The sequence below is a fragment of the Notolepis coatsorum genome (genome assembly GCF_963971535.1).
Source record: "Notolepis coatsorum genome assembly, chromosome: 15".
Classification (NCBI taxonomy): Eukaryota; Metazoa; Chordata; class Actinopteri; order Aulopiformes; family Paralepididae; genus Notolepis; species Notolepis coatsorum.
In genome coordinates, this window is record NC_140179.1 from 107,378,454 (window position 1) to 107,522,632 (window position 144,179).

At 43.1% G+C, this 144,179-nt stretch overlaps 1 protein-coding gene across 1 annotated transcript; it reads right to left on the minus strand.

Annotated features, from left to right (window-relative positions):
- Positions 1-11,531: 11,531 nt before the first annotated feature.
- LOC311241745 (uncharacterized protein) lies at positions 11,532-72,890 on the minus strand. The gene is made up of 3 exons (XM_084330643.1): positions 72,829-72,890; positions 50,430-50,532; positions 11,532-12,452 (listed from the first exon to the last, which is right to left on the minus strand). Exons 2-3 carry the CDS (start codon positions 50,518-50,520, stop codon positions 11,620-11,622), a joined length of 924 nt encoding a protein of 307 aa, XP_084186769.1. The 5' UTR covers positions 50,521-50,532; positions 72,829-72,890; the 3' UTR covers positions 11,532-11,619.
- Between the last annotated feature and the right edge of the window lie 71,289 nt (positions 72,891-144,179).

The following is a 144,179-nucleotide window of genomic DNA, read 5'->3' on the forward strand; positions in this document are numbered from 1 at the left end:
TGAAAGTAGGATATTTTTACGATGGAGCAGACGTGGGGGTCAAATGAGAGGGTGGGGTCAAGGAGGACACCAAGGTTTCGGACTAGGGGGGAGGGGGTGATGGTGGAGTCGTTGATGGTGAGTGTGATGGGTCCGGATCTACTTAACCTAGACACTTAGCTTAAGGCACCCTTGCATGTTGTATGAGTCTGTTATGTATATAAATGTTAAATGGTATATGTGATGTGTTGTGATGTCATGTTTTGTATGATGCATGTCTAAGCATCACACTCCCCTACCCCCCTACAAGGACCACAATGGAAATAAGCTCTGAGCTTTTTTGTGTTTCATCCTTGGCAGTATATCCTGACTGTGCTTTCTGTCACATGTTTATTTTTTATATTGTCAAATAAAGTAATTCATTCATTCATTCACTCACTGTGCATTGTATATATATATTTATCTTTTTTACCTTATTTTCTAGCACTCGCTTGTATTTAAATAGTATTGTGTGATTTTGTGTGAAGGGTGGACTAGCAAAGTAAGATTTTCATTGTATGGCAAACTGTCTGTTTAACTGTGCATATGACAATAAACAATCTTGAATCTTGTTATATATATATTATTTATATATCTGTTGTTGCAAGTATTTATTCAGCCATGTAAATCATGTAGCAGGGACTCCCAGACACAAGCTTTTGATCAGGTAATATGTTGGTAACATTGGTGCCAGTTGACTGAGGAGGTTAGGTTGGTCTGCCAGTGTTTATCAAGTTTCAAGGTTCAAGTTTTTTGTATTATTTGTCACATATAAAATACATGTACTTTACGGTGAAATGCTTGGTTCTGTTTGAGCCCCTGAGAGTGTGCTTCATACAGTAAAAAAGTAAGTAAAAGAGGAATATACAATCTAAAGTACAACCTAAGTACAATGAGTAAAAATGCAGACAATGAGGTACAAACCTTAAGGTAAGGTGCAAATGCAAATGAGGTATGAATGTAGTGCAAATCTCTTTAATAGATAGATAAATACAGTATAATGTAGTGTTAACACTGTGAGTGCCAGCGACATGTTTTGTCGTTAGTTCATGCCGCCCTTTGAATGCCACCAACGCTATATAGCGTTTTTATGTCGTATTCTTTTTTATTGGTGATTTGAATTCATATTTCATCAATCGAGCCTCACGCTAGTGTTGCAGAGTCTCTCTGAGCTCAATTGGGAAGATACCGCCCTCTATCGTCTCTCCCTGTGTAACTGCACCCCATTAGTTTAGACTGATGAAGGGGGAGGGGGCCAGTTTCCTCATTTTACTTTTCCGTCAAGCCAACTGAAGAATCCATTGTGATCGCCGACCATCAGAACAGCGTGGATTATGTATTTCCAGCACCCAACGCTGAATCAATAAACGCTATTTGGAATGGCGATCAGGAATTGGAATAATCTTTTTGGATAACATCTGATCTGAGGTAAGGAATCTATTTTACCAGTCTTGGGATAATCAGAGCTTTTTTCACAGATATATCAACGTGTCCCATATGTGTGTCTGTGTGTGCTCACTGATCAGGAAATGAGAGAATCGATATTTCAGCCCGCTTCTATAGCGTGCATAAGTACACATATACTGTACTATCGATAATCTAGCGTTTATTTGAAAACTATTCATAAATAGGCCGAAAAATTACAACATTTTTGTGTATGCCAGAATATTCCAGTAAATGCCGTTTATCACGGAATCCATATATTTTCCTGAAAAACGAGCGCTTTTCAAAATGCTATAAAACGGAAATGAACCGATTAAAAAACAATCCGTTTTGACAATGTTGACTGCAGACAAGTCATTGATAAACGACGGGCAGATTAGACACATAGCCATAATTTAAGAAAGAGATTATGCGTTCACAACGCTATCATTGAAGTGGGTTCTGGCATTTAACCACGTTTTACCATGTTAACCAGTGGCACTGGAAGTGTTGTGTCAAACACTAAGTGAGTGTCAAGGTGAGTGTTTGTTTAAAGTGAGTGTGTGCATGTGAATGTGTGTGCAATGAGTGTAGATGATGGGTTGCTACAAGAGTCATTAAGCATCCTGATGGCCTGGGGATAGAAGCTCTTTCTGAGTCTCTCTGTACTGGCCAGGAGACTCCGGTAGCGCTTGCCTGACGCAGCAGTTCAAAGAGGCAGTTGTTTGGGTGACTAGAGTCTTTGGTTATTCTCTTAGCCTTGGCCCTGCAACACTTGGTATTAATGTCCTGGAGAGTGGGAAGCCCACCTCCAATTGTGCGTTCGGCTGAACGGGCCACTTTCTGTAGTCTGCTGTTTATCTAACGTAAAGGTGCAGAACACATCTGGAGGGTCAGGGTGTCAACATTGAACAGAAGAGCTGTGTTCAGCCATACTTATGATGAGGAAGGATAGAGTGGGACCTTTCAGCTCGCTATAGGTTTTCATTTGGATTTAAGATGTCCCACCACGGCCTAAAGGTCTACTACTCACATGGAGCAACATTAAACGTTATGCTTTAATCTCTCTTGCAGCAGGGAGCACCGCTAAGAGTAGAACCACACCACCAAGAAGAACTATTACCATTGACATCTATTCTGCATTATAATGGTTAAACTAATGATGTGGGTGATTTGGTCTATCACTAGTTTGTAGATTATTATAGGTAATCAGGTTAATTGATTGACCTAGTCGGTCTATAACTAGTTTGTAGATTATTATAGGTAATCAGGTTAATTGATTGACCTAGTCAGACTATAACTAGTTTGTAGATTATTATAGGTAATCAGGTTAATTGATTGACCTAGTCGGTCTATCACTAGTTTGTAGATTATTATAGGTAATCAGGTTAATTGATTGACCTAGTAGTTAATGGTATGTTCTGATGGGCGGAGTCACCAGTATACAGTATAAGGAGCTCCTCTGTCAGAACAAGGTTGTCTGAGTCAAAGCTCTGTGTTGTTGAGTCACCAGTATACAGTATAAGGAGTTGGCCAATCACAAGCCCTGCATGTGTCCAGCATGAATTAGCCTGGCTGTAAAGAGTCAAGTCAGGTCAAGTAAAAATGTATTTCTAAAGCACATTTCATACACGGAGGCAATCCAAAGTGCTGTACACACAAAAACGATAAAGAAGAGAAGGCACAGCATAAAAAAATAATGATTCTCTGGAATAAAAAGATATATACAGTAAAAGGAACACAGAAGGGTACAGTATAAAAGCGGTACATTCTCACAAATATAATTATTTGCAGTGCACTAAAACAAACAAAACAAAAAAGTGCAGTAAAGTGCAAAAAAAAGTGCAGTAGTTAAAAGCAGAAACACACACGTTTTTTTTAGCATATTCTTAAAAAGAGGCAGAGTTGGGTCAGATCTGAGATCAGTTTATTCCAGCTATGTGTGGCATAGTAGCAGGATGCGGCTTCAGCATGTTTTGTTCTGGTCCTATAGGAACAGTTAGCAGACCAGTCCCTGATGACCTCAGAGGTCTACACGAGGGTTCATAGTGTAGAAGCAACTCAGAGATGTATTTAGGACCTGACACGTTAAATCATTTAATAGACTAGTAACAGTATTTTAAAGTCTATTCTATGACACACTAGTAGCCAATGCAGAGATGTGAGGACTGGTGTGATGTGTTCAGCTCCTTTATCATAGTAAAGGGTTAACCTTCTGTAGTGTGGTAGTGAAAGGGTTAAACCTCTAGCAGCAGCATGACTGAGCTGCAGTTGTTTGATTTCTTTTTTGGGAAAAGACTGTTACAATAGTCTGACCTGCTAGAGATGAAGGCATTAATTCGTTTTTCTAGGTCTTGTTTGGACATAATAGCCTCTAATTCTTGCTATATTTTTAAGATGTTAAAAGGCTGATTTTCCTATAGACTTGATGAATTCATGCCTTCAATTCAAGATGAATTGAAAATGGGGGACCCTGGTGTAAACAAGATGAAAGTCTTTCTCTGGTCTGCATCCCCTTAACCTTATCAGCTCGGAACTAGGCAGAATCTGCATATGGCTCGCTGATAACAAACTATCATTACACATGGGCAAAACAGAGTCCATTCTCTTCGGTTCAAATTACAAACTCAGCAAGACCGACGGCTTCTCAGTTACAGTGGGTGACAATATTGTCACAAGGAAAGATGAAATTACCTACCTGGGTTCCATCCTAGAGGCTAATCTCTCCTGTGACAAAATGGCATCCAATGTAATAAAAAAAGTCAACCAACGAACTCGATTCTTGTACCGGATCTCCTCTCTGGTAAACAAGAATACCCTGAAGACTCTGGCAGGAGCACTCATTCAGGGGTACTACGACTATGCTTGCACCTCATGGTACCAAAGCACCTCAAAGGCGCTAAAAACAAAATTACAAACATCTCAAAACAAACTGGTCAGACTACTGCTTGACCTTACTCCTAGAACCCACCTCACCCCTGCCCACTTTGACAACCTAGGATGGCTTAGAGTAGACGACAGAGTACAGCAACTTGCAATGGGCCTGGTCTACAAGATACACTACACGACCAAGGTACCCATGTACATGTCAAAATACTTCCCAAAGGTCAGTGAATACCACGATCACAACACCAGAGGGAGCTCCACAAATCATGTTAAACCCAGATTCGGCTCAAATAAGGGACTAAACACGTTTCGCAATTATGCCACATCAATGTGGAACGCCCTACCCAAAGCTGTAAAGGAATGTGGATCACTACCCACTTTCAAAACCTCTCTCAAGGGACACCTACGGGAGACTGCAATTCAACACTGGCCCCTGTAAATATCCTAACCCAACCCCCTCCAATGTACAGTCATTTACCTAGTATGGTTTTGTCAATAGTCCAATGTACAATTTTGTTTGTTTGTACAGTGTCTCCCCCCCCCCCCCCTCAATGTACAGTTTTGCTTGTTTATACAGTGTGCCCCCCCCCCCCCCCCCAACCACCTCCAATGTAGATTACCCAGTATGGTTGTCAATATCCCAGTGTACCCAACCCCCCCCCCCACCCAACCTCCTCCAATGTACAGTTTCTACGTCAAATGTATATACTCCCTTTTCCTGACTCCTTCTGTATCACAAACAGTACTGTATTTGCAAATCTGGTATGTCATAAATGTATAGATGTAGCAGTACTGACTATCTGTATGTCATGTATGTCATATATGTCCTGATGAATTGAAAATGGGGGACCCTGATGTAAACAAGACGAAAGTCTTTCTCTGGTCTGCATCCCCTTAACAATTGTGTGTATTGAGCTGTACTGTATTGTACCCATTCTGCAATCTGTTAATAAAGTTTTCAATCAATCAATCAAGTGTGTATTGAGCCATACTGTATATTGTACCTGTAGCTAAGGGGCTACACAACCCTGACTGTATTGAGATATGTTAGATTAAACCACTACTAAAGAATATTAATAGCCAGACATTACAGTTAGACAAAATGGCGGACACTCAATTGACTGCGCGGGGACAGGGAATACCAGTTAAACAAGCACTTTAATGTTAATAGCAAACATACATATCATTTATTATGGTTCTCCTTTAATAATAGAATGTCAGTGCAACAAAGTCAACGGTAACGAATGGTTCCTAGACTACGGATACTCGACCGGTGGAGCTCTGAAGGGAGTGAGACGAAGCGAGGCGATACAGGGAAAGCAAGATGGTGGCTGGAGACGATGGTTTCTCTCTAGAGCTCCTGCTCCAGAGAAACTGTAGACTGGTCGGATAATCCTGTCGTCGCTGGAAGAAGGGGTCTCGTACGGAACCGGTCCTTGTATTCCTAGCGCCCGATGGCAGGGTTAATAGCTATTAATCCAAAAGCCCGTTGGCATAGATGGTAGTTAGTTAGCTTCGTTTGTACGTGAAACTAACCCACAGACGGTCTCCAATGAGTAGTTATATCCAAACGTCGCTGGGTTTAACTATACGTCTCTCCACGTTACTTCGCTTACACAAGTCACTATACTGCGCCAATAATGGCTCGACAATATTATAGTTGTATCTAAGTAGCCATTAGCTCTCTATAACGATACACCGCTATCGGTCTGTGTACAACTGTACCGGACGTCTTTTACTCTCGCTCTGCTAGTTTTCCTGTTATGCTACTGCTGCTGCTTGCACCGTCTACACAATATACTCTATATAGTTCCCTGTTGGGCTCAGCCTATTCACCTGTACAGAATCAATGCGCTTGCTCTGGGCTTGTCTGAACGTGTCTGAACATGTCTAGAAAACATGTCTAGGGGGCGCGCCTCTGGCGCCTACAGTGTCAAGGATGGGACACAATAAGGCGAACGAAGAATACTGTTATGCAAACAGATGACGTAAAGATATATATCTTATATATATAAACAATATATAAGTTATACAAAATAATAAACGCAGACTTTCAGTGTTAATCTGGACCTTCAGAACAGTACCCATTCTGCAATCTGTTAATACAATTTTAATTCAATCAATCACCTGATCTAGCCCATGGTGTGTGTGCCCTGCCCCTGACCGGCTGAGGCTTTAGGCTTGTTGGGACCCATTTATTATCACGACTAGTACAATCAATCAATCAATCAATCAATCAATCAATCAATCAATCAATCAATCAATCAATCAATCAATCATGTGGGAGTTCAAGTTCAGAGTCAATAATAACTAAAGATATTTTACCAGTTTTCTTGGCTTCAGAGATAAGGACTCAAGATGTACAGTACAGTGATTTTAAGCCTTTTGTCTATAGCACCAAAGACTCAGTTTTGTTTTTATTTAGTTGGAGGAAGTTCTGGCACATCCAGTCATCTATTTTGGTTGATGCACAGACACAGTGAGTCTTTGGGAGCATATAGTCATCCCATGAGAGGGCTATAGTAGTCACCTGCATAGTTATGGTAAGCTATTTTGTTCGTTTTCATAATTAGGCCTAGTGGGAGCATATATAAAGGTTGAATAATAACCTGAATTTAAGACAGGTCCTAAAATGTAACCTTGGGGTACCCCACATGTCATAATAGTTTGTTCAGACGTGTAATTGCCAATGGAAACAAAGTAGTTCCTGTCTTGCAGGTAGGACCTGAACCACTCTAAGACCGTGCCCGAAAGCCCAACCCATGTTTTCTAGTCTGTCCAGTAGGATTATTTGGTCAACAGTATCAAAGGCAGCGCTAAGATCCAGTAGCCCATTTTCATTCCCATATCTTGAGGTGAGAAGTCAAGGGACCCCAAATGGCCCATTTTCCTCCCATCAAATCTAAGCTAGCAAAATCGACCCACTTTTGATTCCTCAAGATCTCTAGTTTCATGTGTTACCAGTATCTTTGCGCTAGCTTAAATTAGCCTACTAGAACCCTTTAAAGATAGCTAATCAAATGGCGGAATATCTGTAACATAAACAAGCCGATTAATCTGTCAACCTCTACTTCCTATCACCCTTCCTAAGCTTCCAAACATCCTTCCTATGCTTCCTAACACCCTTCTTATGCTTCCTATAATCATTCCTATGCTTCCTTATAGTTACATCTTTCCTATGCTTCCTATTAAACCTTCCTATGCTTCCTAACATGCTTCTTATGCTTCCTATCACCCTTCCTGTGCTTCCTAACTTTCCTATGCTTCCTAACTTTCCTATGCTTCCTAACATCCTTCCTATGCTTCCTAACATCCTTCCTATGCTTCCTGTTACTGTCTAGCATTAGCATGATAATGATAATGACTACAATTGGAGAGTGGTCAGTGTGTCTGTTGGTCAGTGTGTTTGTTAGCGTTAGCATGCTAATGCTATTGATGGGAGCATGTCTATGTTCCCCGGGTCCTATGTTCCCCGGGTTCTATGTTCCCCGCTTTGATTGATTGAAAATTTTAGACCACCAGCCCTGATTCCAAACTCTAACCTTAACCAGTTCGAAAGAGGGCCTAAGCTTAACCGTTCGAAACAAGGCGGACATTAATAATTAATAAAATAAAAAAAATTATAAAATGTTCAATCTATTAATCAATCAAAGCGGGAAACATAGAACCCGGGGAACATAGGACCCGGGGAACATAGGGATGATCCCCATCTTTCCTATGCTTCCTAACACCCTTCCTATGCTTCCTAACATCCTTCCTGTGCTTCCTGTTACTGTCTAGCATTAGCATGATAATGATAATTACTACAATTGGAGAGTGGTCAGTGTGTCTGTCGGTCAGTGTGTTTGTTAGTGTTAGCATGCTAATGCTAATAACTATACGGAGAGCGGCCAGTGTTGTGTTTGTCTGTCTGTGTGTGTGTCTGCCAATTTTCTAGACTGTACTTTACTTTTTGGACAAGTACTGTACACAGCTGAGTACAATAGACAATCATTTTGTGTTGTCTTTAAATGTGTCCTTATATTGTGGACCTTAAAGGTTTTGACCATTGATTGATTGATTGGAAAATATTGCAGAATGGTACAATACAGTACGGCTCAATATTGGCTCATATAGTATAATGTGTATAATGTGTACAGTATAATGTATAAGTGTAGAGTGTATTCACATTATGTTCTTGAAGACAACTATAACCAAGAAGCACCTCCCACCCCACACGATCAGAGTTTACTCTTCCTGAGAAAACGAAACAAGAGTGGGTGACAATATTATCACAAGGAAAGATGAAATTACCTACCTGGGTTCCATCTTAGAGGCAAATCTTTCCTGTGACAAAATGGCATCCAATGTAATCAAAAAAGTCAACCAACAAACAAGATTCTTGTATCGGATTTCCTCTCTGGTAAACAAGAATACCCTGAAGACTCTAACAGGAGCACTCCTTCAAGGGTACTACGACTATGCTTTCACCTCATGGTACCAAAGCACCTCAAAGGCCCTAAAAACAGGACTACAAACATCACAAAACAAACTGGTCAGACTACTGCAGAGTACAGCAACTTGCAATGGGCCTGGTCTACAAGATACACTACACCATTAAGATACCCATGTACATGTCGAAATACTTCCCAAAGGTCAGCGAATTCCATGACCACAACACCAGAGGGAGTTCCACTAATCACGTTCAACCCAGATTCGTCTCAAACAAGGGACTAAACACATTTCGTAATTATGCCACATCAATGTGGAACGCCCTACCCACTGCCGTAAAGGAATGTGAATCCATACCCTCCTTCAAAACCGCTCTCAAAGAGCACCTACGGGTGGCTGCAATTAGAAACTGGCCCGATAAATGTCCAACCCCCCCCCCCCCCCCCAATGTAGTTTCTTCCCCATCGACTGTATATATTTTTCTTGTAAGATCTATTTCTCTTAAACAGTACTGTATATTTTGTATATGTCTTGTATGTCACAAATGTCTTGATGAAACAGTACTGTATATCTGTATGTCATATGTCATAAATGCCTTGATGAATTGAAAATGGGGGACCCTGATGTAAACAAGACAAAAGTATTTTTCTGGTCTGCATCCTCTTAACAATTGTTTGTAATGTATTGAACTGTACCCATTCTGCAATCTGTTAATAAAGTTTTCAATCAATCAATCAATCAATCAATCAATCAAGTGTAGTTGTCTGTGCAGGGAGACTATTGCTCCAAGGCCTGTTCTGAAGAAAAACAACATCCTGGCTGAAATGATAGCACAACTAATGAAGACAGGACTCTTGTCTTCTACTGTCTCTAGAGTCTAGATTAGAAGCTCATACTGGCTGCATATCCTTTCTACTGTCTCTCTAGAAGCTCATACTGGCTGCATATCCTTTCTACTGTCTATCTAGAAGCTCATTGGTTTGGATAGATTTTCTAGAGATTTTTTGTTTTCAATGCATGTTCTGTAATCTGTATATTGGCGAATGGTGTGTTATCGTTGTATTAATTGTGATACTGCACACGATAACCATTAAATATAAGGATCTTGAATACACGTGTAGGGGTTTATAGCCCAATACAATGACAAGAGATCTTTGGACGGGCAATTGTAACACTTGGCAACTCTCACTGATTTACAGTATAAACTGGTGGCAGATTATCATGGACACAAGATGGCGCTATTCACCATACAATCATTCGACTCGATTGCCTTCAATTGCAGGTACCTTTCCAATGTTGTCCCAGTACACCTGGTACTGTGGTGGTAAAGACACAATGACATGATGCAGATATGGTTTTTACATTTTAAAATTAGCTGGAATGCTGCCATCTGATTAGGTTAAAGGGGCATTTCACCAAAACAGTTTGACAGCTATTGAGAGTAAATTAGTTTGAATATGGCAACCAGTAGTCATCAGGGACACTGCATCCTTGTGTTGTGTTAATCACAGCTCAATTAAATGATAAGGTAGCAGTCCCTATAAAACAAGATATTGCTATTTCATCTACATCATGGTGCTGTAATTAACACAAGGATCCAATGTCCCTGATGACATCACTGATGACCATATTCAAACTCATTTATTCTCAATAACTATCAAACTAAATTAATGTGTGCAAAACTGTTTCGAGTTTTTGGGATGTGCGTGAGATTATGTGCAAAATAAATCAAATAAATTCAGTATTCATAAGTACTCATGAAAGAATTGACACCTGTCGCTGTTAAGAAAACAATAAATTGCATCAGACAAAATAACGTGTTGGACGTTGGAGATTTTAAACGTTTTATTTTGATCACGAGAAACATAATCAAGGACAAGGTAAAAAAGATCTCGAGAAACACAGATTGAAACATGACAGAGCTTCTGAAAGCTCTGAGTAAATCAGACTGCAAAACAGAACATCCTGGGAGCAGTAGAAAACAAAATCACAGCGAATAAAGGAACAACCGAACAAGACAAAACAAGTGCTTCGTTAGGTGAATACATTGCTCTCTAGGCCAAAATATAGCCATAAAACTACACATAAGCGTCCGCACAGAAGCCAAAGACCAGAGCACCTGGTGCGAAAGCAAATAAAACATTCCCAAAAAAAGAAAAAAACACAAATAAGAACAACGTAATAAAAGTGGGGTTCTAAACGATAAGAGACCGCTGTATCGTCACGGCTGTTGCAATTCTTTGTGGTTTACAGAGTCAGGAATGAGGTATTTCAAATAAGGGGCATAATACCGGATAAAGGATTAGATTATCCTTTCCATGTCCCGGGTAGCGACGTCGCAAAAGTATCTGAGAAGAGTTTCGTAATGCCCATGCGAAATCCCAGACCCCTCAGGCACAGCATTTCTCAATATATACCGTTTATATTCCATTGTGGTAGCTTGAAAATACATTTTGGAATATATGAGTAAGCTAACATCTTGTCTCTCATTCTGCGTGCTTCCATGTGTGGAATGTTTTATTCTACCGTCTAGAGACACTTTTGTCTTATATGGCTGCATCATTGCAGGACTCAATTCTTCTTATGTCTTCCAATTATATAGTCTGTCATTTTTAAAACAGACTTTTTGTTGAGGAAAGCAGTGTGACAAATAGTAGCAATAGTTAGAACAATGGCAAAGTAACAGAGCCCCCTCCCCCCAAAATAATAAACCCTCTCCCCCCTCCCCACACAACACATGTCATATGCAGTTACATCCGTGTACTTCAGTCAGAAGATAAAGTGCAAAGAACAATGTAGAAAAGAGAAAACATAATAATAAGAAAGAAAAAACATGGACAAGGCCCTACTATTTCTCTCCTTCTAATACTGGTCACAGGAGTAGGGCTTCTCTCCTGTGTGAATTCTCTGGTGTGATTTAAGACTATCCAGTCGCCTAAAGCTCTTCCCACACTGGTCACATGAGTAGGGCTTCTCTCCTGTGTGTATTCTCTGGTGTGATTTCAGATGAGACGGATGACTAAAGCTCTTCTCACACTGGTCACAAAAGTAGGGCTTCCATCCTGTGTGAATGCGCTGGTGTGTTTTCAGATGAGACAGTTGACCAAAGCTCTTCTCACACTGGTCACAAAAGTAGGGCTTCCATCCTGTGTGAATTATCTGGTGTGATTGCAGACTACCCAGGTGACTAAAGCTCTTCTCACACTGGTCACATGAGTAGGGCTTTTCTCCTGTGTGTATTCTCTGGTGTGATTTAAGACTAGACAAATGAGTAAAGCTCTTCTCACACTGGTCACATGAGTAGGGCTTTTCTCCTGTGTGTATTCTCTGGTGTGTTTTAAGACTATCCAGTCGCCTAAAGCTCTTCCCACACTGGTCACAGGAGTAGGGCTTCTCTCCTGTGTGAATGCGCTGGTGTATTTGCAGATGAGACAGTCGCCTAAAGCTCTCCCCACACTGGTCACAGGAGTAGGGCTTTTCTCCTGTGTGTATTCTCTGGTGTAATTTAAGAATATCCAGTCGCCTAAAGCTCTCTCCACACTGGTCACATGAGTAGGGCTTTTCTCCTGTGTGTATTCTCTGGTGTAATTTAAGACTATCCAGTCGCCTAAAGCTTTTTCCACACTGGTCACAGCAGAGACCTTTTCTTCCATCCAAGCCTCTTGGTTTCTTCCCAGGCCTGACAGGACAGCTATCTGGATGGAGATAGTGATGGAGAAGAGTGTCAGAGGAAGGAGAGATTTGGTGATTTTATTCAGCTTTAATTTCCATGCAAGAGGTTTATAATGGTATGTAGTTCTGTTTTATAGTTTAAGAACACAGTGTAGTCCAGAGTCGTCTACAGTTCTAGACTTAAACCACTTTGTTTCAAGCACCAGTTAGTCAACAGTTTCTGGAGCAGGAGTGGTTACATCATGGCTGTGGTTAAGGTCAGTTTAAATTGAGTCCGGGACTAAAGCCACTTCAGTCTCAGGTTATAGTCTCAGTAGTTAGTATAGTTAGTCTCAGGCGGCACAGTGGTTAGCACTGCTGCCTCACAGCAAGAAGGTCCTGGGTTCGAACCCCATCAGGGGGCCTTTCTGTGTGGAGTTTGCATGTTCTCCCTGTGTCCGCGTGGGTTTCCTCCAGGTCCTCTGGTTTCCTCCCACACCATAAAGACATGCATGGTAGGCAGGGACTACAGATGGAAACTAGCTCATTAGCTAATTCTGGCACATTTACATTGATGTGTAAACTAAAGATGCTGATTAATGTGCACTGTCCCTGGGTAAAAAATAAATACTTAACTTAAGACAGATTATACTGTCACTTTATGGATCAAATCTTATATCACGCTATGGGAGATTTCATATCTCTGTAACGATATACATCATGATATAGTATGTTTTCTGTAAATTGGATGAAACATTTGTCTACAAAATAACCACATAATCCATGACTACTTTATAATAATCCTGAGTGTAAACAAAATATGAATTAAAGGCACTTTGTCTTTTCTCCGTTTATTTGGAAGCAACATTGAACAGAATATGCTCATCCGTTTCTTAATACAGACCCAGTGTCTGAATCATATACTGACTGAATTGACCTCTTCACCTACGACTAGGGTTGGGTACTGTTCACATTGGAACCGATACTGGTACCGACTGTGCCTTTCTTTCTGTACTTTACTCTCTCTGTAATAACAATTTTGTTGTAAAAACTAAAATAAAGTGCTCAATTTCAACATTATTATTACAACACACCACACAAACTAAAACCGTTGCATTTACATTGCATGATATACATGTATTATGCATTATTATTTAAAAGTTTAAATAACAGTATCTGGCCATCCTCAGTAAATACTATCAACCTCCTCTGACCTCGTCCGGTCTTTCCAAAGACCAGAGATGGGACGCACACACATGCACAGAAAGGGAGAAGGGCTTATAGCCCCTCCCTTTCCTCACTATTGGATCTCCATGAAAACTAAACTGTTCTTCAGGTTTTACCGCAACGTGGGCTGACAGGAATGGCGAGGATGCAGAGCATGTTAGATACATTGAACCCGTTGCTCACAGTTTTCACTGCACATAGAAACTGTGAGACTCTGAGAGGAGTTGTCACAGGGCTGTCGAATAGAGCTGAACAACTACATGTCATATCTTCTAAAGGTCTGCTCTGTGTCGAATAGAGCTGAACAACTACATGTCATATCTTCTAAAGGTCTGCTCTGTGTCGAATAGAGCTGAACAACTACATGTCATATCTTCTAAAGGTCTGCTCTGTGTCGAATAGAGCTGAACAACTACATGTCATATCTTCTAAATGTCTGTGCTGCTCTGTGTCGAATAGAGCTGAACAACTACATGTCATATCTTCTAAATGTCTGTGCTGCTCTGTGTCCAATAGAGCTGAACAACTACATGTCATATCTTCTAAATGTCTGTGCTGCTCTGTGTCGAATAGAGCTGAACAACTACATGTCATATCTTCTAAATGTCTGTGCTGCTATGTGTTGAATAGAGCTGAACAACTACATGTCATATCTTCTAAAGGTCTGTACTGCTATGTGTTGAATAGAGCTGAACAACTACATGTCATATCTTCTAAAGGTCTGCTCTGTGTCTAATAGAGCTGAACAACTACATGTCATATCTTCTAAAGGTCTGCTCTGTGTCTATTAGAGCTGAACAACTACATGTCATATCTTCTAAAGGTGCTGCTCTGTGTCTAATAGAGCTGAACAACTACATGTCATATCTTCTAAAGGTCTGTGCTGCTCTGTGTCTAATAGAGCTGAACAACTACATGTCATATCTTCTAAAGGTGCTGCTCTGTGTCTAATAGAGCTGAACAACTACATGTCATATCTTCTAAAGGTCTGCTCTGTGTCTAATAGAGCTGAACAACTACATGTCATATCTTCTAAAGGTCTGCTCTGTGTCTAATAGAGCTGAACAACTACATGTCATATCTTCTAAAGGTCTGCTCTGTGTCTAATAGAGCTGAACAACTACATGTCATATCCTCTAAAGGTGCTGCTCTGTGTCCAATAGAGCTGAACAACTACATGTCATATCTTCTAAAGGTGCTGCTCTGTGTCGAATAGAGCTGAACAACTACATGTCATATCTTCTAAAGGTCTGCTCTGTGTCTAATAGAGCTGAACAACTACATGTCATATCTTCTAAAGGTCTGCTCTGTGTCTAATAGAGCTGAACAACTACATGTCATATCTTCTAAAGGTCTGTGCTGCTCTGTGTCTAATAGAGCTGAACAACTACATGTCATATCTTCTAAAGGTCTGCTCTGTGTCTATTAGAGCTGAACAACTACATGTCATATCTTCTAAAGGTCTGCTCTGTGTCTAATAGAGCTGAACAACTACATGTCATATCTTCTAAAGGTCTGCTCTGTGTCTATTAGAGCTGAACAACTACATGTCATATCTTCTAAAGGTCTGCTCTGTGTCTAATAGAGCTGAACAACTACATGTCATATCTTCTAAAGGTCTGTGCTGCTCTGTGTCTAATAGAGCTGAACAACTACATGTCATATCTTCTAAAGGTCTGCTCTGTGTCTATTAGAGCTGAACAACTACATGTCATATCTTCTAAAGGTCTGCTCTGTGTCTAATAGAGCTGAACAACTACATGTCATATCTTCTAAAGGTCTGTGCTGCTCTGTGTCTAATAGAGCTGAACAACTACATGTCATATCTTCTAAAGGTCTGCTCTGTGTCTAATAGAGCTGAACAACTACATGTCATATCTTCTAAAGGTCTGTGCTGCTCTGTGTCTAATAGAGCTGAACAACTACATGGCATATCTTCTAAAGGTCTGCTCTGTGTCTAATAGAGCTGAACAACTACATGTCATATCTTCTAAAGGTCTGTGCTGCTCTGTGTCCATTATGAAATGACAATTGCACGTCATTGAAGGTCTGCGCTGGTCTGTGTCTATTAGGGTTGTCACGAGACCAACACTTTAGTTTCGATACTATACCAATATTAATTTCGATACTTTTCCTCAAAATCAGGTAAACACTCTCAGATGTCATTATTGTGGTGCCCAGTGACCCGGATGTCCTGAGGGGCGTGAGTTTAGGGAGGTGAGTGTAACGGGGAAGCCCGTGGGTATGTCCACAGTCACGGAAACAGGTGTGTTGACGAGTGACTGTGGCAGTGCGGGCTGGTAAATTAAACTCACTTCCCCATAACAGGGTTAACAGACGCATAGGTACGGTAGTTAGGAGTGAATTCACTTCTTAGTGCAGCGGCCTGTGTCGTCGCCCGCGGACGCGGGAGCCCCCTGTTCGACTCCCCCTCAGGGACATTCTCATTTAACATCAACACAACGCAGACCCAGTATGATCCGTCACAGCCAATTCGCACATTTATATATATATTAGGGCTGACCCCTATTAGTCGACTAATCGGTCGAAAGGAGCCGTAGTCGACCAGCCAACCTCTTAGTCGAATATAAAAAAAATTAAAATGTAAAATATTTTTTTATCTTTCTTTCCAAAAGAAAAGAGGCCTAGAAGCGTGGCTAACGCTAATGGCACGCATACCAGAAGCTAACTGCCTACGAAAACAGGCACAGAGGCACTGAAAGAGGATTTCACCCATCTAATGAACAAACACACTAGACTAGACAAATATCAAGATGTATCCATCAGTGGACCAATTGCATGCTTTTGCAGAGAACAAGAAGCCTTCAGTCGACTCCTTCAGACATTAAGCACCCCCCACAGCCCAAATGGAATGATAAAAAAATATATATATATATATTAAAAATATTATAATTTTTTTTTATTTGAATTTTTTTTTTAGTCGACCAATAGTCGACTAACGGCACATTTTGGCCAATCATAGTCGACCATCCAAATCCTTAGTCGGGGACAGCCCTAATATATATATATACATATATTATCTTTCAAATGCCCAAGTTCAATTTGGATTTAGTATCACCAGGCGTGCATAAGAACAGATAATGAAATCTACTGTAAATACTAGGGGTGGGACGATACATCGATCCAGATCGATATATCGATCTATTATCAATAATCAAATAGGATCGATGCAACGTAAAAAGATCAATTCATATTGCGATACTCTTATTTTGAAAATCCGCGAGTCATATCCGCCGGCGCCCAGTATTGTGAAACTCCGTGTAGCTCTGTACAGCAGAACAGAGCGTCTATTTTGCGAAGAGATATAAGTCTGTGCAGTTTTTTCCCTGCAACGGGTCAAATGCATCTAACATTAGGGATGCACCGAAAATTCGGCCACCGAAAGAGTTTTTTCACCGAAAATATATCACCGAAACAGAAGCAACCTGTAACCTAACGCGTGTTGTTGTGATGATGTCATCAAAACGCGGATTCATTACATGCGCGCTGTGAGCTCTTCAGTCTTGCGTGATACTCCTCTTGGGACTCGGGAGCAATGCATCTCCTCGGGAGTCGCGCTGTTTCTATGTAAATTCCGCGCACAACGAGTCCAATAAATGCGTCTTTAACATACTTTATCCTTATTTACTACATGCCCATTGCGGTTAATCACTGAGTGATCTAATATGCATATTATTCAGAGCGAGAGGGATTGTGTTTCTCACATTGATGCTGTCTGTCGCGCGTCTACTGTGCCAAAGTCATCTGGGGACTAGAAAGGTGTGCTCAGTAGAGCACAGATCTCTCTCTCTCTCTCTGATTGAAAACTTTATTAACAGATTGCAGAATGGGTACAATACAGTACAGCTCAATACACACAATTGTTAAGGGGATGCAGACCAGAGAAAGACTTTCGTCTTGTTTACATTTTCAATTCATCAGGACATATATGACATACATGACATACAGATAGACAGTACTGCTACATCTATACATTTATGACATACCAGATTTGCAAATACAGTACTGTTTGTGATACAAAAAGACCCATAATAGTGATTATTTATTATTTAAGTTAAGTTTTGCCATAATCATATATTTTTCCATAATCAGGTAGCTGAACAACATTGGTAAAAAAAATTCTATTCTATGAATCATTTTCGGCCTTTCGGCTTTCGGTTTTCGGCCAACTGTTTTCCTATTTTCGGTATCGGTTTCGGCCAAGAATTTCCCATTCGGTGCATCCCTATTGAAGGATTTGGGGTGCTTTTTCAATGTATGTGATGTATAGGTTGGGGGGAGAGTACCACAGCTAAAACGGTGAGATCGAAATGTGCATGGTTTGCTTTAGAAAACGGTGATAGAAGAGGCAGTAGCCAGCAGAATGTTTAGCAGCCAGCCGAATGTTTTGCATTCCTTGTAAGAACAAACTGATAGCGAGTGTCTCCCAGAGCGAGGGAGAGCGGTGACATCTTTAATGAAACAGTAGAGAAACGTTTTGAAGTGTGTGTAAAGGTTAAACGCGGTCGTCATGACAGCGCGTCGCCCTGACAACCAGAAGAGGGGCGGGGCTATCGTTTCTACGACGAAGATCTATAAGTCGAACGGTGTTTCCGGGTGTAAGGCAGACTAGAATCTGACCAAGAGCGAGTAGGACTGAGATCATACAGAAGACACTCTCCTCTCATCGAGAGGGGGGGGGGGGGGGGGGGGAGGAAGAATGCCACATCATCATTAGCTTCGGCTAACACGAGGAGGGTTCAGGCTAACGACCAGGCCTGACCACTATTGGACATAACAGCAAAAGGACGATAATCTGAACACACCGAAAGATCATTAGAATAGACTCTTCAAGGACAATACAATCTGTTAACATCTGAGCTGAGGTTTCTGTTTATCAAATAAAACCACGCTTTTCCTTGTAAGGTATTTCACGTTGTCGAAGTGTCGAATTCTTACGGAGGTGGAGAATTAGTATGGTTTATGGATTGCACTAACGGGGGAGATAAGGATCTTATCAGCCAGTGTCGGAGAGACGTCAGGACCATTAAAACGCAGAGGAATTGGATGGAGAGCCAAAACAGATGAAGACGTGATACTGGCCAGTTTGATCAGGATCTAACACTATCTAACATGCTTTGCATCGTCGCCATTCCTTTATGCCCACGTCGCGTTAAATATCTAAAGCTAAGCAGCTAACCGTGAGAGAACAGGAAACGGAGAGGGGAAGGAGGAGGGGCGGGGCATTCTACCTTTCTGTGTGTGGGGACTGGGCAGTGTGAGTGTGTGTGTGTGTGTTACTGAGGATGCAGGCCTGTACATTGCGACATATATGTCGCACGTGCGACACTGACGTCAGTCTGTGCGATGAATGAATTGACTTCAGTAGCACTGGTGCGATGGCCCGTGGAGCAAGCAAAAAAAAATAAAGTGTGACGGTAAATTGAATGGACCACAGCGCCACGCTATCCACTTGGTACTTGTAGTCTCGTGCGATTAAAAACAATGTCCCGTCTCGCGTAGAGTCCATAATCAAACACCAAATCCCATAATCCCTAGCGAACAATATCCCCGCGACTAAGTTGCGAGCTCAATGTACACTGACTGGGTGACTTCGACAAGATGAAGCGCTTTTTTAAGGTATTAAATCCAACAAAAGAAGTACAAGATCAAAACCCCAAACGAGCCCGAGAGGGACCACCGTTAATAGAAACGAGACAAAAGGAGAAGATTAACAAGATGTACAGATATAACGCAGAGTGGGAAAATGATTTTCCGTGGATATTTTTTAATGAGGAAGCACAGCTATTATTATTCTGTCACTGGTGCCGGGAGACTCCGGAAAAGATCCGATCAGAGAATCCCTTGACTCGCGGGTAACAATATCCTAAAAAGGGATAACATTAATAAACACAATACGTCCCATCGACACATTCTTGCCCGGGATGCCTTCAACGCTAAACAAACTCCTGAGCGCGGGCCGGTGTTCTGCAAAATCCTACTCCCGCACCCTCTTGCACTCGCTGAGTAAACAGACGACCAGAGCGGATGATGCTGATCTCCGTGAGGTAAAGTTTAAGATGAATGTGGCATATTGCATCGCCAAGGAAGAAATGCTGTTCACTAAATTTAAGCCGCTAATTTTACTCTGTAAAAAGAACTCCATCGTATGGCTACTTAAATTCCCCTCCGGGATCAATAAAGTATTAATTATCAATCAATCTATCTATCTATCTAATAACGAGACAATATGCAAATAAGGTAATAATAATAATAATTCATTTTATTTATAAAGCCCTTTTCATTCATGCAGAGTTCCTTGTACTTAGTTCTGATTAATGCAATAGTGTGTGTGTGTGTGTGTGTGTGTGTGGATCTGAAAAAGTGGCCAGCAGACATGATGCTGGAACTGTGACACGTGTGCAGTGCACACACACACACACGCACGCACACACACACACACGAATAATTATAATAATAATAATAATAATAATAATAATAATAATAATAATAATAATAATAATAATACATTTATTTATTTGGTTCCACAAATATGTACAGGTGTTTGTATGCATTATATCTATTTGTTATGTTGGTTTCTAGGTGTTTCTAGGTTGGTTTCTAGCTTTCCCTGTAATCTGAGTCCACACCAGCGCTGCCTGGTCTCGGACTGCTTCATATCGGTTATATGGTTATGTCCTTGTTCTTTTTGTTTTACATTATGGGCAAATAAAGAAAGAATTTGTCTAAAAGCATTTCTTGTTAAAGTTTGGATTTTGTGTGCCCTGTATGCAAGATGCATGTCCCTTGCCAGTCACATACCTATTTAAGTAATGAACTGCACTACTTGTGGTTGTTTTTAGAGATTTTAGAGACGTTTTATACTCGTGCTACAAGATTTTGGCCTGTGCTACAAAACTATCAACCTCTGTAGCACCAGTGCTATGTGCAAAAAAAGTTAACGTACAGCCCTGGGATGGACAGATAATGTTGATATTTAAACATGAATACATAATAAATGTATTCATGATCATCATGCAACATAAAACAATTGTAGGAAGTTTGGGAGAGGAAGGGGTTTTAGCTTGTGTGTTGTGAGTTCCAAAACATTTTACTTAAAGTTTAAAGCTCAATATATAAAAAGTGAACAGGAGGTCTATTTGTATTAAAAACAATAGATTGTTTTTCATTTAAATGTCTGGAAGAGCTCAAAAATAAAAACATCCAATTGATATTTCCATAGCCTTTTTTTTAGTTGATCTAAATGTGACTGATTGTGTTAAATGGGCACATAATATCGCCTCATATCGATCGCAGGCACCTGAATCGAATCGTATCGTTATAAAACCTTGAGTCCTGCTTGCTTGCCGTCAAAAAGTGGATGTCGCAAAACTTTCTACTCCTTAATGCAGATAAAACTGAGATGTTAATTGTTGGCCCCCAAAACCACAGAGGCCTGTTTCAGGACATCTCCCTCAACTTTGATACTTGTCAGCTCCACCATAAAAAACCTCTGAGTAATTTTTTATTCCTCCCTCTCATTTAATGCACATATAAAAAATGTCACCAAAATTGCCTTCTTCCATCTTCGTAAAATCGCAAAAATTCGCCCCATTTTAACTCTGGCTGATGCTGAAACCCTGATTCATGCTTTTGTCTCATCACGTCTGGACTACTGTAATGCACTTTTTTCAGGCCTACCTAATTCAAGCATCAAAAATCTTCAACTCGTGCAAAATGCGGCTGCACGGATACTAACTAGAACTAGAAAATTTGATCACATCACACCAGTTTTGTCCGCCCTACACTGACTTCCTATTCAAGCCTGATCTGACTTTAAAGTGCTACTCCTCACCTACAAAATTTGAAATGGGCTTGCACCGCTCTATCTATCCGATCTCATCTCCCGATACTCGCCCGCTCGTGCTCTGCGCTCACAAAATGCGGGGCTTCTATCGATTCCTAGGGTTAAAAAGAAATCCACCGGCCACAGAGCCTTTGTCTACCGCGCTCCCTACCTGTGGAACAAATTACCTGCCGTCGTCAGGGGCGCCTGCTCTGTCGAAGCTTTTAAATCCCTGCTTAAGACCCATCTTTTCGCTCTCTCCTTCAACCTACCCTGATCTCACCTGGTCGGGGACTGACCTTTAGATTAATCGGTCTAGTTTAGTTAGGATGTCTATTTTCTCCCATGTCTGCTTTTCTGCAGCACTACAAACATGGGAACTCTCTAACCCCTGTCCCAACCGCCTGTATACTTTCCGTAGCCGCATTTCTCGCAGACGCTCTCTGATTGGCCGATGTCAGTTTCTACACTGGTTAAGCTTAGGCAATCTTCGAAGTTGGTTAAGGTTAGGCAAGTTCTTTCGACGGTTAAGCTTAGGCACTCTTTCGAAGTTGGTTAAGGTTAGAGTTTGTCTTAGAGCATGGCGATAGAACGCCAGGTAGTTTGCAGGCTGTTTGACGTGGAAATGGGCAAAGACACAGCTCGTCACGCTATTGGGCGCACATGTCACATGACCAGAAACGTCTGCCAGAAATGCGGCTACGGAAAGTATAGACACGTCCCAACCCCCCCCCCCCCCCCCATCTCTCTGAGTGCCTATCTCGTAGTGCTGACCAAGGTGATGGATGCCTCGGGGTCTTGGCCAAGATTGCAGTGACTGCTCTACATGCACCGAGGCCATGGATCAGCTCCTTACCATCTTCTGTCCGTGGTCTGTCAACATGGTTTGTGGTCTGTCAACGTGGTTTCATTGCTGGGTTAAGTACTTCTATTCTATTCACATAATATGCTTACTTCATATATCTATTCTATTCACATATATGCTTACCACTTGTATCTATTGCTATGTCCGGCCACTACAATCACGCAAGCTGTCTAATGCCTGTCCCGTCTCCCTGTGAGTTGCTGTCCTGGAGTGTTGACCAGAGTGTCGGACGTCCCGTGATGAAGACCGGGAGGATGCGACCCTCTCTGCGTGCCCTCCTGTCTCCCTGTCTCCGGTGGTCTCGTAGTGGTGACCGGAGTGCTGGACGTCCCGCGATGATGTCGGGGAGGTTGCGACCCTCTCTGCGCCGCCCCCTATCTCCCTGTCTCTGGCTGTCTCGGAGCGATGACCGGAGTGTTGAACGTCCCGTGATTAAGATGGGGAGGATGCGACCCTCTTTGCGCCGCCCCTGTGCCTCAAATAGATTCGCTATCAGCTCTATCTTTAATCTTTCAAAATGTTCAGTTGCTATCGCTATCAGCTCTATCTTAAATTTTTCAAAATGTTCAGTTGCTATTGCATGCACTCATCTGTGTTTCACTACACACATGAGTGCATGCTTACCAACCGTCAGTCTGCAACACTACTATCACCGACATCTAAGAAGGGAGATTCCCCCTTGAATGGCCCTTCTAAGGTTTCTCTCCTCCACACTGCCTGTGGTGCATTTTTTCCCTATCGTTAGGTTTTAGTGAGTTTTTCCTTACCTTCGCGTGGGGTATGTCTGGGAATGTTTGCATTCATTCATTTATTTGCATTTATTTGCATTTATTTTAAATTTGTTGGACCTTATGGTGTTCTTGTTTTGTTCTTGACTTATTGTTATGTTTCTTCTTGACTTGTTTAAAGAAGACGTGTCCGGCCCATGGGGACATTAACGTGTGTTGTCGGGCCTTACAAATAAATTTGATTTGATTTGATTTATCGTATCGCATCGTGGCAGACTTTGTGATATCAGCAAATATCGTATCGTTGTCCAAAGAATCGATATCGTATCGTGATGAAACTGGTGATCCCCACCCCTAGTAAATACAGTAGCTTTTTTATTTTGATTAGGGTGCAACCGTTTTGAAACTAATTTCAGATCTAATTGTTGCTACATGCTAACAATAGGAAAGAGAAACTAACTACGTTTCAATATGTCATAAACGTTACCTTTTGTGGTAGAATTATCCCGAATAATAGCAGTTATTGTAATAATTCATACAGTACTATGAACCTTGAACCCAATAGAATCTTGCAGGAAGTGTAGTTTAAAAAAATTTCAACGCAGAACCAGACCTGTGGAAGTCCGCTACAAAATGGCCGCAAAAAAACTACAATTCCCATTCCCCCGGTTTTATAAAATGGTCGCCTGTCGCGGATATATACAGACATTCCAAAGAGGAAAATCTATCTATATAACATTTTAACCTATTCCTAAACTAACATATTGATGATAATATACATTCTAAATGCTGTTGTGACATGTTCATGATGTTTATACTTGAATACGTTTGAAATAAAAATCGCTAGTTTTATAGAACAGTCTAGAAATATTGATTTATGACCATTATGTCATTTGCCGGAAGAGGTTAAGGAATCAAATAGTCTGCTGCTATGGCTGCATGCGTGGCGCTAACGTTATTGTTTTCAAATGCGCAACTGTCGGAAAAACATGGCAGCGATAAGAGGAAGCGATAGTCACGGAGGCATGCGATTCCAGGAATCGGACTATTAGGAACCGGCTCCCAAACGGAACCAGTTTTCGATTCCCATCCCTAGGGGCGCCCCTCCGTGCTTTGATCGCTACCAACGGAACACGCCACACACACACACGCTCCCGATCGCATGAAGGCATTTTTGGATCAACGCAATATTGATACCATTTAGCCCTTACCTTGACCAGGATCTGTCCCGAAAAGAATATTCCAATTATCTGATGGCCATTCCAAGTACTGATCTCGATCGTGTTTCCAACGTATTCCAGCAATGAACATGAACCCGGGGGGCCCGACCCTCGACGATGCATGAGTTATAAGCGTTTGGCTTGCCCGACTAGTTAGACCCCGCACGCAGATCGGCCCAGACACCAAGCCACATCGTTTCAAATGGAGTGCAATAACGGCCGCAAGGCGGCGGTATTGGACTTTTGCAATCTCAGACCCATCCCGAGTGATAACACAAGCTGCCTGCATGTTTTATGAATGGAAATATTGAATAAAAGAAATAACGACCAAAACCCGAGATATCTCGGGTCTGGCGCCCAGCGCATGGCGAGTTAACCCGACTTATCTCTTATCTTGAGTTAAGGTCCCCAGAGTTTGCACTGAATTAGGAAAATCTTCTTTTAGCTTCTGTGCCCCCGACACATGGAATCTTTTGCAAAGCACTTTAAACTCAATACTTGAGTATCCATTGGTCAGTTTAAATCTATAATAGCCAACCAAATTGTTTAAATTATTAACTTTTCTGTTTCTATATTATTTTTGTATAATGTACTGTACCCTCTTAACACATTGGGTGCCATGCCCCTTCCGGGAAGTGCATCTGGCCTTGCCGTCCATTAACCCCATGTAAACGCTCACCTTGTTTGTAGAGCTAAACCTATATTTTATATTATAGCTATGGATCTAATAACACCGTTGATTGTCAGTGAGTTGCTTCATCCGTACATTTCAGTTTTTTACCATTTTGAATATAAATATAGTTTGGGTGCTTCTGATTAAAAAGAAAAAGACGCGAAAATAGCGTTTTAGTGGAATCCACTTATCACTAGGGATGGGTACCGAATTCGGTACTTTTAAAAAGGTACCTACCGAAACACGTCAGTACTACAGAGTATCGATTCACGTGCGATCCAACTGTGCCTACTTTCGGTTATGAGAAAGAAAAGAAAAAAAGTCCAATGACGTCACGTTTTGTTTACCGCAAAACGAAACCGCACGTTAATGTCAACGGCACAATACATGTTTTCAAACTCTCTTTGGGTGTTTGCAATTCATGGGGAGTATACTTGTCTCTGCTATCTTGGTACAGTGAGCAGGTTGTTATGTCTCTGATATCTTGGTACAGTGAGCAGGTTGTTATGTCTCTGATATCTTGGTACAGTGAGCAGGTTGTTATGTCTCTGATATCTTGGTACAGTGAGCAGGTTGTTATGTCTCTGCTATCTTGGTACAGTGGGCAGGTTGTTATGTCTCTGATATCTTGGTACAGTGAGCAGGTTGTTATGTCTCTGATATCTTGGTACAGTAGGCAGGTTGTTATGTCTGATATCTTGGTACAGTGAGCAGGTTGTTATGTCTCTGATATCTTGGTACAGTGGGCAGGTTGTTATGTCTGATATCTTGGTACAGTGGGCAGGTTGTTATGTCTCTGCTATCTTGGTACAGTGAGCAGGTTGTTATGTCTCTGATATCTTGGTACAGTGAGCAGGTTGTTATGTCTCTGATATCTTGGTACAGTGGGCAGGTTGTTATGTCTCTGATATCTTGGTACAGTGAGCAGGTTGTTATGTCTCTGATATCTTGGTACAGTGGGCATGTTGTTATGTCTCTGATATCTTGGTACAGTGGGCAGGTTGTTATGTCTCTGATATCTTGGTACAGTGAGCAGGTTGTTATGTCTCTGATATCTTGGTACAGTGGGCAGGTTGTTATGTCTGATATCTTGGTACAGTGGGCAGGTTGTTATGTCTCTGCTATCTTGGTACAGTGAGCAGGTTGTTATGTCTCTGATATCTTGGTACAGTGAGCAGGTTGTTATGTCTGATATCTTGGTACAGTGGGCAGGTTGTTATGTCTCCGATATCTTGGTACAGTGAGCAGGTTGTTATGTCTCTGATATCTTGGTACAGTGAGCAGGTTGTTATGTCTCGGATATCTTGGTACAGTGAGCAGGTTGTTATGTCTCCGATATCTTGGTACAGTGAGCAGGTTGTTATGTCTCTGATATCTTGGTACAGTGAGCAGGTTGTTATGTCTCTGATATCTTGGTACAGTGGGCAGGTTGTTATGTCTCTGATATCTTGGTACAGTGAGCAGGTTGTTATGTCTCTGATATCTTGGTACAGTGGGCATGTTGTTATGTCTCTGATATCTTGGTACAGTGGGCAGGTTGTTATGTCTCTGATATCTTGGTACAGTGAGCAGGTTGTTATGCCTCCGATATCTTGGTACAGTGGGCAGGTTGTTATGTCTCTGATATCTTGGTACAGTAATGAATAATGAATAATAATGACTTGGATTTATATAGCGCTCTTCATGAGACCCAGAGCGCTTCACAGAGTCCATTATTCGTTCATACACAGTCATACCGGTGGTGGTAAGCTACAATTGCAGCCAGTTACAATGTCTCTGATATCTTGGTACAGTGGGCAGGTTGTTAGAAAGTGTACCTCAGTTTTCCACCTCTGCTCTTGCTCTCTGCTACTATCTCCAAACTTCCACTCCTCTCGAAACTTTATTTTATTATGTGCTCGCGCTGCCGTGGTGGGTTTTCTTTTTAGCGGTCTGCTTACTCCTTCCATATAGTTTCACATATTTGTAACTTATTTAATCGTCGGACATGAGGTTAGCTCCATAGGCTAAGAGTAGACAGAAAAGTAGTGGATGTGACGTCGGTAAACAAGCCACAGGCTGTTATGTAAGACCAAACACACCGCGGAGTGGGTCTTCTCCAAAGCGGGGGTGGAGCGAAAATAACTGCTAGAATACTCAATCAGCAGCAGAGTAGTTCATTGCTGCTAGATTGTTTGTTTGTTTAATCAGTTCATTTATTTGTTATTTAAATATATAGATGTGTATTTGACAATTTTTTTTATCAGCAGAATAGTTCATTGCTGCTAGAGTGCTTTGTTTACCCTTGTTTTATACTTGTTATTTTGTAAAATACAATACCATTATTTATTTTGTATTTAAATATATAGATGTGTACCTTTTTTAGTTAATTTGTTAAATATATTTTTCTAAATAAACATAACATTTATTTAAAGATATGTGTGTGACTGTAAATATATATATGTTGTTCTAAATAAATAATAACTATTTGTATAGCACCTTTCATACAGGGGATTGCAGTTCAAAGTGCTTTACATCAGTAAGATGTAAATAATAATAAAGTAATAATAAGACATTATTTATTTATTAACACTTTAAGTGCCGGAAACGTGTTTCGGCGTCTTTCCTAGGCATGCTCAAGTTGCCTAGGACGCCGTAACTCGTCTTTGATATCAATATTTCAAAAATCTGTGATCGGAATCATATTTCCCCTCTGCAGCCTTCACACACAGTTCTGATCAGTACAGCATGCACAAGGTGCCACGCTGAATTATGAATGGCAATAGTGAATAAAAGAAATACAGTGAGAAAAACGCAGATCTACGTTGCCGGCACTCAACCGTCGGGCGACAGAAACGTAGTTCTATGTTAACGGCACCCAAAGGGTTAAAGGGAATACGCCAGGTTAGTGAGCTCAAACATGGGAAGGGCATTTTACAAATGTGCAAGGATCTAACATATTGTAGCTCCGCCTTACTCACCATGGCTCTTTGCATGTTTGGGTTGGATGGTCTGCCTTGTCCACCCATAGACTTAACCATTGGCATATTTTTATTTATAAGGCTATTCTTGGTTTGCTTCCATCATACCTATGGATCTATATTCTTAAAAAATGTATGGGAAGTTATTGTCTTCGCTCCCAGGACCTATTCCTACTATCTTTCCCTAAAGCCTGTACTGGATTGGGAAAAAGGGGGTTTAAGTATGTTGCTCCTTCTACTAATTATCCAAATCTTTGGTAGGTGGTCTCATTGGATGCATTTAAAGTTATTCTTAATGACTTTGAGGCAGGGACATCTGGCTGCAGATGTTTTGACTGATTTATATTGCCCCTGTATGGACCCTGAAGTCGATGACTTGTGATGAATATTGATGAATATTTTTGTATTCTGTCATTTGTTCTTTATTTTATTGTAAATGTAATGTTTTTATATCTGGTATTGCGGCCTGCTGGATGATATTTTGCGGCCCCCTACTTGACATCAAAGTTTAGTGTTAGTGCGGCCCGCGCGCAACTGTTTGCCGAGTCGTTGTGCGAGAGTTGGACGTTTTATTTATTTTATCACTTGTAGGCTACCATAGCGCAGGCTCATGACAGCAACGTTACGTTAGTGACTTGGTTGAAACGTGATTCCGGAGTGATACCAAGTAAAGTGGAAGGCAAATGCATCCTGGCTATCTCCTCTGCGAGCAGTGCTCTGCATGTCCGGCTGCACTGCCACACAGTCTGTGTCTGTGTACTCTGCTCTGGTCCAATCACATTCAGCGTCCCGTCAGCGTTTTTCCACAGTCTGCGAATCAGATGCAGAGTAGGGCGGGTCTTAAACAGTCAGAGTCAGAGCAGAGTTGACAGCGCATCTACAGTAGCCTCGCTCCCAGTTTTATCTCCGTGAGATAAATGTAGCTAGTAGCCTAGTTCCGCCAGCAGGCAACCAGCAGAAAAATATGGCATGTTCAAAGATGGTCAGTAAAAGAAAAGTCGACTGCAATTCAAAGGTGAATGGACTGAAAAATATGCATTCATCCTGAGTCCCAGCACCAAACCAATGTGACTAATATGCCAAGAAACGGTAGCTCTTGTGAAGGGTGGCAATTTGAAACGCCACTACGAAACAAAGGTTATTTTAATGCAACCTTTCCTCAAAATTCAGTGCTAAGAACCACAAAAATAAATGGAATGAAATCATCATATCAAGCTGCAAGCAGAATTATTGTTAAATCTATGTCACAATGAGAAAAAGCAACCAAGACCTCACTCAGTGGCATGGGTGTTGGCTAAACACAAGAAGCCATTCTCTCTCTCTGATGCATACATAATAAAATAATGTATGACTGAAGTGATGGAGACCATGTTTGAAGGCAAACAAAAGCAAATCCCCCTCAGATCGCACAGCAACCAGAATAACTGAAATACTGGCTGGTGATTTGATTAAACAGCTTTGTGATAGAATAAAAAAATGCACAGTGCATTTCCATAGCTGTGGATGAGTCCACTGACACCACTGAGAAGCCTATGTTCTGAAGAACCGTTCATGTTCTGAAGAACTGTTCATGTTCTGAAATGACACGGTCTCCGATTCCATTCTCCTCAACCGCCTCTCTGACCACCTGGGTGTTACTGGGACCGCTCTCACCTGGTTCGAATCCTACCTCACTGACCGAAAACAGTTCATCTCCATCTGCAACTCCACCTCACCCCCTGCCCCAGTTAACCAAGGTGTGCCACAGGGCTCTGTTCTTGGTCCACTCCTCTTCACAATCTACATGCTCCCCCTTGGTCACATCATCCGGGAACATGGTCTCAATTTCCACTCCTATGCTGATGACACTCAGCTCTACATCAGCACCTCACCCTCCACTCCTCTCCCCCCACAGCACCTCGTCAACTGTCTCCTTGACATCAAGGCCTGGATGTCATCCAATTTCCTGAAGCTAAATAGCAAGAAAACTGAGCTCATGGTTGTGGCCAAGCAGTCACTGCTCCGGAAGGTTGGAGACCTCCTCCTTGAAGTGGACGGCTGCCTAATCCACCCTTCCCCAAAAGTTCGCAACCTGGCGTCATACTGGACTCCACCCTCTCCTTTCATTCCCACATCAAAACAATAACCAAATCCAGGGCGGTCAGGTGGCGTAGCGGAGATTGCGCTCGTCACCAATGCAGGAGATCAGGAATCTGGCGTTGTAGACAGCGACGCCTACAGGTCAGGTCTCGGCGCTTGCTAAGCGGGGCAGGACTTGGTGGAGATAGCGTGCCCTCCCACGCGTTACACTTCACCAATGAGAGTCCTTGCTGCCAAGTGAAAAAAGCGTCACTGGCTTGACGCCGCACGTCTCGGAGGAAGCGTGCGTTCGACATCAGGACACCCTTGTACCAACTCGTGGGAGAACATGCGTACAGCGACCAGGTGGGGGAGGGGGGGAATTGGCATAACGACTAATTGGGACGGGGAGAAAATCAGGGAAAAAATAGGAGAAAGAGAAGGTAAAAAAAATAAAAATAAAAAAAATAAACAATAACCAAATCAGCCTTTTTCCATCTCAAGAACATTTCCCGACTCCGGCCATCTCTCCCCGACTCCGTAGCAGAGACTCTCATCCACGCTTTCGTCACCTCCCGTCTGCACTATGCAAACTCTGTCCTCATAGGGCTACCGAGTAATGCCCTGAACAGGCTACAATATGTCCAAAATTCTTCTGCCAGGGTTCTCACCCGCACCATGTCCTGGCATCACATCACCCCCACCCTCATCCACCTCCACTGGCTTCCAGTCAAGTCCTGCATTAATTTCAAGATCCTCCTCATCACCTACAAAGCCCTTCACTCCCTTGCCCCCCGGTACCTAGCGGACCTCCTCCATCCCTACATTCCGCCCCGGAGGCTGCGGTCCTCTGACTCCGGTCTCCTCTCCATCCCCACCACCAACATGCGGACTGTTGGTCCCAGAGCCTTCTCTGTGGCCGCACCCACCCTCCGCACCCACCCTCACTCCCTCCAAACATCCGTAGTGCTACATCCCTGCACTCTTTCAAATCCCAACTCAAAACCCACCTTTTCACCAAATTTGTAAATTACTCTGCCTGATTTCCCCTTTTTCTTTCGTTTTCTTTCTTTTCTGTCCTTTTGATTAATATTTTTGTTGTTACGTTGTTCCCTGTACCCCTCCCTTAGCTGTTAAGCGCCTTGGGTCTCCTGAAAGGCGCTATATACATTTAAGATATTATTATTATTATTATTAGTTATTGCTAAAGATTGAGAAGATTGGATCAGTTGTACTTTTTTTTTGAATACTTGAAACCCTTTTTGTGGAATATTTGATGCGGCCCAGCCTCACCCAGACTCTACCTCCAGAGGCCCCCAGGTAAATTTAAGTTTGAGGCCCCTGTTTTAAAGCCAAACACAGTACTACATCAGCCATCACTCTGGTTACAAAATGATATGATCTCAGCATTAGATAAGAAGAAACACTGTGCTGCCCTCTTTGTAGATTTGTCAAAAGCCTTTGATACAGTTGATCACTACTTGCTTCTAAAATCTAACATTGGCTTGGATGGTAATGCCTGTGTCTGGTTTCAGGATTATCTATCTTCTAGGCGTCAGTGTGTGAAGTTGGGTCAAGCCCAATCTGAATTTTTGTCCATATAAAGGTATGCCGCAAGGTTACGTTTTGGGTCCCGTCCTTTTTACGATCAATCATATTGTTTCTTCTTTGTACGGATGTAATTTTCATTTGTATTCTTCTGATGATACATTGTGTACTGTATTGCTGATTCTGGTCAGTTGGCCATTGAGAAATTGTAGCTTTCTTTTGATGCTCTTCAGGAGGCCCCTGTTAATCTTGAATTAGTTCTTAATGCTAGTAACACAATATTTATGTTGTTTTCAAGAGCCAGAAATATTGACTTTGATAATGTGCAGGTATCTACAGTCAGTGGCTCTTGTATAGAGAGAGTCACAGAGTATAAATATCTTGGCCTGTGGCTCGACGAGAAATGTACATTTAAGTTCCATGTGGATAATCTTGATAAAATAATTGTTGTTCTTATCAGTTTTGGAATATGGTGATGTAATTTATATGCATTCTACGGCATCAGCTCTTAAACCTCTGGATTCTGCATATCACTCAGGTCTAAGGTTTATTAATGGTGACATATGATACTCACCATTGTGTCATGTATGATAGGATGGGTTGGCCTTCTCTTGTAGAAAGGCACACAAAACACTGGTATTTATTTATTTTTAAAGCCCTTATTGGTAAGCACCCTGTTTATATCTCTTCACGGCTAGAATGGAATATTGGAACCTATTCAATCTAATGATTGGATGGTTCTTAGGGTCCCTCAAGTTTGTTCTGATCTAGGGAAATCAGCTTTTTCCTTTGATGCCTCTTAACTCTTGGAATGTCCTCCATCTCTCTCTGAATTTGGTGGTTCTCCCTTCTCTTAGTATGTTTAAACATATGATTTCAGACCATTGTGTTACCTGTAACTGTTTTAGCAGATTTTTTAAAGTTATTTTAGAACATTGTTTTTATTTATTTTTTATTACTATTATTACTGTTACTACTATTATTATAACTAGGGATGCACCGAATATTCGGCCACCGAAAATGATCGGCCAAAAATGGTTAAAAATGGCCTTTAGTTTTTTCACCGAAAATATATCACAGAATGTCAAAGAACAGAAACAACCTGTAACCTAGCATGGCGCGCGACAGGTCAAGGTAATACACTTGAGGCTGGCTCACAGACAACATGTCTGCTGCTTGGAGATATTTAAAAATATCAGAGAAAGATGTGCGAATTGCGATTTGTAAAACGTGTTCAGCTGACATTTCTCGAGGGGGTGTAACTGCAAAGACTTTCACCACTTCGGGATTACTCCACCACTTGAAATCAAAACACCCGGACAAATATGCAGAGTATGAGCAAATCACTGGCGCACAGAAAATAAATCCTTCCCAGCGCCCCGACTCCTTCTGTGGCGGACCTTTTTGAAAAAGTAAAAAAGTTTCCCAGTGATGGTCCCAAGGCAAAGGGCATTACTCGAAAGTTAATGGAATGCATCGCCATGGATGATCAACCGTTTTCTGTCGTACAGGACGTTGGATTTCGTAGGCCACGTTATTCCTTGCCTAGCAGACGGCACTTAGCCGATGTGTGCTTACCTGAACTGTACAATGTCGTTGCTAATCACATCCATGAGCTATTGGCTACAGATATTACAGCCATCAGCTTCACGACAGACATATGGAGCTCAGACGTAAGCATCACCAGTATGCTCAGTCTAACTGCACAATGGATCGACAAGGACTTTAAACTGCAGAAGATTCTGCTGCATTCACAAGAGTTTAGGGGGTCTCATACAGCACAAGCCATCTCCTTGGCATTCGCCAATATGTTCGACACATGGAATATCGACCGACCTAAAGTGCACGCAATAGTCAGTGATAACGCAAGAAATATGACTAAAGCTATGGAACAAGGCAATCTGAGTGGAATACGCTGCATGGCCCACACTCTGCAATTAGCTGTGAACGAGGGAGTGTTGGCTCAACGCAGCGTAAAAGATCTGTTGGCCGTAGGCAGAAAGATTGTTGGTCACTTCAAACATTCTCAACTGGCCTATTCTCGCATAGAGACAATACAAGATGAGCTTGGAGTAACAAGGAAACGGTTCCAACAAGATGTGAGTACACGGTGGAACAGTACTGGAAAGTCTCTTTGCTCAAAAGCGAACCTTGGCTACATACAGCGCAGATCATGATCTCCCTGCATCATTCACTCCAAACCAGTGGATCTTGGGAGAACATTCTCTCCATTCTTGCCCCATTTGAACAGCTAACTAGAGAGATGAGCTCATCTGACGCATCGGTGGTAGACGTTATTCCTTTAGTTGCGGCTCTAAAGCGTCTTCTAAGGAAAGAGGTTGAAACGGACCGTGGAGTAAAAACTATGAAAAGTACACTCTTGGAGTCTGTCAACACACATTCTTTTGACATGTCAGATGATTTTATTTGTCTGCCAAGTGATCTGGCATGCGTGAATAAATTTGACTAAATGTTCATTATGCACTGTCCCTATTTTAAATAAAATCTTATTCTCTCAAACCTCTCAAATGCCAGGAGGGTGACAAGCTCAACTGCTCAACAGTTAGATGATTATCTCTCAGAAGTACCCATCCCCAGAAGCGAGAACCTTCTTGGATACTGGAGAAACAAACAAGACTGCTTTCCTGACCTGGCCAAGGTGGCACGCAAGTATTTGAGTGCTCCATGCACAAGCACTGACAGCGAGAGACTGTTCAGTGCTGCCTCTCATGTGCTTGATGAGAAGAGGAACAGACTTATGGCTGATAAAGCAGAGAAGCTACTGTTCATTAAAAAGAACCTCCCACTTTTCCTTAATAAGTAGACAAGGCTGGCTTATCATAAGCTTATCTAGTTCTACATGTCTACTCTATACCCACTTTCCTGAACAATTTTCATTGTGAGTTATAATTCACCATCTCAGGTTATCATTAGGGGGAAATGACAGCAGCACAGTGTTCAATATATTGTACTTTCTGTATCTAAATGATACAATTTTGTTTAGTTTACATTGCTCATGAGGACAGACCAACTTATTTGCAGATTCTTGAAATTGACATTTCATTTGTAATTGATTGTGGATGTTGTATCCAGTTTTAACTTGATGTATCTTTATACAATGTTTACTACTTTGCTTATGAGGACAGACAACCTTATTAGCAGATTCCTGAAATTCAATTGTAATTTAATTTCTTTGTAAGTTACATTCATGTGGATTTATCCAGTTTGCACATTTGTATGCATGCACGTATAGGTTTCAAGTTCAAGTTTTCAAGTTTCTTTAATAGTTGTCATACAGAAGTACAGAATACTTTTATACAAAATGCTTCTTACTGTTACGCTCCAGAGACTGTGCAAGACAAGATAAGTATGAAATAAAATAACATAGTATAGCATGTAAATTAGAATAATGTATAAATGTTCGATGCAGAATAGACGTAACTGAGTTACCATATAATATACAATACTATGCAGTGTACTAATATACAATGCTATATAGTGCAAGGCAGAAATGGGATGAGGTGCAATTTAGGTACAATTTACAGTAGGTGTACGAGTTGTAGTGCAGATCCTTTATCAATAAATATAGTGTGTTTGTGTGGTTTAAGTGAGTGTGTGCGTGTGGGTGTGTGTGCTGTGTGCATTTGATGGTTGTTGCATAGTGTTTATTGTTCGTTTAGCAGCCTGATGGCCTGGGGATAGAAGCTTCTTCTGAGTCTTTCTGTGCTCGCCTTAAGACTCCGGTATCGCTTGCCTGACCGCAGCAGTTCAAAGAGGCAGTTGTTCGGGTGGCTCGAGTCCTTAATAATTCTCTTAGCCTTCCCCCTGCACTTGTGCATTTGTTGTTGTTGAAGGCCTGGCTATTACAGTCTTTATTTACACTATTTTGTTGTAGGCCTACTGGCCTAGATGTTTATGCAGTTTTAAAGCACCTTGGCTTTGTTCTGAATGCACTTTGTTGTAGTTATCCTACAGAGAAAAGAAAATGCACTTGACTTGGAATTAATGTACTGTATGCATTCAGAAGTGCTGAATAAATGTTTTATGGACCCATAAGTGATTATTATTTAAGTTAAGTTTTGCCATAATCATATCGTTTTCCATAATCAGGTAGCTGAACAACATTGGTAAAAATCTATTCTATGAATCATTTTCGGCCTTTCGGCATTCGGCCAACTGTTTCCTATTTTCGGTATCGGTTTCGGCCAAGAATTTCCCATTCGGTGTAGGCATGGGCGGTATGACGGTATTAAGGTATACCGGGGTATTTAGAGATACCGACGGTATTGAAAATCAATACCGTCAAAATCACAGATCCATTTCAGTTTATATTACAGTGAAACAGAGTTTTAACAGTGGTTGGTTGTAGGCGGCTACGTGGCGTAGTGGGCAAGGCGCTCGCCACGAAATGCTGGAGACGCTGGGCTCATCAGTTCGAGCCCAGCGCTCCACATTTGCTTTCAGTTTAGCTGGTCGTCCGTACTAATACACATTGGCCGTATTAGGGGGTGGGAAACTGATGGGTGGGGATCGGGCGTTGTGGACAGTGACTCCTACAGGTCGGTTGGTGCGCCTGCGCAGTAGAATCAGGAAGTGTCGGGGGCAGCGTGAGCCTCCCACGCGTTACTCCTCGCCACTGAGAGATCGAGCTGCGCAGGTGAAAAGATGCGACTGCTGTTACCTCAAGTACCGGAGGGGACTTGTGCTATGTATGACTTAGTCCACATTGCAGCCGGCTTGTGGGAGGCAAGAAACAGCGTCCGTGACAGGGGAGGGTTGAATTGGATGATACGAAATTGGGATGGGAGAAAATATAGAAAATGGGAGAAAAAGTGGATAAAAAAAAAAGTGGTTGGTTGTAGTGCACTGCACACACGCGCCAGCAGAGGGCGAGACCAGTCCTCGAGTCACTAGTGGAGCGAGGCAGCGAGCCGCAGAGCTGGTTGTCTATACACAGGAGGAGGAGGGAAAACCCCGCTTCACTGGAAATTAAATGAGAGTCGAGACACGCTTACCGTTGCTGCCTGGTGCTGCGGGCTAACTGGCTGTTCTGAGAGCTAACAGTTGTGTATGTGTATCACAACGGTGGTCACGCTTTACGGTAATGTTGCGACAGTGCTGTGAAAATACCGTAAAACGTTGTGGTAACGAGAGTGTCTGTTGTTGTGGACTGGTGGAACAAGCAAATAAACGGTAAAACGTTACGTCGCAGTCTGGTGTGTTTTTGAATGTATACTAACGTTACTAGTACTAGGGTGCTGCGGGGCTCCTGGCTACCATTCTGAGAGTTAACGTTAGTATTACTAGGATGCTGCGGGCTTCTGGCTAGTGGCTCCATTCTGAGAGCTAATGATAGTAGCACTCGGATGCTGCGGTCTAACTGGCCATCTCCGCGATTTCACCGGTTGCCACCCCCCCCCCCCCCCCCCCCCCCCGCTGATGAAAATGAAAGTCATACCGTTCAATACCGTACACCAGGGTATTATATAATCAGGGTATAACGGTATGAAAAAAGTGATACCGCCCAAGCCTAATTCGGTGCATCCCTAATTATAACGGACTACAAAGTCAGCGCCCCCTCAATGGGGAGTGCCGACGCCTCGCTCGCGGACCAGCTTAACTCCTTTTACGCACGGTTCGGTGCAAACAGTAGCGACGCTAACGACGTCACTGACGCACCGGCCGTCGTGGAGGGGGGGGGGCACTCTCTCAGTGATGGAACACAGTGTGAGAAGAGCATTTATGCGGGTGAACACCAGAAAAGCAGCTGGCCCAGATGGGATAACAGGACGGATACTCAAGTCCTGTGCTAACCAGCTAGCCCCAGTGTTCACTACCATATTTAATCTATCCCTGGCTGAGTCCGTGGTCCCTGCCTGCTTCAAGGTGTCCACTATAATACCGGTACCAAAAAAATCCTCCCCAGCAGGTCTTAACACTTTGACTGCCGGGAGCCGTCTTTAGACGTCTTTGCTGGCCATGCTAAAGTTGCCGGGGGACGCTGTACGTCGTCTTTATATCAATATTTCAAAAATCTGCGATCGGATTCATAATGTCCCTCCGCTGGCCTGAGATACACCAGCGGGACCCACTGAGCTCTCTGGCGGTTCAGGAGCGCCATCTGGTGGCCGATCGCGCAACCGCTTAACAGGAAGCGCAGTAGAGGTTGTGCTAGATGTCCGTATTGCTTCCGGCCACTCGGGATAGGTTCCGGCACTCTAGCTCGTCACACTACATAGCGATCGATTGCCAATAACTCGATAAACAACATGATTTGGACGTATATACCATTATACAAGCTGGAGATGGACCGGGTAATAATATATCCCATAATGATAAAATTTCTACTCGACGATGATCGCCCAACGGCGCGCGGAGACTGGGGTGAGTTTCAGCGTGTAACGTTACCGTCTTCGATAATAACTGATATTATCAACATTTGACCCACATTAGATGATTGGTATAACGCTGCCCACGGAATTATAAACGCCCCCTCGCCCATCCGGTCAACATCAGATGACGTGTAGTAACTTCTAGAAGTACGTCTAGTTGGAATTTTTTATATCGCGCTGATTGCCATCAAACTGTATTTCATCATCAATATAATGCATTTGGGGCTATATATCACGTTCTGGAGAAAGCTGCAGAAAGAGATGAAAACATACTTATACATTAGACCATACTTTACTATGAATATGTGAATGAAAAAGTTTAACGTTGCTACACAATGAACAATACATATAGGACTTTGAATGGGCCCTAATAATGGCAATGTAGCAATAGAATTTAAAAAGTTATAGCCCTGCAAAGAAGGGGACTTTCTCCATAGACAAATAGCGCTGGCAATCTATGGTATATCATTAATTTAACCTTAGGCAACCAAAGTGTTAACACTTTCCGTGCCGGCCGTGTTTTCCTATTTACCCCCTTGAATGCCGCCACCCACTTCAATGTTATAGCACTCGCATTTGTGAACGCATAATCTATGTCTTGAATTATGGCTATGTGTCTAATCTGGCCGTCGCTTATCAATGACTTGTTTGCAGTCAACATTGTCGAAACGGATTGTTTTTTAATCGATACCTTTGATATCTTTGTGAAAAAAGTTCTGATTATCCTAAGACTGGTAAAATAGATTCCTTACCTCAGATCAGATGTTCTCCAAAACGATTATTCCAATTCCTGATCGCCATTCCAAATATCGATCGCGTGTATTGATCCAATGCTGGGTACTGGAAATATGTATTCCACGCTGTTCTGAGGTTCCACAATGAATCCGATCCTCTCGGGTGGCTTGTCTGAGAAGTAAAATGTGGATTCCGGATTTCTTTTCTTCCATCCGTTTTCATTGAGTCCATTCCAAAAGGGTGCATTACCATCCGGGAGACGATAGGGGGCGGTATTTTCCCAATGGAACTCAGAGAGTTTGCAGCACTAACGTGAGACTAGATTGATGAAATATGAATTCAAATATGAATTCAAATCGCTAATAAGAAAAAGCGAGATCTCTCGTCGTTGGCAATGAACGGTTGGCATGAACAAACCAGTTATCCCGTCGTTGGCATTGAAAGTGTTAATGACTACAGACCGGTGGCACTCACCTCTGTGGTCATGAAATGTTTTGAGAGGCTGGTTAAGCATTACATTTGTGCCTCCCTACCCAGTGATATGGACCCTTTTCAATGTGCATACAGGCCAAACAGGTCCACTGATGATGCGGTCTCTCAGGTACTACACAGCACCCTCTCTCACCTAAACAGCCAGAAGGGGGGCTATGTGAGACTGTTGTTCATCGACTATAGCTCAGCATTCAACACCATAGTCCCCACCAGACTGGTGGACAAGCTGATGGAGCTGGGTCTGAGCTCCGCTCTGAGCGCCTGGATACTGGACTTTCTGAGTGAAAGGCCTCAGGCGGTCACAGGGTGGGGGGTCAGACCTCCAACACCATCACCCTGAGTATCGGGTCCCCCCAGGGCTGTGTTTTGAGCCCCCTGCTGTATTCACTATACACACATGACTGTGTGGCCAAGTTCAGCTCCAACTCCATAGTGAAGTTTGCGGACGACACAGTGGTGGTGGGGCTGATCTCTGACAACGACGAGAAGGCCTACCGGGAGGAGATTGATGCACTGGCACGGTGGTGTCAGGACAACAACCTGCTGCTGAACATTGGTAAAACCAAGGAGCTGATCGTGGATTTTAGGAGAACACAGCAGGGGACACACACACCACTATGGATAAACGGGGCTACCGTGGACAGGTTGAGCAGCTTTAAGTACCTGGGGGTCCACATCTCAGAAGACCTGACATGGACAACACACATAGACTCAGTCGTAAAGAAGGCGAAGCAGCGCCTCTACCACCTGAGACAGTTAAGGAAGTTCAGAGTATCGGGGAAGATACTCCAGTCCTTCTACTCCGGAGCTGTAGAGAGCATCTTGACTGGAAACATCACTGCCTGGTATGGAAAGGCACAGGACAAGAATGCCCTACAGAGAGTGGTGCGCTCAGCTGAGCGTACTACGGGTATTGCACTACCACCCCTGCAGGTCTTGTATAACAAGAGGTGCAAATCTAGAGCCTGCAGAATAATGAAAGACCCTCACCACCCCAACAACAGCCTGTTCAAGCTGCTGCGGTCAGGCAAACGCCTGCGCACACCAGCAACTAGGACAGAGACTTCGGCTCAGCTTCTTCCCCCAGGCCATCAGTCTTGAACACTGAACTCTCCACACACAAGCACACATGAGCACACACACAACACACACACTGTATACGCTCACACACTAACAGTCACTTTAGCATGAACACACACACATGCTGCACACACACGCTCACACTAAACGGTCACTTTACACAATGAAAAGGTCACTTTAAACAAAAGAAAACAAAGAACAGGAGTGGTTCTTGTATAGTAAATAGATGGATACAGCAAGTCAAGATAGCATAAGGATATATAGTATAACTGTAGACTGTATAGGATAGTATTGTATAGTAGTGTACATAAGACCCAGTGCCTCATCCGTAGCTAACATTGTATTGCACTATCGCAGGACCTTAGCATGTCTTTACCATGCGTTTTGTAAACTGTATGTACATTATACCTGTTATGTCTTATTCTTATTACCCGGTACTTGTATTATTGCACAAATGTCTTATTCTTATTACTTGTATTATTGCACAATCGCTGCGGGCATGACCTCCCGCATTTCACTGTATGCTTGTATGTCTTGACAAATAAAACTCTTGACTTGACTATTACTCTTTTGTGTTTCATTTTCTGTGAATATTGCTTTCCATTATATACCGTTTACATTTGTACAATCGTCGTTTCTGTAAATGAGGGAAACCTCAGAAGCTTACGATTATTTTTTTAAAGATTTTTTTTGGCGTTTTATCGCTTTATTGCTACTGGGCAGTCCAGTAGAGAGAGACAGAGGAGGAATGGGAGACAGAGTGGGGGGAAGACATTTGGCAAATAACGACGGGTTCGGGAGTCGAACCCGGGTCGGCCGTGTCGCGGCTGAGCGTGCTATGTGGTTCGCCACTGGGGCGCCCCAGAAGCTTACGATTTTTAAATAAAGGTTGTAATTGTGCTTAATTGTTAACACATTGGACGCCAGACCCGAGATAAGTCGGGCAGTCCCGGCGCCATGGGCGGGCATTAGGGGGCCTGGCCCGCCCACTGAGTCAGCTGTGCCCACCCTGGCAAAAAAAAAAAAAAAAAAAAACGTTGAATAAATGTTTTATGGACCCATAAGTGATTATTATTTAAGTTAAGTTTTGCCATAATCATATCGTTTTCCATAATCAGGTAGCTGAACAACATTGGTAAAAAAAAATCTATTCTATGAATCATTTTCGGCCTTTCGGCATTTGGCCAACTGTTTCCTATTTTCGGTATCGGTTTCGGCCAAGAATTTCCCATTCGGTGTAGGCATGGGCGGTATGACGGTATTAAGGTATACCGGGGTATTTAGAGATACCGACGGTATTGAAAATCAATACCGTCAAAATCACAGATCCATTTCAGTTTATATTACAGTGAAACGGAGTTTTAACAGTGGTTGGTTGTAGGCGGCTACGTGGCGTAGTGGGCAAGGCGCTCGCCACGAAATGCTGGAGACGCTGGGCTCATCAGTTCGAGCCCAGCGCTCCACATTTGCTTTCAGTTTAGCTGGTCGTCCGTACTAATACACATTGGCCGTATTAGGGGGTGGGAAACTGATGGGTGGGGATCGGGCGTTGTGGACAGTGACTCCTACAGGTCGGTTGGTGCGCCTGCGCAGTAGAATCAGGAAGTGTCGGGGGCAGCGTGAGCCTCCCACGCGTTACTCCTCGCCACAGAGATCGAGCTGCGCAGGTGAAAAGATGCGACTGCTGTTACCTCAAGTACCGGAGGGGACTTGTGCTATGTATGACTTAGTCCACATTGCAGCCGGCTTGTGGGAGGCAAGAAACAGCGTCCGTGACAGGGGAGGGTTGAATTGGATGATACGAAATTGGGATGGGAGAAAATATAGAAAATGGGAGAAAAAGTGGATAAAAAAAAACAGTGGTTGGTTGTAGTGCACTGCACACACGCGCCAGCAGAGGGCGAGACCAGTCCTCGAGTCACTAGTGGAGCGAGGCAGCGAGCCGCAGAGCTGGTTGTCTATACACAGGAGGAGGAGGGAAAACCCCGCTTCACTGGAAATTAAATGAGTCGAGACACGCTTACCGTTGCTGCGGGCTAACTGGCTGTTCTGAGAGCTAACAGTTGTGTATGTGTATCACAACGGTGGTCACGCTTTACGGTAATGTTGCGACAGTGCTGTGAAAATACCATAAAACGTTGTGGTAACGAGAGTGTGTGTTGTTGTGGACTGGTGGAACAAGCAAATAAACGGTAAAACGTTACGTCGCAGTCTGGTGTGTTTTTGAATGTATACTAACGTTACTAGTACTAGGGTGCTGCGGGGCTCCTGGCTACCATTCTGAGAGTTAACGTTAGTATTACTAGGATGCTGCGGGCTTCTGGCTAGTGGCTCCATTCTGAGAGCTAATGATAGTAGCACTCGGATGCTGCGGTCTAACTGGCCATCTCCGCGATTTGTTTACTTGGTAAAGTCCAAATCCTTAGTCGGGGACAGCCCTAGTGGGCACTGATGTCAACAACAACACTACTGAAGCTAGCACGGCACTCTGTGAGAATTCATTTTCTACCCTCAAGAACGTCTTTACAGAACATCGCCTTAGTATGCTTCATCGACGCAACTAAGGCCAATTTAATTCAGTTAGCATTTGAGAAGGACTTAACAAAAAAGTTCAGTAATGAGTAGGGATGGGAATCGAAAACCGGTTCCCGTTGGGAACCGGTTCCTAATTGGCCGATGCCTGGAACCGTGTGGCTCCTGTGACTTTCGATTCCCTTAACGCTGCCAGGTTTTTCCTACAGTTGCGCGCGTTAGCATGTAGCCATGGCAGACTCTATTTGATTCCTTAAGGGCTCGAAATTGCCTGGCTTTTGGTCATATGCTCCCGAAATGCTCCCGCTGTTTGGCTACTTCTATGTGCAGTGAAAACTACTTGAATGCTTTAGAACAAAGTCATTGATTTAGTTTAGGGTGAGCTAAAATTAGCCGCGGAGCTATCGCTAGCTAACGTGAGCTAACGCTATTTAATCAAGCTCACAAAGAGAGATAAACAGCTGACAGCGGATAGTACAGGTACAAATACAATAAAACAGCGGGTGGGGACTGTTGTGTAAACATTGTACTCTTTAGTTCACATATAATAAGAGCCGGATTGTTTATTTACTAAGTCTCTACTCTGAGTCCGTCAGACAGGAAGTACCATGGTGCAACTAGGGCTGGGCGATATGACGATATTATATAAATATCGGGTACAGTTCATTAACTATACACTTTTTAAACGTATCGTGGATATCGTGATGTTTTGCCCAAGAGGCTTGTGTCGCGTCAATCTGGTCCACACGTTGACACTTTTGAACAGCGCCGCCCCACACACACACTACTGCATCAAAGGTGACTACTTATGATAACAAAGGCATTCGTTGTGGCATTAACGTTATAATAATAATAATGCAGGACCTGTTCAGAGGTCTCTATATAGTTACACTTTCAATAACATCAGCGTATTTACATAGTGCCGACCGAGGTCGACCTAGATATAGCAAGCTCGTTCATATCTCAGCCCGTGCTGACTCAGTTGTGCCCATTCTGCGGTCTGTTAATAAAGTTTTCAATCAGACAGATGTATGGAAAGGCTTTTATTATAACATCCGTTTCAGTAAAATCATTATGCCTCCAGTCGTTTAGTCCTTCTGCGGAGCTAAAAGCTAAACGTCGGACGCGGCGAGCTGCCATTGTTATTGTCATTGAGCTCTCCATGGCGGAAGTAAAAAATAAATACGCGCTTTCCGATTGGTGCTAAGAACAGCAGGGCGGGTGCAAGCGATGTGACGTAATTGGCAGACGCGACTGTCAATCAAAATGATTCTGTTTGCCGACTGAATGAATGAGAACGTTATTAAAAGATTGCAGCATGGGTACAATACAGTACAGCTCAATACAACAACAGTCAACAGCGGACTGGAGGATGCAGACCAGAGAAAGACTTTCGTCTTGTTTACATCAGGGTCCCCCATTTTCAATTCATCATATTTCATATCTAAATCATATAATATCTCATTGCTAAATATATGCAATATATAATCTAATAATCCAATAATCTAAATCTAATATATAATATAAAAATGCTAAATGCATGGGTATTTTATTTTGTCTTTAATGTTAGCTTGCAAACTCAAATACTGTCTTGGTAAGCCTCATAATGAATTTTGGGGAAAAAAAGAAAAACATCGTGATGCGTATCGTGTATCGCCGAAAGGTCAGAAAATATCGTGATATCATATTTAGGCCATATCGCCCAGCCCTAGGTGCAACATACAAATGTGTCCGTGTAGCAACACAAGCCAATACCTACAGGACAGGGGCCCGGGGAGGGAGCTCTGTGTGTCTGTGTGTGTGTGTGTGTGTGTGAGACAGAAGTCAGAGGAATAACGACTGTTATTCAATAGATTAAATTAGTTTAAGAATAAAAAAATAAATACATTTTAAGAGAATCTCAAATACATTATTTTATTTAAGTGTAGGCTATAGTTAATGTTTTATTTTTTACAGTTTTTGTATTTTTCTGACATGGTAAATGGCTGCTTTTTTATATAGCGCTTTTATCCAAAGCGCTTTACAATTTGTTCCTTACATTTTACCCAATCACTCACACATTCACACAACGACGGCGCAGGCAACCATGCAAGGTGCCAACCTGCTCATCGGGAGCAGTTAGGGGTTAAGTGTCTTGCTCAAGGACACATCGACACGCTGCCCGGGAGGAGCGGGAATCGAACCGGGAACCTCCGGATTGCCAGACGACTGCTCTACCTCCCGAGCCACTGTCGCCCCTGATATGGGGGCTCAACAATAAATGACAATCAGAAATGTCAAGTTGCATGTTGTTATTCTAACCAGCTTAGTTCTGTTGCATTTCCAATTTATTTATTTAAATTATAAATTGATCAGGTATCGATAAGAGAATCGATAAAGAATCGAATCGATAAGCAGAATCGATAATGGAATCGTATCGATAAAATCCTATCAATTCCCATCCCTAGTAATGAGTGGAGGGGGGTGGTTTGGGAGTCGAACCCGGTCGGCCGTGTCGCGGCTGAGCGCGGTATGTGGTTCGCCACTGGGGCGCCCGAGGGGCAGTGTTTTAAGAAGATTTCACTCTGTCCCCAAACGCCGCTTGCCGCTCTACTTATGATGGTGAGTAGCCTGTGGAGGAATTTTGTTTGCTTTTTTATGCACCTTATTTTTGTCAGTTCAGTTCAGTTTGTCAGTGAATTCAGAAGTGTTGAATAAATGGAGACTTTTCAAAGATATAGAATAGAATAGAATAGAAATGTATTATCCTGAGGGAAATTTGTCACTGCAAATCACTCAACATTAAACATTTAGACGGACAGAAGTCACAAATAAGAATAACAAAACAAATGGCCTAAGAATAGAATAAAATTAAATAGAATAAAAATTGAATAAAAGATACAGTAAATAAATACAGTAAAAATATACTGAAGTCTACAGTAGGTGTAATAATGCACAGTGCTGTTTAAAAAGTAAGAGTCCAGGAAGATGGTAATTGTCACTCTGTGCTCAGTGATGCAGTGAGGCACAGTGATGCATTGTATAGACTGATGGCTGTCGGAATGAAGGGCTTCCTGTGCCATTCAGTGCTGCATTTAGGTAGTGTGAGCCTATAACATGCTCCTCCTGTCAGCCAAGTCTGTGTATAGTGGGTGGGAGGGGTTTTCCCTGATGGCCTGGAGCTTAGCAAGGTTCCTCCTCTCCGCCACCCTCGCTAGAGTCCAGCTCCACCCCAACCACGCTACTGGCCTTCTTGACCATCTTATCCAGCCTGTTTGTGTCCCCTGCTCTCAGTCCGCTGCCCAAGCAGGTCTGTTATATATATCCGTTCAGTCTGTTTTTGTATAAGTGAAAGTTCTTAAGATAGAGAGAAATTAGATTTTTCAATTGCCTCTCTGCTGTTTAGTTCAGCACCGTGGGCAGCGCCAAGCAAGCCACAGTGCCGCTGTCCCAGCTGAAACGTATAAAAGGGAACCTGTGTTGAAAAACCATTGTGCCCCCCCCGAGAACATTTTATGCCCCCCCACTAATTTGTTTCTGCAGCCTGGTCTGAAGTCGGGTTAACTCGCCATCACGAAAAAAGTCAGGTTTTAATCGTTATTTCTTTTATCGCTATATCCATTCATAATTCATCCATCCAGCCTGGTGTTATCATTGGGAATGGCTCTGAGATCGCAAACAGCCAATAGCGCCGCCTAACGCCTTGAGGCCGGTATTGCACATCATTGGAATCCCTCTGGTTTGGGCTGTGCATCGATCTAAGAAGTCCGGTCCAGGTTTTCCTTCTTGGGCATGGGGAGTGGTTATAACACACAGTTTGGGGACACTGGACACTGTGGATTCATGTGTTTTGGTTGATAAACGTTGGAAAGACGACCGCGATCAATATTTGGAATGGAGACCAGGAATTGGATTATTTGTTTTGCAGTACATCAGATATGAGGTAAGGACCCTCCAGAACATTTACAACAAGCGTTGCAAGGGCAAGGCTAAGAGAATCATTAAATACTCCAGTCACCCGAACAACTGCCTCTTTGAACTGCTGCGGTCAGGCAAGCGATACCGGAGTCTCAAGGCGAGCACAGAAAGACTCAGAAGAAGCTTCTATCCCCAGGCCATCAGACTGCTAAACGAACAATGAACACTACACAACAACAACCACCAAACGCACATAGCACACACATCCACACGCACACACTCACTTTAAACAGACACACTGTAGCACCCACTCCACACACTTTATAGCACATACCCACTTTAAACAAACACACTGTAGCACCCACTCCCCACACTTTATATTTATTGATGAAGGATTGCACTACAACTCGTACACCTTACTGTAAATTGTACCTAAATTGTACCTCATCCCATTTCTGCTTTGCACTATATAGTACTGTACATTAGTACACTGCATAGTATTGTATATTATATGGTAACTCAGAACATTGTACATATGTCTATACCGAACACTGTGACCTCATTTTCTTCTTCTAAATTACATGCTATACTATGTTATTTGATACTATCTTGTCTAGCACAGTCTCTGGAGCGTAACAGTAAGAAGCATTTTGTATGAAAGTATTCTGTACTTCTGTATGACAACTATTAAAGAAACTTGAAACTTGACTCGATGTTACCAATCTTGGGTTGATCCGATGTTTTTTTCGCAATGAACACAACATGTCTGTGTGTGCCTGCCATTGGCTGCGACCAAAGCAGGGAGGGGCGACTTTTCCTCCCCCGCTTCCGTGCGTGCATGATGAAACATACCGATAATCTAGCGTTTATTTCAGAACGATTCATAAATCAATCGACAAATGGCACGATTTCTAAGGAAATGCATTGAAGCACTGTGCAATACTCCAATTCAGCCATTGGCAATTCAGCCGTTGGGTGGGGGGCGCTGTTGAGCGCCCCTGTGACCGGACCTGAAAGCGCCCCTGGCTCTGCGGCTCTGCAGTTGCATACTATTGGGATTCGTTGGGAACAGCAGCACGGAGTCTCGACTCGGGACTTATTTTATTTTAGCAGCAGTTATCATCAATATCGACCAGGAGGACAGCGCGATCTAAGGGACATGTTTCATTACTAGTCAAGTGTCATTACTTTAGTTATCAAAGGTGGAATCTCTGGACGCAATGACATTATATAGTTTAAAGCTAAACTACGTTTTTCTTTCTTGTTAGGAGAGGGATAACTTATTCAGTTAGATTTGATTTGATCTTTATTTATCTCTAATATTTTCAACCATAAACACACATTTGTAATAACGAAAAAAAACTAAAATGAAATAAAATACAAATACATTTAAATATATTTTCCTATGGAAGGAATAATCAACATGGCTCCAATTGGTTGACTATAACAGCACTGTGACCAAATATCCCTATACTAGCACCTTGTTAAACACTTTTTTATATATATATATATTTATTTATTTTTAATCATAATTATTCTTGTGAAATCTTTCCACCTGGGAGCCTTTTGACTAAATCAATTTATTCTCCCCTTCTCTGAATGGTGTTTCTTATGGCAATAACAACTATAGACGACAAAACCAAAGTAAAGAAACGACATTTGATTTTTGGGACGGTTACATCCACTTTGGGACGGTTAAGATTATATTTCGGGACGGTGGTGAAAAAAGTTAGTCTGGAGCCCTGCACTGGGGCACCCCACGTTTGCTGGAGTTTATTGGGATTCGACAGGATCACTCTAAAACTATACTCATATTCACCACGGTATAAAACGGAAATGTATGAAAAAAGTATCTGTTTTTTGCATGTTGACCGGAAGGAACTCACTGACAATCAACGTGTTTATTAGATCCATAGCTATAATATTTAATATTGTTTTTAGCCCTGCAAACACCGCACCCACCCCTATTATTTAAAGCGATGGCCTTCTTACCACAAGGTAAACAGCGACCTCTAGGCACTCAATGAGTTAAGGGTGCTCTTGTATATGGAAGCATTATATGCAGGTATATTCAGACAGATATGGATAGATATATATATGCAGTAAATATAAAAATATAAATGGATATATCCAGCACTATTGTACATGCTATCATACAGAGTTATATGGGTAGACTATTTCACATCTGGTCAATGTTAGTATGGTGTTATTCACCTTCAAAGATGGAAAGAAAATAACGAATAATAATAAATTATATTCTCCTTTGGTTCATTACTCAAGCATACTCAAGCATAGTAACAGACACAATATTTCTGACACTGGGAATACATTCCCGGAAGTCCATAGATGTCCCTAGATACCAAGAACATGCAAGTGGACCTTGGAGAAGTGGAGCAATCTTCCTTTTACTTGGGTATGTACTTTTAGGTGAATTTAGAGTCTGGCTTAAAGCCCAACCTCCAGGTTAAACCCTACTGATCAATTATGGGTAGTTTACATCATTGGTATATAATTTCATTATTTATTTTTTTCCATTTGACACCGGAAATGCCACTCCGAAAGAGTTAAAAAGGTCCACGCACGAATAACATGCACGCGCAAATCAAAAAAGCTTATCAAACGCCGACGTCACTACAGGTGCATATTAATGAGCCGAATCTAAAAGCTTATCAGACGCTAGCACGGCCGTGACATCACTTCAGTATGCCTTGCCCGTCCGGGTCATAGTACTACTCGATATATGGCGCTGGCTAACGTTAGCATTATGTCTACTGTCGTGAACCATTTGAGATCGGGGCATGTAGAGGAGTTTGGGGAACGAGTCAAATCATGTGCAGGTCCTCTTCTCAGACCTGTGTGGTGGTTCTCTCCTCTTTGTGTGCCCCCGTCCTCGCGGGTGTCCTGCCGGGGAGCTTGTGGACGCGACGGCGGCCGTAGGGTGTTTGAGCCTGTAGCGTTAGTTAGCTCATAGCTATCGTGTACCACTAGCCTTTGCGGGCTCGAGCACCCTGCGGCTGCCGCCGTTGTCGCGTCCGTGGGCTCCCCGGCGGGGTACCCGTGGGGACGGGGGTGTACAGAGAGGAGAGAACCATTTTGGGTCGGCCGTTCATGCCGGCCAGCGAGCCGGATGTCGGGATATGTTGTTAGCACAATAGCTACCAAGCTAAGCTATGTTAGCTTCTAATGGTGTATACACAAACACAATATGTACAACGACACAATGATTTACATTATTACAAATATGGTAACGTGGTTGTGGCTTTTACAAATAGTGGTTAGCTTTAGAGATGGATGGCTATGATCACGGAGCAATAATGTTGTTAGGTGAAACAGATACATTTTCATTCGGCTAGTACTAGTAGTAGCAAGGCTCTCTGCCTGCAGTGCCTGCCACTAGTTGTGTGTGACTCTCAGCGCCCCCTGGTGAGCCCCCTGGTGAGCCCCCTGGTGCCCTGCACCTCCTGTGACGACATCATTTCGATTACACGCGCACGTTATGAACCATTGATTAAAATATGCACGTGCGTGGTGATTGTGTTGGGCAGACAAAATGTTTGATAAAAACGCTAAAACTGCGTCAATTTCAATACTTTTTTTTCCTTCTTCATGAAAGTCACCGTTGGCCTAGTCCACATTGTTTATTGAACAAAAATACAACATGAAGGTTGGCCTTTAAGAGGTTAAAGTCAACACTTATAAAGTCAAAATGTTTACAGATTAAAGTCAACATTTCCATACTTGTTTCCATGCAATCCAAACAGCGCTTACCCTGGTCCAGCTGTGACGGTTTCATGCAGTCCACCAAACAGACCGACAGTTCTCTCAAACCGAGGTGTGAGAGGCTATGAGGAGTGGTCATATTCAGACCAATCTTGGGGGAAAGTAAGGAAAGAAATATCAGTACATTTTACATTACATTTACATTTATATTTAGTCATTTAGCTGACGCTTTTATCCAAAGCGACTTACAAGTTCTGTACGACAAGTCATCAGGAAGGGTACAACTCAGCTGAGTAACAATGGTCATCAAAGTGTTGCATGCTACAGTGTAGGTTAGTTTATTAGGACAAGTGCATGACAGTAAGGTTAGTTAGTTAGATTTTTCTTAAAAATAATTCTCTTCAGATAATGGTTGAAGAAGTGCGTCTTTAGTCGACGGCGAAAGATTGGACGGGTTTCGGCTGTCCTAACTGGGGTGGGTAGTTCATTCCACCATTGTGGGGCAAGGACTGAGAATAGGCGACTTCTCTTTGATGACCCTCCCGGAGCTTGGATAGGAGTAGGTCTGAGGCGGCCAGAAGATGCAGAGCGTAGGGGTCTTGAGGGTGTGTTAGAGACCATTGACCTGAAGTAGGCGGGAGGGGTTCTCTTTGCGGCACGGTATGCCAGGTCGAGGGCCTTGAAGCGGATTCGTGCAGCAATGGGGAGCCAGTGCAGGTCCCTAAGAAGTGGGGTGACATGGGCCGACTTCGGTAGGTTTGAGATCAGGCGGGCCGCTGCGTTTTGAATGAGTTGAAGAGGCTTGGTGGCAGTGGCCGGGAGGCCAGCTAGCAGTGCGTTGCAGTAGGGGTGGACGGTATGGTCTAAAATGTATATCACGGTATAATTTGAAGCATAGACGGTAAGGGTATATATCACGGTATCAGTGTTTCCGTTAGAATAATTTTTTTGCCTGATAGGCAGGCTATATAAATAATGACATCCTCAAGGCATGTAGATTTATAATATTTTAACTTAAAACTAGGCTACTTTTGCGTATACAGTAATTATATTCCAAATAAAATAAGTCCCGAGACTCCGTGCTGCTGCCAACTTTAAATCAAATGGGTGTCTGTGGGCAGTCGCCCGACATTAATAAACAGCAGTCTGTTATAATCACATTTTTATGAGCTAACAAATTCCGTTATATTGGACATTTGTATTAATTATATCAAGCGAAGAACTGAGAAATTTGGCAGAGAGAGACGGCAACATTATCGTGGGTTTGCGTGATGACTCTCTCCACCTCGCAACGACTTATTTGCAAAGAGTATGTCGCTGCAGAGCAGCAGATTCAGCTGTTTTAAGGCTCTATCTGGGGACCGCTCAACAGCGCCCCCCACCCAACAGCTGAATTGCCAATGGCTGAATTGGAGTACTGCACGGTGCCGGTACAGATGGGTGGGTTATGGTGGATTCTGCGGCTCTGCAGCTGCATATCCTTCTCGCAAAATCCAACATCCAGCTCGCGCTGCCCAGCCGTCAGAACACTACACATCATAATGTTCACAGCAAACTGTAGTTGATCACCAGGTATGTTTTATTACCTTTCTCCACTGGTTAAAAATGCCAGGAACTGAAATTGAAACATTGTGATGTGTTCAGCGTTTCCGTTAGCCGGTAATTACCGGTATTTGACCGGCAAAATATGTTGAAGTCCGACATATTTAATCTCTCCGTCATAATGTCCGGTGAAAATAATTCCCTCTAAACACAATTAGATTATTTGAATTGTATTAAAATAGGCTAAAATTAAATAGCCTATGCGATGAACGAAACAAACAATCATTACATTTGTTTCATCGTTGCTTCACCAAGCAGCCGGTCTAATAATGACATCCTGTTGTCAGCGCGAGCTGGCTGCCGATATATTTGCGAGAAGCATCCATCTGCCGGCCGGCAGGGTGCAGTACTCCAATTCAGCCATTGGCAATTCAGCTGTTGGGTGGGGGCGCTGCTGAGCGGTTTCCAGACCGGACCTAAAAACACTGCTGCTCCATGCTTCACGTAAATATATCAGCAGCCAGCTCGCGCTGACAACAGGATGTCATTATTAGACCGGCTGCTTGGTGAAGCAACGATGAAACAAATGATTGTTTCGTTCATCGCATAGGCTATTTAATTTTAGCCCATTTTAATACAATTCAAATAATCAAATTGTGTTTAGAGGGAATTATTTTCACAGGACATTATGACCAGCACCAAGTCGTTGGGAGGTGGAGATATACATCACGCAAACCCACGATAATGTTGCCGTCTCTCTCTGCCAAATTTCTCAGTTCTTCGCTTGATATAATTAATACAAATGTCCAATATAACGGAATCTATAACTATATCTATAACATATTTTAACATACTGAATAAACGTATCTCAAAATTTATTTGGTCCAATAAAAAACCAAGGATTAAATTACTGACTCTTATGAAACCTGAATCCATGGGTGGTCTAGGTCTTCCCAATCTCCAACACTACTACTGGTCAGCCCAACTTCGAACTATAGTATCATGGTCATTGGGAGGACCAGACTCACACTGGATAGATAGAAGCGGGACAGGTTGATCCTTTACCTCTAAACTCTCTTTTTTTTATAAAGAATTTTGACAAAATAGAAAATATAAAGCAATATTTCACGGTTGTGAATACCCTATCTGCATGGAAAGATTGCTCGAAAAAGTTTGGCATAACTAAATGCATCTCTGTTTATTCACCTATTCATCAAAACCCTGACCTAAAAAAATATTTTCATTCAACTGATATAAACAAGTGGAGACACTTGGGGGTAACTCAACTTAAAGACCTTTTTCATAAAAACTGGAAATTAAAAGCATTTCAGGAGCTAAGAGAAGAATACAACATTCCTAACTCAGACTTCTTAAAATATATGCAAATTCAAAGCACTTTAAGTTCACTTACTAAAGAAAACAAGTTAAGCTTTGAAATGACAGAATTGGAAGAAAAACTAACTACCTCATCCACAATTAAAGGTAAAATCAGTGAACTATATGAAATTCTAACTAATGAATGCCAAACAGTCTTCCCAGCTCTATTAAGATGCTGGGAGACGGACCTGGCAACGAAATTTGAAGAAAACAATTGGCAAGATATCTGTGATCGAACTTTCTTTCCCTTTACAAGCAATAAGATCAAAGAAAGTAATTTCACATTTATTCATAAATTCTACCTTACTCCTGTAAAAATGCACAAAATCTCGAAAGAAAACTCACCAAATTGCCCAAGATGTAAAATTAAAGAAGGAACATTTCTACATATGTTCTGGCAATGTAGCAAATTGAAGCATTTCTGGAACAAGATCCACTTATTTACTAAATCTGTCATGGAGTTGGAATTTGAGTTATCACCATGTGTCTATCTATTAAATAATATAACAAACTGCCACTTAGACCAAAAGAAATGCAGACTGTTGGTATACATAACATATTTTGCAAAGAAATGTATACTTCTTCTATGGAAAAATGAAATCGCACCAACATTCAATATGTTCATAGAACAAATATCTCAGTTTCTTCCCTTAGAAAAGATAACGCTTGAAAAGCACAACCAGGGTCACTTATTTCAAGAACTCTGGAATCCACTATACTCAACTGGAAACTCATAATGTAGTCCTATAAATGTGTCATATCTAAATAACAGACGTGGAGTTTTAGCAGATTAGATTAGCTGATCTGTTGAGGCTCTTTGTCTGCGTATAAGTGCCTGGTTGCCTGCGCATGGCTGTCAAACCCTGCCCCCACGGGGTCGGGTCTGGGAAAGGGAGCTGAACACGCAGCGGCCCGGACCCTTCTCTGTCGGAGTAGCTATCGATAAGCGGGTGTGAGCAACTGGGTGCTATAAAATGTCACTGTTTACAATACCGACATTTGCACTTTTATTCCTTATTCCTTATTTACTTATGATTTACCTACTGTCCCTTTATTTTATTTTATTTTACTTTATTTTTATTATTATTATTTTCTTTTTTTTGTTGTCTAATTGTTTATTTGTGTGTATGTGGGCAAGTGTATGTGTGTATGTGTGTGTGTGTGTATGCCTGTATGCGCGTGTGTGAGTGAGAGATGGGAGAATGGATTGAGTGGGGAGCACAAGGAAAATTGTTAAGAATTGTTTATGAGAGTGACACTGAACATTCTGTAGATCTGTCGATTGAATGTGAAACCTCATGAAAAATAAAAAGATTTAAAACAATATAACGGAATTCGTTAGCTCATAAAAATGTGATTATAACAGACTGCTGTTTATTAAGGTCGGGCAGACTGCCCACCGACACCTCAAGTCGGCAGCAGCACGAAGTCTCGAGGGACTTATTTTATTTGGAATATATTAATGACTGTATATACGCAAAAGTAGCCTAGTTTTAAGTTAAAATATTATAAATGCCTTGATGATGTCATTCTTTATATAGGCCTATCAATTGTTTTTAAGCTCAATAAACTCTGACCGGAATGTATCCCATTTGTCCGGTAGATTGAAATCTACCGGACACTCAGACCTGCAAAAGAAAATTCTAACGGAAACCCTGGATGTGTTTATTATGAAATGACAATTGCGTGTTGACACGCCCACTGCGCGAAGCCTCCTAAATAACTTTTTCCAGTTTGCACATATCTATTATCTATGACTAATTCTATCTATTTTTAGGGGCAAATGCGAGTGAAATAGTCGCGCTGTGGTTACATGACGTCATTGCTATTTTAGAGCTGCTCTACCGGTTGCACGGTATAGTAAAAATCCATACCGTAGAGCAAATTCATACCGTTTATACCGTATACCGTTTATACCGTCCACCCCTACGTTGCAGTAGTCGAGGCGGGAGATGACTGTTGATTGGACGAGGAGTTGGGTGGCTTCTTTTGTCAGGAAGGGGCGTATCCTTCTGACGTTGCTCAGGAGGAATCTGCAGGTTCTGGTTGTCGCTGCGATGTGAGCAGAGAAGTTCAACTGGTCGTCGAGGACAACACCAAGGTTCTTGGCGGTCGGGGACGCGGTCACAGCTGCATTCTCGACTGTGATGGAGAGGTCGGTCAGGGGGGAGGATTTGGCCGGCAGGTGGAGCAATTCTGTTTTGCTTAGGTTCAGTTTGAGGTGGTTGGTCGTCATCCAGGCGGAGATGTCGGACAGATAGCCAGCTGTCATGGGCAGAACACATTGATACCATAGTTAAGAAGATGGGGAGTGGTATCTCCATGGTGAGGAAATGTCTTTCTTATGACCCTACATATATTGTGGGACAGGTGGCGAAATCTTAAATTTGATGTCACCTAGATTATTGTGCACCAGTATGGTCCTCTGCATCCAAAGGTCAACTAAATAAATTGCAAACTGCCCAGAACAGAGCTGCAAGGTTAGTCTTACATTGTTCCATGAGAACAAACACTATAACTATGCACCGGCAACTCTCATGGTTAACGGTAGAGAATAGGCTAGTTTTCAACACAGTTAAATTTTTCAGGAACACTGTCTTTTTGTCTCAACCTGTTTTCTTATACAAACAAATTGTCAGATGCAGTCAGGTTCATTCTTATTTTACTAGGTCAGCTGATGGACAGATTATGTTACCACGTCCAAAGTGGTAGTAAAGTGTCTTTCAAATACCACCTGAGAATGCACTACTTAAATATGTGAGCAAAATATTCTGATGTTGATAATGATGTCTACAATGTTTTACCGTTTTTAGATTATCATTGTTAATTGTGATTGTCATATGTATCTCATGTTGTTATGTTTTGTGTTTTCAGTTTTCTTTCTGTGTGAACCCCAGGAAGACTAGCTCGCCACTTAGGTGACAGCTAATGGGGATCCTTTTAAACAATAAACAATCCTCCTCTTCTTCTCCTCCTCCTCTTTCATCTTCACACCTCTTCTCTTCCTCCTCCCTCTTTCCTTTATTATTAGTTTTATTAGATTATGAGTCTTACGTAGAAGGGGTAGTATGCCTACTCTTACTCTGTAAATCTTTTGTAAATCAAACTAATGAACGTAAAAGGGAAAACATAAGGCTGGTTCCCCTGTGGTTCCTCAGTACAGCAACCCCACTAGTAAGCTTAGCCTAACAGTATAGATGTATAGAATCAGTCTAGGCATGATCAATGATTTTTCAAAAATGTCTCACACCAAATGTTACTATTTAGTAGTATAATCTTTTTTAAGAAAAAAAACGAAAAATCACAAAATAGCTAAAAGTAGATATAACAATGAATGTTACAAAATGTATCAAGACTAGACTATTCATGTCAACTAGTATAGAAGTAATGTCACAGCCTAATGTGAAAATGTATTGGTAGTTAGCTAGCAATGCAAGCTAGCCAACACTAGCTAGTAGCTAGTTAGTTAGCAAACTGAATGTTGGCTAGCAAGATTGCACTCCATGTGCTTGCATCATTAACAAAATCCAAATTTAAAACAAACTCAAACTCAAGTTGCTAGCTAGTTAGCAAGATTGCACTGCTTACTAACTAACGTTGATAAACCCAGGTTTACCACACAGTTAAAACACAGCTACAGTACTTACATTTGAGGATAAACTTGCATAATAAGTTTCACTGTAGATGTCAAGGCTCCCGTGTTGGCTGGGAAATGCATGTATTTGACCCTTCTATTGAGATCGCGAGTAACGTTATTATTCCTGAAGTCCACCAATCCGAAACTATACTTTTAAAGTCCATATCACCAAGTTGCCTGCATCAAATTCCAACATCCAATATAGGATGCCAAGAGCATGCTCTACAACATGGGATCATCCATTTATATCTACAGTAAACGCTGTTCACATGTAAAGGGTTTTTATAAACTCATCTTAATTTTGTGCTCAATAGTTTAATTTTATTACTATTTTACACATCATCCAATACAATTTTCCATTATTCCATTATTTTTTTGTATTTTATTTTTTTATTATTTTTTAAACAAACATATAAACAAACATGACAACACACGATAAGATATACAAGCATTAATTGTCAGGGCACATCCAATGAGATCACATTTTAGTTAGTTGTCTTATATAAGATATACCCCTAATACCTGTTATCTAAAAAACCTACACACATATGCTCCAGCTCGAACCCCCCCCTCCCGGACCCCACCTTGAGAAGTACCTCCACTATCCCTCGCACCTAACCAGACACTACCATTATAAGCTAGCTTTTATTCTCTCCACCACTTCTAACCACATTGACATTTTGGATTCATTGAGACCCAGAATTCTTGCTGTAGATATTTCATGGTAAATTACATCGAGATATGTAAGAAACCAAACTTTACGGCACATTTTTTCCGGTTGAAACCAGCGTGATGCGATCAGCTTTTTGGCTACTGTGATACCCGATAAAACCAATCTCTTTAGCTGTGGATTCACTGCAAACTCAAAAACATCATTCAATAGTAATACAGAGGGGTGTACAGGTATATTCCAAGATACGAGTTTTGATATTTGTTGGGTCACATCTTTCCAGAATGCCTTAACTGGTGAGCAGTCCCAATACATGTGCATAAATGTCCCTTCGTCCCCATTTGTACATTGGGTGCATTTGGAATCTTGTTTAAGCCCCATTCGGCACAGTCTTATAGGAGTCAAGTATGTCCTGTGAATATAGTTAAGATTGATTTGTTGATGATCCGGGTTCCTTGATGTAAGTCGGACATTTGCCCAGGCTCCTTGCCAATCAAAGTCATTTTCCAGGTCTGGTATATCCCTCCTCCAGACAGAGTCTAGTTGGAGGGTTTCATACGAGGACGTTAGTAATTGAGGATAAAATTCTGAAACAAAACCTCTCGATGTCTCTCTTTCGTAGAAGAATTTGTGGTATCTGTGGTGTTCAATTGGTCTATCTAATGGAACACCGTGAGACTTCAAACATAGCTCTAACTGTTTGTAAAAAAGCCATGTGGACTTGGTGAGATTACATTTTTTGCGTATTTCTTTATCACTACAAAAACCCTGTTTGTTAAAAACATCCCCTAATGAGTGTATGCCTTGCTCTTCCCATATAGGGAATCTTATAGGTCGTTTTCCAATTAAGAGTGCATTGTTATTGAATAAGGGAGTATGATTGTGCCATTTTTGTGGGTTAGGATTTTTTTTTTGTGATTCACGCCATATCCGGATCGCATGAGTAATTATGGGGCCAAATTTACGTTCACAGTGCTTGATTGGTAGTTTAGTGTATGCTATGTCCTTCAGTCTATGTGGGGCTACTATGTTTTCTTCTAATTTTCTCCAGGATACTAATGCTTGGGAGTCAAACCATGTTGTCAATGGACTTAATGTGTACGCCTTAAAATATAGGAAAAAATCTGGAAATGCCATGCCACCATCTGCTTTATTTCTCTGTGCGGTGGATCTTTTTATACGTGGTGGCAGGGGTGTACAGTGCGACATATATATCGCACATGCTACAGCAACAACTGTCTGTGCGATGGATGGATTTACTTCAGTAGCACTGGTGCGATAGGGATTCGGTTCATATAGATACTCTTATTTTGAAAATCTTGTAGCGGGTCTCGTTTCTGCCCACGCGCAGCTCCAGCTAGGCTCCGAAAGCTAGCAACGTTCAGGTGCATATGATACTCTTATTTTGAAAAAACTCTTGTGACAACTCGACGAGTCGTATCCGCCCTATCCGTGCTTCTGCAAGGAGCAGCGCGTTGGTCGGTTGGTGCGCAGCAGTGCGCCTACACGTCCCGAAATAAGTCTGTGGTGTTTTTTCTTTCTCGCAACGGGTCAAATGCATCTACATGCTTTGCACCGTCGCCATTCCTTTATGCGCACATTGCCCGAAATTAACGTTTATGTACCATTACAATCACTACAACGTTAGCAAGCTAACAAGCTAATCCTGATCAGAGGCGCAGAGCCAGCAGACAGTGTGGAAAGGGAAATGGGGGGGCACTCTCTCCCCTTCCCTGTGTGTGTGTGCGTGCGTGCGTTTGGAAAGACGATGAAGTCACTAGTCAGGACTCAGGACAGGAGTATATTATAGTAAACTGAGGATGGACAGATAATGATGATATTCAAATATAAACAAGTTTCGAGAGGAGTGGAAGTTTGAAGACAGACTAGACTACAATATGATGCGGGGGTGGTGAATTGAAACAGGGTGTGTGAATGAATGAATGAAAACTTTATTTAACAGATTGCAGAATGGGTACAGTACGGCTCAATACACACAATTGTTAAGGGGATGCAGACCAGAGAAAGACGTTTGTCTTGTTTACATCAGGGTCCCCCATTGTGTGTGTGTCCCAACCGACCCCACTTCTATGTTTCAATAAATTATTTGCATTTAAAACTATTAACGCTGACTCATTCCTTCAGTCCACTCAAAATTATGCTAATATTCCTTATGTTGTTTATGATATTAATTGAAAATAGCATATGAGAGTATCATAGTAATAATAACACATGGCGATATACTAAATGACAGCCAAACATGGCACTGCAACTAAATAACACAAATACAATAGGCACATTTGTGACTGTTACAAATATAACACGTTTTATACTTGTGCTACAAGATTTTGGCCTGTGCTACAAAACTATCAACCTCTGTAGCACCAGTGCTATGTGCAAAAAAAGTTAACGTACAGCCCTGACGTGGTGGTTTGTTATTCCAAATAAATTTGTATGTGGAGGAGTGTAATCTTTTCCAGTAACCCTCTGGAGGGGGTAACGGTAGCATTGAACTGAAGAAGTTGATTTTAGGTAGTACATCCATCTTAACTATTGATATCCGTGCTTGTACTGTGTTTTTAAGTTTTGCCCATCTATCAAGGTCGTCTTTGATTTTGTTTTGGATTTTTGTGTAGTTGTGCTTCACCGTTTGTCTTATGGTGGGGAATATTTCCACTCCCAAGCATCTGAAATGTTTTACCATCGGTATCTCTCCTGGGAGGGTTGTATCTTTTTTTGCAGGGGTGTTAAGTGGAAGGAAAGCCGACTTCGGCCAATTTATCTTAAATCCCGATAAATCACCAAAGTCCTCAATCAACTTGAGCAGATGAGGCAATGTGGTGTTGGGGTTTTGCATGAACAATATTACATCGTCATGTAATCATCATCATGACAACTGTTTCTATTTCCATGTAAGTGTTCACTTTTGCTCAGTTTCCATGACTTTTCCATACTTGGAAAATGAAAAAATTAATTCCATGTTTTCCAGGTACCGTGGGAACCCTGGCATGGACTATAACGCATATTAGGGGAGAGTGGGGTGAGTAGTGCCAAGGGGCATGTAGTTCCACCCGTTATCTAGAAAACCATAGAAGAAGTTGGTCATGTGACAACATATTTTTGAAGAGGCATCCATTTCACTCAACCTGCAGAGAAGGGAGACACCTGGCTTGAGAGGTAAGCACATTTAAGTTCAAAAAACAGTTTTTTGCCCTCCAAAGTAAAATTTGTATGATCAAGGTTTTTTGATTGCTGTGTTTGAACAATTATAGACAACTTTGAAAACAGTTCACACATGTTTTAGTGCTTTAGTAAGCTACACCATGAGTCTATACAGTTAGCATGATGCTAGCTCAAAACAGCTGGGGGATGCATTTTTTTCAAAATGGTAGGCTTGGGGTGATTTGTGCCAAAGGACCTGGGTTAAGTTGTGCCAGATATTCTCTTTGTTAAGTTGCCCCAACTTATTTTATTAACTATATATATTACTTTATTGTATTTTATTGTTATTGTACATTGCATTCTTGCATTTGAAACTATGTGATATTCTTAATTTTAGACCAAAATCCATCATGCCACGCAGATATACAAACGGAAGACAGACAGGGTTTCAACTCCTCTTGAGAAGTTGGAAAGAGCAGTGAAAGAGGTGCAACAGGGGAAGACTATACGTCAGGTTGGAAAGGAGGTGAAGATCTGCAGGATGCTTTTACCGCTTTTGAGATTAAAATGATCCGTTTTACGTAAAATTATCAATGGCACAATTTACCACAGTGTATTCTCTCTAATGTCACAACTTACCCCGCAGCGGGGGCAAGTTGTGCCACAAAACCACTTTTTTTTCTAATGCTATATTTCTGAAACAGTGTATTTAAGATCCAAAGTGATTGTCCCCAGGGACGCACAACATCCTAAACTATATGTACATATTTTAGTTGGGGGCATTACTGTAATCCCCTTGCTTTAAAGGCACTTTAAGTAAAAAGTGGCACTACTCACCCCACTCTCCCCTACGACAGATAGACAGACCATCATCTGCACCTTTGTGTATACGGTTTATTTTTAGTCATATTTAATATTGCCTATATTTATTGTAACTTATATTATGACCAATACTAGTGTATACACTCATACGCAACTCTGTGTATAGTTTATTTTATTAAAATTGTATATTCAGATTACATTTGTTTATTGGCTATTGCCTATATGTATTGCTCTCTTATTACCCTGACCATACCTGTACCCCCTGCTGCTATGACGACCGAATCTCCCCAAGTAGATCAATAAAGGAATATCCTGTCCAGTCCAGAGGATACAATGTTTTCCCCTCTGCGTGGGCGAGACCCGTTTGCTGCTATCTCCTCCATCCAACCTCATCCTAGAAGCATTAGCATAGCATCTCAAGTAAAGCCGACACAGTGGCTGAAACGCTCAACAGTTGAGATGTTCGGTCATTATTAGTAACGAGCTGAATAAACGCACATTTATCTCTATACACAGAGTCGCACCAGTTTCTGACGTTGTTCTCCCAAACTCAGAACGTGGAAGCATACTAGGTCCGCTACTGTTCCTAATTCATGCAAATGACATGTCGTCAGCTTGTGACTGCAACTTGTTCCTGTTTGCGGACGACTCAGCCCTGCTGGTCTCTGACAAGAACAAGTTACAGGTTGAAAAAACCCTCAGCTCAGAACTAGGCAAAATCTGCATATGGCTCGCTGATAACAAACTATCATTACACATGGGCAAAACAGAGTCCATTCTCTTCGGTTCAAATAACAAACTCAGCAAGACCGACGGCTTCTCAGTTACAATGGGTGACAATATTGTCACAAGGAAAGAAGATATTACCTACCTGGGTTCCATCCTAGAGGCAAATCTTTCCTGTGACAAAATGGCATCCAATGTAATAAAAAAAGTCAACCAACGAACTCGATTCTTGTACCGGATCTCCTCACTGGTAAACAAGAATACCCTGAAGACTCTGGCAGGAGCACTCATTCAGGGGTACTACGACTATGCTTGCACCTCATGGTACCAAAGCACCTCAAAGGCGCTAAAAACAAAATTACAAACATCTCAAAACAAACTGGTCAGACTACTGCTTGACCTTACTCCTAGAACCCACCTCACCCCTGCCCACTTTGACAACCTAGGATGGCTTAGAGTAGACGACAGAGTACAGCAACTTGCAATGGGCCTGGTCTACAAGATACACTACACGACCAAGGTACCCATGTACATGACAAAATACTTCCCAAAGGTCAGTGAATACCACGATCACAACACCAGAGGGAGCTCCACAAATCATGTTAAACCCAGATTCGGCTCAAACAAGGGACTAAACACGTTTCGCAATTATGCCACATCAATGTGGAACGCCCTACCCAAAGCTGTAAAGGAATGTGAATCACTACCCACTTTCAAAAACACTCAAAAAACACCTAAGGGAGACTGCAACTCGAAACTGGCCCCTGTAAATGTCCGAACACAACCCCCTCCAATGTACAGTAAATTACCAAGTATGGTCTTGTCAATAATCCAATGTACAGTTTTGTTTGTACAGTTGTACAGTGTCCCCCACCCACCCCTCCTACCCAACCCCCCCCCCCCCACTCCTACCCAACCCCCCCCCCCCACCTCCAATGTACAGTCCCCCCCCACCCCCACCTACCCAATCCAATGTACAGTTTCTACGTCAAATGTATATACTTTTTTTTTCTGGACTCTTTTTGTATCACAAACAGTACTGTAATTGCAAATCTGGTATGTCATAAATGTATAGATGTAGCAGTACTTGTTATATAAACCCCCCCACAATGGTGTGTGTGTTGGTACGGTCCAGCAGGGACCAGGATGTAAGGTACGCTGTTGTGTTATGGGTTGGGATTCAATACAGATGCACAGTGGATACGCTCTAGTCAGGGATTAAAGCAAAAAAAAATCTCCTGACTGAACTTTTTTTCAGGCCAAGTCATATTCTTATTTTAACCTCCACTGTATTTCTTTTTAATAGCGTTGGCGTTTTAAGGGAGCCTACTTGTTTCGGTTTAGTCGATAATCCAATGTACAGTTACCCCCCCACCCCGCCTACCCAACCCTCCCCCCAACCACCTCCAATGTACAGTCCCCCCCCCCCTCCACCCAACCTACCCAACCTCCTCCAATGTACAGTTTCTTCATCAAATGTATATACTCTCTTTTTTAGACTCTATTGTATTTCACAAACAATACTGTATTTGTAAATCTGGTATGTCATAATCATAAATGTATAGATGTAGCAGTATTATCTATCTGTATGTCATGTATGTCATATATGTTATGATGAATTGAAAATGGGGGACCCTGATGTAAACAAGAGGAAAGTCTTTCTCTGGTCTGCACCCCCTTAACAATTGTATTGAGCTGTACTGTATTGTACCCATTCTGCAATCTGTTATAACAATCAATCAATATTTAACAGATTGCAGATATATAGGTTATATAGGATATATAGGTTTAGGATTGCAGGTATATAGTAATGATTGCAGATATATAGGTTATATAGGATATATAGGTTAATATAAGATTGCAGGTATATAGTAATGTTACATTTGTGACATATACGATATGCAAATATAGAGTACTGTTACCCATAGATCCTAACAGATTATATACATTATGATGGGGAGGAGACTGTACATTAGGGTGGGTGGGAGAAAAAAGATACATACATGGAGAGAATATACAGTGGGGAGGAGACCGTCTATAGATACACCTGTGTGATGTTGATATTTGTACTGTGAAGTAACACGACAATGACAAATGTGTTGTTTCTGTTTTTCTTTTTGACATAGTTGCGGAACACGGAACAAGTTAACAACTCACCACCGTCTACAGTCCCTGCATCATACTGTAGCCTGGCCAGTCTCTTGAAATACTGCTATCTTCAAACTTCCATTCCTCTCGACACTTTCTTTTGTTGGGTGGTGCCGCTCATCCTTTTCGTCTGAGAACACTGTGTTTTCTTTTTAGTGGCCAGCTTACTCCTTCCATTAACGTTATTATGCTGACGTTAGCTAATAACTATGTGTTGGGGATAATGGTTCCGCACGGACCATATTGTTTGTTACATTGCTGTCGGCAAACTCGCTCAGAGTGTCAACAGAGTGTTGACGTTAAGTTGATGTTAGCTGCTAGCTGGCTACCCAAATCCACAACAGCCAGGCAGCCAACCGTACAAAATACAGTCTCAGCCAATCACATCGATTTGTACAGTTAGTTAGCTCCACTCCATTGCAAAGTAAAAGTTAGCCAGCCAGGACAGCCCGTATTAGCAAGCTACAGTTACAGTAACGTTAGCCACCCGAAGATCGGTAGCTAGCTAACGTTAGCCACAGCTTCAAAAACGAATTTCAATTATGTTATGAGCTATCAGCTAGCCAGCTAGATAACGTTAGAAAACGCCTCGTGTAGTAAACTAAAGTGAATAGTTTACTGGGCCATTGTTTAATGCTTCAGTGGTGTTAAAAGAGGACCTGCACGCTTGCTATCTTCGGTGCAAATGATACGGGTCTGTGACAAGACAGGTCTGTGAGGGGGAGGGCACTGTGAGCAGCGTGTGTGCATCAAGCTCACGTTTGATTGGTTAGAATGGTCAAAATGCCCTACGCATCTACAAATCATATTATACCAGGTAGCCAATTCCGTCAGACTCCAAATCAAATTGACGGAAAAAAAATTAAAAAAGACTGAAATCCGTCTGGAGACGGAACGCTTTAATGCATGGCTCTAGTCTCCTGTCTCGTTATTTAACACAAACATGGTGTCAGAAGTGGCTATAATTACGTGAGTAATTATACGGATATGGTGCGCTACGGCACAGGAAATCGAGGAAAAGGAGAAGTCGGGGAGTGAAGCAGTGAGCGTTTGCGGCGAGCTAAGCTACAAACAAAAACACAGCATCACCATGGCAACAGCAATACCGCCACCAGAGGAGATGAAGATGAGCGGCGATCTCGCAAGTAACTGGGATAATTTCCGATCGGAATTTGAGGACTACATACTGGCAGCGGGATTGGCGGACAAGGTAAAAGAAGTGCAAGCAGCAATCTTGCGACGCGTGATGGGCAGTGAATGTCGCCATATATACAGACATAATTTAGGACTTACGGCGGACCAGGGGAAGGACGTGGCCGTCATCATTCCTGCTTTAGAGGCATATTTTAAGCCAACAAGGAACATTATTTTTGAAAGATATGTGTTTGGGAAATGCAATCAAGATGAAGGGGAACCCATAGATTCATTCATAACAAGGCTGAAGGAGAAGGCGTCTTCTTGTGATTATGGGCAACTCAGAGAGCAGTTGATAAGAGACAAAGTAGTGCTGGGGGTGTGTGATGAGAGTGTGCGCCGTCGTCTACTCAGAGAGAAAGATCTTACACTGGAATCAGCCATTGAGATATGCCGGGCTGCAGAAATGACTGATATTAGAATAAAGGCAATGACACAGGATAGACATCAGACATCAGCAATGATACCAGAGACTGTACATGCGTCAGATGGCCAGCGGCCACGAGTTCTACCCAGGCAGGAACGATCTGACAGGTCTCAGTATCCACCTAGGCAGGAACGCTCTGACAGGTCGCAATATCAACCTAGGCAGGAACGTTCTGACAGGTCGCAATATCCACCTAGGCAGGAACGCTCTGACAGGCCTCAATATTACGCGCCAGGCGCAAATTCAAGCGCTGCGTGTAGGTTCTGCGGCACTGCGCACAGGCGCGGACGGGAACAGTGCCCAGCCTATGGCAAGACCTGCCGCATTTGCGCAAAACTCAATCACTTTGCTGTAGTATGCATGCAGAGAGGCCAGGCCACCCGACAGCTACATACAGCAGACATTGACACTGAATACCTTGAGAATATGTACAGTGGGGAGGCAGAGGCTCACATATACACGGCAGAGAGCATAGGGGCAGTTCAGGGAGGTGGAAAAAAATGGTTTGCAAATTTAAAGATTAACGGAGGGTTGCAGAGGTGCCAGTTAGATTCAGGGGCAACCTGTGATGTGATGAGCATAAAAGACATGAGGAGGCTGGGCCCTGGAGCAAGGCTATTGCCCGGCCAAACAAGGTTGGTGCTGTATTCAGGTCAATCAATTCCCTCATTTGGCTTATTCAAAACCGAGTGTGTAGTGAGAGGGAAGACACACAAGCTGACCTTCGAGGTAGTAAGAAGCAGTCAGAGACCCCTTTTGTCAGGTGAAACCAGTGAGCGCCTAGGCTTAATGCGCTTCACCATCCCTGAGGAGCTGTTGATGGTAGGACATAGCAGCTCAGTCCCACTAACCAGGCAGCAGCTTGTCTGTACGTACGATGAGGTTTTCAACGCCCCTGTGGAATCAGTCCCAGGTGAAGTTCATTTTGAGTTGGACAGTAATGTAGCCCCAGTGCAAGCTGCTCCACGTAATGTTCCAGTGGCACTTAGGTAGAGCCATATGGAATCCGCGATCACGGAATCGCGGAATTGAGCAATAAAAATGGAATCAACTATAAAAAAAAATTAATTAAATTTTTTTTTTTTTTATGTTGTGGGACTTGTACAGCACTTTGTTCAACTTTGTCAGTGCTGTAAAGTTTAAACCTATTTAAATCTTAGACAAACAAAACACTTTGCTTTCATGAAATATTGTAAGCAGTCATTTGAGGCTTCATAAAAGCAGCACAATGAACACAAATCTGTCAGTGCCGAGTCTGACCTCATCTTAAATAACAAACGGCATTGCTTGTTGTAGTTAACAAAGAGAGGCAGAGTTGATTTTGCAAAAATATATATACCTTTTTATTTTTATTTAATCGAATTTTATTTTCATATTCGAATGAAATAAATGAATGAAGCTTCGAAGTATTTAAGACAGCCCTATTAAATGGACTGTTATATCTTATTAAATTGTGGACATTTATTTATTCCCACTTATTAGACACTATTTCTGATGGTAAAATGAGCGTACAAAGCAAAATACAGAATTCTGAAATATTAAAACGGAAAAAACGGAATTTGGAAAAAAATAAAATGGAATTTGGAAAAAAATTAAACGGATTTCATATGGCTCTACACTTAGGGAGGCAGTGAAGGCACAATTAGATAAATATGAGAAAGATGGCCACTTGGTTTCAGTGTCGGAGCCAACAGAATGGATCAGCAATATGGTGATTGTCAGACGGCCAGAGAAGCCGATCAGGATATGTATAGACCCAAAGTCATTAAATGTGGCTTTAAGGAGATCTCACTACTTAATGCCGACGCTGGAGGATGTCCTATACAAGCTGCCCAGGGCTCGCATTTTCACTCTTGTGGATGCACGGGATGCTTTCCTACAGTGCAGGCTAGACAAGGAAAGTAGTTACCCCACCACATTTTGGACACCTTGGGGCAGGAAGCGTTGGTTAAAGCTGCCATTTGGGGTGTCTGTGGCCCCAGAGATATACCAGCGAAAGCAGCATGAGCTTTTAGCAGGGCTCAGTGGAGTAGAGCCCATCGCAGACGATATACTGGTAGTGGGCTGTGGGGAGACAGAAGAGGAGGCTATACAGGACCATGCCACTAAACTGATGGCACTCATGGAGAGGTGCAGAGAGGTTAGGTTGAGGCTAAGTTTGAAGGATGTGTCAAGTTTCATGGACACATCCTGTCAGCAGAGGGGCTCAGGGCAGACCCAGAGAAGGTCAGGGCGGTCCAAGACATGCCACACCCCACGGACACCAAGGCGGTGCAGCGGTTTATTGGGTTTGTGACATACCTCGCAAGGTTCATGCCCCGCCTCTCTGAGATATGCGAGCCACTGAGGAGGCTGTTGGACAAGGCCGTCCCATGGCACTGGCTTCCCAAACATGGTGCGGCGATCGAGGAGATCAAGCGTCTGATCACAGTGGCCCCGATCCTGAAATATTACGACGTGACCAAGCCGGTCACCATCCAGAGTGATGCAAGTCAGAAAGGACTTGGCTGCCGTCTGTTCCAGGAGGGTCAGCCAGTAGGGTACGCATCGCGGGCACTGACTCAGACAGAACAGAACTATGCACAGATTGAGAAGGAATGTCTGAGTATTGTGTTTGCGTGCCAACGCTTTCACTATTATCTGTATGGACGGGGGGAGATTGTGGCGGAAACGGACCACAAGCCACTCATTTCGATATTCAACAAACCCCTCCTCACTGCACCCAAACGGCTCCAGAGCATGCTGCTCACGCTGCAGAACTACAACCTCAAGGTCACATACAAGCCAGGCCCGGACATGCACATCAGTGACACATTGAGCAGGGCCACGGCTCCACCACAGAGGACGGACACGGGATACATGAAACACACAGTCTGCAACCTGCAGAGGGCACAAGAGGACACTGAACAGATTAATCAGGCTGATTATCTGAATGTCACCAGCCAGCGGTTGAATCAGATCAGGCAACACACTGGGGAGATGAAACCCTTCAGTTGCTCAAAGCGGCAGTGCTCCAGGGATGGCCAGATCACCGGGAGGAGACTCCCCTGGCGATCAGAGAGTATTGGTAGAGCCATATGAAATCCGCGTTCACGGAATCGCGGACGGAATCGCGGAATTAACCAATAAAAATGGAATCAACTGCAAAACGTGGAATATTACAGAATTTGGCCTAATCTGGACTGAAATTTCGTTTTTGGGTGGAACGTTTGGTGTACACGCGACCGGGGAGGCGGGGACTCTACAGCGTGTTACACACAACACAGCCGCGGTGCTCAAGCGTCTGGCTGCTTCAGTGTTAACATCGTCAAGAAGCTAAACAATTCCACAATAAGCCCTCAATTCAGAGCAGAACAGTATCCTAATGACTTTTATGCCTCCGGTGATAAGGTGTTTTGCTAATTCTGTCAACGTTCTGTGAACTGGACCCGCAAAAACACTTGCGACACTATTGTGATTAAATAGCTATAACGTTAGGACGTTTAGCCGTCTAGCTAAATCTAGTGCACCCATCAATTTCATTATACACTGCCCTTTATAAACTAAATACACTTAAATAGCTATGTAACGTTATAGGACTATCTATGGAAATGATAGCTTCTAGAAGTTCTAGCTAAATCTGGTGCACCCATATTTGTTTAATGCAAACGATTGTCATTATACACTGCCCTTTATAATCTAAATAAACTTAAATAGCTATGAAACGTTACAGTACATAGGACTATAGATGGAAATGATAGCTTCTTGCTAAATCTAGTGCACCCATCCATTTGTTTAATGCAAACGATTGCCATTATACACTGTCCTTTATAAACGAAATAAACTAAACTAAAGGTGCCTAAATTATGCATTACTAAATTTCATCACAATATAATAGATATAGCTAGGTTACTGACATTGTCATTGTGATAATGTCAGTAATAGCTAGCTGTATCTATTGTTTACACTTGAAATATGTATTTTTATTTTGTCACAATATTAATTGAAAAATATTGTGTAAAATTGAACTGTATTTCTGAGTTGCAGCACTTAAAAACATTAAATGGACTGTTATATCTTATTCAATTGTGGACATTTATTCATTCCCACTTATTAGACACTATTTCTGATGGTAAAATGAGCATAAAAGGCAAAATACAGAATTCTGAAATATTAAAACGAAAAAAATGGAATTTGGGAAAAAATAAAATGGAATTTGGAAAATAATAAAACGGATTTCATATGGCTCTAAGTATTGGTCAATCAGGGACGAGATCAGCGCACAAGATGGGGTGCTCTTCAAAAGTCAGCGAGTCATAGTGCCGAAAACGTTACGGGCAGAAATGTTGAAACGCATACACGCCAGCCATGTAGGGGGAGATGCCTGCTACAGACAGGCCAAAGACACACTGTACTGGCCCAACATGCAGGGTGAAATCAAGGATTACGTGAGCCAGTGTTCAGCGTGTAATGAATATTCTCATGAGCAGCAGCGGGAGACAATGATGTCGCATGCACTCCCGACACGGCCATGGCAGATTGTCAGTATGGATTTGTTCAGACAAGCGGGCAAGGACTTCCTACTCATGGTTGATCATTATTCAGATTTCTGGGAAATAGAGCTACTCCCTGACCTCTCAGCAGACACCGCGGTGTTAAGGTGTAAGGCCCAGTTTGCACGCCACGGGCAGCCTGACCGGGTGGTAACAGACTGTGGATCTCAGTTTGACTGTGAGAAATTTAGGACGTTTGCAAAAGAATGGGATTTCGACCATGTCATGTCCTCGCCCAGGCACCCAAGGTCTAATGGAAAGGCTGAATCGGCAGTGAAAGTTGTGAAAAACCTGTGCAAGAAAGCAGCTAGTGCAGGTAACGACCCATGGTTGGCAATCTTGCAGTGGAGGAACACGCCCACAGAGGGCATGCTCAGCAGCCCAGCGCAGAGACTGATGTCCCGGAGACTGAAGACCCCACTTCCGGTCGCTGACTCGCTCCTGGGCCCCAGCGTGGTCACGGGGGTTCCTGAGAAGCTGCGGGTTAAGCATCAAACGGCCAAGCTGGGTTACGACAAGTCGGCCAGAGATCTGCCCGAGTTGTGTATCGGCCAGGACATAAGAATGAAGCCCCTGCCTGGAGACAGGACGGGCAAGTGGAGGAGAGGAGTGTGCCTGCAACCGGTGGCCCCCAGATCGTACTTGGTGGATGTCGAGGGGACATTCTACCGGCGGAATCGGGTGGACCTGCGACCAGCGGAGGGGGATGTGACTGGACGCCGCCCGGAGCAACACAGAGTGCAGCACAGCGGCCCACCTGAGGGGCCACACAGCAGTCCGCCCAGCAAAGGGATGGACAGTAGCACGGGCAATGACACTATCACCCAGGAAGTCAGGCCATTCAGGCGGAGCGACCTGTACCAGCCTGTGGTGGACCCTCCACCGGCGCCAGAGTACAGGACGTCCAGTGGTAGGCTGGTGAGAGTGCCACAAAGACTGGACTTATAGAGACTGGTTAATGGGTATGGTATGGTATGGTGTAAAGAAAAGAAAAAAAAAAAAATGGAAAAAATGCACAGAACAGATGGTTAGGGTTTTAAATAAGGACGTTTATGGGGTTTCTTGTAATAATAATAATAATGTGCACTAAGGGATGCTGTAACTATTGTTATCTAAAAAAAAAAGGAGATGTTACAAGAGAATGGGATTGTTATATAAACCCCCCCACAATGGTGTGTGTGTTGGTACGGTCCAGCAGGGACCAGGATGTAAGGTACGCTGTTGTGTTATGGGTTGGGATTCAATACAGATGCACAGTGGATACGCTCTAGTCTCCTGTCTCGTTATTTAACACAAACAGTACTGTCTATCTGTATGTCATACAGTATGTCATATATGTTACGATGAATTGAAAATGGGGGACCCTGATGTAAACAAGACGAAAGTCTTTCTCTGGTCTGCATCCCCTTAACAATTGTATGTATTGAGCTGTACTGTACTGTACCCATTCTGCAATCTGTTAATAAATCTGTTTCTACCATCAAATCCATGCATTGAGCTCCGTTTTTATTACATGTTTTATCACATTCTTGTTCATTTCATAACATTTGCATACGATTTGTTTTGAAAATATTGAGGCCAACATGGCATTTCACTATTTCGAAAGCCTTTCTGGTGATTCTAAGGCGAGATATGAGTCAAAGAAACTCCCCCTGATTACCACGACCACAACATCAGAGCGAGTTAGCCGAACGTTAGCCACCAGCCACTTTTCCTCTGTGATGGTATAAAACTTCCGATTTGGATTTCTGTTTTTGTCATTAGTATAACGCGTAACACAGCAGCAGCATTGTGAAGGACTGAAGAAAAGTCTGCTTGATTGTCTTTAATTTGCCGCTTTAACTATCCGTTTCTCCACTAAATAGTGTACACAATGTACCAGGCGCCGCAGTTTCCCCCCACGCTGCAGTTGCGTAGCAATAACAGATAGGAAGTTGACTTCGAGAAAACTTGATTTAACAGATTGCAGAATGGGTACAATACAGTACGGCTCAATACACACAATTGTTAATGGGATGCAGACCAGAGAAAGACGTTTATAATATACAGTACTGTTACAAGACATTAGCATTAGCATAGCAGCTTAGCTTGTTAGCTGCTCCAGCAGCTATGGAAAAGTGGCAGAAACGCCCAACAGATCAGATGTGCGGTCAGTAGATTAATAAAAGCAGATGTTACTGTAACAAACGGAGAGGTCGACATGAACCTACCTTTTGTCGTATTTATGCTTAAGATAAATAATCGGGACAGTACGTTAACGTCTTTATTGCAGCGTCGGCATATCGAGTCATGTGTCTCTGGCGAATGCTAGTAGCACACTGACCATCAGGACCCCGTGTGTGGGGAACCCAACAGAAAGGTGCGCCAGCGCGCCTGTCGTAAAATGACATATTCAAGGCATGAATATTACATCCCCCTTCTTTTAAATACTTTATAAGATATTAACAGACTGCAAGTTACAAATATATTATGCATTACTCTGTAAGCCATTCTTTGTAAACATTAACCAGGTGTGTTAACAATATATCAGATAATATAATCAGGTAAGTATTAATAGGTATCAAATTTAAAAAATATATACTCTTGTTTCAAAGGTATTACAGTTAGTAAAACTGTGTTAAAGTTAGATGTTATGTATGATTGCAAGTAACTGTCTAACTGTGTCTAACTGTTTCCACAAGAGGGCGATATAGGCGGAGCTAGTAATGCTGCGCCAGGTACGAGGTATAAAAGGAGATGTTAACTCCCCCTCTGTCTCTTCCCATCTACTTCTCACTGAGAGAAGGTCTCATGTACTGTGTACTAAAGTGATAATAAACCACGCCGATTAATGGCTCAAGAGAGAAACCTTGTCGTCATGACCAAGTTATTGTCGCCCCATAAGTGACTGTCAACAGTGTGCACCTCTTATTCATGAAACAGCCTGCTTGAATATTGGAACATTTCAACAAGTGAATAAGGTAAGTAATCAAAGCTTAAAATATACTCTGTCTCAGAGGTAGTACAGTGCTTAGCGTATGCAAATCTTATTCACAGAACAACCTGCTTGAATATTGGAACATTTCAACAAGGTGAACAATGTAAGTAAGTCAGCCATTTAAATAAACATTAGTAAGTCAGACAAGCAGATAAGCAGACAGACAAACAGACAGCAGCAGCAGCATAGATAGACAGACAGACAAGCAGAAAGACAGACAGACAGACAGACAAGCAGACAGACAAGCAGAAAGACAGACAGAAGTAGTAGCAGCAGCATAGATACAGACAGACAAACAGACAGACAGACAGACAGACAGACAGACAGACAGACAGACAGACAGACAGACAGACAGACAGTGACCAGCTAGGGGTGTCAAACTCATTTTCACAGAGGGCCACATCAGCATTATGGTTGCCCTCAAAGGGCCAAAGACAGTATAAATGTTAATGTAATGTAAAATAAATGTAGCTACACATTTACATATTGTTAAACATGTTGTTTCTGTATTTATTACTTATTCAAGTTATACATATTGCATATGCATTTGCATAAATGTAAAAATATATGTTAGCTTGTTATTTTAACAAATAATTTTAGTTTATCAGAACCCCATATTACTCCATCAATCAATGATCAAACCATTCAAGTAAATAACAAAGAAGAATATCATCAAATACAAGCTATGACATTAAGTTTGTTCAAAACCTTTTTGTCACAGTCAAGAGGGGCAGAACTAACAACTGTGAGCTGCAAAGAACACGTGGGACAGATGTAGCAGATGTTACAAAAACTAATGGCTGCACACAACCTTGCAGAGGCCATACATCCAACTAATGGAAGATAGTTTAATTAACTTTAATTAACAGATTGCAGAATGGGTACAGTACAGTACAGCTCAATACACACAATTGCTAAGGGGATGCAGACCAGAGAAAGACTTTCGACTTGTTTACATCAGGGTCCCCCATTTTCAATTCGTAATGAAATTGCTATTATGTGTCTGCATGAACACACAACTGTAACTGTACTCAAAAATAACAAAATAAGGGTTGTCTCAGTTCACAACTATATTGGTCAAGTTTTGGGTGGGACTTGTTTGCGTCCCTACAGCTTCTTATTCAATTGAGCGAGATGCTCGGTTATGTCACACAGCCAGTTTGCATCTGACAGTTCAGACAATAATTCTTCAACCCTTTGTTACCTATTCCGCCTGGATCTTTTTTGTATTTTGGGCTGTAAAATTGTCAAAGAATGTCTGAGGAGTAAGTGCTTTTGGCTTTTTTCCTTTGTTACCTCAGATGTTCAACATACATGTATGTGTAAGAATGTGTAATAACTAAGGCTGTCAAAGTTAAAGCTTTATTAACGCATTAACCCACAATTATTTTAACACTGCTATTTTTAACCCAATATTAATGTAAACATTTTTTTATTTTTTTACCTGAGCTCTTGGGGGGCCACATCAAATGACGTGGCGGGCCGCATTTGGCCCGCGGGCCGTGAGTTTGACACCTATGAGCTAGGGTCTGAGTTACACTGTAATGCCTCCTCTAGTGTCAGTTAGTGTCTAATACCATAATATATACTTCAGTGAGAGAAATATTCACCTAAAAGATTATGGGTTTACAAATGTATAATTTCAGGAACAGTGGTTGATCTAATTCAGCTCAAAGTTGCAAGATGAGCCATTTCCTAGACCAGGATGCTGAGAGAAAACTTCTGAATAAAATATTAATATAACACATCAACATTTTGGGAAATACACTTATTTGCCATCTTCCCCAGAGTCAGACAAGGAGATTGATATCAGTTACATCTCTGTGTGTAGTAGCTCAAGAGAGAGGTACAGGTGCATGCTAGCCTAGCTTAGCACAATGACTGGAAGCAGTAGGGAGCAGCTAGCCTAGCTCAATCAAAAGTGAAGAAATCCAACTTCCAAAACTGACACAGAGATGAGATCCATATATTATTGTCTGACTCTGAGGAAGATGGCAAATAAGTGTATTTCCCAAAATATTGGAGTATTACTTTAAATACTGATCTTCAATTATATTGTAGGATAACTTGGTCTGAATCTTATCAAAATCTCCTGCCGTGCCTACATCCTTATATCTGATGGTCCTCATTTGTCAACTGGTGGTAGAGTGAAGGTTAGGCTTAATTACTTTACTGGTTTTAACCTGCTGAAGATGGAGTTGTAATATTCATGCTTTGAATATATCATTTTACGACAGGCGCGCCAGGCGCACCTTCCTATTATGTATACCTGACAAGGGGTCCTGACAGTCAGTTGGCTGCCAGCCGTGGATGGAGTTACACTCATGCCTAATGAATGCTTACCTTTGAATAAATCTCTAAATGCAATCTCCTCGTCCTGAAGATTATTCTCTATAAATCGAATACGACATGGTGTCAGAAGCAGGATGAACATGGATATCAACGGAGTCCCGTCGCCACGGATGAATTGGGATTCTCTGGACTTACCGGAAGAATGGAAGAAGTTCAGGCAGCACGCAGAGCTAATGTTTTCGGGCCCACTCAAGAAGAAAGGAGAGGACGAGAAATGTAGCTACCTGCTACTGTGGAGCGGAGAAAAAGGGAGAGACATTCACAACACATGGACTCTCAGTGCAGATGAAGCAAAGGTATTGAAGAGCTACTATGACAATTTCGAAGCATACGTACTTCCAAGGAGGAACACGATTTTCGCTAGGTACAAATTCCATGAAAAAACCCAGCAACCTAGCGAGTCATTTGAACAATTTGTCACTGCATTGAAACTACTCGTGAAGGACTGTGCATATGTGAACAATGATGAGATGGTTAGAGACCGCATAGTGTTTGGCATACACTCAGCAAAAGTAAGAGAGAAACTATTAAACGTTGGATCAGACTTGTCATTAGACAAAGCGGTAGATATAGCTAGAGCCCACGAGCTAGCACAATCACAGATAAAGAGCTTTACTGGCGCCACGAGCAGCGCGCAGGAGCAGCTCGTGCACGAGGTGCACAGACATGAACAGAAGTATAGCGCACAGAGATACCGCCCCAAAACAGAGTGGACAGAGAGAGCGAACAGAGCGAGCGACACAGACACACGTAAGAACTGTGGATACTGTGGGGGTAGAGCTCACAAGGAAGGAGATAACTGTGTAGCTAGGGGGAAACAATGCACGAAGTGTGGAAAATGGAACCACTTTGCCAAAGTCTGCAGGGCCGGTAGTTTCCAGAAAAAGTCAGTACACGAGATTAGCATGCGCTCTGAGTCAGGAGAAGAGTCAGACGAACTGTATGTAGACACCGTGACAGACAGACGGTTTGATGCAACAGAACAAGCGTTCGCAGACATACAAGTAGGAAAACAGGGCACAGAGCTTAAATTTAAGATAGACACAGGTGCACAAGTAAATGTAATTCCTTTGAGAGAGTATCACAGTTTACAAGATAAACGCAAAATACAGCCTACTTCACGCAGACTGACAGGATATGGTGGAGAGAAGCTAGTGGTAAAGGGCACATGCACGTTAAAGTGTAAATACAAAGAGCGTGACATGTTGTTAGACTTTTACATAGTAGACACTCAGGCACCCCCAGTTCTAGGTTTACAGACATGCCTGAATATGGACCTCATTAAACTAGTGTTGTCAGTAAATGCATACACAGATAAACAGACCATCATGGAAGAATACCACGACGTGTTTAAAGGGATAGGACTATTCCCAGGAGAGTGTCACATCCATATAGACCCAGACGCCACGCCAGTAGTCTGCCCACTGAGAAGGACACCGATCGCCCTGCGTGGCCGACTAAAGAAGGAGCTACAGAGTATGGAAGACACACAGATCATCGCTAGAGTCATCGAACCAATGGAGTGGGTCAGTGCACTGGTCATTGTTGAGAAGCCACGCACAGGCAAGCTCAGACTATGTTTGGACCCTAAGGAGCTAAACAAGGCTATCAAGCGCCCGCACTACCCTCTGCAGACACTAGAGGACATCACACCCAGACTAACAGGCGCACGCTATTTCAGCGTACTGGATGCAAGGTCGGGATACTGGTCCATCAAGCTCTCCACAGAATCATCGAAGCTGACGACGTTCAACACACCGTTTGGACGATACAGATTCCTACGATTACCATTTGGGCTTGCTTCTGCCCAGGACGAGTTCCAACGGAAAATTGACGAGACATACGAGGGACTGAACGGAGTAGCAGCTATAGTAGACGACATCCTTGTATATGGCGCGACCAGAGAGGAACACGATAAGAACCTACATGCAATGTTGGTGAGATCACGGGAGAGAGGCGTTCGGCTCAACGCAGACAAGTGCACCATCGGAGCCACCGAAGTGAGCTACTTCGGGCACGTCCTTTCAGCTGACGGCATGAAGCCTGACCCAGGCAAGATAGCTGCCATCAAGGAGATGGAGGCGCCAAAGAGCCGTGCAGAACTGGAGACCGTGCTAGGTATGGTCAACTATCTGGCGAAGTTCGCCCCGAGCCTCTCCGAGATCAACGCACCCATGAGACAGCTGCTTAAACAATCGAATGAGTTCCTGTGGGACGCGCAGCACGACGCTGCATTCCAAAAGATGAAAGACATACTTACCAGTGAACCGGGGCCAGTCCTCATCTACTTTGACCCAGATAAGGAGCTCAGCTTGCAAGTGGACGCATCAAAGTATGGTCTGGGTGCTGTGCTGATGCAGGAAGGAAGGCCCATTAGCTACGCATCCAGATAACTCACGGACAGCGAGGTCAACTACGCACAAATCGAAAAGGAGATGTACGCAGTCCTTTATGGATTCAAACGCTTCCACCAATATGCCTACGGTCGCCATGTTATGGTGCAATCTGACCACAAGCCCCTGGAGTCGATCATGAAGAAGCCGATCGCCGCAGCCCCACCGCGGTTACAGAGGATGATACTGCAACTACACAAGTACAACTTCACGATCGTGCACCGCCCTGGGAAAGACATCCCAGTTGCCGACACGCTGTCCAGGAAATCACTCACCTCTCACGACGACGGTCTCAGTGAAGGGAACAGCTAAAGCTGCTCAGCCAGGCTATCCTGGAGGGATGGCCTGAGGAAAGAAAACAATGCCCCCAGAACATCACTGAATACTGGAATCACCGAGATGAACTATCCAAAACGAATGGAATCATTTTCAAAGGGGAGAAAATAGTCATCCCTACCAGCCTCAGAGGAGAGATGCTGATCAAGATCCATGCAGGCCACATGGGAATGGAAAAATGCAAACTGAGAGCACGAGACATCATGTTCTGGCCTGGAATGGGTAGACATATAGAGCAAGTCGTGGAGAAGTGCTCAATATGCCAAGAGCGCCGCCCATCAAACACCAAGGAGCCTATGATGCCTCATCGTATCCCAGACCGCCCCTGGCAGGTTGTAGGGACAGATCTCTTTAACTGGAACAACCAGGACTATGTTGTGACCGTCGACTATTACAGCAGATTCTTCGAACTAGACAGACTTCACAGCACCACATCGGCAGCTGTTGTCCACAAGCTAAAGGCAGCCTGTGCCAGGCATGGCGTCCCAGAGACCATAGTCTCAGACAACGGACCACAATACAAGTCTAAAGAGTTCGAGGCATTCGCCAAGTCGTGGGAGTTTACACACGTCACGTCAAGCCCACATTATCCGCAAAGCAACAGACTAGCGGAGAGAACTGTGAAGACGGCAAAATCACTCATGGACAAGGCTAAGGCAGACGGAAGAGACCCGTACCTAAGCCTCCTGGAGTATCGTAACACCCCAGTCGACAACTTCAAATCGCCGGCACAGCTGTTGATGAGCCGCAGGCTACGCTCAACCCTCCCGAGCACCAACCAACAGCTGCGGCCAGGGGTAGTAAGCCCCAAAGATGGACATGACAAGCGAGTGCAGAGACAACAGCACCAGAAGAAATACTATGACAGGTCAGCTAGACCACTGCCCCCACTACATTGTGGTGAATCTGTCAGGCTCCAAGAACATGGACGCTGGAGGCCAGCAGTAGTCATACAACCAGCCGACACTGCGCGGTCATACCACGTTCGCACCCAAGATGGACGCGAATACCGCCGCAACCGCAGGCACCTGAGGGACACAAAAGAGGAACACTTCCAGGACAGCGACGGTATGCCAAGTCCAGAGAGCGTCGATCAACCGCCGGAGACCAACGACCCTGAACTGTCAGAGGACTCAGAAGAGAACTCAGCTTCATACTACACCAGATACGGCCGAGCAGTGAAGCCACGGGGCATTTTAGACCTATAAATGTACAGGGTGCAGGCGGATCGCTGCCCTATTATAACACTGTTTACCCCATTGAAAAAAAAAAAAAAAAAGGGGGTGGTGAAATGTAACAAAATATTAATGTATGCTGAAATGATGACTTACTATATGTGTTGAATCTATGACTTACTTACCTTGCTTACTTGCCGATATAGTCCCATTTTGTTAGCAAGTTAATTCTACAATTAAGAGCTGCATATGGTAAGAGTGGTGAGACACACGACCAAATAAGCCTTAAATACATACCTTATTCACAGCTGAAGTATTCAAATATTAAAGCAGACTTTCCAGAATAAGAGGGCACACAATACGAACTGTAATACCTTTGATACAAGAATATTTTTATGTTTAACATATTAATCTTACCTGTTTACATTGCCTGGTCCTGACACAGGTAACGCACATTTATTGTTTACAAAGAAACTCTTACAGAGTATTGCACAACCTTTCTTTATTTCAATTTTGTTCATAGCTTATAAAGCTTTCTTTAAAAGAAGGAGGATGTAATATTCATGCTTTGAATATATCATTTTACGACAGGCGCGCCAGGCGCACCTTCCTATTATGTATACCTGACAAGGGGTCCTGATAGTCAGTTGGCTGCCAGCCGTGGATGGAGTTACACTCATGCTTAATGAATGCTTACCTTTGAATAAATCTCTAAATGCAATCTCCTCGTCCTGAAGATTATTCTCTATAAATCGAATACGACAGGAGTGATGGATTATTCTCTTCTCTTTCAGATTAACTCTCTTCTGTCTCCACATCAGTCAGTAGTGTGTTGGATATTGATTCTCATAATAAAATGTTTACTAAATAGCGTACTCACTGTAATTAATAATTGAGGCACATTTACTGTTTAGTGAAAAATGACTTAGAATTCAGGGGTAAAAGGTTTTGACTGTGTGCAATGAGAACGTTTATAGATCTGGCTAATATTTTCATACTAAGGTTAAAAATGAATAGAACAGTCATCATACTGTAAGTATAAGCAGTGGTGCGTTATTGAAATCATCTGGAGTGACACGCACCACGTGCACGCGCGCTCCCGGCGCGTGCGCGAGCTCCCGCGAATGCGCATTTAATGTCCCCTCGCTTGGGCACAGACTAAAGACAGTGCCTAATTGCGTCTACGAATGGAATGTAACACGTCTTCACAACAAGGTAGGTGTGAATGTGTCTGAGAACGTATTTAACACACCTGACGACCGGTGCTATTGATATGCAAATAGCGAGTGAGGTTACACACCGTGCTACCCAGTCCCATGAACAACGCATGCCTGAGTATAAGTCTGTGCTTTAAATAAATAAGCAATGACTCCTAGTCCAACTGTATAACTGTGACATCATGGTTAATTAGTCACACAGGGTCTTGAATATTGTGATTCAATAGTTACAAGTATTTCTGAACACACCACTGATAATAGCTTAAACATATGTGCTAGCCTATATGATATACTTGACTAGGACATTCTGGACCATTCCAATTTTAGAATATGAGGAGTGGTTTGTTTACGTCACCTGCAGTGAGGCTGCCACCCAGTGGAGACTTGTGGTAATGACAGGAACATTCCTGAAGACACTCAAACTCTCAGAGGCAGAATATAAAAGCTGAGACAGTCCCACTGCTGAGACACAACACAACACAAGCAACACTGAACACACTCCAGCCTTCCATCACAACAAGAGGACTCAACAGTCAGTGAAGATGCTGTGCTACTGTGGAGTCCAGCCTTCTCTCAGCCCCTTCATGGACTTCTATTGGCCTGTGAGCAGTCTCTGGCCAGAGGTCTCACCTCTTCCCTGCCAGGGTGATAGACTGCAGAGAAACATGCAGACGCTCCACAGCAGTCTGGAGTTTTTGGACAAACTTCAACAGAAGATCTTGGAGGAGGTGGAGTGTGTCCCAGCCTCTGTGGCCATCCAGCCAGTCTCCTACAAGCCGGAGAAAGAGGGAGAGAGCTTTGCCCTGACCCTGGACACTAAAGACTTGGTTGGTGTCTGGTTAGTGCAGCAAATCTACATGGTTAAACTTCTACTTTATCCAAACAATGACATAATTTTCTTTTTATGATTGTATTTGATCAATAAATGTTCTGGAAATGTACCTATTTCCTTTTCTTTTACTAATGTCGCACATAATCCTCTAACAAAACAAAATAGCTTATGGGACTCCAACATCCCAGATTTGTCAGACTGTAAGCCTTTCCAATTAGTGGTGATGTCACAGATGTTATGCAGGTGGACTAGTCATGGCCTTACATCAGATATAAGGATGTAGGCACAGCAGAAGTCATTTGATCAACTGAATATTGACACTTCGTTCCATTGGCGTGACCAAGGTAGTGTCATAACAAACTTTTTCCACGTCTTTACATTACGAGCATTTGTTTTCTGGCCTATGGTATTTTCACCCAAACTCATACTATGTGGTTCCAGCTAACAGGGGTTGTGCTTATAGGGACTGATACCTTCACATTTCACTGAGCTGTAATGCTTCTGAGATCCAAATGTTCTCTCAACTGTGGCCGTGGACGTTTGATTTAAAACATGGCAAGAGTAATCAACCGGAGGGACAGTTGTTGGAAAGCTAAAGAAATTGACAATGATGTCAGAAATAAATCCCACTGGGAACAGATGTATCAGGAGATAAGTTCCCTTTGGAGGTACAGATACAGACGACACCGGCAACCAATATGGATGTCAACTCAGTTATTAAAATATCGCAGCCCTTTTAGTTTATTTTATTTGTAAATTTGATTTGATTATTTTCATTGTTTGCCCCCCCACCAACTACATTTGTTAACTCTTTCTGGGAGGTACGACGACGCTACCTGAAGACCAGCTGTAACTACCCCTGTTTATGCTTGCCCTAACCTTCTGTTTCTTGTGCCCCAGGACTTCGCTCCAGCGTCCTTCCACCCTGACGTCTCAAGCTCCAGCGTCCTTCCACCCTGACATCTCGAGCCCCAGCGTCCTTCCTCCCTGACGTCTCGAGCCCCGCAAAGAGGACTCCTGCTCGCTCTCAAGTGCAAGACCTGTGTCCTCTCTCTCTTGCTGCCGACAGCTGCACTGGAGTGCACCTGCTCTCATTCTTCTCCCCCCCAAGAACATTATAACCTCCGTGTTGTTCACATTCCTGTTTCACATTCCTGTTATACTCTGCTTGGTTGGGAAGAATAATTAAAGAACCCTAAACCGCTCCATTCTCTCCTCCTGTGTTTTGCTATTGGACTCCGCAAGAACCCCCCATCCTTACACACGGGTCTTTTACGGGTCTTTCATGGGTCTTTCAAATAATTGGTTGTTGAAGGTCACACAGAATAGTAACTTGAATGGTAATGTCTCTTTATTTATCAATGCAAGATCACACAACACAAAGAGAGAGAACAATCATAAAGGTTATATATTATGATACAGTAGGAGGCAAATGTCCTCTTGAAGTAAACAGAGATATTGTTGACATCAATCTCATCCACAGCTGGCTCTGTTGCCTCCTCTCCCTTTCTGTGGAGAAATCCAAATATTTGATATTAATAATCACGCAGTGCTTTAATGAATATTGAATATTGTAGCAGCCAATGGGATCATGGACTCTGATGATACTGACAGGCATGCAGTGGCAGGTAACATACTGTACTAAGAATACACTGTTTGTTCACTATGTGTGTGAGGCACATTTGGCAATAAGGTCCTGGATCGTGCTACATTCTATTCTGTAGGGGTGGGGGGGGGGGATTTGATAGTGATATTTTGCATGCCGATATTATATCGATACACTGATGGCAAGTATCAATCCCATTGTGCTGCAATAAGAATTATTGGAGTGAGGTGAACAGACGAACAACCTTACTGTATCATATTAGATCAAACAAATGTATATTTTCTTTGTTGAATTTGCAGTTGAAAAAAGGTAAAACATCGTGATATTACTGTATCATGACTAGTATTGTGATCGTGATGATTCCCACCCCTACTATTCTGCATTATTGTTCTTCTAAATGCAGTGCATGCATACACAATGGAGTTGAATGTTATTGTTGCACAATGTCTATTTAGTTTGGAAGGCTAAGGAAGTGGGAGACAGAGTATAGGCAGAAACACAGACACAACGTTCTGACAGGACTCCATGCCAGCCCAGCAGGGCTGTACTTATGGTTCCAGATATCTTAATCACTACACCCTAATTAGTATACATTATAGTATTAGTTTTCTTGAAGCTAAGGACAAACTATGCATCTGACATTAGACATGGTCTGTGTGTACTTGTGGCTACACTGGTCACACTTACAGCATTTGTAGAGCTTGTTGAGCTTGAGAATGTTGAGGTCAGACAAGCTCCTCCTCTGTCCAATGGGAACAGTGGCGTCAGGGATGGGCGTTATGGTTTCCTCTCTGTGCTTGTTGCAGGCACGCGGGAACTATAAAACGGCAAGGGGTGCTGGGGGGTCGCCAGATGAATTTTTTTTTTTTTTTTTTTTTTTTTGCGGTCAGGCCACTGAACTTAGAAGCAGGCCAGGCCAGTGTTTCTATTTGCACCAGCGCAATAGTTAGATAACCTAGGTGGGGAACAACCAGGAGATCACTGCAACTCACACAAGTTGGAGAACTATCTCTCTCTCTCTCTCTCTTGCTCTCACACACACACAAAGGGAGCCGCATGTGATTGGTGGAGGCGGGATCCTTACGAAAAACTGCTAATCATTGACACATGCTAGCCTGTAATAATCCCCCCCAGAAAAATGTACTTTGCATTTGATATATTGCAAATATATGCCATCACACACACTGGCATTTAAAGGGTTAGAATTATAAAATGAATATGTGGTGTTATGATCAGGGCTGAAGTTGAATAAAATATTGTATTTATCAATTACAAAAAACTGAAAATCCATAAAAATCTGTGTTGTTGCTAATCATACATATGCTAGCCTGTTTTTTAACAATAAGTTGTGAAGTTGTACCCCCCACACGTAATGTAGCTGTCCCTCTGGTCTGCTCATCTACACTGACCTGCTTTCAGCCCATCAGTCTACTCACCCTCACAGAGATAGTTTCCTCTATGAAACCTGCAACCTGCCCCCTTGACACTGTTCCCACTGCTCTCCTGAAACAGGTTTTTCACACAACCGGTCCCAGCATCCTCTCCATTATTAACAGCTCCCTGGCAACTGGTACTGTTCCATCCTGCGTTAAACATGCAGTAGTCCAGCCCCTATTGAAAAAACCAAACCTTGACCCCACCCTGCACAGTAATTACAGGCCCATTTCCAAGCTTCCTTTTCTGTCAAAAATACTTGAAAAGGTTGTTCTGTGCCAATTGTCTCCCTACCTGCACCAGAACAGCATCCTGGAGACATTTCAGTCAGGGTTCAGGACTGGCCATAGCACAGAATCAGCCCTCCTTAAAGTGTCAAATGACCTACTCCTCGCCGCTGACAACCGTGACTGCTCTATTTTAATGCTGCTTGACCTCAGTGCAGCCTTCGACACTGTTGATCACACCATTTTATTAGATTGTCTCCAACATGGGGTTGGTGTCAGTGACACTGCATTAGCATGGTTTTCCTCCTATCTCACAAATAGAAGCTTTGCTGTCAACATCGCCAACTGCTCCTCCCCCTCAACCTCCCTCTCCTGTGGGGTCCCACAAGGGTCCATCCTTGGCCCGATCCTGTTCTCCCTTTACATGCTACCCCTTGGTCCAATCATTCAGAAGCACAACATCTCTTTTCACTGTTATGCTGACGACACACAGCTTTATGTTTCCCTGAAACCCAACAACCAGTCTCTACTTAACAGTCTCATATCCTGCCTGGATGATGTTAAATGTTGGATGGCACAAAACTCTCTACAACTAAATCAAAACAAATCCGAAATAATCCTCTTCGGTCCCCCAGACGCTGTCACCACCCTTACCAACAGCCTTGGCAACCTGTCCTCCCTGGTCAAGCCGTATGTCAAGAACCTAGGGGTCATTTTTGATCCACAATTTAAATTTGACAGACAAGTAAACTCAGTGGTAAAGGCATGTTTTTTCCAACTACGCACCATTGCCAAACTCAAAGCCCTTCTCTCCCCTGCAGACCTTCAGAGAGTCATCCACGCCTTCATTTCATCTAGATTAGACTACTGCAACTCCCTCTATATAGGCATTAACCAGTCTTCCCTGTCCCGCTTACAACTGGTACAAAACGCTGCTGCCAGACTGTTGACCGGAACCCGCAAGAGAGACCACATCACCCCTGTCCTTGCATCCCTTCATTGGCTCCCAGTACGCTACAGGATAGATTTTAAGGTTCTCCTATTTGTTTTTAAAGCCCTTAATGGTCACACACCCTCCTACATCTCAGACCTCCTATCCCCCTATTCCAACACCAGGTCCCTCAGGTCAGCCGATCAGAGGCTCCTGACAGTCCGGAGGTCTAACCTCAAGCTCAGGGGGGGCCGTGCCTTTGCTATCACAGCCCCTGAACTGTGGAACAGCATCCCCACCTCCATTAGGCTCGCCCCCTCGATAGATGCCTTCAAATCGAGGCTCAAAACCCACTTCTACCTACTAGCCTTTCCCGTTCACTGACTCATGCCCTGTTTTTCTATGTGTTTGCCTGTGTGCCCTCCCATAAAACGGAGTGTGATTGTTGTCTATATGTATCTTGTGTATTTACCCTCTGTACAGCACTTTGGTTGACACGCGTCATGTGAAATGTGCTTTATAAATAAATTTGATTGATTGATTGATTGATTGAAGCCATCACAAACACTGGCATTTAAAGGGTACAAATAAAAAAAATGCCTGCACCAGAATGCAGGAAATTAAGTCTTTGTAACAAAAAAAATCCTGGTGGGGGACCCCCAAGACCCCCTGCTTAAAAAGTGGCCTGACTGGGGCTATATTTCCTGGCCTGAATGATTTCCCCAGTCCGGCCCTGGTTAAAAGCCTCCAATGCTTATTAGTGTGTGTGCGTTTGAACGTTTGCATGTTTCAACCATACATTTCCATTAATTTTTTTTTACCTCCTATAATAGTGGGGGTCGCGGCTCTCTGACACCGTTTTTTTTGGGTCGCGGCCTGAAAAGTTTGGGAACCCCTGGTCTAGCCTGTACCCCCCAGACATGTTGCTGGCCCCGTCAAAACAGTATCCTATCAGCCTCTCCATGGGCAGGTCGAGGCGTAAAAGTATTTTATACACAAAAACAGCGTCTCGGCTGTTGTGTCTGGGCCGGGCATTGTAAAAACCCCAAAAGAAGTTCTGAGCTTCCAAGTTGTCATCGGCGAACTGTATATTACACGAGAATTGTTCTTTTCCAGTGAGTGACATCAGTGGTTCCGTCAGCGCTCAAGCCAAAGATTGGGCTTTTGGATGCTTTGCCTCTAATTTGTCGCTGAATATCATGGGCAAGCAGCTGTAAGATTTCGTTTTGGATGTTGTTGGACATCCAGTTGTCTCTCTTTTGGAGCCAATTCTTCAACTCGGGATCAGACTCGGTGCGCACTCTTTCCATCATGAGCTGCCATAACACCCCATCCCTATTTGCATCACCCCTCAGTGGAAGCCCCTGGCGCCCGAGGGGGGGTATAGGGGAACAGACTCAGTTAACTCTTCAATACCTGATGCTGAGGCTGAACCTGTCGTCTCTGTCTCTCTCTGACGTTTATCAGATTTAGTGGGACTGTCACCGGCGGGACGTTTCGAAAATAAATCTGATATTTTTCTTTTCTGCGAGTGAGACATTCTGTGCTAGCAAAGTCTGACTACTAGCTCAAATCGACTGACTGCGCAAGCACTGTATCACAGTAGCTCAGTGGTTCGTGGCGCATGGGAAGGGCGGGAGACGGGAGGTGAATACAATTAGTTGTTTCACCTGTCATTCAATCAGTCTGTGACAGTCTGTCATCACTCGAAAATCTACTCGGTTTTACACGTATGATTGTGTACATACAGTAGTGTAATGAATGAATGAAAACTTTATTTAACAGATTGGAGAATGGCTACAATACAGTACGGCTCAATACACACAATATTAAAATGGTGACGTGCTTTGAGCAGGATAAACTTATAATATACAGTGTTACAGTTATACAGTTACAGTATATACAAATATATAAATACTGTCATAAAAAAAAAAAAAATTGCAATAATTGAGAGGGGGTGCTGCAGCCCCCCCGCACCCCCCCTTCCTGCGTCCCTGGCTTGTTGGTGAAGGCCGTCCTGCAGAGATGGAGACTAAGATGATTGGAGAAGAACAGGCATTCCTTTCTCATGTGAATTGAGATTGAGAAACATGTAGATCAGTGGTTCCAAAACTGTGGTGCGCGCACCCCTTGTGGTGCGCGAGCGCCCTCTAGGTGGTGCGTGACATGAAAAGGCTAATGGTGGTCAATAATTTTTTATTTTTTCATAAAAATCTTAGTCAACCCTTTAGTATTATGGATATTAAACATGCTGGCAGAGTACATGCATCCATGTTGTCGTGAACATTTTAATTAAATAAAGAAATTCCCTATCCATAGTCGCCGTGGGAAGAGATAAAATAAAAATAAAAATCTGTGCACGGAGACCAGCAAAAAAGAATTCTAACAGAAACCCATTGGGGGGTGCGTCAGCTAGGTCGGGAGGTGACAGGGGGTGCACGGCCAAAAAAGTTTGGGAACCGCTGATGTAGATTGTTCTTTAGCCTAGCGGTAGGCTTTTCTCTACTTTCTATCTTTTTTTTTTATAACTTTTTATTTTTGTTCATTTTCCTCTTTTTTCTTTCCAAAGTCACATTTTCACATAATTTTCACATAAACATTTTCCATTTCCTTTTCACAGTCACTTTTTCACATTTTCCGTTAGAAACTTTTCTTTTGCAGTGTTTGCATAGCAACTTTTCCCATGTTTGCATAGGAAAACATGAAAAGTTTTAAATTTGTTTTTACTCTGGTGTTTACATTTCTGTGAATATTGTTCTCACTATGCACTGTACAATCGTCGTTCCTGTAAATGAGGGAAACCTCAGATGCTCACGAATTTAAATAAAGGTTGAAATGAAATTAAAAATAGATGTCCTACCCTTTTTCCCCAGGATTCATTATTATTATTATTATTATTATTATTATTATTATTATTATTATTATTATTATTATTATTATTATTATTATTATTATTATTATTATTATTATTATTATTATTATTATTATTATTATTATTATTATTATTATTATTATATATTTTTTTATAACTCTTCCTTTTTAACTTTTACATAAGCATTGTACAGAACAGAGTAATATGACAACCACCACCACAGGACAGACAAGACAGACAAGACTCACAGGACAGGACAGTGTTGCATGGTGGGCGGGGAGAGCTGTATTTGCTCTTGGTGTGTCGGGTCTGTTTTGATTGAGCCATGGCAGTCTTTACATATCTAACGGCTCATATGTTGTCCATTTCGACCAGCGTCTGTCGTATGTCTCTGCCTTCATTCTCAGCAGGAATGTCATTTTTTCCATATCGCTTATCTCCTCCACTATTCCCCTCCATGTCTCTTTGTCTGGAGCGGCTTCTTTGAGCCAGCTCCTTGTGATGGCCTTCTTACCAGCTATTGTCATGATTTTGAACAGGTACAAGTCTTCATTGTGTATGGTCTCCTCTGTTATCAATCCCAGGTATATCAGCTGAGGTTCCATGGGGAATTCATAGCTAAGAATTCTGTACATTTCCTGTGTAACACACTTCCAAAATGGTTGCACTTTATCACATAGCCAAAATATGTGAGAGTGGTTGGCATTCATCTGTCCACACTGTCTCCAGCAGGGTTGTTGCCCTTTTAATTGTTTACTCTTAATTTGCGGTGTGATAAAAAAATCACATTTTTCCAACCGAATTCTCTCCATCCTCTAGAGCTAGTGGATGAGTGTTGTGTCTCACATATAGAATGCCAATCATCCTCCGTCAAGATTATACTCAGATCACTTTCCCATTTCTTCTTCACATTATATGAATCACAGTTGTTGCGAGCTTGTAAACTTTTGTACATTTCCGATACTATTTTCACTGGAGTTCGCGCCATTTCCATCATTCCCACCATCCCGTTACCACCTACTGATATCCTATTCTTGACTTCTGTATCATAGAAGTGTCGCAGCTGTAGATATCTAAACAAATTGTCATTTCCCAAGTCAAATGTTCTCTTAAATTGCTCAAAAGACATGAAGTTATGGTTCTCTAAAAGTGTACATATGGCTGTTATACCTCTTATCTCTCCACCCGTCAAAAGTGGCGTCCAGTGGTCCCGGGCTAAAGCCTGGGGTCTGGGAAGGCCAAATCAGAAGTCTACTGTCTTCTTTTGATTTGTATTTCCTGACCACCTCATTCCAAAACATCAGGGTGTGGTCCACTATTGAATTATTTCCCTGTTTTGTTGTGTGTTCTTTCCCCCCCAATCTGGCCTGAGGTTGGACACGTCCTAGGTGTGTCTCTATGTCCTTCCACCTGGCCCTGTATGCTCTTGAGCACCAGTAAACTGCATATCTCAGCTGGGCTGCATAGTAGTATTCCTTTAGATTAGGTAGTGTCAAGCCTCCTCCCTTTTTTTCAATTAGCAATGTTTTGAATTTCACCCTAGGTCTGCCCCCTGCCCATATGAACCTAGAGATCTGTCTGTCCCATGCTATGAATTGGGAGTCGGGGACCTTGACTGTAGTGAGAGGAAGAGATACAACAGCCTTGGCAGAATATTAATTTTGATCACTTCTATTCTGGTACTGAAATCCATCATGTGTGTAGCCCATCTCGACCAGTCCTTCTGTAATTTATCATTAATCTTATTGTAGTTAGCCGCTTCTAATTTGCGCATATCCTTGGTGATAATCACTCCCAGGTAGGTCATTGATTCAGCTTCCCAGTTCAGTTTGTAATCATTCCTCATTCCACTACTGGGTGAGAAGTTGTAAGTGAGAATCTGGGTTTTCGCGACATTCAGCTTGTATCCTGACATCCAGCCATAATCATTTAGTATGGTCATTAACTTGGGGAAGGTCAAATTTGGGTTCTGGAGGTATATTATAATATCATCCGCGAAAAGGCCTATCCTGTGGTCCCCCCTTGCTATTCTAACACCCTTAATTTCTTTACTTTCTCTAATGGCTTGGGCTAATGGTTCTACGAAAATCGTGTAGAGGGCGGGGCTTGCACAACATCCCTGGCGCGTCCCTCTGAACAGTTTGAATCTGTCCGACAAGCTACCGTTAATCTTTACTCTGGCATTTGGATTGTCGTATAGAGCTCTTATACAGCTGATGAATTGTTCGTCGAATCCAAATCTTTCCAAAACCCTAAACAGGAAGGACCATCTGACCCTGTCGAAGGCCTTTTCCGCATCTAAACTCACCAAGGCTGCTGGGAGTTGTTGTTTTTCCACCTGTTCTATCACATGTAAAGTGCGCCTAACATTGTCCTGTGTCTGTCTGCCTATTATGAACCCTGTCTGGTCCTCGTGAATCAGGTCAGGGAGGATGTCCTCCATTCTCCTATTCAGTATAGATATGAACAGCTTGTAATCCCCATTAAACATCGTTGTGGGACGATATGATTCGCAATCTTCCTTATTCTTCCCTTCTTTTGGTATAACTGATATCACCGCCTCTTTCCAGGACGGGGGGGCTTCTGCCTTTTCAAGTGTCCAGTTAAAAGAATCTAGCATTACTGGGGCCAGGTCTTCTTTAAAGATTTTGTACCACTCGTTTGGAAACCCGTCGCTCCCTGGACTTTTGTTTGCTTTCAGTCTTCCTATGGCTATATCTAGTTCTTCCTTTGTGATGGGGGAGATCAAGGCTTTATTCTCTATTTTCCCTATACTCGGGAGATCCAAGGATGATAAAAACTGTAACATTTTCTCCGTCTTCCATCTCGGGTTGCGAGTACAACTTTTCATAGTATTCCTTGAATATACGTTGAATTTCTTCAGGTTTATAAGTCGCTTCTCCTGATTGGGGTTCCCTGATCTTGTGAATAAAGTGTCTACTCTGCTGGGCCCTGAGTCGTTTTGCTAAGATCTTGGTTGCCCTCGGGCCTGATTCATAGAAGGTTTGTTTTGTGTATCTTAAATTCTTCTCTAGCTCTCCTTTTCCCCATCTCCTCAAGCTGTGATTGTATCCCCTTCATCTGTTCCCTGTCACCCCCCCCCCCCCCCTCCCCTCCCTGCACCTGTTGCTCGAGTTTTCTCAAGTCTCTCTGTAATTGATCATATTTCATTTGCCTATACTTATTCAAGTGTGCAGTCTTTGAGATTAGGTATCCCCTCATAATTGCCTTGATTGTGTCCCATAGGATGGTCGGTTTCACTCGGCTGTCCACATTATTTTTAATAGATTCGGTTATCTCCTTCCTGATCTGATTCACGAGATCCTCCCCATTCAGAATCCCCAAGTTCAGCCTCCAGAGTGTGTCTCGTTGTCTGTTGTTCAAGTGTATGGTCAGATATACCATATTGTTCCTCTACCTTTTATCTTACCTTCCATAGTGCATGATGGAGGAGTAGTCATACGGAAAGTCCAGGTTATTAGTGTCCTTCTTCTGGAAGTTGTAGGTATTATCTGATGAATGAAAATAACATGTGAGTATGTACTATAAAGCGATAGACAGCAACAGATGTTGCCTGATTGGTTTTCCCTTATGATATAGACAATTTCTAGGCAGCAGCTGTATGACTGCAGCTAATTTCCTGTCGGGTTTGCTGTTAATATCAAAACATGGTGACAGTGGCTCAGGAGATAGAGCGGTCGTCTGGTAATCAGAAGGTTCCTGGTTTTACTCAATTAAAGTAAGTCATTTTACACAATTGATGAGGAGACACACACATACAGAAATAAACATGGGGTTACATTCTCTGCTTAAAATCATTTCGACAAATGTCAAGAAAGGTTGGTAAATTGCATACAATCTCAAAACAGACCATTCTGTATCTTCTGTAGCTTGATATATTGCATAATCTCTTTAATCCAGCGTATTGCTCTATTTCATTAGACTTTGATCTGAGAAGATCTTTGTTGTTGGATGTGATTTAGTCCAGAGATTAGCTTCTATAGCTGAGATAACAGTAGACAGTGAAACCTATGATCAGGATAATCAGAATATACTGTATTCTCTCATTGGACTATTGGCCCCATTTTTCTGGGGACCCACTGGAACTACCGGAAGGACTCCTGGTTTAAGAACCACTGGCTTAATACACGACAGCTGCTCCAAATCCTCTGAGTCTGGCTCTGGTGATAGTTACCTCATAATCGTCCTGTGCCCCGCAGTGGCGTGGAGCGACATAAAACAAAGTACATGGGGATCCTATTGAGTATACTCTTTAGTATAAGTACATGGGGATCCTATTGAGTATACCGTTTAGAATAAGTACATGGGGATCCTATTGAGTATACTGTTTAGTATGAGTACATGGGGATCCTATTGAGTAACGGAACATAAGCCAATCTCGGTCACTCTCTTTGTCTGGGAACGCCCAGAGCCAAATTCGGCCACTCATCGCAGGTGAGGAAGTAGAGAGAGTCCTCTGCTTTAAGTTCCTAGGGACCTGCATCACTGAGGACCTCACCTGGAGTTAGACAAGAAGATACAAACCTTTTTCGTCTCTGTGCATGCAGTAGGAGTAGGAAGACGCGCACCGTTAACCTAGCTTAGCGTCAGTCACTGGAAGTAGGTTCCTCCATTAGCGTAGGTCTTGTTTGCTGTCCTCTCCTATCTCTCCTCTGCCTCCATATGGGGCTCTGTGCTGTTTACACACACAAACACACACACACACACACACACACACCACTCGTGCCGCTCATGCACACACGTGCACGCTCTGTGCTGTTGTCCTACTCTCCTACTCTATATAGATACAGGGCCTTCAAAGCCCCCCCCCCTCTCACCACCTCTTCTCCCTGTTGCCATCTGGGAGGAGATACAGGGCCTTCAAAGCCCCCCCTCTCACCACCTCTTCTCCCCGTTACCATCTGGGAGGCGATACAGGGCCTTCAAAGCCCCCCCCCCTCTCACCACCTCTTCTCCCTGTTGCCATCTGGGAGGAGATACAGGGCCTTCAAAGCCCCCCCCCTCTCACCACCTCTTCTCCCTGTTGCCATCTGGGAGGAGATACAGGGCCTTCATCTGGGAGGCGATACAGGGCCTTCATCTGGGAGGAGATACAGGGCCTTCATCTGGGAGGAGATACAGGGCCTTCATCTGGGAGGAGATACAGGGCCTTCATCTGGGAGGAGATACAGGGCCTTCATCTGGGAGGAGATACAGGGCCTTCATCTGGGAGGAGATACAGGGCCTTCAACTGGGAGGAGATACAGGGCCTTCATCTGGGAGGAGATACAGGGCCTTCATCTGGGAGGAGATACAGGGCCTTCATCTGGGAGGAGATACAGGGCCTTCATCTGGGAGGAGATACAGGGCCTTCATCTGGGAGGCGATACAGGGCCTTCATCTGGGAGGCGATACAGGGCCTTCATCTGGGAGGAGATACAGGGCCTTCATCTGGGAGGAGATACAGGGCCTTCATCTGGGAGGAGATACAGGGCCTTCATCTGGGAGGAGATACAGGGCCTTCATCTGGGAGGAGATACAGGGCCTTCATCTGGGAGGAGATACAGGGCCTTCATCTGGGAGGAGATACAGGGCCTTCATCTGGGAGGCGATACCGGGCCTTCATCTGGGAGGAGATACAGGGCCTTCATCTGGGAGGAGATACAGGGCCTTCAACTGGGAGGCGATACAGGGCCTTCATCTGGGAGGCGATACAGGGCCTTCATCTGGGAGGAGATACAGGGCCTTCATCTGGGAGGAGATACAGGGCCTTCATCTGGGAGGAGATACAGGGCCTTCATCTGGGAGGAGATACAGGGCCTTCATCTGGGAGGAGATACAGGGACTTCATCTGGGAGGAGATACAGGGCCTTCATCTGGGAGGCGATACAGGGCCTTCATCTGGGAGGAGATACAGGGCCTTCAAAGCCTCACCTCCAGGCTGCGGAACAGCTTCTTCCCGAGAGCCATCACTGAACTGAACAATCACACCCCCCCCCTCCATATTGCCACCACATCTACATCTACCTCACTATATGACAGATGTTAGGACATCTGCAATAATGCAATAATGGTATTCATTAATGTGCATTTTTTCTCGCCGATGTGCAATCTTTTTTTTCCACTATGATGCTTTGTATTGTATTGTAGTGCATAATGTAGCAGAGGGTCTGAGTGGGTACATGTGTGGTGTGTCAGTGAGTGTGGGTACAACACATGTATGTATGGTAGTGTGTCTATGGGTACATCATGGATGTGTTGTGTGGTAGAGTGGGTACAACACATGTATGTATGGTAGTGTGTCTATAGGTACATCATGGATGTGTTGTGTGGTAGAGTGGGTACAACACATGTATGTATGGTAGTGTGTCTATGGGTACATCATGGATGTGTTGTGTGGTAGAGTGGGTACAACACATGCATGTATGGTAGTGTGTCTATGGGTACATCATGGATGTGTTGTGTGGTAGAGTGGGTACAACACATGTATGTATGGTAGTGTGTCTATAGGTACATCATGGATGTGTTGTGTGGTAGAGTGGGTACAACACATGTATGTATGGTAGTGTGTCTATGGGTACATCATGGATGTGTTGTGTGGTAGAGTGGGTACAACACATGTATGTATGGTAGTGTGTCTATGGGTACATCATGGATGTGTTGTGTGGTAGAGTGGGTACAACACATGTATGTATGGTAGTGTGTCTATGGGTACATCATGGATGTGTTGTGTGGTAGAGTGGGTACAACACATGTATGTATGGTAGTGTGTCTATAGGTACATCATGGATGTGTTGTGTGGTAGAGTGGGTACAACACATGCATGTATGGTAGTGTGTCTATAGGTACATCATGGATGTGTTGTGTGGTAGAGTGGGTACAACACATGTATGTATGGTAGTGTGTCTATAGGTACATCATGGATGTGTTGTGTGGTAGAGTGGGTACAACACATGTATGTATGGTAGTGTGTCTATGGGTACATCATGGATGTGTTGTGTGGTAGAGTGGGTACAACACATGCATGTATGGTAGTGTGTCTATGGGTACATCATGGATGTGTTGTGTGGTAGAGTGGGTACAACACATGTATGTATGGTAGTGTGTCTATGGGAACATCATGGATGTGTTGTGTGGTAGAGTGGGTACAACACATGTATGTACAGTAGTGTGTCTATGGGAACATCATGGATGTGTTGTGTGGTAGAGTGGGTACAGTATGTAGGTATCGTTATTTTAGGTGCTGCACCAACCAATCTCGTTGCACTGTATTGTGCAATGACAATACATCTTTCTACTTCTACTTCTACTACTTCACTCCCCATTTTGAGTGACATCCGGGGTTTTTTACTCTAAACCGTTGGGATTTTGACGTAGAAAGGTAGTTGATGTGAAATTATACTTATTTTTGAATATATATATCAAATTTCATGAGTATTCATCTATATTTAGTAATCTAATGACTATTAATATGAACATATGTACCAGTAAGAAGTGGGAATCTTGTTTTGGGCGACAGTGTTTCCAAGTACGGGTAGCCTCTCTAATCGTTGTCTGTTAACTCCCTACTTGCCCCAAGATAACGTCAAATAGTTTGGCTATGTTGTTAGCCATATAGCCAGTGTTATGTCCGACAAAATGGGGTAAAATGCATTGTAATCTTCAGCCTCTGGATGGGAGTTTTTTTGCACCCTTGAAGGCAGATTTCTCCGGACTGTGTCTGTGTTCATCCAATAAATATAGTTCTCATGGCGTGAGAGGGACGAGGATTGTGATGAGCCCAAGACAATAAACGCCTGTTTATAAAGAACCGACCCGTGTGTCGCTCAGCGTTTCCGTTAGAACATATTCGTGCCGGTCTGGGTGTCCTGCAAGATTTCTATCCCCGGACATATTCGAGAAATTCCGGTCAGCCTGGTTTTCCTTTTTACCGGCTGAATGCCACCATCGGCGCCAATGTTAACGTTAATATCGCCTAATCTATGTTTTAAATTATGGCTATGTGTCTAATCTGCCCATCGCATTATCAAAGACTATTTTCCAGTCAGTGCTGTCAAGGCTGTTTATCGCGTCGTTTCCGTTTCAGAGCATTTAGAAAAGCCCCCGTTTTCAGATAAAAAACAGCTCATTCTGGAGCATTCTATGAAAATCGTCTTTTAGTGGAATATTCCACAACGTTGATATTCGTCTGCCTTTTTATGAATCGTTTTCAAATAAACGCTAGATGATCAATATTATACGTGCACGCAAGCACATTACGGCCGCGCGCGGATAATCGCCCCGTTGATTTCCTCTCAGACTTTTACAATGAAACCGAACAAAACAGCTTATAACTTCATCAAACTTACTCTGATTATCCTAACACTGATAACATAGAGTCCTTACCTGACATCAGATGGTATCCAACTGGTATATTCCAATTCCTGATCACCATTCGAAAAAATCGATACATGTATGGATCCAACGCGATACTGTAGAACTCCATGATCAGCGGGGATCTGAGGTTCCAGAATGAACTGTGGTAACCCTGGCTGGATCAGTGAACTGGAAAATGTGGATATAATGTCGCACCTCAGCCAGGAGAATTAAACTTTCCACTCGGGCCTGAACGCTCGACATTTCTGTTTCTGTTTTCTTTCACCACGGCATCAGCGGTCTCTGTGACTTCAAGTTCAGAAGACTCATCTTCGTTGTCATTATTATTAGACCTGCTTGTGCTTGGTTTCATGAAATATTTGTTAAGCTTAGCTTGTTTTGGCCATCTCTCTCTCTCGCTCGTATACCTGTTTGTCGTTATGGTGGCCAGACAGGCTCAAAAAAAGAAAGAAAAAAAGATTCACATCCGAGCGGCGCCATCCGCGCTTTATCAGAGTGAAGCAACATGTAATGATTGTTTCGTTCATCGCATAGGCTATTTAATTTTAGCCTATTTTAATACAATTCAAATAATAAAATTGTGCTTAGAGAAATTATTTTCACCGGACATTATGACCGGAGAGATTTAAATATTCGGACTTCAACATATTTTGCCGGTCAAATACCGGTAATTACCGGCTAACGGAAACGCTGGTCGCTCAGAGGCTAGCCGTGCCCACTGCCCCGCTCTCTCACCATGGTCTGTGTGGTGATATGTTACAAACAAGGTAACGGGGAACTACGCCCAATTTCAGAATTCATACATGTTATTCCCTTGGTCTAAGACTGTACACAAATATTAGTGCAAATGAACAACTCTCTCTCTCAATTTTTCTTTATAATGATCCACTAAATTGGCCGAAAGGAACAGGAAGAAGAAAACTCTTATTGTACCTGCCCCTACACACATACAGTAGACTGTTCATAGGGCAATGTTTACCAAACCAAACAAAATGTACATACTTATTTTGCAGAAATGAAAACATCAACACAATTAAATTAACATAAATAAATACATTTTGTGTAACTCAGTTAAATTGCATATTTATTGAGGTTCATTAATTTATACATACACACATTTATCTATATATTTATAGTACACATTTCTATTATATCATGTATTATTCTATATTATACTTCTATATACTATATAATTGTATTATTTTGATTTATTATACTATAATTATATAAATATATAACAACCCTCCTTATTATATTATAAAATATATTCTTGATGACAGAGTACCCAGGGAGTTCAGAACTGAGACCACAACTATAGAATAAAGCTCATCTGTATATTAAAAATAAAACAAATGTTCTGTGGGTCTCCCTTCATTGTCAATGGAGCAGTTCCAGACTTCATAATTGATGACATCACAAGTTTGATCCCAAAGGTGGGCCGCGAGCAGCCACGGGAGGGCCGCGAGATGATTAAAAAAAATCAATAATAATTTTTAATTTTTTTTGTCAGGCCACTGAACTTAGAAGCAGGCCAGGACAGTGTTTCTAGTTGTATTCTAAAATTCTATTCTATTCTATTCTAAAATGTGACTATATGGTTTTATATTAACTTAATAAATAAACAAAAACGAAAAATTTACTTATTTCAACGAACATTTCAAACTAAATAACAGATTATGCACATAAAACGCTGAAAACAACCGAAGCAACAATAGTATTTTAATGAGGCTATTATTATTATCATTATTATTTTGCAACAAGTTAGCACTCTCATAAATAGCACATATAAATGAATAACTAACTTGAACTAACTTAATAGGATTGAAGTGATATTTGGCTTAAAAAATCGCTCGCCTGGCAAAAAAAAAAGAAAAAAAAGCCAGACGATGTGCATTTTCTGACGCCTTATTTTCTGGGTCCCGGCCTGAAAAGTTTGGGAACCCCTGCTGTTTCTGGCTATATGAGAAAGTAGCTCATGTTAACATATATTGATTGAACGGTCTTAGACCATGTAAATAACACATTATAATGTATGATTTTGAGTGGTGCTCCACTTATTGTGTTGCAGCCTCCTGTATTCCTGGACCATCAGGAGCATCGACCTCCTGCTCCAGGCCAGACCCACGACACCCATCAGGAGCCTCGACCTCCTCCTCCAGGCCAGACCCACGACACCCATCAGGAGCCTCCACCTCCTCCTCCAGACCCACGACACCCATCAGGAGCCTCGACCTCCTCCTCCAGGCCAGACCCACGACACCCATCAGGAGCCTCGACCTCCTCCTCCAGGCCAGACCCACGACACCCATCAGGAGCCTCCACCTCCTGCTCCAGGCCAGACCCACGACACCCATCAGGAGCCTCGACCTCCTGCTCCAGACCCACGACACCCATCAGGAGCCTCGACCTCCTGCTCCAGGCCAGACCCACGACACCCATCAGGAGCCTCCACCTCCTGCTCCAGGCCAGACCCACGACACCCATCAGGAGCCTCCACCTCCTCCTCCAGGCCAGACCCACGACACCCATCAGGAGCCTCCACCTCCTGCTCCAGGCCAGACCCACGACACCCATCAGGAGCCTCCACCTCCTCCTCCTCCAGACCCACGACACCCATCAGGAGCCTCCACCTCCTCCTCCTCCAGACCCACGACACCCATCAGGAGCCTCCACCTCCTCCTCCAGGCCAGACCCACGACACCCATCAGGAGCCTCCACCTCCTCCTCCAGACCCACGACACCCATCAGGAGCCTCCACCTCCTCCTCCAGGCCAGACCCACGACACCCATCAGGAGCCTCCACCTCCTCCTCCAGGCCAGACCCACGACACCCATCAGGAGCCTCCACCTCCTCCTCCAGGCCAGACCCACGACACCCATCAGAAGCCTCCACCTCCTGCTCCAGGCCAGACCCACGACACCCATCAGGAGCCTCCACCTCCTCCTCCAGGCCAGACCCACGACACCCATCAGGAGCCTCCACCTCCTGCTCCAGGCCAGACCCACGACACCCATCAGGAGCCTCCACCTCCTCCTCCAGACCCACGACACCCATCAGGAGCCTCCACCTCCTCCTCCAGACCAGACCCACGACACCCATCAGGAGCCTCCACCTCCTCCTCCAGACCCACGACACCCATCAGGAGCCTCCACCTCCTCCTCCAGGCCAGACCCACGACACCCATCAGGAGCCTCCACCTCCTCCTCCAGACCCACGACACCCATCAGGAGCCTCCACCTCCTCCTCCAGGCCAGACCCACGACACCCATCAGGAGCCTCCACCTCCTGCTCCTCCAGACCCACGACACCCATCAGGAGCCTCCACCTCCTCCAGGCCAGACCCACGACACCCATCAGGAGCCTCCACCTCCTCCTCCAGGCCAGACCCACGACACCCATCAGGAGCCTCCACCTCCTGCTCCTCCAGACCCACGACACCCATCAGGAGCCTCCACCTCCTCCTCCAGGCCAGACCCACGACACCCATCAGGAGCCTCCACCTCCTCCTCCAGACCCACGACACCCATCAGGAGCCTCCACCTCCTCCTCCAGACCCACGACACCCATCAGGAGCCTCCACCTCCTCCTCCAGACCCACGACACCCATCAGGAGCCTCCACCTCCTCCTCCAGACCCACGACACCCATCAGGAGCCTCCACCTCCTGCTCCTCCAGACCCACGACACCCATCAGGAGCCTCCACCTCCTCCTCCAGACCCACGACACCCATCAGGAGCCTCCACCTCCTGCTCCAGACCCACGACACCCATCAGGAGCCTCCACCTCCTCCTCCAGACCCACGACACCCATCAGGAGCCTCCACCTCCTGCTCCAGACCCACGACACCCATCAGGAGCCTCCACCTCCTCCTCCAGACCCACGACACCCATCAGGAGCCTCCACCTCCTGCTCCAGACCCACGACACCCATCAGGAGCCTTTTTGAGTTTGTCAGTTAACATGTTGCAAAATATGTCAGTGTGACAGATCGGTTCGGACTCCTCTGCGTTGTGTGTTAAAGGCTGATGTCCCGAGGGGTAGTCGAACTCCTAAGTACCGTACCTATGCGTTAACCCTGTTATGAGGAAGTGAGTTTAACTTACCAGCCCAGTACAAACAGCCAGCACTTCATAACATTTTATAAACATATAAACAATTTAAAACAATATAAACTATTTACAACGCAGTACACACCATACATACATTTATTCATTCATACTCATTCATCCAGTAGAGAGGAGGACCCCCTGCAGACTGAGGGCTTAGTGTCGTGGGTCCAGTAGAGAGGAGGACCCTGCAGACTGAGGGCTTAGTGTCGTGGGTCCAGTAGAGAGGAGGACCCCCTGCAGACTGAGGGCTTAGTGTCGTGGGTCCAGTAGAGAGGAGGACCCTGCAGACTGAGGGCTTAGTGTCGTGGGTCCAGTAGAGAGGAGGACCCTGCAGACTGAGGGCTTAGTGTCGTGGGTCCAGTAGAGAGGAGGACCCTGCAGACTGAGGGCTTAGTGTCGTGGGTCCAGTAGAGGAGGACCCTGCAGACTGAGGGCTTAGTGTCGTGGGTCCAGTAGAGAGGAGGACCCTGCAGACTGAGGGCTTAGTGTCGTGGGTCCAGTAGAGAGCAGGACCCTGCAGACTGAGGGCTTAGTGTCGTGGGTCCAGTAGAGAGCAGGACCCTGCAGACTGAGGGCTTAGTGTCGTGGGTCCAGTAGTGGGTCCAGTGTGACAACTGTGTACAGTGGGAGGAGGAGGACGAAGGTGTTTGGATGAATGAGTATGAATGAATAAATGTATGTATGGTGTGTACTGCGTTGTAAATAGTTTATATTGTTTTAAATTGTTTATATGTTTATAAAATGTTATGAAGTGCTGGCTGTTTGTCATATTTTTCAAAACACATGTACTCACTAATGTTAATGTGACAAGTGATTGTGATTAGTATTTGTTTGTTAGAAAATATAAATGACAGTACTGTTGTTGTTGTTGTTGTTGTTGTTTTACTTAATTCAGTGTTAGCACTGCAGTGATGAATCTAAAGCATTTACCATTTTTTTTAAATGCATTTTCCATTGAAACCAAAATAAGTAATAAAAAAAAACATATACATTTGGGTTTTGAACTGAAAATGGCCTGTGGGGGGCTTTATTTACAACTTCCATACAGTACTTTTCTGTAGTCCAGTAGATGGCAGCATTGGTTTAAAAGGTGAAACGTTATGTCAGAAAAGGTCTGTATGTCAGAACTACAAATCCTACAAATCCCAAGTCCAGGGGTCGGCAGCGGATTAAAGGTGAGGAGACGCCACCTGAATACAGTGGCCGAGATTGGTTAACAAATTAGCATAACAAAAGTGCGACGCTAGCGTTACGTTTGTTGTCTAAAGGGGGACATGTGGTACAATTTAAGATTTTAATGATAGTCCGCTTATAAAGAACAAATAAAGCATTGTTAATTTGTAAGAAACCTCAATGAAAACGGTGCAGGATGAGTTATATTCACTATTGTTGTGAAAATGTGATAGAATCCTAGCAAAATGTGGCAGAATTTGGCAACCGTGACGTTATACTGTTTAGTATGAGTACATGGGGATCCTATTGAGTATACTGCTTAGAATAAGTACATGGGGGTCCTATTGAGTATACTGCTTAGAATAGGTACATGGGGTTACTATTATGTAAACGGAAAACTGTTTTGGGACCTGTTCCCTCTTCTTTTCAAGTCTACTCCCAGCTTAAACTTAAAATGTTTATTTTTTCAGTATGAGTTCTCATGTGTGTCTTCAGATCTCCCTTCATACTGAACCCTTTCCCACAAACTGAACAACTAAATGGTTTCTCTGCTGTATGAGTTCTTATGTGTTTCTTCAGATCTCCCTTCATACTGAACCCTTTTCCACAAACTGAACAACTAAATGGTTTCTCTCCTGTATGAGTTCTCATGTGTGGCTTCAGATCTCCCTTCATACGGAACCCTTTTTCACAAATTGAACAACTAAATGGTTTTTCTCCAGTATGAGTTCTCATGTGGTTCTTCAGATGTCCCTTCATACCGAACCCTTGCCCACAAACCGAACAACTAAATGGTTTCTCTCCTGTATGAGTTATTGCGTGTATCTTCAGATGTGCTTTCTGACGGAACCCTTTTCCACAAACTGAACAACTAAATGGTTTATCTCCAGTATGAGTTATTGCGTGTTTCTTCAGAGATCCTTTCTCACTGAACCCTTTCCCACAAACCGAACAACTAAATGGTTTCTCTCCCGTATGAATCATCATGTGTCTCTTCAGAGCTTGCTTCATACTGAAACCTTTCCCACAAACTGAACAACCACATGGTTTCTCTCCAATATGCTTATTTATGTGTATCTTCAGATTTCCTTTCTTTCTGAACCCAGGACTGCTGTTAGACAAACTTTGTATTTTCTGTGTCTTCTTTGGTTTCAGAGTCATCAAACCTGGTCCTCCACTCTCCTTCCATTCATCGCCGTCATTGGTCTCAGTTTCAGAACTGTCATCATCGCCGTCATTGGTCTCAGTTTCAGAACTGTCATCACTGTCATCAGTCTCATTTCCCGAACAGTCTGAAGAGAGGAGCTGGCCATCTCTAGTTGGTTCTAAATCACCAGCTGGATCTAGGTTACTGGCTGGTTCTGATACTCCACAGTCCTCAGCATCAGGTTCTGTTTTCATCTGTTCAGTTGAAGTGCTGGGTAAAGAGTATGCTTCTCCGTTTCTCTCCCTTTGGATTTGAAGAGGCTGATCATTCTTTTCACCATCTTCACATTTCACTGAGTGTACTGTGATCTTGGAGCGATCAGCTTCTTCCAGCCCTTGATGTAGTTCAACTTTAATCTGTAGGAGCTCTGGGTCCTGGGTTTGGCTGAGTTGTGAGGACAGAGTATTCTCACTATAGTTTTCATATTTCACAGGGTGTAAGGTCATCTTGGAGCTGTCAGACTCCTCTAGATCTTCACATAGTTCCTCCTGTTCCTCTTTAATCTGTAGGGGCTCTGTGTCCTTGATTTGGTTAAACCACAAGGACTGAGGTTTCTCTTCATCATGTTCACTCTTCACAGAGACAGGATTGAATGTGACCTTCATGATATCAGCCTCCTCCAGACCTTGAAGCTGCTCTCCCTCCTGACTGATCCAGAGTTCCTCCTGTTCCTCTTTCATCTGTAGGGGCTCTGGCTCGTCCTGGTCCAGACTGGGGCTCCTCTCCTGCTGCTCAGGGGGAACCTCCTCTTCACAGATAAACAGTTGTAAGGCAACGGAGTCTAGAAAGAAAAATAATTGAAATGTTATTTGTTGTAACCATTACTTTTGAAAGTAACAAACACTACACTCTTGCCAGGAAAGTAACATGTTGAACGAATAGGCCTATATAGGGATGCACAATCATATACCCAATATCGCTATCAGGGTGATACTAGCTACATTTGATTGATCTGTATCGACTACAGTTGGTCAGATCTATTACCAAGTTGTCATAAAGCTTCCTCCTCCAGTAACATCAGAGGAGAAGGAAAAGGTTCCCAGATTTCCTCCAGAATGGATTTGATTCCACTTGATGAGATATTGGCCAAAGGTTTGACATTTCTATTACATAAGGCTATAAAGTAAGACAGGTACATGAGAATCTCATCTTTTACAGTCTATGCTTGTTATGTTTACAGTCTATGCTAGCTCGCCAGCAGTCTGAGCTGACCAGAGATTCTTCTTCTTAACTTTTTAAGTTAACGTGGAAAGTCTGTTTTTATCTCTGGTCCCATTCCCACACTGGCCTGTTGAGTAGAATCCTCAGTCTTCACACCTGGCTCCAGTGCTCAGAACATGGCTTTCATTGACAATTTGAATCTGTTTTGGGAATGTTCCTCGCTTTTTAGAACTAACAGAGTCCATCCAAACAGACTGGGTAGTGTGAGACTTTGGCTAGGAGATGAGAGTCTGTGTTCTAAAACAAAGAAAATTTTTTTTGTATCCACTTTTTCTCCTCCTGTTTTTTCTGTATTTCTTTTCTCCCATCCCAATTTTTTTAGTCGTTATGCCAATTCCCCCCTCCCCTTCCTGGTCGTTGCTCGCATGTGCCCCCCACTGGTCGTCTAGGGAGCCCTGAAGTCTATCAGATGCTTCCTCCGAGACATAGGAGACAGCCAGCCGCATCTTTTCACCTGCCAGCGCGGACTCTCATTGGTGAAGTGTAACACGTGGGAGGTCACACTACCATCACCATCTCCCTTCCTCGCTGTGCAGGCGCCCTGACCGACCTGTAGGAGTCGCTGTTTACAACAACCAGAATACCACCCACCGGCTTCCCTCCCGCTGACTGCCAATTGAGCCAGTATGATGGCTGGCCAAGCTGGAGGCAACGCTGACAGCCGGATTCGATACCAGTGTCTCTTGCGTTGGTGACGAGCGTTTAGACCGCTGCGCCACCCAGCCGCACCTAAAACGAAGAACTGTTGAAATTCTAGACCCTCTTTTAAGTCTGCTATAAAAAAATTATAAAAAAAGCCTATCCTTGTTTGGCCTGAAACTATTTTCTGAAAAGCCATTTCATTGGCTTAGTGATGATAAGACGCTTGTTTTCTCTGTTCTGGGCAGAATGTCTTGGCATCTCCACGCTACTGTATATTCTGCCCGGTGCAATGTATCATTTTCCCATTGCAACGTATTATTTTCCTGTTTGTTGTTCACTTTTGAATAAACCTCTGAAAGATTAATTCTACCTTTTATTATTGAAGATGATCAGATAAACGCAACAGCAGCCGTATGCTAGTGGCCAACTTACAGCAGGCTGTCCAGTCACGTGATTGACTGTTTACATCCCACACCCTACTCGCGGACCCCTCCCCCTCCTTCATGCCACTGTGTCATCACCCGATTCAGCCTCATTAGTCCACACTCTTTTACTTTTACACTTTTAAACATAGGAAAAGCCTGGGACTAATTAATTTAAATGTAAAGAGTCTGGTAAAACAACTAAATATGGATCATCTGAAAATTCTGGTCCCTCAGATTGATTCTGATATTTGTATTAACTTTAATGTTAATTGGTTAAGTAATGTCTCCAACTACTTTAAGGAGGCTAGTGGTAATTTATATCTTCCCCAGCTGGTTACTGAACCCACCAGGCCAAACCTGAAAAACATGGCTAAATCCACCTCAATTGATTTGATTTTCTAAAATAGATGTAATAATAATTCAGCTTGCAGAGTATTTGAGTTGGGAATCCAGAAAACAAAATCTCACACTATTTCCAAAAGACACCCCTGATGTTGTTCTCTCTCTCAGTCATCAATAAACATGCTCCTTTTAAATCAATGAGGATAACCCTGTGGTTCTCACCTGATCTGTGATTTATTTAGAGAAAGGAACACACACAGACACTCTGGAGACCCTTCCCATCTGTTATTATTTAGGCAATTTAGAAATAAATGTGCACCTGAGGTAGTGAATGCCAAATCAAACTTTTATTTGAATTTCATCACCAGCTCATATTTAGATCCCTTTATACGGCCAGAATTTATTTAAGTGGTGAATTCAATTTTATTGTCTAATATCTGAGCAGAAAGAGATTTGTCTGGCCTTTAACACATTGGCTGCCACGTAGTTTGCCGCTCTCATGCCACTCTCTGCCACCACTCTAAGCCTATGGAGATGTTCACCTTCTTTGCAGGGCTATAACTTTTTTAATTGTATTGCTAAATTGACATTACTATGGCACATTCAACATCGATTATCTATCGTTCAGGATGTAGGAACGTTATACTTTTTCATTCATAGATTCATACGTCTAGAATATAAATATGTTTTTATCGTTTTCTGCAGTAATTCCTAGAACGTGAGTTATAGGCCTAAACGCATATATAGATTATCAACTGCCGTTTGTTGCCGATACACGCTATATTAAAAATTTCAACTGTACATGATCCTAAACGTTATGACTCATCATGCGCGGATGAACGGGGGGGGGGGGGTCGTTTATAATTCCGTGATCGTCAGTAAATGCTTTATGTAGTATGGGTGATATCAGAGCAGTTTGCATTAATAATAATAAACAATCCCGCTGAAAGTAACGTTACTGTCCTCTTACCGTTCGCCGATGAGACTGGAGGAAAAAGATCCCACTTATTTGACGGCGATCGACTAGATCCATTTCCGGTTTTTATAATAATAATAAACGCCCAAATTATATCGATTATTGAGTTATGGCAGCGATCCATATACACGGATGTGTGTCTAGAGTCCCGCAACAATATGTGAGTGCCGGACGCATTTCCCAGATGCACGGAGATCACCAGAGATCCATTTCCGGTTGTAACTCGCCCGATCATCCACCAGGCGGCAGTATTGAAGCGTTGCAGAGTTGTGCAGGCTCCCACTGTATCAGCCGAGGCTGGGTGAGGGAATTATGAATACCATGGCGAAAAAATGAAATGTGATCTCAATAACGTTGTACGCCGTGGAATGGCAGAATTCGCATGACCTTGAAACACGTTGTACAACGTTATTGGCGCCCAATCTGTTAATAGGCACATTTTCTGAAGCCGGGCATTTGTTTGATAATAATTATATGGAGCCCCCTCTTGGTGATCATGAGCTGGTGCACGATATGAGGCATGCCTCACAGTCAACTGGAGAGGTTAAGCTAGACTATTTTTTTCTCCTCAGGGTAGCTGCTCCAGTAATTACAGAACTAACATATATACACTTTTTCATTGCCATCATGTATAGTTCCTAGTATCTGGAAAATAGCTCATGTTGTTCCATTACATAAGGTGGAGATAGAAGTAATCTGAATAGCTATCGACCAATATCCAAGCTATCCTGTCTTGTAAAGATCTGTTTCTCTCAGATCACTCTATATTAAGCCCACATCAATGTGAGTTTAGAGCAACAGCCACTACTCTAGTTGTAAATAGTATCTGACCTTGACAGAGAAAATATTGTGCTGCCTTTTTTGTAGATCTGTCAAAAGCATTTGACACAGTTCATCACTCTTCTATTGCAAAGGTTAATGAATGTTGGCTTTGACACATCTGCAATATTTATCCAAAAGGCATACTTTTACATTTACTAGTTTAGTTTCAAGTGTTGTTTTATTTGTCACATATACAGTACATACTAGGGCTGACCTTCGAATTTTTTTTTGGAATTCGAAGCTTCGGGGCCGAGATTCGATTTTAACCCACTCTCCGCCACGGACGTGTTAACTCGTCATTCTCCGCCATGCGTAATCTGCCAATGACGCCGTAACACGTCATCGAGATCAATATTTCAAATTTCTGTCATGGCATTCACATTTCACCCACGGAGTCTTGGCTGGTCCTGTATGACTCCGCTCAACTCTCCAACGTTTCAATACCGCCAATTCCGTCCGGCCACTCGCTATCGCTCGCGGGACTCTATCCAGATCTCTCTATCATCGATCCGTTGCCATAACTCAATAAACAACATGATTGGACGTATATTAGTATTATACAACCCGGAACTGGATCACCTAGATCAACATCCCATAATAGCAATCTTTTTGCTCCAGTATCATCCCCCATCGCTACGAGGAAGCTGCGGTGAGTTTCAGCGTTTTTGATTATTATTATCCATACAAACTGCTATGATCTATATATCACCCATACTACATGAATCATTTAACATCGGTCATTGAATTATAAACGACCCCCCCCCCCCCCCCCCTCCGGTCACCAGCAGATGACCAGTCATGACGTTTAGGATTATGTACAGTTGAATTTTTTAATATAACGTTGATCGGTATCAAACTGCATTTGATCAGCCCTAGTTCAAACCTTTTTAAATCTTAGACAAACAAAACACTTTGCTTTCATGAAATATTGTAAGCCGTCTTTTGAGGCTTTATAAAAGCAGCACAATGAACACAAATCTGTCAGTGCCGAGTCCGACCTCATCTTAAATAACAAACAGCATCGCTTGTTATAGTTAACAAAGAGAGGCAGAGTTGATTTTGCACAAAAAAAAATATATATATATATATATATATATATATCATATATTTTTTTTAATAATAGAATTTTATTTTCATAATCGAATCCCATGCCCATCGAACGAAGCTTCGAAGTATTTAAGACAGCCCTAGTACATACAGTAAATTACAGTAAAATGCTTGCTTCTGTATGAGCCCCTTGATAATACTCATACAGTAAAAAGTCAAAAGAATAGGATCCAAACACTATACAATATATACAATATACAAACTAAAGTACAACCTAAAGTACAAAATTTAAACAATGAGTTACAAAATGCAAACTTTTTAAAATGCAAAATGCACGAATGAGGTATGAAAATGCAAATCTTTTAGTAATAAATTGATACAAATATGGTGTTAAATGTGTTTAAAGTGTCTAAAGTGAATGTTAAAGGTGAGTGTTTGTTTTAAAGTGAGTGTGTGCATGTGGATGTGTGTGCAATGAATGTAGATGGATGGATTAGTGTTGCATAGTATCATTGAGCATCCTGATGGCCTGGGGATAGAAGCTCCTTTTGAGTCTCTCTTACTGGCCATGAGCCTCCGATAGTGCTTGCCTGACCGCAGCAGTGCAAAGAGGCAGTTGGTGGCTAGAGTATTTGACTATTATCTTAGCCTCGGAGCTGCAATGCCTGGTGTAAATGTCCTGGAGAGTGGGAAGCCCACGTCCAATTGTGCGTTTGGCTGATCGAGCCACTCTTTGCAGTCTTCTGCGGTCATGTGCGGTGCTATTACCAAACCAGGAGGTGATGTTACCAGTCAAGATGCTCTCGTGCATGAGTAGAATTTCTGCAAGATCTTCTGACTCAATTTTAACCTCCTTAGACGCCTACTATTTATATTAATGATATTGTCTCCGATATTGTCAGGATCATCTCTATGCGGATGACACTATCATCTATTGTGTTGTTGACTCTACAACTAGCCATTAAAAATGTACAACTCTCATTTAATACTTTGCAGGATGCTTTTGTTAATCTTAAACTGGTAGTCAAACCAAACAAAGTTCATGCTCTCTAAAGTCAAAAGCACACGGCAGGCGAGCGACGCTCAACGACAATTGCTTAGCACCCCACACCATACCAGACCGTTCCGGTATAATAAGCTATATGTGTCGCTCTGTTTAGCTGGGGGTGTTGTTTCCCCCGGGAGATATGGGAGGACGGACTGGACGTTAGGTTGTTGTAACTGAGGGGTACAATTCCCTGACTGTATTGAATAAGTATGGTATCATTAAACCACTACTGAGTTATGTACATTACTACTGGCCATACAGTACACATGTATATGTGATGAACACCCACACAATAACACGGCTTAACGAAGAAAGTCCTGTTTGTAATATTTATTAGAAGAGCATCAATATTATCTTACATTATTGAGAATTAGAGTTGCGCTTGTAAGGCGAAGAATGTGCATGAATAGGTCAAGAGCGTAAGTCCATGAGCATATTACGAAGGGGATAATTAATACCACCTGTAGCATAAGAATTATATAAGGTACACTCGTAGGTCAGCTGGAGATACTAAAGGGGTTCCCTCCGGTTGTAAGCCAGCAGGGGAGAGGAATGTTCGGGAGCAAAAATCTGGATCAACGAGGAATCAATAAGCTCCAGCTACGGGAGGCGGTACATATACTCCCCTCGATCGGCAGACAAAAGCAGCGGCTATAATCCAAGTATGCGCGACAGCATAGGTGAAAGCCAGCCAGCCTCTCCTAGAGACGGGCTCGAGTGATGCTCCTCACGGGTAAATCCCACACAGCAGCGGGGTAGACGGTTCTCTGCTCCAGCAGCCACGGTACCAAAGCAATAATAATCTAGCCGGAAAAGGCTCTGCATTCACCGGTGTAGATTCTCCTGTGCACGGTACTTCACATTTAACTAGGTCGAACTTGACGTTATTTCACTAAGCTCTGACACTTTTACTATCCTATTCGCACGCGGTTCTAAGTGCTCTATTTAGACGCAAGGTTGCTCACTTCACTTGGTCGTTGACTCGTGATGAAGGCTTCAACTTGTTGGGTTAACTCGTTTGAGGGTAACTAACTGCTGTATCCACCTGCAACGTATTTATACGTAAGGTGAATAATCTAGTACCAGCCTTATTTCTGTCTCGTATTACTGCGCAAACCTGGGCATGTTGAGACATGTCTTAGCGGTGACTTTGAACTAGACATTGGGGGTATGGCCGTGGCGCCTAGGGGGGTCGCTGTCCAATAGGAGAACGAATATTATGGTCTGGCCTGTACCTAGGTAAAGGGATATTCCGTGTATATGTACAAAGAATATACAAGGGATATCAGACGATATACAAATACTATACATGGGATCTCAGGCAATAAATATATATATTCGGTTTAATCTGACCCTTTGTAACAGCCGCCTCCTAATTAGTCCGCACCTAATTAGATAAGCAGAGACAGATTAACCGTCTTGTCCACTACTCAATGTCCGTTGTGAGGAGTAGGGCAATTCACAAAGTCAGTGGGTCATGGTCGTCAGCAAGGGAATCAGGTAGCCTTGGCAACTCTATCAGCCTCGCCACGGGTCGGGTGTATGTCCGCCCCTGGACGAGCACTTCTGCCGCTCTGACCTTTCCGTCGGCACCAGTGATCACTTTGCTTACGCGGCCGGCCGGCCACATAGCTCGGGGTAGTGACTGGTCGATAATCATGACGACTGTGTCCACTTTTAAGTTGTCCGCGTCCTTGACCCGCTTCTGACGGGCTGGAAGGGATGGTAGGGGGGTTAGGAGGAAGCGGGCCTGAGACTGCTTTGATCTGTGCTTGGCTGTGCCTCCACCTCCTCCGTCTGTTTCTCTTGTTTGGTCTGTACCCCGTCTGAGGAGGGGCCGGTTCCGGCCGCCCCATCAAGGAGTCGCTTGGGGTGCTGGGTTCGAGGTCAGCTACGTCTGGAGCGCAGCTGAAGGCGGTGGAGTTCGGAACTCCCTCTTGTGCCCACGGTTCTCTCACAGGCCTCTCGCCTAATGTCAATAGCCTCTCACCGGGCTGTACGAGAGAGTGGCCGGTGTCGCTCGCCTTTGTGTGCAGGCAGCGTGTAGACATGGGTTGACTGTCAAGTCCGTAGAGGGGGCCCTGGAGCGTCCACCCCAGTCGGGTCTGAACCGCGACTGGGCATCCTTTGGGTCCGATGTGGGCCGCCTCAATTGGGAGAATGAGGTCCGCGTGGTCGGAGCCGATGAGCAGGGTCGGTGTGGCGCCGTCGATAAGCGGTATAGGTAGTTGACGTAGGTGCACATACTTCGCCATCAGCTGTGGGATGGGGTAGGTGTACTGTGACAGGCCTATGTCGTGGCTGGTGAAGACGTTGGTAATACTATATTGCTTCTCGGGCTGGTCCACCGCTGCTATCTTGAAGGAGACATTTTCACCCTTTATGGTCTTCTGGTCTCTTCTGATGGTACGTATTGTCATTGTTCCTTTGGCACCCCGCAGGCCCAACTGGGCTGCGGCGGAAGCGAGGAGGAGTCTTTTCAGACCCATCGTCTAGGACGGCGTAAGTGTCCAGGACCTTGTCCTCGTAGCTCAGGAGCACTCTGACCACTTTGATGAGCACTCGGGGGGTCCCGCTATGCTGGTCTATATGGAGCACTCCTGTTGGTCGGTTGCCTTGGATCTGCTGGTGGGCCTCGCACAGTGCTGCGCGGTAAGCGGCGCCCGCCTGGGCCGCCTCACGCCACTGGTCAACTTGGACGGGGTTCAGTGTCTTATATTCGGCGCACTGTGCCAGCCAGTGTCCGCCGTCGCAGTAGGTACAGTAGGGGGCGGTCTGGTGGATCTTCGGTACTGGTGCCACCGCCTCGGCCTGGTACATTACCGCGACGGGCCCACTTTGTTGTCCTGGCGGACGCCTGTTGATGTCATGCAGGACCTCCAAGTGGGCGCCGCCGCACCTGCTGCACTTCTTCTTCAAACGACACTCAGCTGCCATATGGCTGCGCGTGCAGCGGAAGCAGCGGCGGTGGTCTTTGATCCACTGACTCACCTCGTCCGTGGTCAGCTTCTTGAACTTGTCGCATTGATACAGCCGATGTTCCCCTTCACAGTACTGTCATTCAATCTTCCACTCCTCTTTCGTCGAGGGGGTGTTGTGGTTCTTGTGCTGCGGTACTGATTCGGCTTGGTGCATAACGGTCACCGACCGGCGGTTATCATTTGATCCCCGAGGTCCATCTCTTGGGCTTGGTCCACTCCACACGAACGTGTCCAGTCGTAGGCTGCTGACCTCCCTGGCGAGGAAATCAGATAAGTCTAGGAGGGATGCCTCTGGGCCGTTGGGGTCGCGGTGGTCTCTCTGCCGCCGAAAGCGCTCTTGTCGGGCGGGAGGGAGCTTCTCTAATATCCTTTCTACATTAGAGTTAGCATACAGTTCATATATCCCTTTCTCCTTTTGGGACCCCAGCATCCCTACCAGGGACTGTACCTTGATAGAGAGGTCATCCAATGCTCTATTGTCTCTGGCTGGGGGGAGGCGGTCGATATCTCTTATTTCCTGTATCACGTAGTCCCATATGCGTCCATAACGTTGGTCGAGGGCTACTAGAGCCGCGGTGTATGGGGTACTTGAGTTGGAATATGCCAGCGCTATATTATGCGCTCTGGGCACCTTCAGGTGCTTGAGGAGGATAGCATATTTGTACGTCTCATCGGGGACGTCGGACATCATAGTCTCTAAGCACATCCGTAGCTCCGTGTACTGTGCTCTGTCCTCGCGTGTAAAATCCGGGAACGTCGGTGTGTGGATGGCTGGCACATCGGTGAGCGTTGGGGGAGAGGCCTCCTGGGCGAGTCTCCCCGTACGTGTCGTCGTGGGCTGGTACTTGGTGGGTACCGAAGCCCGGGTACCCAGGTGCTGTTCCTCGGGGCTGGCGGTGCATCAAACTCACCCGTGAGTTGAGTCGGGGGTTTGTAGCGCAGTGACTCTGGGCTGACGTCTGGGCTGTACTGGGCCTCCTGGTCCAGAGTACGTTGCTGCTGGTCGGGGCTGTACTGGGCCTCCTGGTCCAGAGTACGTTGCTGCTGGTCGGCTTGACATTCCTCCTCTTCCTCTTCCTCTGCTAAGTCCTGGAGTCTTCTAGTCAGTCTCTCGGCGACGTAGGCCGGTTCTTCCCGGTTGCTGGGTCTCGTATGGACCGGCCGGGGAGGGGGTTCGGAGACGTGGACAGGATCCTCCTGTTGGCGGGGTCCCGGGTCGCTTGGTCGGGTAGGGGAATGTGCCCTAGACCCTTGTCGTGATGATCTCCGGGAGCTCCGTGCGGAGAGAGGGGGTGTCGCCATGGCGATCAATTGTTCTACCATCTTCGCCTGCAGCCGGTCGCGCTCTGCTTCGCGCTGGGCATGGGCGGCGTCGCGCTGTGCTTCGCGGTGGGCATTGGCGGCGTCGCGCTGCGCATTGGCGGCGGCGTGCTGCGCATCGGCGCGGCTTCTTTCAATGTTCTCTTCCGTCTGAAGGCGTCTGGTCTCCAGTCTTATGCGGTCGTCTTCACTCCTTTGTTGCGCCTGGAAGCGCTCTCGCTCGGTTGCAGAATGTTCGCGTTCACTGAGGGCTTGCGCTTGGAGTTGCGCGTGAAGGTGCTCTCGTTGGTCTGCAGCTTGTTCGCGCTCGCTCGTCTGTTGCGCTTGAAGTCGATCGCGTTCGGTGGAGGCTGCCAGGGTGGCGATGAATGCCTGCGCCAGCATCTTGTCCGCTTCGCTGGGGGAAGACACCGACGGAGGTGATCGGCTTCTGGCAGTGCTCGTTGGAGATCTGTTCTCTGGGCGCGCCTCGAGGTCCGTCTCCTGGGCGCGCTTCTCTTCTGGTAGTGGGTCGGGTTCTGTCCCTGGAGCGCTTTCTTTATCCTGGAGCTCTCCGGGGACCGTCCCGTTGACGTTGTCTGGGGGTATAGTCATGTCATGTCCCCCCTGGTCCCCCCCGTGGGCTTGGTCAGTTTCGTTAGAACCCACTGGGGTCTCTACTGGCAGGGTCGTCTGGTCGGTAGGATTTGACATGCTTTGACTATCCGCTTTATTTATTTTATCCGCATTTAACTTCTTTATAAAGCTAGGTAGTAGACTGGCAGCGTAGTCCTCTAAGTAAGGAGGTGGCTGCCGTCTGCGCGGCGGGCGTTCTAGCTTAGGAGAACCGTTTGTGGAGTGTTCATCGCTGGCCATGTCAATATTAATATTATATTAATATTACGCTAATTACCCTCCGGCTCGAAGGATCAATTGTAACTGAGGGGTACAATTCCCTGACTGTATTGAATAAGTATGGTATCATTAAACCACTACTGAGTTATGTACATTACTACTGGCCATACAGTACACATGTATATGTGATGAACACCCACACAATAACACGGCTTAACGAAGAAAGTCCCGTTTGTAATATTTATTAGAAGAGCATCAATATTATCTTACATTATTGAGAATTAGAGTTGCGCTTGTAAGGCGAAGAATGTGCATGAATAGGTCAAGAGCGTAAGTCCATGAGCATATTACGAAGGGGATAATTAATACCACCTGTAGCATAAGAATTATATAAGGTACACTCGTAGGTCAGCTGGAGATACTAAAGGGGTTCCCTCCGGTTGTAAGCCAGCAGGGGAGAGGAATGTTCGGGAGCAAAAGTCTGGATCAACGAGGAATCAATAAGCTCCAGCTACGGGAGGCGGTACATATACTCCCCTCGATCGGCAGACAAAAGCAGCGGCTATAATCCAAGTATGCGCGACAGCATAGGTGAAAGCCAGCCAGCCTCTTCCTAGAGACGGGCTCGAGTGATGCTCCTCACGGGTAAATCCCACACAGCAGCGGGGTAGAGGGTTCTCTGCTCCAGCAGCCACGGTACCAAAGCAATAATAATCCAGCCGGAAAAGGCTCTGCATTCACCGGTGTAGATTCTCCTGTGCACGGTACTTCACATTTAACTAGGTCGAACTTGACGTTATTTCACTAAGCTCTGACACTTTTACTATCCTATTCGCACGCGGTTCTAAGTGCTCTATTTAGACGCAAGGTTGCTCACTTCACTTGGTCGTTGACTCGTGATGAAGGCTTCAACTTGTTGGGTTAACTCGTTTGAGGGTAACTAACTGCTGTATCCACCTGCAACGTATTTATACGTAAGGTGAATAATCTAGTACCAGCCTTATTTCTGTCTCGTATTACTGCGCAAACCTGGGCATGTTGAGACATGTCTTAGCGGTGACTTTGAACTAGACATTGGGGGGTATGGCCGTGGTGCCTAGGGGGGTCGCTGTCCAATAGGAGAACGAATATTATGGTCTGGCCTGTACCTAGGTAAAGGGATATTCCGTGTATATGTACAAAGAATATACAAGGGATATCAGACGATATACAAATACTATACATGGGATCTCAGGCAATAAATATATATATTCGGTTTAATCTGACCCTTTGTAACAGTTGTCGTGAAGCGAGCGTATTAGCAGGTAGCTGTGTTGTCGTGCATTACGAGGGAAGTATTAACCTGTAAAAACCATATACGAATACAACATCTCCTCATTCTTCCCGACATTACTGCATGACTGATCGCTACAATGCGTTCGCTACCACCGATTGGACAAGTATTGTTATGCACCTGCTGAGAGAGAATGTTTTTTCATGGAAGATGCTAACTGTTCTGTTCTCAACCATAATTTTCTTTGGACAATAAACCTTACAAATCAGCTGCAGCCTAGACATTAAACTCTGTCAACATCCACAACTTATTTTGTTACCAGAGTATAAATCATCTAGTAGGTGCATCGTGGCGCATTGTCGATTTATTAGTTAATGACAAGCGGCCACTATACCTTCTCCAACTAATGTTATTTATTTAAATAATCCTGTTAATAATAATTAACATAAGTAGCATGGTAATAATACGTAGGTTATTGATCAATGAATGTATTGATAAATTAATGGTGTACAAATTATACACCAGTAGAAGTCATATTATTTCCTCATTGTCCTTGCTGCCTGCCGTCGCCTAAAAAAAATAGGATTGAGGCGATATTTAGCCAGGCGACAGAAGTTACTGCGCGATCGTCGCTGGAAAATCTCCTGCCGTGTCGGTTGTCTCATTCATAACAATGGAAGCAATACAATTCTGTCGGTCGCCTCGCTTAAAAAATCGCCTGGCAAAAATCGCCCGCCATGTGCGGCTCACTTTAAAAGGTACCGTCTGTGATAATTTGCATTTACTGTATCTACTGTGATTGGGTCTATTATTGAGAGAGTTAAAGAATATAAATACCTTGGCATTTGGCTTGATCAGAAATGTACAATTAAATGCCATGTAGATAACGTTGCATGTAATCTGCGACAGAAGGTTGGCTTTTGTACAGAAACAAAACCTATTTTCCTATGCTTAGCAGAAGGAGGGTTTTGAAGCTATTTCTGTTTTGGATTATGGACACATAGTCTATAGACATGCTGCTGCTTCTACTATAAAGCCACTTAAGGTCCCCAGAGTTTGCACTGAATTAGGATAATCTTCTTTTAGCTTCTGTGCCCCTGACAAATGGAATCTTTTGCAAAGCACTTTAAACTCAATACTTGAGTATCCATTGGTCAGTTTTTAAGCATTACATCACACGCAGGAGTGGTTTGTGACCAATAAACCATGCCTAGGGGTGGTTGTTAGGCCCGAGGCGCAGCCGAGGGTCGTTAGACCCCCCTAGGCATGGTTTATTGGTCACAAATCACGACTGCACGTGGTGTAAAGCTTTTATACAACTGCCAGATTCATCCAACCTTATTTCTATACAATAAACACACATTAATCGAAGATTTATTGAAAAAACCATCCGCCAGAAAAAGTAGTTCCCACAACTCCATGTGGAAGCAGCTTGAAGTGCATCCAACCAAACTAACACATCCAACTGTGTATTATTGGAATGATTGAGAGAAGTTGCCTCATGTGGAAGCAGCTTGAAGTGCATCCAACCAACTAACACATCCAACTGTGTATTATTGGAATGATTGATTGAAAATTTTATTACCAGATGCAGAATATAAAGTAGGTAAAACAAATTAAAACGTTTTCTTTGCCCTATAGGAAAAAAACGTTTTCTTCGCCCTATTTTTTTATTTATTTCTTTTAGCCTAAACTTAACCAGTTGGAAACCAGGGGTACAGTAATAAAATTAGCAATCAACCAATCAATCAATTCAATAGACCATGCTCACTTAAAACAGCGCTGCTTCTCTCTCAGTCTGACTCCCCCGCTGTTGCAGACAGGAGTGTGTGTGTGTGTGTGTGTGTGTGTGTGTGTGTGTGTGTGTGCGTGTGTGTGTGTATGTGTGTGTGTGTGTGTATGTATGTGTGTGTGTGTGTTTGTGGGTACGCCAGCGTCGGACAGTGTGTGAGAGAGAACGCTGCAGTCAGTAGAAAGTAGGAAGGAAGAAATTTAAATCAATCAATTAATCTATCAATCAATCCGCGATTTTTCTTTTGTTCTAGATTGAGTCAAGACCCATCAATTACATCATCCAACATTGTTTAAAGGACTAACACATTCCCCTTGACAGAATCGCTTCATATTTAGTCGTTATGGTGCTTTCAACATAACCATTTGTTGTCCGCGATCTTGTTTTCTCCCGGAGTGAGCCGGGGAGGGTTATGTGATTCGGTTGTGGGCGGGTCCTGAGCCCAGGACCGTGGATTGTTGCCAATAAAGACGTGTGAATGGCCAATCAGAATCGAGAAATTTGCATGCCGTTGTATAAACATCTATAATAGCCAACCAAATTGTTTAAATGCTTAACTTTTCTGTTTCTATATTATTTTTGTATAATGTACTGTACCCTCTTAAACTCATTGAGCGCCAAAAATGAGATATCTCGTTTCTGACAGCCAACGCTTGAGCGCCAATAACGAGATATCTTGTTTTCCGTTTTTTCATTATTATTATTCTAAACACTCGTGCAGGCCTTTGTAAGTGTGCCTGGGACCTCTGGCTACGTAAAAATTGCAATGACGATCGAATCCCGACAGGTGGCAGTATCTCCTACCTTTTGAACTGCATGGGCCAGTTTAGTGTGGGGCCGCCCCACAGCACCCAAAGCACTAGGGAGCGAGCAGCAGTGAGCAAACTACAGCCAACTAACGTTGGACAATGGCGATTGCCTAGAGCGACCTATTGGATATTATGAAGAAGAAGACAAAACGGATGATATAGATGATGATTATGGATGATGAGGTGCGTTTTTCACCAGACTATGTTGGACTCAACACTTCTGTTAAATCATAAAAATACTATAGTCAAACCGGCCGATGAGGAAACCCATTCGGCTCCGTGGTATAGTCTGGCCCGAGCACACAATAGTAGCCTGCAATGCAATGGCGAGCGAACTATTAGAGATGATGGAGAAGAAGACAACGGATGAGGGCCACCTAACGTTATATGTATTGATCCTGTTCTGATCCAAGACACTTGGAGCGAGAGTGGAGTACCTGCTGACAAAGGTAACGTCTATTTTACCGAACCCCATCATAAAACATGCTTTTGTAATGATTGCAGCGTCGGAAAACGACCCCCCCCCCCCCCCCCCTCCGATGGCTGTGTGAAGAAACATATGGTAGTGTTTACCTTTGACCTGGCAATAATATGGGTTTCAGGCGAGAGCAGCCGCGAGATTTGCGCACAAAACACTCTATATCTCACCATCTAGAAAACCAGCCTGGATTATTGTGAAACAGGGCAATTTTTATCACGGTATATCGCACAAACGAAGGTATGTAGAAATAAACTGTTTTGTCCCTGTTGGAGTATAAATAGTGCCTGTTAAATGAGCCATACTACTGTCTCCATACAGTAGCTATAATATAGAATATACAATGGGTCCGCAAACATCGTGAAAATGGTCAATAACGCTGGCGCCAGGGAGTAAAGATGGAAAAACAGCGTGGCAGTCAATGAGTTAACACTTTGGCTGCCATGGGTTAAATTCATTATCAACCGTAGGTTTCCGGCTCTATTTGTCTATAGAGAAAGTCCCCTTCTTTGCAGGGCTATAACTTTTTAAATTCTATTGCTACATTGCCATTATTAGGGCCCATTCAAAGTCCTATATGTATTGTTCATTGTGTAGCAACGTTAAACTTTTTCATTCAGATATTCATAGTAAAGTATGGTCTAATGTATAAGTATGTTTTCATCTCTTTCTGCAGCTTTCTCCAGAACGTGATCTATAGCCCCAAATACATTATATTGATGATGCAATACAGTTTTATGGCAATCAGCGCGATATAAAAAATTCAAACTAGACGTACTTCTAGAAGTTACTACACGTCATCTGATGTTGACCGGATGGGCTAGGGGGCGTTTATAATTCCGTGGGCAGCGTTATACCAATCATCTAATGTGGGTCAAATGTTGATAATAGCAGTTAGTATCGAAGACGGTAACGTTACACGCTAAAACTCACCCCAGTCTCCGCGCGCCGTTGGGCGATCATCGTAGAGTAGAAATTTTATCATTATGGGATGTAGATTTACCCGGTCCATCTCCAGCTTGTATAATGGTATATACGTCCAAATCATGTTGTTTATCGAGTTATTGGCAATCGATCGCTGTGTATTGTGACGAGCTAGAATGCCGGGACCTATAGCGAGTGCCCGGAAGTAATACGGCCGTCCAGCACAACCTCTATGGCACTTCCTGTTAAGCGATTGCGCCGATCGGCCACCAGATGGCGCTCCTGAACCGCCAGAGAGCTCAGTGGGTCCTCCTGGTGGATCTCAGGCCAGCGGAGGGGAAATATGAATCCGATTCCAGATTTTTGAAATATTGATATTAAAGACGCTGTAAAGCGTCCTCGGCAACTTGAGCATGGCCGGGAATGACGCTGTAAAGCGTTTTTAGGCAGTCAAAGTGTTAAAGGGAATACACCAGGTTAGTGAGCTCAAACATGGGATGGGCATTTTACAAATGTGCAAGGATCTAATTATTGTAGCTCCGCCTTACTCACCATGGCTCATGTTTGGGTCGGATGGTCTGCCTTGTCCACCCATAGACTTAATCATTGGCATATTTTTATTTACAAGGCTATTCTTGGTTTTCTTCCATCATACCTATGGATCTATATTCTTTAAAAAGGTATGGGAAGTTATTGTCTTTGCTCCCAGGACGTATTCCTACTATCTGTCCCTAAAGCCCGTACTGGATTGGGAAACAGGGGGTTTAAGTATGTTGCTCCCTCTACTAATTATCCAAACCGTTGGTATGTGGTCTCATTGGATGCATTTAAAGTTATTCTTAATGACTTTGAGGCAGGGACATCTGGCTGCAGATGTTTTGGTCGATTTATATTGCCCCTGTATGGGCCCTGAAGTCGATGACTTGTGATAAATATTTTCTTATTCTGTAATTTGTTCTTTATTTTATTGTAAATGTAATGTTTTTATATCTGGTTTTAGAGCCAAACACAGTACTACATCAGCCATCACTCTGGTTACAAATTATATGATTTCAGCATTAGATAAGAAGAAACACTGTGCTGCCCTCTTTGTAGATTTGTCAAAAGCCTTTGATACAGTTGATCACTACCTGCTTCTAAAATCCAACATAAATGGCTGCTTTTTTATATGGCTGCTTTACAATTTGTTACTCATGTAGTGGATTTTCCCAAGCTCAAATGTTTAATGTACAGGTCTTCTTAAGAACATGTCATTCACAGCAGCAGGACAAACCGTTGTTCTGGTAAATCCCTGCAACAGCAGATATGTCGATTAAAACTGTAAAGCAGCCTGTTACCTGATTTGTTTTTCCAGCCCCACACATAGGTTTGTGAGTGGGTGAGTAAGTGTACTGCCCTCTGCTGGATAAAAAAAGTATATAATGTAAATTCAGGTTATACATGGTGACATTCTGCCCTCTAGTGGTAAATGTGCAAAACACACCTGGAGGGCCAGGGTGTCAACATTGAACAGAAGAGCTGTGTTCAGCCATAGTTATGATGAGGACGGATAGAGTGGGACCTTTCAGCTCGCTATAGGTTTTCATTTGGATTTAAGATGTCCCACCACGGCCTAAAGGTCTACTCACATGGAGCAACATTAAACGTTATGCTTTAATCTCTCTTGCAGCAGGGAGCACCCCTAAGAGTAGAACCACACCACCAAGAAGAACTATTACCATTGACATTTATTCTGCATTATAATAAATGGTTAAACTAATGACGTGAGTGATTCGGTCTGGCACTACTTTGGTACGGTCTGGTTCCCACCTCCCTAAAACAAGCCAGAGTCACACCGCTCATAAAAGAAACAACCATGAACCCCACCGTCATAGACAACTATCGTCCCGTCTCTCTTCTCTCCTTCCTTTCTAAATCACTTGAACGTGCTGTATCCAACCAACTTTCTGATGATCTCTTACAGAATGACCTCCTAGACCCTAATCAGTCAGGCTTCAGGACTGGTCACTCCACAGAGACAGCCCTCATAGCGGTCAGAGTCTCTGTCTCACCATGCTATTTTATTAGCTCTTATCTAATTCATTACTTCATTACCACTAATGTTATTTATTATTGTTTTATTTCATATATATATTTCAATTACTGTGTTGCATTTATTTTATATGACTTCTTCATTAAGCACTTTGTATTTTAATATTGGACAAAAGGAGCTATATAAATAAAGTTTGATTTAATTTTTTAAGCAACCTGCAGGCATTTTCTTATCGTGTAAAATCCTGTTTTTATTTTTATTTGGGTTTCTTTGTTACTTAACTGTATTGAAAGGTCCTTTATAAAGAACGATATTTGAGGAGCCTAATAACAGGGACTTTATCTTTTTTGCATTTGTGCCCGTTTTACAAGGAACGTATGAAAGTATTATGCTCAGTGGACCCCGTCAGTAGCACTGATGATGGGAGCTAACGTTACGCATCCCGTGCTCGCAATCCAACTCGCAACAATGAATTGAGGCTACGACTGACAGTGATACTGCACATATTTGACATGGGGAAAAATAACGTATTACATGCTGGGTAGGCTGATAAGAGTGTATGCGCGTTCACGCAAGGGGGAGTCGGATTCTGGCAGGGAGTCCGAATTTGGCACAACACCGGCTAGCAGTGGCCCAAACAATTTGATGGAGAGGTTAGCTACTGTCTGACGTTAGCTACCGTTATGCAGAATCTTACCTGCTACTTATCGTCGGCCGTTCTGAAAGGGTAAAAAATCAGGATCTGGGTTCTTTTATGGCAGAGACTCGGATCAAAGAAGTGGACACGAAGACAGAAGTTGCTTTGTTAGCAAGAGAATATGGTGGTTTACTGGTTTCTGAAGGTTGCATGAAAAAGTACAAACAGATCGATCTGTGACCCAATAATGGTGATGCAAGCTGTACGGAGAGGCAGGTTACCACATTGAGTGAACAAGTCTCGTTTCCTCCTGGTATATATTAGCAGTTCGTCCTACCAGATAGAGGTTTGGTGACAGATGGTGTGACAGGTCTGATCATTAAAGGCATGGTTTACCCATGTGATATTCGAGGAAGTGCCGGCTGGTCTAGCACTGTGGTGACTTTCTGCTGAGTCAGAGATTAAATATAATGGCAGAAAAAGGGATGATTTGTACTAGAGGGTTCTTGTAATAAAAGTTATTGTAATATAGAGTAGTGGAGTTTGATTCTATCTATCAGGTCTAAGTGTTAATTTTATAGGGATTGGATAATCTATTTAGATAACAACATAGGGATTGGATTTCTGTTTAGTGTCAAGTCAGCTGTTCACCAGACTGTGACCAACCTGCAGGCCAGTTGGTCTATTCTTAAACTGCCTGATCTGGAAGTCTGACCAGGCAGAATGTAACCTTTTAATTAGGGAGAATAAAACTAATATATTGCATGCGTCTCTGGTTCTATGTAAGATATTAATTAACCATGATATATTATGGAGTAATCTATTGGGCAAATATATGTGACAAATCTAAACTGTATGTTCCTATAAATATTTTAGGGAATGGAAGGGTCTACAAGCTCTCAGTGGTCAAGATCTATTTGTTACCTGGTCCCAGGACCCATAGTCACATTCCAAGTGGGGACCAGAGGAGTTTTAGATAGAAGAGCTAGTTTTAGATATTAGATATACATCTATCAGTTCCAGCATCTCAGCTCGGACATCCTTCAACGACAACATCGAGACCTCCAGGACATCTCTCTCAAGACACAACATTTTATAAGTTGGACTCCTCGTTATGCAGTTGTGGATGATGAGATGCTCCAGGTGAGCCATGTCTTCATCTTGGCAGCACACGCTTTCAACTCGAGTTTCCATCGGGATACAATATCTGCAGCGGCACCAGGCAGTGTTCCCGACGCGGCCATCATCTTGCGCACCACTTTCTCCATCATCGTCCGGCTCGACAGGAGGAGCACGTCTCACTGCTGTCATTCTAATTGGCTCAAAGGCGTAGGCCACTGGATTTCTGATACTCTCTGTGGGTCTGTCCACCTCGTCAAAACTTTCCAGATCCATTCTAGCTACAGCCTCTAGGTCAATAGCTACAGCGTGCACTTCTCTGAGGTGGGAGGCTGCGGGCGCACCATCTCCGTGACGTTAGCATTTAACGTGAACAAACATGGCAGCGCACCGGTTGATAAATGCTACACGAAGGGACATAACAAATCGTTTTTTCTTAGAAACGGCTTACTTTTATAACGTGATTTTATCTGTGGTTTATCTAAATACTAATTTGATGCTATGATTATGTTTATATCGCCATTCATTTATTGATTGTCGTTACTCAAGTCTCAGACCTGATGACCTGAAATCCTTCCAGAATTGCTTCTACTTCACTTCCTAATGACACATTCAGTAAAGACCTATCCATCAGTTTACCTCCAATTCAAAAACTATCGAGTGAATAATATTAGTTCTATCTACTTTACATAGAACTTTACTTTACATTTAGTTCCTCATTAGGTCCAAGGTACTTTATTATGTATAAAAGTAAGGCGTTACATGCTCCGCTCAATAGGAGTTCACTCCACGTTGAATATGACCTCTCCTGGATACATCATTGGCATTGGGCTTTCCCCCAGATCTCAATATTGATAATTGAAAACAGGAAGAATGGCTTCTCGTTTACCTGGGCACACAATTAAATAATAGTACCTGACTCTACTTTTTCACATGTATATGCGTTAGTATCAGCATATTTAAACAAGGTTTCTGAAACACAAGTTAGTGGTGGTGACTAGTGGTCTCCACTCCCAGAGCAGACAATGATTGATGGTGACTCTTTGTGAACTGTAATACATTTGATTCCTAAAGATTGAAAATGTTCTGCCAAAGTGCTGTATTGTTTTAAATCAAGAAGTGTATTCCATTCAATCACATAATACAATATTTTCTATAGCAGTTGTGTCTAAGTGGAACTACAAGATTAGTACCTACGACTGCACAATGACGAGAATAAAATGAATACAAATGTATATTTACTTTAATGTCTATTCACTATGAACAGAATGTGAAAAATTAAGATATATCTTGAATGCATGAACATGTTACTTTGAGAGGAGTATGTGCTCCAATATATTCCACTCTGCACTATTAATCTATATATGCAGACATCATTGTAAAAACATCACATAAACATAACACTGCCTACATGGCACAATCTTGATGTAACTAAGAGATGTTCTGAAAATAAAAGATAATTTTCATGCATGGATTACTAGATTTCAACCACAATACAATACGTTCTCTTTCCTGGTTGTTAACTCTTTCAGTGCCACTCACGAGATTTCTCGTTTTTTTTTATAGGTGGTTGCATGCCACTCACGAGATTTCTCGGAATTATTATTATTATTATTTTTTTGCGATCTGAAAAATTATTGCATCACCCGAGCCTACCCGAGTATAGCCGAGGTGCGCCGGTGATCACTGTGGAAAAAAGCGCCCCCTGTCGTCTCCCAGATGACATAAGTGATTTTGGAATGGACTCAATGAAAATGAATGGGGAAAAAAATCCGGTACTCCACATTTTCCAGTTCACTGATCCAGCCGGGGTTACCACAGTTCATTCTGGAGCCTCAGATCCCCGCGGATCATGGAGATCTATTGCGTCGCGTCTTCACAGCACTGACTGGAAAATAGTCTTTGATAATGCGATGGGCAGATTAGACACATAGCCATAATTTAAAACATAGATTAGGCGATATTAACGTTAACATTGGCGCCGATGGTGGCATTCAAGCGGTAAAACGGAAAACCAGGCGTGGCACTGAAAGAGTTAACCAAGGTGAAAATAGTGGAGCTAAAGCCTGGTCTGGTTCAACAAAGGCCTTCTGATAGCAGGTGGTCATAAGATTTGAAAATGTGTTTAAATAGAGGCATTGTACTGAATGTTTGCGTAGTTCTTTGTCTTGCAACATGGCTGCCTGTAACATAGCGGCCATTGTTTTGAACCTGGCAAGGAAGGGACAACGGTTGCTATGTGGAAAACAATGGTTGCAATGTGTAGATATTTGAGAATTATATCAACAGGAAAGCCAGTGGAAACAGTAATATGCTTTTCCAATGTTTCACATCTCAACCTTGGTGCTCAACCGAAAATAAAGGGCACATCAAAGCCTCTCTCTCTCTGATTGCTTAAAACAATCAATAATGCACAACACCAACACTTCACAAACACTGGTCTTATAATGTATGAGGGTGCAGGTTATGACAAAATACAGTATGCAATGTAAACACACTAAAGACCCTTTCACACATGTGCACACATGTGCATGTCAAATCTTGTTTTTAGCTTTATTTGAATGAGTTTGTTTTCGGTCTTTGTTTACAGACTAATCAAAAACACACTTGTGTGGACTTACAAAAAGAAAAGAAAAATCACAAATGTACATATCGCTGCTGTCGGGACAAAACCTCATAACTCCAAAAACCCAACTTTTCAGCAGATGAAAAAAACGAACACAGATTTGAGGGTGAATAGAGTTAGGAGGTTTAGACAGATGATCGGTTTAATGCTTTCCCATTGTTTAAACTTTGTAAAACCCACACACACATATGGAGGATGATCTACGGAGTTGATTTATATAATAAAAAAAAAATTCAAAAAATGGAGTTATGAGGTTTTGTCCCGACAGCAGCGATATTCAAAGTAAGCTCACACACAAAATCCAGAATCAGTGACCGAAAAAAGGAATAGGCTGAAGCACATGGTTATTTTTGCCTATCCTTTACAACTCTTAAAAACTAAATATAGATAGATAGATGCAAGATATAATTTTTTGAAAAAACAAATGTTTGATGTTTTACTCAACTGTACTCTTGAATTATTATTTTTTTTAATCTCCCTTGAGAAGTACACAACTTCAACCTGTCACTAAGACTATTCCATAGTTTAAAGGAAAACTCCAACATTTTGGGAAATTCGCTTATTTGCCATCTACCCTGGAGTTAGACAAGATGCATACCTTTTTCTTCTCTGTGCATGCAGTAGGAGTAGGAAGACGTTGGGAACTAGGCTAATGGAGGAACCTACTTCCAGTGACTGACGCTAAGCTAGGCTAAAGGTGCGTGTCTTCCTACTACTGCATGCACAGAGAAGAAAAAGGGTATGTATCTTCTTGTCTAACTCCAGGGTAGATGCCAAATAAGCTAATTTCCCAAAATGTTGGAGTTTTCCTTTAACTCCCAAAATCGAAACACATCTTTTACATTAGTTCTTACTTTTTTACATGTTTGTATTGAATACCACTGAGAATACCACTGATCCTAATTAATTTAATTTCAAACCTTTATTTTAAATAGAAAAGGTTAAGGGTTCCCTCATTCACACGATGTTGAGTATAATAAGAAATATTTTAAATACATAATTATATCAATGTCATCATGGCAGGTGAAAAAAATAGCCAAGCGTACAGCGCATCAAGTTCCTCTGTTTCTCTCCCAATCACTCACTCACACACACAGCAAATTGGGGAACAAAACAGCATGCCTGTCCCCCCAAAACACACTGAAGCTCCGTTCACACCTGCACTGGACTCCTGACAATCTGCACATTAATTGGAGGGGCTGTATGTGCGAACGCAGAGTTTACCCTCCCAGCACCTAGGGGTGGGAATCGCCAGAGACCTCGCAATATGATACTATCGCGATACTTGAGCTACTTGATATATCGCGAATATTGCGTTTTTTTTTTTTTATCACATTTCTTTTTTTCAACTGCAAAGTAAAACTTTCAACGTGTTTTATCTAATAAAATAAAGTTCAGTCTGTTCATCTCACTTCAATCATTTTTATTGCAGAACATGGTATTTTCTCAAGCAGACAGATGTAAACACTGTAATCTGTGTTGCATGTACCTGACAAACTGAACTGTTTGTATTACAGTCATATTCCAACTTAACTGAATGCACATGTGTGTGTGTGGACTACTGTACTATTTTTTTTATGAATAATTAAATATCGATACTTGGCGTCCCTGTATCGATACAGTATCGCGATACTACTACGTATCGATTTCCCCCCCACCCCTACCAGCACCCAAGTTATAAAACCAAATAATGCCACACTGAGCCCATGTCGGAACACAAGCAGATCATTGTTGGCAGAATTCACACAGCGAGCGAGTGGACGTATTGATTAACTAACCATGCTCCAACAACAATGTTGCTGATAGTTAAATTAAAGTGTATGGCTTTAGTCTCATCAAGATTTGAGTGAGTTTGCCAGATGCGCCCAATATGTTCCAAACAGTGTGGAGGCGAGCGCCGAGAACGAGACTGCAGCAAAGTCGTACGATTATATTAAATGTGTGCTTCTCAGTGTTTTAGCCTGTATGAAACTATTATTAAGTGGTCATCATTTGTGAAATAGTTCAGCTTTTCCTCAATAATGCTTTGCAACAGGAGATTTTTGAAATATCCAGCCAAGATGATATGCTGACCAGTTTGCTCCGATGTCTGACTGAAGATGAGAAACACTGTTTGCTCATCATCCAAAAACTTTACATAAATTAACAGTTTGAGTATTTCAAACGTTTTGGATGGATTGTAAACTATTTTGATACAGTTTCACAATGTAAAATTGAATGTATTGAATGTATTGAATACCATTGATCCTAATTAATTTCATTTCAAACCTTTATTTTAACTAGAAAAAAGTTCAGATTGCCCTCATTTGCAGCGATGTCGGGTATAACAAGAAATATTTTAAATAGACATTTAAATGATAATCTTCATACACAGGAGATATTGTCTCTTTCTGCGTCATGCCCTGCTCTACCTAGGAGCCACCCCTCTAAACCACATGCAGTATTTTCTACTGAAAGAATAGTTGGGAGGGAAGCAATCTTTCAAAACTTTAAAATGCATTGTTGCATCTATATTTAGCACATATTTGATAGAATTTCAATAGAAAATAAACAAAATAAAATACCATTACCACCAGACAGAGCATTGTTTGACCCGGAGGGAAAAAGGGCAGATGCTCAAGCACCCCTTAAGCCCTATGTGTGTCTGGTTACAGGCAGCCATGTTGGAAGAGAGACAACTATTGTTGGAAGAGAGGACTAGAGAGCAAGGCTCTATTTAAACCAAGAAACTGGTGTTTGAAGATGAGTGTCAGAAGTTCTTCTGATGCAGGGCTCGAAATTGCAACCGAATTGGCCACATATGCGACCGAAATTGTATCTGTGCGACCTCAAAATATAATTGGGAGCATTCGTGCGACTGCAAATAATTGTTCTGGTGCGACCCCCCCTCCCCCCCCCCTCCCCCAACGTCCCTTTCTCTGTCACTCAGTATGTGCCAGTGAGTTGACGGTGTCCATTCTAACCAATTAAACGTGAGCTTGACGTTCTTACATCGAATGCTGATTTTAGATTGGTTCAGTTGATGCAGTGTCCTCATGGCCCCTCCCCCTCACAGACCCGTCTTGTCACAGACCAGTCTCATTAGCACCGAAGATAGCAAGTAGTCTTTTAGTCTTAACCAAAAGATTTTAACCAAATAAAAAGCAGCAGCACTATTGCATAACTGAGTCATGTTTGCTATGTATTTCTTTCAATAAAAAAAATATTACATTATATATTGTTGGTGCTTCTTACATTTTGGTGGGTGCTCCTACATTTTTGCTGGTGCTCCAACCTTTTTGAAGTTGGGAGCACCAGTGCTACCAAGTAAAAATGTTAATTTCGAGCCCTGTGATGCAGATCACATTAGTTGGATTGCTGTCCAGGATGAATGTGTTAAGTATGTTGAGTTTTTAAGCAGATTCTTAGGGTTGAATAAATATACTGGAATATATTGGTGCTTCTTTAAAGGGGACATGCATTACTATTCCTTGCACTATTTGGGCAACTTTACACAATTCCTGTGATTCTATGGAAGACATCTGTAAGGTTTATTTAAAAAGAAAATCATTGTCTTATATTTCTAATGGAGTACTCAAAAACATAATTTTCCAGCTGCAGGATTTCAGGCTGTTATTGGATGGGAGAGGTAATGCTCCGACGAGGGAGAGAGGAGAGATGCGTCCCCTAAACACACGCAGTCAAGTTTGTGTGTGTGTCCGACGAGGGAGCGATGGCACACACACATTTACACACTTCTGCAGTCCCTAAGGCTTCTCTCCTGTATGAGTGCGCTGGTGTGTCTTTAAGTGTCCAGTGGTTCTGAAGCTCTTCTCACACTGGTCACAGTAGTAAGGCTTCTCTCCTGTATGAATGCGCTGGTGTATCTTTAAGCTTCCAGAGGTTCTGAAGCTCTTCTCACACTGGTCACAGTTATAGGGCTTCTCTCCTGTATGACAGCGCTGGTGTATCTTTAAGCTATCATATCTACTGAAGCTCTTCTCACACTGGTCACAGTTATAGGGCTTCTCTCCTGTATGAATGCGCTGGTGTATCTTTAATTCTGCAAAGGTCTTGAAGCTCTTCTCACACTGGTCACAGTAGTAAGGCTTCTCTCCTGTATGAATGCACTGGTGTATCTTTAAGCTTCCAGAGGTTCTGAAGCTCTTCTCACACTGGTCACAGTTATAGGGCTTCTCTCCTGTATGAATGCGCTGGTGTATCTTTAATTGTGCAAAGGTCTTGAAGCTCTTCTCACACTGGTCACAGTAGTAAGGCTTCTCTCCTGTATGAATGCGCTGGTGTCTCTTTAAGTCTCCTACTTGCCTGAAGCTCTTCTCACACTGGTCACAGTTATAGGGCTTCTCTCCTGTATGAATGCGGAGGTGTGTCTTTAAGCTTACAGACTGACTGAAGCGTGTTCCACACTGGTCACAGTAGTAGGGCTTCTCTCCTGTATGAATGCGCTGGTGTATCTTTAAGTGTTCAGATTGACTGAAGCTCTTCTCACACTGGTTACAGTTATAAGGCTTGTCTCCTGTATGAATGCGCTGGTGTTTCTTTAAGTTTCCAATGGTTCTGAAGCGTGTTCCACACTGGTCACAGTAGTAAGGCTTCTCTCCTGTATGAATGCGCTGGTGTCGCTTTAATTGTCCAGTGGTTCCGAAGCGTGTTCCACACTGGTCACAGTAGTAGGGCTTCTCTCCTGTATGAATGCGCTGGTGTATCTTTAATTCTGCAAAGGTCTTGAAGCTCTTCTCACACTGGTCACAGTGGTAGGGCTTGTCTCCTGTATGAATGCGCTGGTGTTTCTTTAAGCTGCCAGACTCACTGAAGCTCTTCTCACACTGGTCACAGTAGTAAGGTTTCTCTCCTGTATGAATACGCTGGTGTTTCTTTAAGTTTCCAGAGGTCTTGAAGCTCTTCTCACACTGGTCACAGTAGTGAGGCCTTGACTCGTTCATATCTCCGCTTGTTGTTGGGGAGCAATGCAGCAATTGTACCTGGAGAAGAGAGACAAGTTCAGATCTTGTGTGTTTTGCATTCGTTCAGTTATACATACAGGGGGTCTCAATATACCGCATAAACACACAAGTACTAACGTGGCTAATTACAATTGCTAAAATAGAATGCTCGAATTGGAAAATTACACTGATTTCTGCATACGCCCCTAATTTGTATGACGCTAACTTTTATGCTGTGCTGTACTCCGTAGTAGTAGGAGCGGGACGTCTCTCCAAGCTGGTGGAATTGGAAAAGCTTCATGCCACGTTGATCTCTTCTTTGCAGCACAACTACTCTAGTCGACTGGAGCTTCAAATTAAGGTAGTGAAAAAAGAGATTAACTCCATTTTAAGACAATCTGAATTTCAGATGCACAGAACAAGACAGCACTACTACTTTCACGGCTCCAGGCCTAGTCTCCTACTTGCTATGAAGATAAGTGCCAGTGAGCAATTTGCGGCTATCCCTTATTTTGCTCTTTTTATTCCAACCTGTACAAGTCAGAGGTGGTCTTTGATCATACCAAGCTGGAGGACTTTCTTAATCAACCTACCACAGATCTCGGAAGATAGTGCTAAACTGTTAGCTGCACCCATCACACTGGTTGCATATCCGCAATCGCCTCTCTAAGTTCAGACGGCATTCCACCGGAACTCTATCTTGCATTCTGGGATGTACTCTGTCCCTTATTACTCTCAATGATTTTACACTCAATCAAAGAGGGCAATTTTTCCAGAGATGTCAATATGGCACTTATATCCGTTTTACTCAAGAAAGATAAGGACCCCACCGAATGTGGCAGCTACAGGCCCCTAAGTCTCCTCGGAGCCGATCTAAAGCTATATGCCAAGGTTCTAGCCACTCGACTTCAAAAGCATACGTTAACTTTTTTTGCACATAGCACTGGTGCTACAGAGGTTGATCGTTTTGTAGCACAGGCCAAAATTTTGTAGCACAAGTATAAAATGTGTTATATTTGTAACAGTCACAAATGTGCCTATTTTATTTGTGTTATTTAGTTGCAGTGCCATGTTTGGCTGTAATTTTCATGCCGACAAGTTTACGTCACACAGCCAGACTCGTTACGTTTTTGGAACTCACAACACGCAACCTAAAACCCCTTCCTCTCACAAACCGTTGCTGCAATTGTTTTATGTTGCATGATGATCACGAATACATTTATTATGTATTGTATTTTTTATGTTTAAATATCAACATTATCTGTCCACCCTCAGTACATTTACTATCAATATAATATACTCGTCTGACTTCATCTGATCTTTTCAAACGCACGCACACACACACACACACACAGAAGGGAGAATGCTCACAGCCGCCAAAAAATCAATTGCCTCAAGTTGGATTCACCCAGACAAACTCTGCCCGAAGGTATGGATTCTTCTCACCTATCTTGATGTGATCTATCTGGAGATATCCACTGCACGTGTTATAGGGGTTAATGAATCTAATATCGTGATCTGGTTGGCTGCTGTTGCAAAGCTAAAAGAGCGCATATACATTTTTATTACTGAATAATGCATTATGTATGTAACTCACGTTGAGGTCCTGTGGTGAGGGGGGGGGGGGGGGGGGGGCGAGTGTCCATGTATTTTGGTTTTTTTTTTTTTGTGTTTTTTTGTATATTTAATTATGTATATGTTTTGGGCCCCTTTGGCTGTGGGTCTGATGGTCGCGGGCTCGGAATGGGGGGGCCCCTGGTTCGGGGCCTCTGCGAGTCCTGGTGTTAAAGAGGCATGATGCTTTGACTCTCTGGGGCGCCGGACTCTGGGTCCTCGAGGGTTGGGGATCGTGGCTGCTGTGTATGGTGATGGAGGGGGCTCAAGATGGTCACTATACAATCTGTCTCAATTATTGTCTCGTCATTATTATAATAAGTTATTGTCCTGTGATGTCTTTTTATGTATTATTATTGTATTGTGATGAGTCTCGTTTCATGTGGGAAAAATTTTTATAAAAAAAAATTTGATAAAAAAAAAGAAAACTCTCCTGGTGAATGTTTTCCTCAATCTGACAACATTTACCGCTCCCTCATCAACCTTCGAGTTTCACCCTGAGGACCCCAGAGTAAAGCGGGCCATACTTGTGCCAACATGAATTTGAAGGAAATCTTAATATGAGTGGTGTCTAAAATGTGAGTTTTTTTGTGGGGAATTCAAGTATTGGCTTATTTATTGGATGGGATAACTCTAACCTACATCATTTTGGATTTCAAAATGGCAGATTAACACTTTGGTTGCCTTGGGTTAAATTAATGATATACCATAGATTGCCAGCGCTATTTGTCTATGGTGAAAGTCCCCTTCTTTGCAGGGCTATAACTTTTTAAATTCTATTGCTACATTGCCATTATTAGGGCCCATTCAAAGTCCTATATGTATTGTTCATTGTGTAGCAACGTTAAACTTTTTCATTCACATATTCATAGTAAAGTATGGTCTAATGTATAAGTATGTTTTCATCTCTTTCTGCAGCTTTCTCCAGAACGTGATATATAGCCCCAAATGCATTATATTGATGATGAAATACAGTTTGATGGCAATCAGCGCGATATAAAAAATTCCAACTAGACGTACTTCTAGAAGTTACTACACGTCATCTGATGTTGACCGGATGGGCGAGGGGGCGTTTATAATTCCGTGGGCAGCGTTATACCAATCATCTAATGTGGGTCAAATGTTGATAATATCAGTTATTATCGAAGACGGTAACGTTACACGCTGAAACTCACCCCAGTCTCCGCGCGCCGTTGGGCGATCATCGTCGAGTAGAAATTTTATCATTATGGGATATATTATTACCCGGTCCATCTCCAGCTTGTATAATGGTATATACGTCCAAATCATGTTGTTTATCGAGTTATTGGCAATCGATCGCTATGTAGAGTGACGAGCTAGAGTCACGGGACATGTACCGAGTGGCCGGAAGCAATACGGACGTCTAGCAAAACCTCTAGTGCGCTTCCTGTTAAGCGCTTGCGCCGATCGGCCACCAGATGGCGCTCCTGAACCGCCAGAGAGCTCAGTGGGTCCTGCTGGTGAATCTCAGGCCAGCGGAGGGACATTATGAATCCGATCGCAGATTTTTGAAATATTGATATAAAGACGACGTACAGCGTCCCCCGGCAACTTTAGCATGGCCAGCAAAGACGTCTAAAGACGCCCCCTGGCAGTCAAAGTGTTAATGTTCGAAGCTCGTGCCATCGAACGAAGCTTCGAAGTATTTAAGACAGCCCTAGTTTAAACTTTACAGCACTGACAAAGTTGAACAAAGTGCTGTACAAGTCCCACAACATAAAAAAATTATATATAAAAAAAAAGGAATTTTTTATTTTTTATTTTGAAGCTTCGAATTAAAATAAAATCTCGGCCCCAAAGCTTCGAATTCCAAAAAAAAATTCGAAGGTCAGCCCTAGTAACAGTACACGTATCCGTACTGAACCGTTTAAGTACTGGACCTTGTACTTTTGCGTGCAGAATTTAATTCAAAACAAGTTTTTAGGCCAGGTCTTGCTCGAAAAAGAGATCTTTGATCTCAAGTGACTACCTGGTAAAATAAAAGTTAAATAAAAGTTCACCCCTTCCCAAAATATAACTTGCGAAAAGGGCCAGATGTTCGTTCGGCCCACACACACAACACAGAGATTACCTGTAATTTAGCATAGCCTCATAGTGTGGCGAACGCACACACACATCACCCCTGAGGGGAACATGGAAAGCCAAATAAATAAACTTAAACTTTCCCCCACTGTAACGAAACGGAAAAACCTGTACCGAACAGTGACTTCTCGTTTGGGATTATAAAAGACTGTAAAATGGAGTATCAGAGAGCCATGAAGTCTGCTAAAACTGAGTATATCTCCAATCTTATTTCTAAGAATATTAGCAAACCCAGGGTTCTATTTAATACTCTCGACTCTCTTGTAAACCCTCGTGATACTGCCCCTGTTGTACCATCGCCTGCTCTCTGTAATGATTTTTTTAATTTCTTTGCTGACAAAATCTTGTCTCTTCGGTCTGCACCCCCTCTTGCTGCCCCCGACCCCTCGGTTCCACCTGTGTGCCCAGCTGCTTTTGAGGAGTTTAAACCCATATCCTTGTCCTCACTGTCTGATGTTCGTGAGTTGCGGCCCACAAACTGCAGTGTTCCCGCTCTCCTTTTAAAAGAGGTTCTTGATTTTGATTCAGTTGGCTCTTTTATTCTTGTTTTGGTGCATGCTTGTTTTAGTTCAGGAATTTTTCCAACTTCTTTTAAACACGCTATAGTGCAGCCACTAATCAAAAAAACAAACTTGGACCCTTCTGTTCTCTCAAATTTTAGGCCCATCTCGAAAATGCCCTTTCTGTCCAAAGTGCTGGAGAAAGTAATCTCCATCCAGCTACATCTAAGGGGAGTTTCAGTCGGGTTTTAAACCTCGTCATAGTACTGAGACTGCTCTTTTAAAAATGTTCAATGACCTTATTTTAACTGTGGACTCTGGGTGTGATGCCATTATGGTAACACTGGATTTGACCGCTGCCTTCGATACGGTGGATCATAAGACCCTTTTATCCCGCCTAGAACAGTGTGTTGGCATAAGAGGTGCTGCCCTTAGGTTAATTCAGTCGTACCTGACTGATAAGACTTTCTCTGTCCATCTGGGTGAATTCTCCTCAAATGTGGCCCCTCTTTCCTGTGGTGTTCCCCAAGGTTCCATCCTGGGTCCAGGGTTTCAGTTAGATTTTTTTTTGCAGGTCTGAGTGTCCGGTAGATTTCAATCTACCGGACAAATGGGATAAATTCCGGTCAGAGTTTATTGAGCTTAAAAATAATTGATAGGCCTATATAAAGAATGACATCCTCAAGGCATTTATAATATTTTAACTTAAAACTAGGCTACGTTTGCGTATATACAGTCATTAATATATTCCAAATAAAATAAGTCCCTCGAGACTTCGTGCTGCTGCCGACTTGAGGTGTCGGTGGGCAGTCTGCCCGACATTAATAAACAGCAGTCTGTTATAATCACATTTTTATGAGCTAACGAATTCCGTTATATTGGACATTTGTATTAATTATATCAAGCGAAGAACTGAGAAATTTGGCAGAGGGAGACGGCAACATTATCGTGGGTTTGCGTGATGTATATCTCCACCTCCCAACGACTTGGTGCTGGTCATAATGTCCGGTGAAAATAATTCCCTCTAAGCACAATTTGATTATTTGAATTGTATTAAAATAGGCTAAAATTAAATAGCCTATGTGTAACTGAGGGGTACAATTCCCTGACTGTATTGAGAGTATGGTATCATTAAACGACTACTTAGTTATGTACTTTAATTACTGGCCATACAGTACACGGTATATCTGGTGAACACCCACACAAGAATACGGCTTGACAAAGAAAGTTCTAGTTAGAGGTATTTATTATTAGAGCAGCAACGGTAGGTTACAGATTGAGAATTATGATTGCGCTTGTAAGGCGAAGAACACTTAAGTAAGTCAAGAGCGTAAGTCCATGAGCATAGTAAGATGGGTATAACTGACGCCACCTGTAGCATAAGAATTACATAAGGCACACTCGTAGTCAGCTGGAGACACTAAGGGGTTCCCTCCGGTTGTAAGCCAGCAGGGTAGAGGAATGTTCGGGAGCAAAGTCTGGATCAACGCGGAATAACGAGGCTCCAGATACAGGAGCCAGTGCAGTAATCCCTTGGTCCGTAGACAAAGCAACAGCTATACTCCAGTATGCACGACAGCATGGATGAAAGCTAGCCAGCCTCTGTGGTCCTAGAGGCGGGCTCGATGGTGCTCCTCACAGGGTAGATCCCACACAGCAGTGGGGTAGACGGTTCTCTGCTCCAGCAGCCACAGTACCAAAGCAATATAATCCAGCCGGAAAAGGCTCTGCATTCGCCGGTGTAGGTTCTCCGGTGTACATATCCAACGGTTCTCGTCTAGGACTCCTCGGGTGGTGGCGCGAGTTTAGGCCGCCCAGCCTGGATAAGTGCACTAGCTAGAGTACGACGAACCGGTGGTAATGATGGTCACGGAGAACGGTAGCCGCACGATACACTATAAATAATAGACTATTACTTCACAATAGAATAAGTCGAACTCGACGATACAGCGTTAAACTCTGACACTTTAGCTATCTATTCACACGCGGTTCTCAAGGCTCTATTCAGGGGCAAAGAGGCCCACTTCACGGCACGTTGTATCGTGGTGAAGGCTTCAACGTTTAGGTACTCAACCACTGCTGTATCCACCTGCGACGTATTTATACGTAAAGTGAACAATCTAGTGCCAACCTCAGTTCTGTCTCGTATTACTGCGCAAACCTGGACATGTTGAGACATGCCTTGGCGGTGGCTTTGAACTTGCCATTGGGGGTATGGCCGTTGGGCGTTGGCGCCTAGGGGTCGCTGTCCAATAAGAGAACGAATATTATGGTCTGGCCTGTACCTAGGTAAAGGGATATTCCGTGTATATATACAAAGAATATACAAGGGATATCAGACGATATACAAATATTATACAAGGTATCTCAAGTAATAAATATATATATTTGGTTTAATCTGACCCTTTGTAACACTATGTGATGAACGAAACAATCATTACATTTGTTTCATCGTTGCTTCACCAAGCAGCCGGTCTAATAATGTTGTCAGCGCGAGCTTGCTGCTGCTAGATTTGCGAGAAGCATCCAGCTGCAGACCCGCAGAGCAGCTGTGTTTTCAGGTCTGGTCTGGGGACCGCTCAGCAGCGCCCCCCACCCAACAGCTGAATTGCCAATGGCTGAATTGGAGTACTGCACTGTGCCGGCAAAGCTGGCGGGTTCTGTGGGTCTGCAGCTGCATGCTTTTCGCAAATCTAGCAGCAAGCTCGCGCTGACAACATTATTAGACCGGCTGCTTGGTGAAGCAACGATGAAACAAATGTAATGATTGTTTCGTTCATCGCATAGGCTATTTAATTTTAGCCTATTTTAATACAATTCAAATAATCAAATTGTGCTTAGAGGGAATTATTTTCACCGGACATTATGACCGGAGAGTAGAGCTGCCGCGGTATCGGTATTACCGCGGTATCGCTGTTACATCATGCCCACCGCAGCGTTGGGCTGAATACCGGCATCACCACTGTTTTTTATTATATTATCATTATTATTACGCTCTCGTTGGGCTTGCGGCTCTGCAGATATACCCTACTTCTCTGTCGAGATTCCAAGCGACCCTATTGGGTACCAGAAAAGTCACATGAAACACTGCAGACCACTGATTGGTCAGAAGAGATACGCGTCACATGCTTGGAGCATCTTGCAGTGCGTTTACTTCCTGAATCTCAGCCATCACAACACGGCTAATAGTACGTTAGCTCCCACCGGAGACCGGAGTGGATTACCGATGCCGTCGCTCCTCAGGGAACGAGGCATAATGATTATACTGCAACGAAATGTTATAATAAAAGCCCTTCGTTCTATACACTTGTCTGATTGAAAACTTTATTAACAGACCGCAGAATGGGTACAACTCGGCACGCTCTGAGCAAAGAAAGGAACTTAGATATTAATTGAGTAACGCTTGCCTTGCTATGTGGTCCGGTAAATACGAACGTGTAACTATACTAACGTTAATGCCACAAATCGAATACCTTTGTAATCATAAGTAGTAACGTTATAATAATAATAAGAAGAAAGGGTCGGGGGGGTAACCGGCGGGCGCGACACCGAGGGGAGACTTCGAATCCGTGTTTCACTTTTAATAACGAATGCGTGCATGCCGAATCCCAAACAATATCCATGCTGCAAAGTCATCCTCTAAAGATAGACATTTAGACTAGAGGCAGGCTATATGCTATATAAAGAGTAGACTACAAAAAAAATGCATTCAAACTTTTTTTTTGTGTGTGTGTGTGCGGTAATACCGCGGCGGTAGGAAATATTTTGCAAATGTGTGCGGTAAGGAAAACAGCAATACCGCGGCAGCTCTACCGGAGAGATTAAATATGTTGAACGTCAACAGATTTTGCCGGTCAAATACCAGTAATTACCGGCTAACGGAAACGCTGCCTGGGTCCCTTGTTATTTTCCTTATAAATGCTGCCCTTAGGTTCTATTCTACGCAAACATAATGTCTCTTTTCACTGCTATGCGGACAATGTCCAAATTTACCTTCCTCTAAAAGTAGAATGCAATAACTGTCTTGAACCTCTGCTGGCCGCTCTTGCCGACATTAAGATTTGGATGGATCTAAATTTCCTAAATCTTAATGACGGCAAGACGGAGGTAATTGTGTTTGGGCATCTGGACCGCTTGGGAAACTCGGCTGGTATTTTAGGGCCCCTCGATGCCAAAAAACTAAATTCTATAAAAAGCCTTGGTGTCACTTTTGACAGGGATCTGAAATTTAATAAACAGATTGGGTCTGTGGTTAAAGGCTCCTTTAAACTAAGGCTCCTGGCAAAGATAAAGCCCTACCTATCTCCCAAAGACCTGGGCCCTCATGCATCAACGTGTTCTACGCACAGATCTGTGCGTAACCCGTGCGTACGATCATTTCTAAGCAAAGAGTGGGATTCATCAATTTGAACTTGAACTTGACTCCGTGCTTACATCTACGCACAGGTCAGACCTGGCGTACCTAGCGCCCAGTGGTAGAATATATTATTACAACAAGGAAATGAGCTTCTGTGCATAATAACACTGGCACGTTCCGTACGAACCGTAGTTCATTATAGTTCATTGTAAAATAGCAACAGTAGTGTAATTATGGTCAAAACCCTATAAATAGCATTTGGAATAATAGATCTTTCTCTCAGAATGAATGCAGCATGATTTATATAGCGTTATCGGAATATACGGGGTGTAGGCTACTGACTGACTGCGCTCCGCGTAGCTTGATTGATTGATTGATTGATTGATTGAAAAGTTTATTAACAGATTGCAGAATGGGTACAGTACAGTACAGCTCAGTACATACAATTGTTAATTGGGGATGCAGACCAACTTTCGTCTTGTTTACATCAGGGTCCCCCATTTTCAATTCATCATAAATCATAAAGCTCAACTCGTTATTATTCTGCGCAGACCGCAGAAACACGGGAACGTTTTGATTATATTTAAAAGGCTTTACGTTAAACGAAACAAGTGGAACTTCGAAGCTGTAAGCAGAATACAAGTCATATGAATATATAGTGTTCTTCCCCCTTTTTACTGTATAAGAAAGAATAGAAAACGCATTGCAATGACACTATAGTGGACAGACTATGTATATGATGGGATTCAAGTTCGCGTTTTTGTTGCTCATAGGCATGCTGTCAGAGTATGATATCTTAATCAAACATTCTAGAACATTTGTCGTCACAGATCATGTCCTAATAGAACATAGGCTATGGCATGGATCGTGATATTGTGTGGACTGTTATTATCACTGTACACCGGTACCACCCATTGTGTGAGCCTTGTGAGTCCCGCACACAAACATGATGGAATTCAAGTTCATGTATTGAAAGGCAGGCTATCATACATGCAGTGAGATTCATTGTTCTTGTATATGCTCTCGTATTATATTGTTTATATAGGCTACCCAATACTGACATCAAAATAGATTGTAGTATGCCTCTAGAAATCATATGCAGCAGGTAGAAAATTGACGGGAGATCCATCGCGATTTGGAATAAAATTGAGGAGAACTTTAATCCCTGGGGTATTAATCAAACAACACGGGAAAAGGCAGTCATATTACAGCACGGTTATAATGACACAACCAACGCCAAACAGTGGTCAACGAACGGTCTTTATTAGTATTTTGAGCTGTCCAGGCAGAATTGCAGCAATGGTCTTAGGGAGCCGTTGATATCCGACATCACCGTTTACGAGTCCGCCTTTTATTTATCCCACAATACGCGATAGTGTCTTCTTGGTTCGACAGCAGTGAATTCTCCGTGGAGTTTCTCAGGGTTCCGCTCGGGTCGGTCCATTATTTCACATCCCATGGGGGGTGTTTCCTCATTTTCATGACCATATATGGATAATCATGCACGAGCATTGACGGTAGAACAAAGTGGTATTCATCAACACGGAGGACCATAGAGCCTGCGTACGCACGTGTGATGAATGCCGACTTCCCTGTGCGTGCGCTAGTTCTACATTCCGTGCTTACGTGTGGAAGTAGGTCAAGTTCTACGTCCACGTTGATGCATGAGGGCCCTGGAGAGGGTCACTGGAGAGGGTCACTGTATAAATGTGTCCTTACTACATGGTGTGGTGCCAAAAAACATCAAAATTAGGAGAATAATACCCATATATAAATCAGGTGACAAAAATAGTATTAATAATTACCGTCCAATATCCGTGTTACCAACTCTATCCAAAGTTTATGAGAGAGTTGTGTACAATAGATTAAGCGAATACACCACCAAACTAAATATACTCACCAATTCACAATACGGCTTCAGGAAAAAGAGAACAACAAACATGGCAATACTAGACCTCATAGAAAAAATACATGATGCCATTGATCAGGGTGATTGTGGGGTGGGCGTTTTCTTGGATTTATCAAAGGCCTTTGACACCATTGACTTCACTATTCTACTTGGGGAAACTACACCATTATGGCATAAGGGGTCTGGCTCTAAACTGGTTCAGTAGCTATTTACATGGTAGGCAACAGTACGTCGATATAAAAAACAAATCAATAAAAATGGACATCAAATATGGGGTCCCCCAGGGGTCAATTCTAGGGCCTTTACTATTTATTCTCTATATAAATGACTTTGTCAACTCATCTGAACTTCTGCACAAAGTAATATTCGCTGATGACACTAATTTGTTTCCGTCACATAAAAATCCACTCGAGCTACAAGATCTACTCGACACAGAACTACAAAAAGTGGACACCTGGTTTAAATGCAACAAATTATCACTAAATCTCAGCAAAACAAACTTTATTGTCTTCCACTCAAATTGGATGCGCACACATCACATGTGCATACAAATAAATGGAAAGGAGCTGTCAAGAGTGGTGTCCACAAAATTCCTGGGGGTCATCGATGAGTCACTCAACTTCAAATGCCACATAAAATATCTACAAATTAAACTGTCCAAATATGTTGGCTTATTCTGCAAAATACGTCATTTTCTTCCCTTGCCTGCCCTTCTCACTTTATACAAAACTAGAGATGTTCCGATACCATTTTTTTCTTTCCGATCCGATTCCGATACCTAAGCTTTGGGTATCGGCCGATACCGATACTTATCCGATACCAGTGCATACATTAAAAAAATAAAAAAAATAAAAAAATTATTATATAAATTATAAAACTTTTTTTTTTTTTTTTTTTATACAGCTACTGTTTATATACTGTTTTTTTTAGTAATAACTATAAAGTTTTATTCAACAACAGGTGATTGTATAGATTAGTATTAGTATCAGTAATTGAAAACTATCTCAATGAGTTCACCCACGGAAAGGTTGTTGGCACATTAGTTCCACACGGACATTATTCGTTGCTGCACTTGCTTCCACAAGAAGGCTCCGTTTAGTAGCAGAGGCTCTGTTGTTGTGATTTTTGCACAATAAATATTCAACATTCTCTTTTGAGACTCCGCCTCAGACTCTTATCATTTGGCACTAAAAGCTAAACATTGTCGCCGATATGGCTGTCCGCAACATGTCATTAATTGTGTACGCGACGTGCAATTGTGCAATGACGACGTTACCGTGAGCTAGGTTAGCTAGCATCAGAGCTACCGGTATATGGAAAAACTAACGTTACTGGTGACATTGTGATTTAACTTGGAATACTCCTTTGCCAACTTGCTGTACTTTGCTTGCAGGTCTGCAGCCATTATTGCTGGATTATGAATAGCCCCAACTTTAGCCAAGGTAACGTTATGGCTAAACCTTTAACGTTAGTTAATGCTAGCTTTCGGTTAGCTGTTCAGCTAATGCTAATAACATCAGAGCTCCCCGTCAACAGCGCTCTGCCGGGACGATGGCATTTTAAGAAAGTA

What these genes read in the sequence shown, in the direction of transcription:
- LOC311241745 (XM_084330643.1), bottom strand. Translation starts at nt 50,520, where the DNA reads ATGACCACTCCTCATAGCCTCTCACACCTCGGTTTGAGAGAACTGTCG. An exon ending in ACCGTCACAGCTGGACCAGG is followed by an intron (nt 12,453 to 50,429) that starts GTAAGCGCTGTT and finishes ATCTCCATCCAG; the next exon opens with ATAGCTGTCCTGTCAGGCCT.